Consider the following 130,679-nt stretch of genomic DNA (forward strand, 5'->3'; position numbering starts at 1 on the left):
ACATCCACTGTTCCTCTACAGAAAAAATGACCTCACATATTTGAGGTTTGAGCAGCAGGTCCTCAGGATGGCTGATGTGAGTGATCCCTTACCAGAAGTACCATCTTGTTTGCCCCCTGAGCATGGAATGGCCCCTTGTGATCATGTTTCTTAGTGCCCATCAAGTCAAACTCTGCTTAAAGCCCCTCTCCAACACTGAAGTACTTGTCTCTGCAAGATCTCACAAACTGTGCATACAAAAGCCACTTTTTCACTGGTCTCAAAGTTTTTGAAGCCCATGGGACAGTGTCCGTGGAAAAGAACAACAAGGCAAACTGGACAACAATAACCTGGACTTCTCCCTACAAAGTAACTGTCCCCTCCCAGTGCAGTTAAAGGAAGCAACAAGCCAGATGAGGAAGGTAAACTTGGGATCTGAGAGGAAAGATTTTCTGGTATTTATAAAAGCCAGAGGTTCACACGGAAACTTGGTTACAACACTGCTCCTCTCCCATCTATTTCAGGACATACATACAGTTCTTTTTTGACTGCAGTATTTGACTCATAAGTTCTGGAGTATTTCTCCTCTTTTAACTCCTTTGAGCCCATACTGATAGCTAGAATATACAAAGTAAAAGCTGGACATTGAAGTTCATTGCTTAAATCAGAACAGAGAGAAAATTCAACTACAGCTTCAGCATGTGGTCTTCAATGGAATAATCTGACCCACTCTTTTCCATGATTAACAAGCCTATAGCATGGAAAAAGAGGAAGGAATGCAGCTTGCAGCATACACTGTAATGCAGTATAAAAAAATGCTGATATGTATTGCATTTCAAATGCTGATAGCCTCTGTAGTAGCATCAAAGGCTTCATTTAATGCATTTTCACAGGATTATAGGGCAGCTAATGTTGGAAGGCACTGCAGAAGACCTCTAGCTCTGTCTCCCACTGAAGCAGGTCCAGCTCTGAGATCAGATGAGTGTGTACTCCACTATCTCCTTTGGGTCACAGATAAACACAAGAGGTCCCAAGATAGATCCCTGTGCTATTCCACTTGTTACCATCGCATTCACCCTCTGCGAATAACCCATTAACCTTCGAATCCTGATTGTCCAATAAATTTTTTAGTCACATAGTAATTATTCACACAGCCAGACCTTAATGTCCTAAATAGAAATAAAATAATATTGTGAGAGTCTTGAAGGCCTCATTAAAATCAAGATAAATGGTCTCTTCTCTCATCTGCGAACACAGTTATTTTACCAGAGAAGACAATCAGACTGGTCAAACACGACTCACCCATGGTAACACTGACTCCTCCCAAAAACCTTCATTCCCTTATTTGCCCAATAGTATTTCCAAGAGAAATTGCCTCATGATTTCTCCAGAAATCAAAGCGAGACACTGCAGGCTTGGAGGATCAAGTTATAAGTGATATTTGGTTCTTAGGTTTTGTTTTTCTTTCCAGATAGTGGATTAAAATTGTTGTCTCCTTTGGGTCAACACTAAAACCTGGAGGAGAGCTGCATGGCTCAATGGAAGAGAAAATATGCCTTGATCTATAGTAGGGATATTTGCAGAGCAAGTGAGATACACCAATAAAGGAATATGGCTATTTATAATCCAAATGTTCAGTGAGTCCAGTTGCTGAATAATTCAGATAGTAGCTTGGTGCAAATAAATTCTTTTCACCCATAGATGACTGTAACATATGGTTCTAAATTATGACCATGATTCTTGGATTCACTGCACTGCAAGGTTGAACTCTGCACTGTTCCTGCTTTGGCTGTTGCAAGATTTCTGCTGCCGTTACTGCAGAAAGTAGCAGCCAGCCCAGCCAGAAGCCACTATTACACCCTATGTATACTAAAACATTATACACCTAATGCTTTTCAGCTGCTGGGAGACCAGTTAATGGAATTTCATATTTAGATCCTTGGAAAGCTCAGAATAAGTGCCTGGATCCTCAGAAATACTTAAGCTCCCACGTCCAACTGAGATCAAGAGAAGAGATATGTCTTTGGTTGGTTGGTCCCAGTTGATTTCTGAGAACCATTTTCCTTTTATGTGAGCTGTCATCATGGGAAGGACCAAGGTGAAATTCCAGGTGAAATTCCAAGTGGAGGATGCCCTGCCACTCAGATACTGACATTAAAAATAGGGAGGTTTGGATTTAATCTATTTGAAAGTTGGTAAGTCTTTCATCATTCAAGAGAATGTTTCCTGCCTTTTTGTCATTGACCACATGTAATTTCATTCAAGTAAGCACTCTTCTTTTTTGCATAAATTAACAGAAATTGTATGTATGACTTATCTCCATTAGCAAGCAACACAGCTCAGCAGGAGTATCTCTGTAGAGTCATCTGAAGTTTCAAGTGTCATCCACGTTATACATGGGGTAAGAAAATTGCCTGACCTATTTCTAGTCTGCTTTGGGAGCCTGAATGCCCATTACTGGCTGGGACACATCAGCTGTGTTTCTAGAGCTCACCTTTCAGTCTGGTGCTGTCTGAGGGAATCTGATTTGGCACACTGAGATAATGTTCACCACTGAGGCAAAGGAACAGATTTCCTTCAAAAAAATATTTCCTCAAAAAGGAACAAATATGCTAATGTAGGTGCAGCCAGAGTTGCCTGACATAAATACTTCTCTTTTCTGTAGGAGTCTCTATATCATTGTTAGTCCCCACCCTCTGCCTAGATCCTCCCTGAGACTTGTTAATGTAAGCCTTTAGGTTTTCTCAACAAATTGGTTAGAACGTTTTAACCTCAAAGGTTAAGCCTGCTACTCAGTGAGTGTCTTATATTATCTGTCTTTATAAACTGGAAAAGGGCCTGTGTCACCCCAGCTATAGATACTTGCTCAATTCCTTATGGGGTTTTAACATTACAGGTTACACCTGTTTATCATCCAGAATGAGAAAAGCAATGTGACTCACTCTGTAACAGTCCTCTGTTTATCTGAATACTCAAGCTCAGGACTGCAAGATCCTCATGAGACCACATTTCAACTTGATATCCTGATTTGTGGCCTCTAATTGTTTGTTTTCAAAACAGGACTGTCACCAGCATCCCTTGAAATCAGAGCTCTGGGCTATAACTGTGTTGTAGAGGTCACTTGATATTGCTGCTAAAATGAGAATGTGTGTTAGTGTTAATTGAGGTCAGCATCAGATGTGTTTTATTGGCTTCTGATTGCTACCATTACAATCCTTATTACTACTGCTTACCTTTCTGTAACTTCCTCACTCTTCCACTGTGTAGTATATCAGGTAAGTGGGAGTATTCTCATCATAATAAATGGCAAGATAATCTTTTTGAACTACTCCAAATTGAGATGGGACATATTATTTCAGTTGGTACATTATCTATATAACTATAAACATTTTATAAATTCATAATGAGGTATATTTTCTATTAAAACACTGAACTATTATGCAAATGAACAAAGTCTACATTTTCAAATAGTTTTAATAAGGTCTTGCTGATGTTTCCAAACCTACAAATTTTGGAATGGTTTCTGCAAATTCGTACATATATATGTATATATATCTTTTTTCCTGAGAAGACAGGATATCCATCTATGAATTATATACTACCTCAAAGAAATGCTAAAACGTGTCCCACCAAATACGTTGCCTCACACAGAAGCCACCTGCGGTTTTGTTCCAGACAGAAAATCTTTACTGTTACCACAGATTGCTTCCATTCCAATCTTAGTATTATCTGAATGATGAATGAGGTTTTACCACCAGCCCGCAGCAGAAAGTTTTTCTGCTTCATGATTCAAAAAAAAAAAAAAAATTTCATCGGAATATTTTTCCTTCTGATTGGGAAGCTCTGACAAGCGCCCTTTTCAAAGCCTTTGGTGACATTATTCAAAGTAATAGGATCAACTGCCGGCACTCCAGGAAACCATCCTTCAAGACAAAGGTGAACTCCGTTATTTGTAGGCTGGGAAATTGGACCATCCCTGGGTTTTGTGCGAAGCACTGGGTCTCTAATAGTTAATATTGTTTTCAACACTTGGCATTCCTCATTCAGTAAAACAGATGATTGCTTCTTTTTCTGCTCTTGCTTACTTGTATCCATCCAATTAGCTGGTTTTTCTTCCATTTGTTTTTTTTTTTAAGCCAAGCTTCTGTTGTGTTTTTACTCTCAGTGTTAATCTTGATTTATTTTGATTGTTTTTTCAAGACTTTATAAATGAACATAAAGGAGACAGGTTTTGCAATAACCCAATTCACATTTGTGGGGGTGTAAAGGAGTTTGAAATCATGCCTGAGCTTTCACTTCTCTTCCCCTGTTAAATGAGGCTGAAAAACCACCAACCATAAGCTCAGAGATGGAGAGAAAGCTGACCATGAGAATGATGTCCTTCAGCTACTGGGTATAGTGAGGACAGGTAATGATAAGAAGGATGTGTAGCAGATACGTTTCTGCCCAGCTGGCCCTCCTATCCAGAGAGGAGAAGTGCAGTGAAAAGAAGGCCAAAATAACAGCAGTGAGAGGGCTATCTTGTTACATTGGCCAAGACAAATGCTATGGTTGGGACAATCTTCTCAAGAGGCTTGAGATAAAAATATGTAAGAGTCTTCCTCTCCTCCAGCATAAATAGATGGCTGAAAACCACACTTTTTACTTTTTTTTTGTTAGTTAGTTTGTTTGGCTTTGTCTTTATATTCTTTTCTTACATAGAATTAGCACAGAAAGACAACTGCAATGGAAATATCAACAGCTAGTCAGGGCTTTCCTCCTAATGGGCAGGGATGGGTTGCAGAGGCTGAAGAGCACAAAGTGCGCTTGGAGAGACAAAGTTTGAACTGCATGTAGACAAACCATTTTTACCATCACCATTTGGATGCCATTTGCAATCACCTCATCTGTTCCAGAATTAAGCTGTATGCATTTAAAAAAACACATGGTGTTTATCTAGTTAATAGAAGTGACTGGAATTGCATTCATCTTGAGGTGTAATATTTTCACAGAAAAATACATTTGACCAATAAAAGCTTGTTATTGGCAGCAATAAACAAGTGATTCACTCATCTAACACTTGAGCATGACTTAAGAATGGCACTTTAAACCAATCTGTTGAAAGACCCTTGGAAAAAGAAAATCACCATTCATCTTTGCACTTTTCTTGACTGAAGTTAGTTTAGGGATCATCTTTCTGAAGAAAAACAACTTCAGCATATAAACCACTTTGCTTAGTGTTTATCCAAGCCAAAGCATGAAGACACAGTTTAGATGTGTATAAACACTTAATGTCATGGAGACTCAATCCATATTTCAGGGAACAACGGGCAATAAGGCAAAAAGGGCTTCAAACTGGCACTGAAACTCAGAAACACTGGCAAAAGTTTAAGTATAATATGTAATGTTATTCACAATATTTATTTCTACAGCTATTTCTTCCACTGTGATAGAAGTGTTTTTATTTTCAATAACACCAGAAAACAGATGAGGTAATAACAAAACAAAAACAAAAGGACCAGAGGGAATGGTTTCAAGCTACAGCAGGGGAGATTCAAGCTGGACATTAGGAAGTATTACTTCTCAGAAAGGCTGATCAGGCACTGGAATGGACTGCCCAGGGAGGTGGTGGAGTCACCGACCCTGAGGGTGTTCACGGAAAGACTGGATGTTGTGTTGAGGGACATGGTTTAGTGGGAGCTATTGGTAATAGGTAGATGGTTAGACTGGATGATCTTGTAGGTCTTTTTCAACCTTGGTGATTCTATGATTCTAAAATGAAAGCCGAACCTAACAATAAAAAAGGAATAATCTGTACTTGTGCAGGCTCATATGAATCTGCTCATATGAGGGTCTGAGAATGTCCTCATTTTACAGGTGGGAAAACTGAAATGACAGAACAAGCACATGGCTGCTCTGGCAGCTGAGCCTCTCACTGCTGGTCCTGATACATCCAGATCTAGTTGTATCTCAGCGATGGAGCAAGAAGATTCCCTCATGCCAAAATTCACAGCGTCTTTAGTGACATTTGCAGACCATCAGATTTCTTAAGCTGGAACACACTGGGAGCAACCATTGCCTTCTTCGGCAGTGAAAAGCCCTGCTTTCAGAGGAAGCTTCATAAGAAATGTCTTTCTGTTTCCTTATGGCATTCATTTTGTACTGGGATATTGCTGGGAGAAATAGAACCCATAGCCCTCCAGTGACCAGAATGAAACAAGCTTTTGCCTCTATTTACTCTGTGTTAGCTTATACATTTTGAAAACTGGACACACAAAAATAAGGACAATGAGGTATCAACGCAACCAGGAGCATTTGGGTGTCTGCTGCTCTTTGGGTATTCATTCACTTGCTGGTATGCAAGACCTCATGCAGTGTTGTTTGTCTTATTTTACAGGAGGTTCACGCAGAATTCATCTGCTGTATAGACGTTATGCTAATGAACGGCTGTGGAGGGTGATGGTTCTGTGGTCTCAACAGCTTTTGGAAGCAGGGGTGCCACACTGTAAGATTATCATGACTGAAAAAAAATATAAGCATAGTAAAATTATCGTAAGGGAGGTAGCTGTGTGTATATGGGTGTATATTCCCCATGCATGTTTTAGACAGGACTGTAACCTGTAGGCACATCTTAAGTTGTTTGGGGTGGTTTTTTTGTTTTAAATCTCTGCCCTTTCCAGTAATATTTCTTATGGGAAATTCCCTGTAAGCGCCCAGCTCTTCAGAACAATGCTTACTTGCCTGGACATTAATTATCTACAGGAATATTTGCCTTGTTCCTTGCCTGGACACTAATTATCTACAGGAATATCTGCCTTGTTCCTGCTTACAGCATACAGAATTCGTCTGTGGGCTCTGAATACACATCACGGGCTCTTGTTGTATTTTTTTTTCTTCTGAACCTTTTTCATTGAAACATATTAAATAAGAGTAAACATTTCAAAAAATCAAAGCGCATTATAAATTATATCATTTCAGTTTTGTTTTTCAGGTAAATTTGAGATCACACTGGGAGCTGACTGGCTGTTTCTCTGCATGATACGGCATTTAGCGTGAAAAAAACAAGTCAACAAGACCATCAGGATTCTTACTTCCAGGAAGCAATCTATTTTTAATATTACAAATGCTTTCCTGTTTTCTTTTGGCCAAGATTTCTCCAGTGCCTGTGAAATCCAAGGGTTTAAGCATTTATTTTTTCCTTGGACATGGTATGCAATCAGGGAGAGAGATCAACATTTGCTATTTATTTTAAGAAAGTCTCTGCACTACATCAACAGAGCAGGACAACACTGATATGCTTTGTGGTTCACCAGTGTCACCGTTGTTCTAGGTGAAAAGCTACTGCTGCTAGAAAGCCTGAGCACTGCTGTGCACCCAGTGTACGTGGGATGCATGTTCCAAGACTGCAGTCAGGATATCTACTGATCTTCAATTAGATTATCCATGTATTATTTTTAGTTCTTATTGAATTGGATGCAAAGCGAGCTCAGAAAGAAACCATCAAATGGCTCCAACCGAGATCAGCGATAAACAATTTTATTTATTTTTTTTTTTTCACACAGCAAAAAGCAATGTAAACACAGCCTAGGCATGACCTGGTAAATATGCTTGTAATATAGCAAGAACATCCTTTTCAGATTCTTGTCCAGGCTGCTGCCCCATGCAGGGTGCCTCCAGAGAGACTTCCCCAGGTTTTACGCAGTCTCTGCAGCAGCTGCAGCACAGTGTGCGGGGCCCTGGGAGCAGGGAGCAGTGGGGACGTGCATGGCTGCATGTAGAGTAGATTCTTTTCTGGAACAGGTGGCTGGTTGATGCACAGGTCCAGCGTACTAGGAGGGAAACCCAATGACTAGGCTCATTGCTTTTGTGGGACACTAAATATCTACAATAAAATCGCATTCCTTCTTTCAGTTCCATAGGAACTTAAAAAGGTGAAAGTAGGCGCTTTGCTGGTGCCAGTGTGCTGCTTGGTCAGCCCCTGGTTTTGCTCTGCACAGTACCCTTCACAGGGAGCAGACCTCATAGTTATTTCTGAAAAGAGGTGAAATAGTTTAGCTGAAAATTGCTCAAACACTACACAAACTGTGTTGTAAAAGTAGTCACTGCCTTTGCCAGTGCATTATAACTACTCCTGGCTGTTACTAAGAATTCAGAAGCTTCAGTGCTGTCTGAATGGATTTTCTGTGTGTGTGTCTTCTCTGTACAGTGAGAGGTCTGCTTTTAAGCAACCTCCTCCCCCTCCCTCCCATTCTTGTCTGGTTTGTATCCATTTTTGTGACGATTTATTTTTGAAGCTGAATGAATGCCCTTGTCTACGCAACTGCAATTAATTTCACTAGTTTCACAAACCCAATTTAGTTGTTATTAGGTTCTTCATATTTTGTAGTAAGTCAGACCAGAACAGTTGATTCTCAGCAAGATGCAGAACTGAAGTTATTAGACTCAGTGATCTGCACCCATCTTCCTTGCTAACACCTGCTTCCTTTTCTAGCGCACCACTACAACTGAAAAAATAATGTACGATGGCAAATTCCAAAGCCATTCTGAGTTGTTTGGCTTCCGTCCACTGACCTTGGTTCACAGGTTGAAGACCAGCTGAATGCCTGTAAATCGGTTCATTGCCAGTTTATCCTGGAAATCCTTGGTAGATTTCTTATCCGCTTGGGGGTCCTCCAACAGTTCAGGTAGAGTCATCTGTTTCCCTCCCAACCTAAAGCCCGCATGCCTTCATTCCCAGCTGTTGCCCTGCACTGCACATATTGCCTACCTGAGCTAAAAGAAAATGCTTTTTCTCTGCTATTCTTGTGAAGACTTCAGATACAGTTTGAAACACTTTCACTAAACATCCAGTGATTACTTGCGTTATTCTTTACATTCATACATCACAGACCAGTCTTAAGGTATCTAAGGACCTCTTTGTTTGTTCTTAATTCAAGAGGATGGCCAGGTCATGTTAACTTTTCACAAGAAAGCAGTTACACTCTTTGACACTGGCTAACAGCTGCTGAAGTTCAGGGCTCCCCAGAAAGACAAAATCAGGAGTTAGGAATTAGCTACAGTTTTGTCTCATCTTCATAAATGCTTTCTTTCTTTTGCCTGCTTTTTCTTTTCCTTAATTAATATCAGAAAGAAGATAGTTCTTGTACTCAGAAGTCCTTCCTTGAATGTATCATAGAAACATTAAGATTGGAAAAGACCACTAAGATCATCTAGTCCAACCATGCTTCCTCTCAACTTGAATTCTGAGGGCACTAACATGAAAGTTCAGTGTTTATTGTTCGTGTACTCTCATTTATAGAACCTCTTACCTTTCTGCTGCTGTTCCCCCAATACCAGCTCAAACAAGCAGTGATTTCATAGGACCCAGGAAAAAACATACAAGGTGAGCCATAGGGGGAGAAAGAAAGAATGTTTGGTTAAAAGCTTCTGTCACCTCTTGTTTTGGGCAGTGCCTTCTTCAACTGAACTGCTTAGAAGAGCTTAATGCATTCTTCAGGTTTTTCTTCAGGGAAGAAAATTCAGGGAAGTTGTCCTACATGCAAGAAGATGTACTTTACTATCATGGACCTGGGCTTGACAAACATTGGACTTACAAAGACTCAGATGTCACAGGCAACGTTCTGTTCTCCAGAACTCACCTGTGTATGTAGCACCTAACAACCTCCAGAGATACTGCACTTCCAATCAAGGAATCGCCAACCACTGGGTACACAAAGCATTACTGGATAGCGCAGGCTCATCCCAAACTAAAATATACTGAAATATCAGTTATTACACAATAAGCTGGGTTTCTTCCTTTCACTGCTCAGGGACTTATATTGTAGATGCAACCCAGTTCTCTATCCAGTACCAAATGCTGACTCCCAAACTTGCAAAGATGCAGGCACTCATCAACATCATCATTTACCTGGACCTGAGCAAGGCCTTTGACATGGTCCCCCATCACATCCTCATCTCAAAATTGGAGGGAAGTGGAATTGATGGGTGGACAACTCGATGGATAAGCAATTGGTTGAAAGGCCACAGACAGAGGGTGGTGGTCAATGGCTCTATGTCCAGGTGGAGGCCGGTAACGAGCGGTGTCCCTCAAGGGTCTGTCTTGGGACCGGTGCTCTTTAACATCTTTATTAATGACATCGATGAGGGAATGGAGTGCACCCTCAGCAAGTTTGCTGACGAAACCAAGCTGAGTGGTGCAGTCGATACGGTGGAGGGAACAGATGCCATTCAGAGGGACCTTGACAGGCTGGAAAGCTGGGCTCGGGTGAACCTAATGAGGTTCAACACGGCAAAGTGCAAGGTTTTGCACTTGGGCCGGAAGAACCCCAGGCACCTGTACAGGCTGGGAGGAGTTGTCCTTGAGAGCAGCTCGGCAGAGAAAGACCTGGGAGTCCTGATGGATGAAAGACTCAACATGAGCCAGCAGTGCGCTCTGGCAGCCCGGAAAGCAAATGGGATCCTGGGCTCCATCAGGAGAGGGGTGGTCAGCAGGGATAGGGAGGTGATTGTCCCTCTCTACTCTGCTCTTGTGAGGCCCCATCTGGAGTACTGTGTCCAGGTGTGGAGCCCTCAGTACAAAAAAGACATGGAGATTTTGGAAAGGGTCCAGAGGAGGGCCACAAAGATGATCAGGGGGCTGGAGCACCTCCCCTATGAGGACAAGCTGAGGGAGATGGGTTTGTTCAGCCTGGAGAAGAGAAGGTTGCGGGGTGACCTCATTGCAGCCTTTCAATACCTGAAGGGAACCTACACCCAGGAGGGGAGTAAACTCTTCGAAAGGGCTGACAATGGCAGGACACGGGGAAATGGTTTTAAGTTAAAAGAGGGAAGATTTAGGTTGGATGTTAGGGGGAAGTTCTTCACTAGGAGAGTGGTTAGGCCCTGGAACAGGCTGCCCAGGGAGGTTGTGGATGCCCCGTCCTTGGAGGTGTTCAAGACCAGGTTGGACGGGGCCCTGGGCAACCTGATCTAGTAAATGTGTATATTTGGTGGCCCTGCTGGGCAGGGGGGCTGGAACTACATGATCCTTGAGGTCCCTTCCAACCCGGGTCATTCTGTGATTCTGTGATTCTGTGATCATGACTTGTCAAATACAACGTACTGCTCTGCACTGGCATTTACCAGTGTCTGTGGCTGGCATTCTCTGCTGTATTAACTTTTAGTTCCTTCACTTTCATTACCAGCAAATAGTAATTTTTCCATTGTAATTTGTAAAGGTGCAGCCAAGAAAAAAAATATACAAAACAACAAATGACCACTGGGCAGGAAATGAATCACTCTGTCTTTGAGCGTGCTAACTACAGATACTGCAAACATACAGAAACACTTTGAAAACTTTCCAAGGACAATGCTCTGTTAAAACTTTAACATACATTCTGGGGATCTGGATGCATTATTACAAAGCTCTTTGAAAACAAACATACAAAGCACGCAGTAAAAAATCTGTGGACGTGTTTGGATGGAAACTTTTGATTCAAATGGACTGACAGACAGCACTCTCAAATAGCACTCTGTAGCCAGATATCTGCTCTCTGTTCTAGCAAGGACTCAGCAGGCTACTGAACAAGGGTGATATTAACTCTTGTCATTAACTTTTTTTCTGTACATTGGTATCTTGCCCAAAGGATGCTACAGTAACCTGTTGTCTTTGAAGAGAGAGAGAGATCTGACCATTTTTTTTCCAAAAGGAAATGTAGGGGGTTTCTCCATGTCCTGCTGGGGCATGTGGTATTTTTCAGATCATGTGTCTGTTCATTTGCCATTTGTCATCTTGACAGTTTACATAATGTTTCTGACTTCATTTGCTTGGTGGGATCCCACTTGCTCAAAAGGGCTGAAGACACATTATTAGGATCAAAGGTTGTCTCTAAAACTTTTCAGTCTCCTCCACCCTTAAACTGAAGCAAGAACAGAAGATGAAACTTAAAGACAAGATGCAAGCCATGGACAAAATTCAGCCCTCAAGCATCCGCAGAGACTCAGTTTCAGTCATGGGGAAGAACACAAATGGTTCAGATAAGATCCACCACTTCCCAGATTTTATATCAGGTCATTAGTAGATACTGTGTTTGTTTCCTTATCTTTTTAGGTATGTACAGAAGATGACCTACAAATCAAAAATACTATTGACCTTTTGGAAAATTCTTCATTGTGATTCCTGTTTGAGCTGCCCAGATCTGGCCTGAATAATAGGTGACTCGAACAGGGGGAAAAGACCCAAAGTAAAACATCTGTGGTTAATTTTGAAAACATCATAACAAACAATATAGTGTGAAAGTTCATGCAGCTTTATTTGAACAGCCTAAACCAGACCAATCTCGCTGTGTTTCTTCTTCCTCAAGCTGCAGCACAGAATTAAGTTGTTCATAGCCACTTGACCTTCACTTGGGTCTGCAGCTGGGTCAGTTCTCAAACGTGGAGGTGCTGGAAAGTTTGTTATTCAAAAAAAAGTTGAAGGGAAGAAAAAACAGTAAGTAACAGCTGTTACTTAATCAAAAGAAAATTCAAACAGTTTGGTCAAATTTCAAGCACAAGCATAGCAGCAAGAGTAAGGAAAATGCAGGTCTGGTGGTTAGCCCCAGATACAGAACAGTCTCCCTCTCCTACTCAACTGAACGCACCTCCATCCCATGGAACAAAGAGCACATAAATGCAAAATGGTAAAGTTGAATAATAAATGGGGCCAACAGCTCTCTATCATCTGCTTCACAGTTTTCTTCCACAGCATCAAGGGGAATTGGCTGGGCGTTGATCCTGTGTGACAAAACTGCAGTTTCACAAGATAGCACAAGGAACTAACTTAAGTACTTCCAGGAAATGTATAGTTATATACTATTTCTAGATATATATATTATTTCCTAGTGCAGGAAGAAGTTCTTAGTGCTGTATATAGGACTACAGCTGAGATCCAAGGAAGAGGCACTGGATATTTATTAACTAGTGGAATCTTTGAACAACAGCATTGTGGAGAGTACTAATCATAGAATCATTCTATGAGTACTAACTCCTATCATGTCCCCCACAAGAGCATCCTATATAGACGGGGATCTGGTACTCTCAGCAGGGATTTCCCAGTTGGTAATGCAAAAACAGGAGACGGTAGGTGGATAGGAGGTGACATATGTAAGCAAGTACCTACTTAAAGAGAATCATCTGATAAGAAGAGAGGGGGATAAATGAAGTAGTGTCTCTCCTGAAATCCATGTTTATGATGCTGAAGAACACTAAGAAGCAGTTACAACAGTTTGACACCATTGCACACTGCTCTCCTGCCTAGCTTTGTGCAGCCTCCTTCTTCACTCACATTTCTCTTGGCCTTTTGTTAGGCCTTTCTGATATACAATACCACACCACTGAAAATGGGAAAACAGATTTGATATGATAGACCAAAAAAGAGAAAGCCAATGATAGCTCTCAGAAAGAAGTAACAAAGAAAAAAGAGCATAAGAGAAAGTGACCTTTCCTAGCAGCATTTTTCTTCATAGATTGATAAAGACGTAGTTCCTGCTGGGAGACCAACAGAAATATAGAAAGGCAACTGGAAAGTGACAAAAAGAAGAGAATTTTGTAATGGTTTGCTGAAACTTGTTGAGATAAGAGGAGCAGTCTCTGTGCCAAGTGAAACCAAAGCCTGAATCTGAGCTCCTTGTTAGCTCTTTTCCTCTGATAACCTGCTACCTTCATGTTAACACATTTCTGAGCACTGATGCTGTATCTAATTCAGCCTCTCTGATATGAATACATTTCTGTTCCCCAAACTCAGACTATATTCAGCTTACCTAATTTTCTTGTACCACATCAGCTCACTGCTAGTTCACCAAATTGAAATCACATTAGTGCCTCTTACTTAACATTTCCTTCTTCCAGTGCTAATAAGCACTGTATAAGTGCTGTATAAGCAGTGCCATGATTCCCAACTAATCCGTGCACTTCAACTCGAGTAAAACAGGAAAAGGAAGCAGCTCCAGCACAGCAGGCTTTCCTCGGAGTTGCAGAGCCATCTAGTGCCTGAAGGACAATTTTCCCATATATACCTTTTTCCATTTTTCTCTACATTACCTGCTTTTCTCTTCCTTCCTTTAAAAGACTCCTTTAAGAGTCTTTGGGTGTGAAAGAACTGCCTGACCACATTGACTGCCCCATTCTTGGTAAAAAATTATGGTACATTCAACTTCATATTTTTTTCTATTGTTTTCTTTTTTAGGCTTCTTAAGAAATAATGCATGTGTGATCCCACTGTCTGTCTTCCACTAAAAACTTCTGAAGCCGGTCAGTTCTGATGGAAGGCCATAAATTGCAAAGATAGGAAATCTCCCTGTGTTCCATGAGAGTCAATCAGTGGGTAAAGGAAAGAGAACTAAGTGAATATTCTTGTGGAGAGACAAGTCATCTGATGAAGGAGGCTGTTCTTGTTATGTCTGGCTTACAAGAAGTACCTAGGTGCTGGACAGACAACAAATAAAAAAGCATGTACCCACCATAGACCCAGACACAGCACAGTGCTGGTATATCTGGTCGTCTTTGTCCAGCTGCTGGCCAGGGTGATAGCACAGAGATTATGGCAATGGAAGAGAGAAGATTTACACATAGGAGTATGAATGACTGCCACTGTTGCTGGTGAATGGAAGATGCTGGACATACACTTGGCATGAAGCTCTTTCGTCAGCTCAGTGTTTGTGGTAGCATGCTATCGGAGGGTTACCTAAACCGTTTTTTCACCTTCTCTCACTTTCTCCCTCTTTCCTTCTTTTCTACATCCCTTCTGAAGACATACCATTAATACTAGTAGCTTCACAGATACTTTTCCAAAGATTAATACACGCTGTACACCAACAGCCCATTCTTTGGCATTACTTATTATTCAGGAAGCATTTGAATCTCCAAATGTTATGTTACATTCCATGCAGTGACATAAATAAGAAATCTGCTTTCTCCACTATTCTCCTATTCTCCTAGTATTTTATTTAAATAAATAATATTTCAATATGGGTAATGGCCTCAGCAGAGCATAGAAATGGGCAAAACCATGGTGTTATCACATTTGTCCACTGGAGGACTCCCTTGATGCATGGTGAGACTACTGCTGCAGCAGTCATAGCTCAGCCGGAGAGCTGGATTTGGGGGCACTCACATCACCAGTTCTCTGGCATAAGAAGCAGCAAGCCAAAGGCAAATGGAGTACTCACGGTAGCAGAAGAGGGCAAGGAGTCATGTTTATACAGATTTTTGGAGTTTATTTGCATTTCCATGACCCTGAGCTTGATATGATGGACAAAACATGGAATGAACAAAAATAATTCCTGTTCAAATCTACCCAAACTTTACTCAAGCACTGCATACTTGCAAACAAGCTTTACCACTTGAACAGTCCTTGTTTCCCTGTTTTTCTTGAGGAAAGAGGATGATTGTTCAGGTGAGTAGGACAGCTGTGCTTGGGAACCTACTACAGCAGAAGTCCCTTATATGTGCAAAGTGCTTTTTTCTCTATTTTTTCTCTACCATTTCCCAGATACTGCTTCTCCCTTGGTCACTTCTCTTTAATTTTCCTATTTTCTCCTGTTTTCCTCGCTGGGAAAAACCTTCCTGTAGCACTTTGATTTAAAGAAGAGATGGTAAGCAGCAGCATAACACATTGCATGCATGTGACAACAAAACATGCACAACAGATAGGCCAGTTTTTCCACAGGCTGATCTGTGACACAGGCAAAGCTGAGCTGAAAAGGACACAGAAAACTGGACTTGGTGCAGTCCTACTTTTTATTTTACTTGATGGAAAGAAATGTCATTAAAGTTGTCACTACAGTAACAGTCTTCAGTGGTTGGACTTGATGATCTTCGAGGTCTTTTCCAACCTGGGTAATTCTATGATTCTATGATTCAGTGCAAGTAAGCACAAGAAGACTTACTCTACCTATCAAACTGTGTCTTTCAATACTTTATCTACCTACCTTGCAGGTTTGGTGTTTTTGCTTGTTTTTGTAGATTCTCATCTGGCCAGGATGAGGTAGATAAGGGATTCTTATATCCTCCTGGGCTTTTTCCTGAGCCTAACTTCAACCTCAAAAAACCTTCAAAAACCAACTTCAAAAAATCTATCCTAATCTATAATTACGCAGCTCTATGAGTCCAGTCCACAGAAATCAAGTTCAGTTTTCAAGCAAAATCTGCTTGATCCATGTGGGATCCTTATAGTCACATCAGCTGCAAGCTGTGAATGGTTGTTTTATTTCACAGTGCCCGATGAGCCAGCTCCATTTCCCTTTTTCCATCAAGGCTCAGTTATCATGCTCAACACTGCATTTTTGCAGAGGGGTGAGGTGGTGTAGCCAAGGCTGCAATTCACCCTCCTGCATACAACCCCGATATGGGATTGTGCTCTTTTGTCAGCCCCTAAGGGCTGCCGCAGCCATGTGACACACGGAAGCCTGGTTAGGTCATATGAGATGACCAAATGCCATTTGGCTGATTGACAAGTCTTGTTTCCCATGAAAAAGAAACAATGACTGGGCTATGCAGGTTACAGGCTCTCAACCCGCCCTCCTCAGGGTATGGCGTAGATAGCAACAGAAAGGATGTGACAGCAGATCACTGCTCATTTTTAGTAAAAAGCTCAGCACATTGAAAGCTGTCTTTTGTCTTTCAAACAATGTCAACAGCAAATGCATGAGAATTAATAATGCCGCCATCAGTAGTGAGTGCTCATTTCTCCCAATACACTGAACTGAAGTGATTGTTTCTGAATAAGCATGTGCAATGGAGTCTTTTTGAATTAATAAAGAGTCATTGTCAGCAAGTTACACTTCCATTCTGAAGATTTTGAGCTGCCATTCTGCAGCAGGGTGGTAAACACAAGACTCAGGAGTCTCTGACATCTTTCCCACATACACTAATGCATTTTGTAGGTTCTAGAATAACAGAACTAAGTGGGACTGAGCAGCACTTGCGCTACTCAGAAGCCATCTGGGGGCAGTTTTTTATTGGATCAGGCTGCTTAGAGAGATTGTGGAGTCACTCACTGTCCTAGATGTGCTCAAGGATTGTGTAGAGGTGGCACTGAGGAGCCTGTGTTAGTGGGCATAGTGAGGATGTGTTGATGACTGCATTTGAAATCTTAAAGGTCTTTTCCAGCCTGAATGATTCTTTGAGTCCCTGCTGGCCCTTCTCGGGAATCTCTTTCCTTTCTGCTCTGCTGATGGTGGGACTGACATGAGAGCTGAAAGAGATGCTCTGTGGTCATGAGAAGAGGACAAAACTTCTTCAAGGTTAAAAAAACAAACAAACAAACAAAAAACCCACTACAATTCTTTTCTTATGTGCTTGTCATTTCTGCCCTTCTTTAAATAAAAAGGCTGTAATATGTACAGATGAACTAAATTAACCAAGACCCACAACTTTTGTGCATATAATATCACAGATTATCTGTGTGCATTTGTGTGCATGTTCTAAATCTGGAAATACACTTCCTCTGTTTTCCCTCCTGAATTTTTTGCATTCCAGCAGTGAATAATTTAAACATCAGTGATGACTTTCCATGGACGTGGACCGACAGTATAATCACTACTGGCCTGCACAGAATGCAGACATATACATCTATCTATCATTTATGTATAGGATATGCACTTAAAAACGTACTTAAAGCAGTATTCCGTTCTGTCAGAATTTTGTTTTAAGGAGTAAGTGAAACCAGACAAATTAGCATATATGTTAAACAATATCAAGAGATTTAATTAAGGAAAATTACCCCATATTGTGAGCAACACTGCGTGATTATAGGACTGACAGACTTTAGCAGTTCTTTGATGAGTCTTGCCTGATAGGTTACTAATGTCAGATGAATAAATAATGCTGTCCCGTGTTCTTGAAGCCTCATTTCTCAGTAAGGAGGCTCCTGGAGTGAAATGCTACAGAGAACAGTTAAAAGATTTACATAGGTCAGGATGTAAATCTCAGGGGAAGCAATAGATTTCTCCAAGCAAAGAAACAGGAAAGGGAAAAAAAGAAGCTTTCCTTCTTCCGAGTGGGGAAAACAGATAAAGAGCCCTGGTGATTCCTGCCAAGTCCTCATCCCAGTGTGCTGCAGACAGCCCTGCCTTTCACAGCCTCCATTCATGATCAGACAAGAATTAACAAACACTTTTCCCACTTTTCCTTTTGAAATTATAAAAACAGTCTTGTTTTTTAGGGAGAACCTAACAGTTACATTGGTTGCATCATGTCAATTACAATCAATGAAGAGCATTGAGAATCAGACCAGTAATATATTTTGTTTGACTGGCTTTCCCATCCATTTTTGTTTTACTTGACTTTCCCATCCCCTGGTAGTACCCTGATAGATAACCACTGTAATTGATAATTAAAGATATTTGATAACTAAAGATAGAGAGAGAGGGCCTGTCTGCTCTGCTGCTGTGGGCTTTGGGAGCTCATTGAGGTCAGCAGCAAGATGCAGTACAGCTCTGACAAAGTGAGATGGCAGAATGGACACATTTCCTAAGAAGATCTTCCATCTTGATACTGTGCCACTTTCCCACGCAAGACATTTCAGTGGAAATTTGATAAACTTTTTTGTACAGCCATGTTCATCCCCGTAAGGCAGATGAAGGTTAAACACCAAAAAGCTTCATTTGGCAGAGATCGTTTTTATTGCAAGGGCAAAACCCTTTGATGGTCTGGCTGCTCTGAACTCTTCAGCTGGTAAAATACACTGCAATGGATGTAGATAGGAGACCCCTTCCCCCACAGCACACCTTCCCCCACAGCATCAGTGTGTGCAGTGTTCTGTTGATGCCAAAAAAATAAGCTAATATATTGATCACTATTGCAAAACCAACCAAATATCAATCCTGTGCATTAGCAGTCTGTGCATCAGAGCAATATTTGCCTTCACCAAGGCTCCATTCCTGCGGTGGGCTTACAGTGGCTACACAGTGTTCTTGCATCTCTCCCCAGTCTGCAAACAAACCAGATCCATCCTCCTGCTCTCACCTAAACATTTTCTCAGAGTTGCTGGAAAGACTAAAATCTGACACGCTGTTCCCCCTGTTCTGTGTACTTCTCTTTATCTTTGTGGCAAGCACAATGCAGATTGGTTCTGAGTGGTTAATGAGCCTGTGATGTGCAAGCCCTCGGTTCCTCAAAGCACAATGTCTGGGAGGGGTGTTTCTAAGGTGGTTTCCAAGGTTCAGTTGCAAGTTCATAATAAACGTCCCCAGAGTGCACTAATTCCTTCACACGTCTCAGGCTCTGGGCAGGATTTCAGAACCTTCTTTCATACAAGCTCTTACCACAGAGAGGCAGCCTCTGCCAGTAAGAAAGGAGAAAGATGCAGTGAATGAGAAAAAGGAGCCGAAACAGCAGGAAATGGGAGAATAGGGTGAATACTGTTGGGCTGTGAGTCTTTGCCTCATCTGGTCCCAAAGCACCCCTGCACCTGTACTGTGGATAGAGACAGCACTTCATCCAGGTGTTCCGCATGCAGTAACAAGGTGCACTTTCTCAAATCTGGGGAGACTGGTGTGAAATGACAGTGTGTCTGAGGCAGCTGGTTCTCAGGACAGGGAGTTTGCTGTGCCCTCATTGAATGGCTCAGGGGATTGCTGAGCACACTTGCTGCAATTAAAGGATCATCCCAGTGGAGAACACTCTGTTTTATCACCGAGTGCATAAGCAACAATTTACAGCAGGTAGGGGTTTACTATAAACAAAATAGCCATATATGAATTTCGTACCTTCCATTAAGAGACCAAGTTGAAGACTTACTGACTTCTTTCAGCTGAATGTATGGGCCTTTGCTCTTTTTAATTATTATTTATTTTTTACCTGGGAACTCTATGATATCAACATTCCTGAGGACAAAGGTTCTTAGCTTTCCACCTGCAAGTCAAGGATGTTTTTCTATTACCGTCATAATTGTATCAATGAGGCTTATTCATTGTTTCAAAGCCACTAGTAACAATTAGCATGCTGATGTTCACCGATTAAGAGAGAAAAAAAAAAAAAAAAAAAGAAAGAAAGAAAAGAAAATGCCCAAGGTAAATAAATCAACTTAAAAATTATCCCTTTCTGCAAACAACAGCTGCACAGGAAAAGGAAGACTGTTAGCCATCTCTCACTGATGTGCTGGGCTGAGCCAGTAGATGCGTTTCAAGTGCTGTGTGGCTGCAAGTTAATATATCCTACACTCCACAGGAAAGAACCGCGCAGGAAAACACAAAAAAAAAGCAGAACAATGGTGTGAACTGAACACCCCATCTTATTCTGAAAACATCTGGCCTCTGAACATTTCATTCATTCACTTGGTTTATTTGGTGAAAAACCTGCCCAAGCGTTAGCAGCCTTTCTCAGTTAGTAATAAAGAAAACAAATGTTGGTGTAGAGGTCTTTTGCCTTTCACTCAGTAGGATGTGCTGGCAGAAGACACAAACCACACAGGGTCTGAGAGCATATGAAGACTGACAAGATTCAGCAAAGGGAAGGACCGCTACGATGCTCAGTGCTGTGATTATTGAGAGATAAGCAATAGCAGGTCTTGGAAATGCTGGCTTACTGAGCTCAGCACAGCACAGGAATACAGGAGAAAAAGGCTGCAGGAGTGGAGGAACTTAATGGTGGGTGAAACACAGGCTCGAGGAATCTGAAAAGGTTTGGGGACAAAAAAAAATCAGGATTTTAACAGTCAGATTATTTTAATTTCTGACAGCTTCTGACAAGCTCAGCCATGGAAGTTTGTTTCAGTGCTAGAGAGTGCGCTGCAAAGGGTTAAGCAGCAAAAGAGCAACTGCTTCGTTTTAGGTAGATAACATAACAAAGCCTGGAAATGCAAATACGTTCAGAAAAAGCCTTTGAACAATATTATTTATTTTTTTCCTCTCTCATAGTTGTTACGTATGAGAGGTTTAAGAAAAGCCCTCACTGTTTATTGCAGAGTGTTTATTTCTGTGGACGTCAAGAATGGCTGGCGAGTTTATATAAAAAATTCCGGATCTTACATTTTCCCAGTTGATACTTTTCCTTTTCTATTGCTTCATCTTCACAGAAGAAAGGGATTAAAGTGATGTATTTTGTTGCACTTTTTTCCTGCAGTGAATTAACCCTTGGCCAACATCGACAAGGAAGACAGCACAGCTATATGGAAATGAATTTGACAGCCCATAAACACGAGAGCCTGTTTTTCACTGGATTTCTTTTTAATAGGCATTAACAAGGCATTTGGGTTAAGTAAGCAACCAGAACTAGCCCTGAAACTATCATTTAATTTCATAGCCCTTTTTCACAGATATTAGCTATCAGTTTGAAAGGCCTATGAGGCTTCATCTTGCTTTTTAATTCAAATTGTACTGAATCCATAGCAATTCTCTTTTACTCCTATAATACCACAGACAATGAAATGCTATTCATTGCAGATGCTTATGTTTCCTGATATGTGTCAGATTTTCTAATGAGAAATCTGAGACTGGAATGGTATATATCAGTACCACTCTACCAAGGGTACAGCCACACATATTCCCTGATCTTGAGCTAGCGGAATGCTTTTTTTGTGCAATGATAAGGAACTACTATAAGTCTGTTTTCACTCCTTTCAAATTTTAGGCACATTTTGTGCCTGGACTGAATTTTAGTTAATATTGAGTCACCATCCCTGGATGTGTTTAAGAGCCCTTTGGATGTGGTGCTAAGAGATATGATTTAGCAGAGGGTTTTTAGAGTTAGGGTACTATGGTTAGGCTGCGGTTGGACTTGATGATCTTCAGTGTCTTTTCCAACCTGGGTAATTCTACGATTATATGATCAAAACTGAAGTGACATTTCACAGCAAAATTGTATGCCATCATTCTACTCATTCTCCTCAACTGTCTTCCTCTCCTAGAATAAACAATAAACCAATTAACAATTGGATAAGATTAGGAGCATGCTATGCACATTTTGCTTAGGGGGGTAAGAGAGCATACAGTAACCACAACAATGAAGAATCAAGATCAGTAATTATAATATTTGTTTCTGACAGAGACCGGTGTAAAGGAAATTAAAGTGATGCTTTTGTACATTCTTGGGCTGAGCAACTCTTCCAGTTATGGTTAACCACAGAGCTGTTCCAACTGGAGACAGTCAGGAGCTCCCATAGGATCCACTGCTGGTGATGGTAGTACCATATGTACCCCTCTTTGCACAGAGATACCAGAATGCTTTGGTGATCCTAAGCAGCTTTATAGAGGTTTACACTGATTGCATCTCCCTGTGAGCAGGAAATAACCAAGATCAAAGTGTTCTGCAGAGAAGTCAGTTGAAGCTGCCACCTACTGTTGGACTATACTGATGGTTACTCCCTGCTCTTCGTGTGATACAGGAATACCACTAAACTGGGGTCAAAGAACAGTAGTTAGAGGGAGATGATGTGTGAGCACATGATAGGAGGACATGTTGTGTAGCAGTACCCAGTGCATTGAGACAAACTGCTCAAAGAATTGAGTGAATAGTGTTAGGTGGTTGATGGAAAACTCATTATCCAAGGATTCATGATTCAGTCTGCCATGCTTCCTTCCTTTTCACTGGCTTTCATGAAAATATTTCTTTGTACAGATATTTGGGAAGAGCTTTTTACTTATATGAGTATGTATTGTTCACACACAAGTGCATTGACATATGAGTAAGTGTACTCCCAAATACACAAGCATGTTCTCTCTGGATCTGATCACCATGCCACCTTATATGTGCACGTTTATATGCTGTGAACGTGACTGGAGAAAAATGTAGAACACGCAGGACAGCCAATATATGTGGTTAATATGTCCCAGTCAGGAAGGAAACCAGCTATTTTTAAAGCAGGGATTTATAAATACAGTCAAATGTAAGACATGCTCTAGAGAGAACAAAAAGGAATTGAAGATGCTCTGTAGCTTTCCTGGAGCACACAGCTTATTCACCATCACTGTTATTGGCCTAGACTCAAGTAAAGCAGAGCCTTTCTAACATCCTGTTAACGTGAGTATCTTCTGCTCTTTTAGTTAATAGCTTCAGCCCATCAAAAAGAATCTGTAAAAATATATGCAGTTCGGGGCTTAGCACTTCTGCATGGCTCTGTTTCAGATTTCTGATTCATGAGCAACAAAAGGGTTGAAAGTTCCCCTAGCTGTATTTGCTGCTCCCATGCATACTTTCAAAAGGGGTTTTGTGGTGTTTAGTGATTCTCCTGAGAAGGAGAACCACATTTCTTTTCTGTGTCTGCCTCATGCTTCTGTGCACAGACATGCATCGCATCTTGTAGAACGCACAAACATGAACAGAATTTTTCACGGGGAGGGCTCCCCATTTTATTTGCTCTTTTCAAGAATTCAGAAAGACTCCAACAAGTTGACTTCTCCTAACAAAATCCTAATACAGGCATCTGTACTCTGCAATGCATTTAGCCCCCTTGAGACTCAGGCAGCACTTCTTCTGGGGGTTCCTGCTGCGCAGCTCTCATAAGGATGGACTCACTTAGTGAGATACATGAGCAGGAACCTTGGATGGGGTATTTATTGTCTGAAACTCAGGAAGCCAAAAAGTTTGGTGTCTGGAAAAGTCTCTATTTCTATGTTTAAGAATAAGAATGTAAATATTGTGTTAAGGTATTGTATTTAGTATCTGTGATCTTAGCAAAGGAGAGAAGGAGACTGACATGAAGAAGCAGCGGTGCTTACTACTTCAAGGTTTCTATTTCAAAGACATTCAAAAATTTTTCATGTGCTATTTGCAAAGTTGTATACTAATTAAAGCATGCATTGAAATATTTATTAAGATAGAGCATTTCTCTCTTGGCTCCGTCTCTCAAGCTGACGAGGAACTATTATATCAGCTACTTTGGAGGTTTGTGTACAACACATAGCCCAGAGGCTTAATTTTGTGCAGCACTTTGGAAAAGCTATGACTGCAAACTGTTCTTCAGAAGAGTGTAAGGTTGAAATGTAACAGGATATTGCTGTTTTAATGCTCCTATCACACAGATATGTAAGGCATGGGAGGTAATCAGTAGCTAGTTATTAAAAATCAATTTACTCTGGTGTTCTACAGTACAGACATCCACCATCAGAAGTATTATTATAAATATATCTATTGTGAATCTCCCAATACACAGATATTACCTTTTCAGTCCTGGGAAAAAAAAAAAAAAAAAAAAAAAAGAAAAGAAAAGAAAAGAAAAGAAAAGAAAAGAAAAGAAAAGAAAAGAAAAGAAAAGAAAAGAAAAGAAAAGAAAAGAAAAGAAAAGAAAAGAAAAGAAAAGAAAAGAAAAGAAAAGAAAAGAAAAAAGAAAGAAAAAGAAAAAAAAACAACAAAAGAGGTCTTTTTTTTTCCCTTTTCATGTAGTATGATTTAGCTCCAGTTCTCAAGCCTGTTGGCAAAAAAAGCTTGGAACAAGGACTTGGAAAGGTATTACAGAAGCATCAGGAAATTTCTGGACATATGAATAGGGCACAGATAATGAAGACTTGATTTTATTCTCAGAAGATAGTTGTAGCCATGACTTCTCATGGAGCCATTCAAGAATAGCATTTTTAATATATGCTTTCAGTAATAAAGACTATTACATTTTAGTCAGTCTGAGGATGTTATTTTCCATGCAGGAATATGCCTTCTTCAAATGAATTCTGAGAGGCTGGAGGAAGAAAGGAAAAGCTTGCCCTTCTCAATGAAAAGAGCTGTCCCTCAAGAAAACTTATTGCCTTTGTGCTTTGAAACTACCCACCACTCCCCATGCTTAAAAGTCATTATTCAGATTTCAGACTTATACTTCCAAAAGGCAAGAAATGCTAGAACTACCACAATATATCTTGGCAGAAGTCCTCAGCATACTGTGATGTAAGCCTGTCTACAGACAGGTCTGTGTGCTCTTTCTCTGCAGGTGCCACATCTTGCTTAGCAAGCTTTTTTTCTCATGACTTAAATACTTTTTCATCCAGTAACAAACTGTGGAAAAGAGGAGGTGAGTCTTCTCCATTTTGTTCTGTAGTGTTCTGAATGTCCCTTTATGTTATCATTACAAATATATCATAGTATTAGGCCTTTGTGTTCCTTGTACAAGCCCACACAATGCTATGGAGGAACCATTTGTTTTGAGATTATAGGTATCTACATCAAGAAGGTCATTCACTATTTTAGGAGCTTGGTTTCTACCAATGTCAGTGCAATTTCAAAGCTATCCTGGATTCACATTGGTGATAGCCTAGGGAGAGATGAGCCTCAGCTGCCAGAACCTTTGAGGCACTTCTGCATCCTCAAGGCTCCTTGTATTCAACTGCTATCAACTATCTTCTTTAGCAATCAGCAGCAGGCACTGTAACCTCTGGCAAGACCTTCTTCCCCTTCCCCAGCCCTCCTGACATATTACCAATCTGGCAGCAGGCTGAAGATTACCATACATATTGGCCTCTACTCATAATTCATCTTTTGGTTATCTACCACTTGCCTGAGTGATTGATTTCCTTGAAAGAAGTCCACTTAACAGCTATACAAATAACATCACCAAAAAGGAAAAGAGAGAGAGCAACCTGTCAGGACCAGGACCCAAGGCAAGCACCGTGCTCCTGTCTAGCACAGAAGGGGCTTAGTGGTTACGTGTTGCTTTTTTGTTTTGGTTTGGTTTTTATCAGAGGCTATTTCAGACTGATCACCGGTCTGAAGAGCAAACTCAAACCAGACAAGTTAATGCAGGAACAGCAGGAAACTCATTCAGAGTCTTTCCCAACTGAAATGCAGTAAGCCCACCTCCTGCAGATTGTGCTGGCTACATTATCATATAGGCACACTGGTTATAGCTGCACTTCTTCATGGAAGACTTCTTACTTAGCTTAGTTAAGTAGCAAACAAATGCCAAAAAGATAATTGGAAAATGTACCATAATAAAACTACTCTCCAAATGCCTTATGATTAGGACAAGAAATGTCAGCGAAACAAACTGAAGTTAAACTATATTCCATACTTGCTACCATACGGTGAAACACTGCAGCACAAATGTGTGAGGCTTTCCATATTCCAGAGCTAACTGTGCTAACAATTGGCACTATTGAAAATAAATAGCTAAAATGCTGTTGGTTTTGTGGGTGGTTTGTTTTTGTGTTTTTTTTCCCAACTTTTATTAGATCTCATTTTAAGTTTTTTGGTCTCAACAGAAAAATCAGTATGAGCATGTCTCATGCCACCCTGATGGGATGAATGAGCTTAGGCAACTCGACAGCAAACAAGCAGAAGATGGGGAGATACTGAGCAGGGCAGCTCCATGCCAAGAGTGAACAGAGGGCTGCTGTGCCACCAGCTTCACTTGAATATTCAGGAAAGTTATTTAAATGATGACACCTTGTCCTGGCACATGTCCCCATCATCTCCCCTAGAACAAACCCTGGCACACAGCACATGTCGTGTCACTTGCCTTATTTTCTTCAACGGAAGAGCAAAAAGATTCTGCACATTGGTGAGACAGCTGCGTTTAAAGCCACAGTAACAGGGAACAGAGGGGACTGTGCACTTAAAAAATTAAAACTGAAAATGTATTTTTACTGTTTTGTGCCCGGCTCTTTCTAGACCAGGGATCAAAGAGCAGGATTTCTGAAGAAATTCTTTGGCGTGTCATGGTTTGCCTTGCAGATCACATCTCTGGGTCAGTGTACTGGGCAGCGTGTCAGGGACTGTGTGCCACCTGACTGGTCAAGTAGAGAACCTCATGAGATTCAACAAAGTCAAGCTCAAGATCCTGCATCTGGGTTGTGGCAACCCACACTACCAATACAAGCTGGAGTCTGAGAGGACAGAGCTTGGTCCTGCTGAAAGGAAAGATCTTGGGCTTACAGGTGAATGGGAAGCTGGACATGAGCTAGCAAAGTGCCCTCACAGCCCAGAAAGTCAACTGCATCCTAGGCTGCATTCAAAGAAGTGTGCGGCCAACACGTTGAAGGAGGTGATCCTGCCCCTCTGCTCTGCACTGATGAGACCTCACCTGGAGTACTGCATCCAGATGTGGAGTCCTCAGTACAGGAGAGACACAGACCTGTTGGAGCACATCTAGGGGAGGGCCACCAAGAGATTCAAGAGACAGAACACCTCTCCTATGAGGACAGGCTGGGGGAGCTGAGACTGTTCATCCTGAAGAAGAGAAGGCTCCAAGGTGACCTGATAGCAGCCCTTCACTATCTAAAGGAGGTTTGTAAGAAAGAAGGGGATAGACTCATTAGCAGGGTCTGTGGTGACATGACAAGGGGAAACAGTTTCAGACTAGAAGGGGGAAGATTTAGATTGGCTGTAAGAAGAATATGTTTTATGATAATTATGGTGAGGCAGTGGAGAAGGGTGCCTAGAGAGGTGATGGAAGTCTTTGTCCTGGCTGATATTCAAGGTCAGGCTGGATGGGGCTCTGAGCATTCTGATCTAGCTGTAGATAGCCCTGTTCATTGCAGGGGACCTGGACTAGATTACCTGGAGGTCTCCTCCAACTCAAAAGATTCTGACTCCACAAACAAGGTTTGCTTTGCAAATCACAGGTGAAATCAGAAAAGGTGATCAAAAAAGAAGACTTTTCCAAACAAAAAGTTTGTGCCCCTAGCTTGACTGAGAAGCAGAACTGTCCCTAGTAGATCAAAGTTATTCTTCTGTGAAGTACAGATTTTGTGAAACATCAAAAAGCACAACCATATATCAGAGAAGACTAGCCCTTAAAACCTTGCATTGGAGACATGGACTCAGGCTTCTCCTAGAAGCTCATCCTTCCGGCTTTTTACCCAGGCCAAATCCAGGCTGAGGAAGTGCCTACACTAATCTGTTTAGGAGGGAGGATCACAGCAAACATCTCATGACAGCTGCTAACCTGACAAGAATGCTTCCCTGGAGATGGCAGAAACTTGATGTAGGTGCCTGAACTTGCAAAGTATTTGTCATTTTGACCTGCCATGTAAGGACAAGAGTTCATAATAACCTTGGGATCCCTAAGCCCTGTTCTCTAATTGTGTTTCAACCTGAGTACAGTCACATTGTACCTCATGTTTTATTGTGCCTAGTGGAGGCTTGATAAATGTGAGAATTAGGCCCAGAAAGTTCACATTAATTCAGGCATTTGTTGTTTCTTCAAAGTGTAAAATGGCAGTTATGCAGCGGAAAATCCCTATGGTAGCACTGTGGTTTCATAAGATGATACAAATAAAGAACCCAGTGTTCAGAAAATACCATAGGGGCCCATCTTGGTGGCTCTGCTGATCTTCCAGCATCTGTCCAAAAGAGCCTTCTCAGAGAAAAAAGATCCGCGCCTGAGACCTTTCATGAACCTATTGGCTGAGGAGTGACTCCCCCACGGGGGCACTTGTGTGGTGTCAAACTGGCATACTTTGGCAATGCCAGCTCCAACAGCAGCAAGATGAGAAGCAAGACAGTTCCCTTGTTATGGCCCTGCCACACAAGCCCCCTCCCACGCTGGGGACATTTTTGTGTGAGATTGTGTCTGTGTTCCTTTGCCTCCTGCCAGGAATTGTGAGCTTTCAGGCATTTCATTTTTCTCACTCAAGGAGATGCTGAATGGATTCCCCACCTGAGTGTCATGGGCTGCACAAGCATCTCAGACTGCACAACCAATAGCTCACAAAGGAAGTCCACCACAAGGGATGTCCACCACGAGTAAAGGTGGGTAAGAATGGCCTGCACCCTACACCTACCAAATGCTGCCCTCAGGGCCACCATGCTTGGCATCACCTCCTCAGAGTTAGTTAGGGCCCAGTGTGTGTTACCTGGAGCAAAGAGGAAGATGTCCACAAGAAGGAATGACCTAACTACCAGCCATGCCAGGGTGTATTATGGGTTTTGATACCGTTCCACTTGCAGCATCTATTTAACCCTCCTTAGTACTCTGCATCCATCATGTTGATCCCAATTAAAAGCAGTTCTTCAAAGTGTGCAGGCACACTGCACTGTTTAACAATATATAGCAGTAATGCAAGACAACTACTATTTATTTTCTTAATCTTACATTAATCCATGAATGCATGTTTACATTCAGGATTTCTAAGTATCATGCTTCTCATATGTGCCTGATTTTTTATGATCTCCTGAATAATTCATTTTAAAAGCCTCTTTATTTTCCTCTCTCTAGTTTAATTAACCTCTTGGTGCTGTTGGGATTTTGCCATAAAAGCATAATGCACTTTGCATTAGTGTATAGCTCATGCTAGAAAAATCTGTGTTCAGCCACTATAGAGTTAATAACAGGCTCTGGCTTAATGCCATTTTATTACAGATGATGCATAACAGAGGTTTTCTTTAAATGCCTGAATGCTACCTTAGGATAACCAGGATAGATTACTCATCCTGCCCAGGGAGAATGACCACTTGCCCCTCATGCTGAGATTAGGGCAGTATCCTGAATCATTTTTTTTATGGAATTCACTCCACTGTTCCCCAAAGACTGAAGAAGGGTCCCAAATGTCCCACCTGGTCCTCTGCCAGGTGACAAATGCTGTGGGCTGACACTGGAAACCCTGCGGGAAGGACAGGGGTAACTCCCCAAAGTAGTGAGCAGCTGAGGCTGGCTTTGCTCTCCTGCCATGGGATGCACTTGCTTCATGCAGAACACAAACCCGGCAATGCAGTGTCAGAAAGCTCTTATGACTGAATTTGAGCCTTTCTGGGTTCCTATCAGTGTTGATATTGAGTGTTCCTCTCCAAAGTCTCTCATTTTGTCAGCAGAAATGAACATTTTTCCTCTACGTACCAGTCATCTAGGATAATCAATAGCCATGCAGCTCCCAATAACCATGCAGCTCCTTGATGCCAGGAGCTATGTTGCTTTCTTCAGTGAGAAATATTTTGTGCTTTGAAAATGGAAATTACTAAAACATAGTACTGGAAGAGTCTTTATGGACGCCCAAATTCAAGGTATGTTCTGATCTCCAGCATCTCTCTGTCCTGGGGTTTGTAACTGCCATGTGACTGCCTGCAGACTCGCCTGCCTAATTTTACACAGCTTGGGCTGAGGAATGATAACCTGTCATTAGATAAATGCCCATCATCTCTGAAGATCAGAGAATGACTCCTGTAGCAGCCAAATGATTAAGTGCCAGCTGTTTTGGACTGCCCCAGTGCAGGTATGGACTTTGGCTGGGAGAAATGACATGGGACCCAAATCACCCATGCACCATCTCAGGAAACAGATCCTCTCATGCTGTTTCCCCCCCATAACTATTGTCTGGGTTCAGATTGTCAGAACACGCCATGGCAGTTACTCGCTTCTCTTCATCCCACCCTTTCTTAAGACCCTCTTATGTAACTGTGGGGTTGTGCAATGACACAGCGGCAGGTTGCCACACGCCTGGCGAGCATGAGGAAGCTGGCCCTACCTTAGATAAGCAGTGGGGGTTAGCGTGGTGACACGGGATGGAGATGGGGAGGAGGCCAGGGACTAAGAGGGCCCCACGGGAGGCAGCTGGCTGGCACCGCTTCCTATGCACAAGCTGCATGGGCACTCGGCTTCCTGAGCATCTGTAGCTCACGGGATCAGCAGGCCCCGCAGCCTGCCCGGCACAGGCCTTCTGGCTTCCTTTCTGAAAAGCTAAAAATATAACCAACCACCTACATTTTGCAATGGGCTGGGTTGTGGGGGGCTAAACTGAAACTGCCTGGGTTGGGGAGTTCTCCCTCTCGTACATGCGTGCGTAGGAATACCAACACAGCAGTGTTTTGCTTTGCAGCAGTATCTAATCTTGAGAAAACATAATCTAGTTCCTACATCATCGTTCACAGGATCCCTAGTTTGAAATCTAGTGCAATGTAGAATTTTTAAGTGTTTATTCTTTCTCCAGTGAAAAACTTTTCCCCAGAAGCCCTGAGAGGGGGCAATGCCTGTCCAGTACTTTGCTTTCCTTAGATGCTGCAGCCATTCAGGTGGCTCACTTCTTTGTCTGCTCTGAGTATGGATGAAACCCCAGCATTTTCAGCGCCTTTGATATTCAGGCTGCGAAGAGACCTACACACAACCATGGCCTCAAAAGAGACAAGACAGACAAGATGGTACTATTGAACTGAAAGAGTTAAAAGTTGAACTACGAGTAGGAAAAAAAAAAGAAAGACTATTTTTTCCTCTGTAATTGAGAAAAGATTATGCTGCCATAATTCAGGCTTTGTGGTTGTTGGTTTTTTTTCTTGTAATAACATGCTATTTTTTCCACAACATATCCTAACATTGGAAACATATACCAAAAGTACTGCTTACATTCCTGTCAAATTAGTGCTTGATCTTGTTTGCTTCCAAGCTTCATTCTCAGTCAGAGAAGATTTCTATGTCCTAGAAGCCTATTATTATCATTTAGAATTGTTTTCACTAGATGAAAACTTATAGAAAATGCAGATGAATAGCTTGGGGGCTCACTGTATTGGAAATCCCTTCACCATACAATCTGCCTTTCCAGCTGGAAGTTGCTGCATGTTGAAACTTTCATATGCTAAATATTCAGAGTGTGGTTTAAGTCTCTTCATTCTATGGGTAATGCATCTTTGGAGCTATGGATTTAAAATGTTCCCTCCTTTGGGAGATCCACAAAGAGGCACGAGCCTAGCAGCACTCTATTGGGAGCACTGTGTGCTGACAGTCACTGAGTTCCCAAAGAGCAAGTTTTCCTTACAGCAGCATTAGTGTCAGAACACACACAACAGTGTTGTGGTTTTGAAGGTTTTTCAGATAACTCTGCATACATCATGAACACGGTATCTGAGTTTTCTTTCTGAGGATAAGCTTTCCAAAATCACTAACTACCTCACGCCATCTCTTTATGGGATAATGTGGTGATGTTACCAGAAATCCTATCTGAAGAGCATAACATCATCCTCCACCATAAATTATGTTTGTCAGTCTTCCGTACAGCTGAATTGCCTAGGGCAAAACATCACCTCTCTTTGCCTGTCAAATCAGGGCAATAATGCTTACCTATATCACAAGGGTATATTTAGACTTAATTACCCCTCCTCATGCCAAGGATGAATTTATCCCATGGCATTTGGTACTGTCACCCATTAGTGGCAATTTGTATAACTAATTTTTGTGACGCCTGCCTGCCAATGTTTCCACACATGCACACACAACATTTACATTTTTCTAGTAGACTTCCTGGCACTGGTAGAAGTTTGGGTCAACTCTTTCACAGCTTGTTTTTGCTCGTTTTATTTTAAAGAAGTTTATCTTTAAAACTATCTTGACTAATGAGTCCCCAAGCAGTCTGGGCCATGTGTCTGTAAGGCACAAGTATTTCCTGCTGACATTTTAGGATATGTTTCCAAGCACATTTTAGAAAAGGAAGTAAAGTGGGACCCAGAAAGATCCTGCCCCAAACTCAGGCTGCAAATGGTCCTTTCCATTGTTGGCATTAGCTTATGCAGCTCAGTGAGCAACGTGTGTGGCTAGCTCAGGTCAGGTTTGAGGTAACATCCACTTTCCCAAATGGAGAATAAGTTTCCATTTCCAGAAGTCATTTTCAAACTCATTGAAACTGTTAATGACAAAAGAATCCCTGTCCCATAGCTTCTGCAGCATAACTGCCAGATTTCTAGGCTTGAATGATTCATCCTGTCACAGGGTAAGCATCCAAGACAGGTGAAGCAGCTTCTCTCTGTTAGCTGCAGAAATAATCGGGGGGAGACTTGGACGGGATGCCTAACTTTCAGACAGCTGAAATGAACTGCAATTAATCCCACTTTAAGATGCTTTTGAAGATGGGAATTATCTTGTAAAGTCGCTGCAGCCCAGAACTTCAAAGGTCAACAAGTACCTAATTTAAGCTCTTTTCCCAGTTTTGAAAATGTTCCCCTGATCTGCTTCTTGCATCACATGAAACCCTGGTGGCTGGCAAAAAATGCATGCCCAGTTCTATATCTGAACTTGTGAATACAATGCACTGCATATAGCACTGTATATAGCACAGCACTCTATACTGTTTGCATTCATTAAATCTTCTTCCACTGGAAAATTGGCTCTTCAGCCTGGGATATGCATGACACATAGGAAGGATGTCTGTAATCATTTGCACAAATGCCCATATCCTTCTGCTCTTCCTGCTCCTTCTTTACTGTCATGCCTAACCAAACTGAATCTTAAACTGGGAAATGACAAGCTGTGAAGTCTTTTCAGTCAGTTAGAATTATGTTTGGGCCTTAAGTATCGTAAAAGCCAGAAAAACTGCATTTACTAAAACCTTTTTCTCTGAAAATGTATTAATAATGTATGATCATACTTTGTAGATAATGCAATAATTGCTTGCTTGATTATGTAGCCAAAATAATCATTTTCAGAGATGTTTGATTTTTGCATGGTGTCTACATATTGTATAATTTTCAGGGCAGCAGATGCTCATCTGTTTGTTCTGGTTCAAAAGCCAGATCTAAATTGAAAGTGAATTACTGCAAACCTTCTGCAGGTATCTAATTTTGCTTTAGAAACACACGCAGTCTAAATGGTCTTATACTCAGGAGGGGAAAATCCCCACACAAAGTCCATGCTCAGAGAACTCAGCACACTGCAATTAGCATCACACCATGCCAAAAAGGACAAATTATGCTCCCAGAGAGCACACATTTGTACACACACACAAGCACATGTACTGCATTTCAAATCTTTTCAAATGTCAATTCTGATTCTGCATGATGGTATTGTATGCATATTTTTAAAGCATGTGCCTATTTTGCTTAAGTAAATAAACACAAGTTATGATCCTGACTACATTAACATCTGAAAGCCTGTTTGGGCAATGATTTGAAAACTAATGGACTATACAAAGGCTGACCTCCAAAGTGGAAACAATCTATATCTGTATCTGGGGATAAACAAGTGTTTAATAAAGAAGAAAAAAGAGAGAGAGATTTGTCTTCCGGGATTTTTCTCCTAAAGATCAGGGAAAAAATCAGCAGCAGAAAGCAGAACAAAGCTGCAGCTGGTTGGTTTATCTGCTCCACTTTTAGGGTTGTTATAGGGATTCTCTGCCTGAGATTTCCAAAATCACCATCTTTGACCTTGCTATTTCCATGTGCTTCAGTAACAAAAAAAACAACACTCTGTGAAGACAGCCTCATCTTTCAAGCTTCCATTTTCATTGCTCCCTTGTATTCCTACTGCCTGAATTCGAGTGAAGCTTTTCTCTCCTGACCTGGTGCCATGCAGCTGCTCCAGTGCTGGGACATCACTGGGCAAGGCTGAGCCTCCTTCAGGAGGTTGGAAGGTAACTGAGAAACCAGACTGCAATACAGTCCATTGCTTTCTTTATTAAATTGTGACAGTTCCTGTCTGATTTTGATTTTTCTCACACAAACAGTAAACTGCTTTATCTCTTGCATTAAGCTGGTTTTCCCTTGACTGCTTACCTATCCCAGTTTATCTTCACCATGGACAAATCTGAAGTTGGAGGCACTTTGGAAACTGTGTGGTGAGCAGATGTAGCAGGCAACTTAATTGTGTTCCCTTCCCCTCCACTCCACTTATGCTGAGGATTATGCCCAGATCCTCATTCAGGGCGTTGCAATTAGATGAAGTAATGTCTGAGACTAAGAGAGGGAGAATGATCTTTTTCTGGAATTTTTGTTACTGTTTTTTAGTTGTTATTTTTTGTAGATATCTCACAGAAATGGAAACAATGCAATGTTGTGTTGGAAGGGGGGGCGGACGGGGGACTGCAAGAAAGAAGTGGTTGTGAGAAGATTAGCGAGAGGCTACTCTTGCTACTTAAGATCTCTTTCTAAACAGGAACTTGAGCTGGAAAAGGAGAAGCAAATACCCCAAAAGGTGTGGTTGGTCAGGGTGTGCAGAGTGAAGATAAGAGCATCAAAAAGAGAATTGATTCATGGCTGGTGGAAAATGCTGGTGCTCAAAAATGGCATTTTGGGTAGAGGAGAAGAGGTGTTGCTCCCAAACCAGGCTGCTCCTGCTTTTGGGCATAACCTCCTGCCTCCTTCTCATCCTGCCTCTGCACGGGGTAGTTGTTAGGCTGTGGTGCATACAAGCATTGCCTCTTGAACTGAAACTTTCTCTAAACAAAATGTAGTAGCAACTATCTGTTTCATTAAGGCCTTTAATGGAATGGTATAGGCATCAGTGTGGGACCTGGCTTTATTTAATATATTTCATTATTCATGATCTAGAATTTTACAAAGGAGTCAATTAATTACAGTAAAAAAAAAAAAAAATAATAATAACAAAACAAAACTGGAAGGTACATTAATATGCTGCTGCCAGTAGTTAAAGTACGCCAACTACTTCTTTGCCAGGAAGACATTTTTCCTTCCAGCCAAAACTGCCATTGCAATTATCTGGAATTGCTCTGTGAATTGGAGCAGTCTCATTGCACACCTCCAAACGCCATCAGTCACACAGAGTCTTCCTTTGCAGCCCACCACTGTTTGCACCCTCTCCACCTGCCCACTGGTGAGCAGCAAGGCATGGGGAAGGGAGCAGATGTACAAGGATGGGAAGTGGGTGCTAGGAAGCGTGGTGGGGATGTAATGAAGAGAATGTGTCAGCAGGAACTATTCTGGTACCTGAGAGCATCCTTGGTGGCAAATGGATTGTCTAGCAAGGTTCTCTGCCACATCTGTGGGCATTTGGGTACATGATTCTCTCAACTGCTCAAAAATAATCACGTCTTTTTTTCATGACAAAAGCCTCCAGACACCAGGGTGAAAAATGCTGCACAAACACAAGTAGGAAAATAATGGGAATTCTGAAGCATTCCTTTTTCTTTGTAGTCTCCACAGTAAGGCTGTCATGCATAGTCATGTCATAATATGCATGATATGCATAAGTTATAATTCAGTCTCATAGTTGGCTGTCATAGCAGCCCTATACAGCCCACTTTCTACACTCTGGGTAAAATGTAAAAATATATTGCAAAAGAATTATATCGGATGCGTCTGCTTGGAAGTGATAGACTTTCTGGAGCTGCACTGACGTTCAGGAATGGTCTTTTCAAGTTCAAATATACTTTGCCGTGAGAGAGGATTTTGACGTTATTAGGCAAAATGAACCATATCCGTATGGTGTTTATAAAATACATTTGGTTATTTCTCACTGCAGCAGATGGTACCCAAAATAAGAAATGACCTGGAACCTCATTACCGACTGCATACAATCTGCACAAAACTGCTCAGGGAAGTGGGAGAATATTGGACTAGTTTTGTTTTGAAAGAGACCTAGCTTGCTTTTGGTCTCTTCAAAGAGAAAGTTCACAGAAGATATCCATCACAAAGAACCACAGCACCACGGGGCAGGATTGAAAGCTCAAGTGATCCAGCCTCATGCTGCAGGGTGCTAACCATCACTTGCTGCCTTGGTCAAGGAGCCCTCCACGAGGCAGCTCTTCTTAGGGTGCGTGTGATGGGTGACTTGTTTCCAGCCTCCCCCGGAGCAGCTGATGGGGCTGCTGCCCAAGTCTGCAGCACTGAAAGTCATCATTCATCCCTCCAAGAGAATGTCTGGAGTTTCAGATGCTGCTATATAAGTGTCATGGTGTTAAACGATGCAACCATCCTGCTTTGCCAGTCAGGAGGGCTCTCAAGGGATGCACATGGGTAATTATCCCAAGATCCAGCATTCAAGACGGTGCCCATGTCTTACACTTTGGCTTTGTGCACTGTAGAGTGCTGGAGTCAGCAGCCAAATGAGCAATCCCTGTGAGTTTCTGTCACTGTCAAGAGTTACCAGGGACAAGGACAAGCAAAAAGCACCAGATTGGGGTGCCAAGCCCAGTGCTATGAGCAGTAGGATGCAGCCTAGAAAGGAGCCCTTGCCCTCAGAGTGCCTTTGAGTCTTTAATTCCTGATAACCTTCTGCAGCTGTGTCTGGTTGTATAAATGTCAAATACAGCCTCGTGACCACCCTGGAGGACAGATACAGCATAGTCCAGAGCATAAGAGCTCTGATTTTCTTTTGGATGTGGAAAGTCTTTTGCTTCCATGTGAGCTTGCTTCCCAACCCCCACCTCACCCCCATGAAGATGTAACCTGTCAATGCAGATGATGTGTTGAAGCTCATTTTCCCAGGTATTTGTTTTTTGTTGGGTGTTCAGCTCAGCAGAACCCACTCTCCAACACACTACCACCCTCACAACTCTGCCATAATACAAGGACCTTCATGTGGGGCTCCTTCCCTCCTGCAAGGCGCTGCTGTGTGGCTTCCTCTTCCACATGTCTTCATAAGAAGTTGTACTCCTTTACCTATAAGGCTGGAAATGATCTTCGGCAATGCTGGTTTTATAGGACACCCAACTGCACTGGTATGGGTCGCTTCTCTGACCTGCCAGCTGCCAGACCCCAAGACGGAGCTCTGCTGCTCACTCTTGGTCAACCCAGCCCAGTAATTCATCCCATGGGTTGAAAGTTTGTCTTTCCTCCTCTTCTTCCCTCTTCTTCACATCTTTTATGATTTCATATGAATTTGAGTCTGGACAAATGTGTCAGTGTATAATTCAAGTTTCATCTGCTACTAGAAAAAAAAAAAAATTACTCTTTTTAATACAAAATAACTGTCTATCTGATGGTTGAGCTATTTAGTAGTTACAGCTGGAGGAGTGTCCATCCTAGAGAATAATAATGCTTCAGTACAGAAAAGCTGTTTTTAGACTGTTTTCAAAAACTTCCACTGAACCCCAGAGGCTGTATTCTGTCACAGAGGGAGAAACAAAACTGTGTTTGTTCAAGTTCCTTGTGCAAAGGAGCAGAGACGTTTCCTTCTCCAGCTGATATGTTGTAGATCAGCTTGAACCATATTTGCAGGTATCACTGTGGTTAGGCTGTAGGAACCGCAGATCACCATTTGGGTGTCAAACAACCTATAGAGCTTGTCATATGACTGTAACGATCACTCTGCACAGCACAAGTGGAGTCCACAGTTTGCTGTGACACCTTCTTGGCTTTTACACTGGTCAGGCACAAGCGTAAAACCACAGCCTTTGTGTGCTTCTTGTGCACTGCAAGTAGAATTTAGTGCACAATACTGGTGGTAGGTGGATAGTTGGACAAAGGTCTTAAAGGTCTTTTCCAACCTTAGTGATTCGAAGTGTGCTGATCCCTGTCCACAAACCTAACTGTGCATATCTGTGGACCTTACGAAAAGACCCCATCTGTGTACTGCCCTGCAGCAGGTCAGAAAATGGCCTCACCCATACTGTCATGCTGTTTGTTAAGGGGATCATTACGTAAGGGGCTCTTATGGCTGTCCAGACACCAGACAGTAAGGGTGGTTTCTGAAAATCTTTCTTCTTAGCTGGTTAGCATTTATTTCCCTCATTGTTTATGATCTCATTGATAATGGCCCTGCACTGTGCAATGCAAAACACTTTGAACTTCTCTCAGACCCACATTTTTCTCTCCTGTCTCTGAACTAAGAGCAGTACAAGAGAAAACAGGTGAATTGTATTTAGCCCTGAATTATTTTCTGCAGTGAAAAAGTGGGACAAAACTCTGTTCTCCTGCTGCCTTCCACCTCCCTTCTTTTCTTCAGGATCTGATGATGTTTTAAGCGGTCTTTGCTTTGAGTGAAAGATTAGAGCAGGTCCAAACCACTGTCATATGGCCATCCACAAATGCCTTGCTCAGGGCAAAGCCGCTTTGATCCCAAGGAGTAGATCCATCTATCACTTGTGATTAGAAAAGTGCCTGGGTGGTGAGCAGCAAACGTGATGATCACACGGCCCAGGAACCCCACGCAATCACAACAGTTGAGAAAGACGATTAAAGGGGGATTTGTTCCTTGAGCAGTTGCCTGTGGGATGGTGCTTTCTGCAGCTGCGGTACATTAAGGAACAAAATAACACAGCACGAGGAGAGAGCTGGAGCCTCCCAGCTGCTAGAGAGACACTGAAGAGTCTTCCTGAAAACAGTATCTTCCCTGGGGTTGCATAGCTGGGCCTTAATAGAAAAATAAAATATATTTAACACAGCAAGAGGTAACTTGATAAAACTTGAAAGAAAGAAAAAGGAAAGGAATGAAGCATTACAGATGTATTTTTTTCTATTCCCAGTTATTTGGTACAGAACCTGCAAAGAAGCAGGTAATATGCTTCCCGTCAGAATTAACTGGCAGAGGAGCAGAGGCCACCTGTAAGGCAAATCTGCCGGGTTAACTCCTACCAGTCCTGGAGAAACATGTGTTTCCCATCATGTGCTGGTGGCTTCCCTGATAGAGGCTGGTGAAATGCCATGTGGGCACCTGGACCTTTGGGGTAGGCAGCCCCAGAGACAAACTGACAAGAAAGCTTGGGGTCAGTGCTCCAGAGATGGCCTTCCCCATGCCCGGCCCCCAGCCCTCCTGCTGTCCTTCAGAGTGCAGGCAGTGTAGCAGGACCACCAATCACCAGAATGACCTTGCAGTGATATTTTTATGACAACAAATATCAGAGGTTTGTTTTGTTTTGCTTTTGCTTTTGTTTATGCAGCCAAAATCAGCTTGGATCTTTCAGTTGCAGCTTTAGAAGTCAAGCCCAAACAGCAACTGCTAATTGATCAAAGGAGCCTGAGAAGCCTGAAGAGCCTCTGGAGAGCTGATGGTGGATGGCATGTGTTGCAGGAAGGCACTGCTCTGCAGCACTCAGCCATGTCCCCTGGCTGCTATGGGAGTATCCCCCCTGCAGCCCAGCTGTGCTGCATGGCAGCTCGGCATCCCCAGGCAGTGCCTCCAGCCTGCTGAGATCCCAAGGCACTTCTGGATCCTACTAATTTCCCAAGGGGATTTGTATCAACACTGCTCATATTTATATAAATCTCCATTTCCATAAAGGTTACAAGCTCTAAAAGAAGAGAATGAAACTTCCAAAATGAGTGAGATAACTAATTGAGACAAAGAAATTTCATTTTACCCTACTTGGATTCATCAAGATAGTTTAAAGGATACTAACAGATATGCTGTGCAAACATTTATTTCTATTCTATTCTTTCTAGTAATTTCTATTTTTTTAACAGAAAGTATTCTAAAACTTACTTAATTCCCCCCTTTACTATCTTATTCCTCTCAGCCTGAATAGCTCACCACAGCAAGTGACCTAAAAATCTAAGGTCAGCAAACTTGGTGGCACTTGATGGCTTCACACTGGCCAGTTGAGTTGAACACAGGAAAATAGCTGGCTCAGTGCAAGAACTGGTACCTGGCTAGGAAACACAAACACAATCAAATTAGTAATTAAACCTGTCATCTCTGAGATGGCAAGAACAAAAGGGGGACAAGAGAGAGGAGAGCGAGGGCAGCCATGGGGATCACAAGGCTAACCTTCCCCGTCCCTACTGCCTTCCTGCAAAGTATATAGCAAACAGCTTTTGAATAAATAATGACTGAAGGTAGGAAATACGAAAACATTTTCATCTAATGAATGAGTTTGAATTGTTTAGCTATTCTAACTCTGAAGATAAATGAAAAACTCGGCATTCAAGGGGTTGTTATTGCCCCAGAGGCATGAGGGAAGTTTTTCACTCCCTTCACCCCCAGCCCACTAGGCAGGGTGAGCACGTTGGCTTCCCTGCTCAGCATTCCTTACACTGAGTTCACAAGCCAGATGTCACATGTTTCCTCTGCCACCCAGACAGCCGAGCTGTCCCACCAAGCCAACTTCTTTTTTGACAGCAACCCTAAAACAAACCACATCCACATCCACATGAAGCCCCTCAGCTTGGTAAGGACATTTAGATCAGCCCAGAGCAGTGTGACTCACAAAGGTGCTTGTGTTTCTCAGAATATATATTTAGGAGAAGTCAAAGATTGTTTTGCACTTTTGACAGCTGGAGAAAATACTGGAATAATTTGCAGCTCACACTGATTTTCACTCATCTACTGCAGAAGCTACTCCCATGTGGTCAGATAGCACTAAACCCACCACACACAGGTCAGCTGGTTCCTGCTCCCCATTACAAGTCAACTGAAATTATTTGCAGGACACAGAAAAATCATGGCACTGAAGAAATTGCTGCTAGTAAATCATCTCTGTTGCGTGGCTGGCAGCTGACAGATAATAGTACCATCGGAAAGAGTGACTGATAATCAATTGAAGAAACACAGACAATATTTCAGAAAAGAAAAGCCTCACAGCAATTTTTAGACAAAAGCTTCTTAGTTATGGAGTAATCTCTTAAGAAATTAGTACTCAGGAAGCACGGCAATTAAAGATGGAAATCACAATAGAAATGCAGAATAGTTTTCGTATTTCTACTATACTACATTCTCAGTCCTAAACCAGGGATTAAAAAAATCTATGCAACTGATCCTTGTCTTCTGCTGGGACACAGACCTCTCCACAGGACAAGTAGGAAGTTTCCTAATCCATGCACAGGAAGAGAGAAATATTCCACCTTCTCCATTTCAGCCGATGACACAGTAGAACTAAGGATTCTGCTGTCTAGCCTTTCCAGTGATTGCTGTGAATGTGACAGGTCACATTCTCCGGTGACTTGGCCAGCAGCATCATATCTCCATTTACAGACAATCCTCCTAAAGATCTATATGGGTTAATGATATGAAGGAGTTCACAGTGATCATAGTGTGAGGCCTGACCCTTAGCTCCCTTCACTTAGCTAGCCCTTCATCTGTCCTTGTTCTTCTTTTTTGGTATGGCTTTACCAGTTTGTTAATAAATCCAGCACCACTTGTTGGCTTCCTTCCCCAGCATAACTTCTGCATTTGGCTGTCAGAGCCCACAAGCAGACAGCCTTCTACTTGCCTTATATACTCAGTTATAGGCAAGAAAAAGTTCATAGTTATTTCTGACTTGTAGGAGCAGGATGCACGGGTGAACTGAATTATTTCATTTTCAGAACTCTGAAGTGTGAGATTGATTCCAACCGTAACTGGTCATGGATTCTTCATTATCTCAACTGCATTTGCTAAACAAGGACTATATGCATTATATATAGTCAGCACTCAGTTACTATCACTCAGCTGCATCTGTCTCTAGTTTGGCAATTGAAAGACTGGTGGTGGAGATGCATATGGCACTGGTGAGAACCTCCATATATACTGTAGTGTCTCCACAATGATTATTCATCTCTCTCACAGATCATCCTAGAACTTCCTTATCGAGCTAGTAATGCAAATGAAGAGTCATTCTCCAGTGTTCAGTGTGAGTGGGATTTTGTTTTCATCTTCTAGCCCAGTGAATGTTACAGCTGAGATTCCCCAGAGTGCCCTTACTGACTGCAGAACCACAGAATGGCTGAGATTGACAGAGACATCCAGGTTCACCCAGTCCCAGCCCTGATCAAACAGGGACACCCAGAGCAGGTGCCCAGGACCTCTTTTTCCTCTTTTTCCAGGGAAGAGAATACACAGCCTCTGGGCAGCCTGTGCCAGAGCACCTTTGAAATCAAAATGTGTTTCCTGATGTTCAAGGGGAACCTCCTGCATTTTACTTTGTGCCGTTTGTCCTGACACCAGGCACTAGTGGGAAGAGCCTGGCTACATTCCCTTTACAGGTTCCCTTCCAGCATTTGATGATCCATGCTGGCGGTCATTATATGTGGGTACAATAATGCTTTGAAGGACAAATATAATATCCATTAAATACCTTCCTAATGTGCCTTTCTGTGTAAGCAATTACTTAAAATTGGCACAGGAAAACAATATAGCAGGAAATAGTCCGTGTGACCATGAACCAGAACTGAGGTGGTATAATTATTGCAAATGAACACATGAAATAGGTCCTCAGAAGACGCTGAAAGAGAATGCATGAACTCTTTCTACCTATTCATGAATGGGGATGTCTCGGTACGAATTCTACTTTCCTTGAACATGGAAGCAGGTAAGACAGGAAAAACAATGGTTCAAATTAAATCATGTACCAACCTTGCTGATGCAGTACGTACACCAGCATAGGTCTGGGTCTGGAGTCAAAGATTTCAGTACTGCAGTAACTAAAGCAGAGGGTATCCCCTTAGGAATGTGGTTCTTGGCCCAGCAAGGGAATTACTACTTTCTCTTTTTATGGCTTCCAAATCCAGACAGTTCTAGGTATATAATGCAGTTGCCATTCATTTTTTTCAGTCTAATGGACATTTGTCCAGTTGTGATTTCACTAAGATAGACATCACAAAATGCAGGTCATTAATTGCATTCCACACCACTGGGAAAACAACATGATACAGTAGAACTGACTCATTAAAGAAGATGAATTAACTAAACGGTGTGTTCTCCTTGAGGCATTGCTTATGGCCCAAGTCCAGCCCAAGTGTGCAAGAAGCGAGTGCAAAGGGGCTCCAACTTACAACCATACTTTGGATAAGTAAGATTTTTCAAGATGTTTTTGTTCCATTTCAAATAATATTATTCATGACATACAAACTGTATCAACAGTCTACAGGATCAATCTTCTAGTTGCAAATTTTCTCCAGCATAAAGCTGCATCCAGGCCATTATCCCATATACCATATACCCATATTATACAAGTAAAGAACTTTTCTAATGAAAAACCATCAAGGTTTTCTGTCACATATGTGAAATATATTTTAGAATACCCAACCTGACCTTTGTGTGGCCAGACATCAATATTTTGCTTCAACCCAAGAATTTATTAAGACTTACATGAAAATACTCCATCTTAACATAGTACACATCGATAGCATCTGAATACATATTTACAGATTTATTTGAACTCTTCTGAACTGCAATTCTACAACCGAGCAACATATCCATAAGTGTTTCATAAACTTTTGAACACTTACATATTTATACATATAGTTTTTGCATATATATATATATATAAAAATATTTTTGAGACTCAAGGACTGAGAATAGTCAAAAGGACATTATTGCTACATTTCCATATTTACAAAAAAACAATGCATAAAACCATTCAAACACTAAGCCATTGCAAAATAAGTTTCAATCCCCCCCCCCAAAAAAAAATTATAAAAATATAAATTTTAAGAAAGAAAAAACCCAAACATTTTTTTTTTTCAGCTAAATGTCCATAAAGTACCAAGACATCTATGATTATAAAACTAGTTTGTCTACAGTTGCTCTGAAAGCCAACACACTACGAAAGAGCTTTTATAGTATTAAACTGAAAACGCTCAACAACAAGTATGCATAAGAGTGCCTCCAAACAACTGGCTAACTTTGGAAAGGTGCAACAGCCTAAGTTCAGTGCAAATGGTTACTTCTTGACTAACTCTGAAAGATGAATTCCTGTAACAATAAACCAAATGCACAGGCATACAAAGAGTGCGGTATTCAACACTACCTAAAATGTACTACCAGTGTGTGTATTTACAATTGTCTTGCATTTTGGGCAGTTAGTTACACATTTAAAATGCATGTAAACTCAACCAAAATCCTGGTAAAACATAAGTTACAGAGTGCTTAAGTGCAATGTAAATAAATAGGTACTTAAGTGGTACTCTCTGTCTCAACAAAATGCTTCTCTTGAGGCATTCACGAATTTAATGGTGACAGAACAAAGGTTAAAAAAAAATAAAAATAAAAAAACAACAGTGTTTCCAACAGGAAGAAAAGGAGTTATAAGATACTTAAGCACAATCCCAGGCCAACAGAAACTGACCCCACAGCCTCTTATGTGCCACCAAACAAGACTGAAGGTATTCACTGTTCTATTCCATTTAAAAATTCAATGCTTCCCAGTTAAGTTCTGCTTCAGGATCTCAGCACTACTACAGAGATAGATAGAAAGATGTAATGACTTGTGGGAGGAATAGCCTTTTCCTGAGTGCATTATCCAAGCCAGCCTATGGGAAATGTTCACCTGCATATCACAAGATAAGCAAAGGGCCCTCAGGACAGAATTTTTTGCTTCTGCTCCTGCCAAGATAAGATGTCTCGTTAAACGGCCTCTGCTCCTCTGACATTCCATTTACTATAAGCAACCCTCCTACTGTCATTTGACCAGCTCAGCAGGGCCCACCTATCTTCGGTGAACGCATTTGGACACAGCTTTTAGCAAACCAAGCATCTCATCCCTGCAGTCCTGACTGTGGGGTACGGTCTGTGGTGGAATGCCATTGGGATGTGGTGCAGGTACCCAAAGAAACCTGCTGACTGCTCTGCACTGCTGAAAGCCCAGGCAGGAAATCAAGACTGAGGTCTTTCACTTCCAGAACAGCTTCACGCCCCAGAACCTCTGTAAGTTCTCTGTTGTGGTGCCCATGTCCACCCCTTGGCTGCCCACTTCTTGCCCAGGGACTCGTTGTCCCTCCTGGCCTCCAACCTGTGGTGTCTGCCACAGAAAGCCTCTCAGGTGTGGCTGGATATGGAAAGGGGTTTGCAAAGCACTTTGCTTTATATCTGTTTATTTCTTAAACTCAACAAAACAAAATTAACTAGAAAATGACTACACGCTTTCCAAGCATGGATCCAGAGGATGACCGCTGCAGATTTGGTTTGATCTGTAGTCATCTCATTCAACACCCTGGCCCAGGGTCTCTTTTGTGGTTTTTTGTTGTTTTTCTTCTCCACATCTGGCTCTCTACTGCAAATACACACAATATAGCAAAATATATACAGCTTCAGTTAACATTGCAATGATGCCTGTAACCGTGCTCAGCACATTAAGTTTATGTGTAACAGTGTGTGGTAAAGGACAGTATTACAACATTTCAGCTACACAGTGGTAGTAGTGAGTAAAAGTAAAAGAAATAGAAGTCCTCCCTCTCTCACTCCCTACACAAAACAAACAGCAAGTACAGCTGGGCTCCTCTTCTTCCAGATGCCACTCAAACATCTTCGCGTACCAGAAGGGGCTGAGTAGATGAAGCGCTGCTACCCACTGAGTTAATCCTCACCGAATGATCTGCAGCGTTGCCTTGACTGGAAGGTGGAGTGGAAAAGTTTGCATACACCTGTAGAAGCCAAACACTGCTGTCAAAATACCCGGCAGATGGCCCAATCCTTTCACACCTCAGTGAGCCATCTCCCTCTCTGTGCTACCTGACATGAAGGGCACCCAACTCAGGGGATTCTTGACAAACCTAAACACGTTGCTTCAACATGTTGTGGGCTCAACAGCTCTTTTAAGAGTCAAGAATCTCATTCTCATTTACTAAAAACACTTCATCTTACAACTGCACTCTAAATTTAAACTGAGCTTGAAAAAAATACTCCTCCGATTATTCCTAAAATGCCCCCAGAAAACTCTCTAATGTTTACTTCACACTCTTCATTTTTGTTTTAATGATGCCTGCACCTGCTAAAAATACGCTACAGGATGCAATCGAACACCAGCAGCTTTCAGTTTCCTCTTTCTCAGATTGTCAGGAAGCCTTGCACTCTACCCAAACACAACATCTAGAAGGTGAAAGGAAGCCTTATTTTTAAACCGGATCTTAAACTTGCTTTTATAAAACTCAGTTGCACACAGTGTTATTGTGAGAAAAAATCCAAGTCTGCTGGATCCGCTTTCTCTTTGAACTCTTTTGTCCAGTTACCCTCTGGACAGACTTTTACTAGAGAATGGTGGAAAGAACAGTGAATGTACACTTGATCACAATGTTCCTCCGAGGTTAAATAAATACAGCTAGATGAAGTACGTAGCAAGAGGTAGGAGGGCACCAAAAGCTCAACCTCTTCCTCCAGGAAAGCTTTTCTAAGTAAGTATACTAAATGTCTGAGATTCTTCTCAGACTAATAGATTTCTTTTTCATAGTTCAGATGAATCAAGGCAGTACCACAGCTCTGTGTAACATCAAAACTCTTGTCAAGTGTATTTTAAGTGAGAAACACCAACCATGCAAAGAGCCTCGTCTAGCTGGTCCCTCCTATCACCTACATTTACCATCCAAGGATGCATAAATGATAATAGATATTGGAAAATTAATGGAGGATCCTTGCTCCTCCCAACTGTGGTCTAACGTTTCAGGTGAAACAGCTTTAATTCCAAAGAACTGCTGACCTATATGGAGCCCAAACTTACCCGGGGGGCATTATCCGAAAGCTGCTGTTCTATCATCTGCACGATCTGTTTGAATGTGGGTCTCTGCAAGGGATCGGCATCCCAGCAACTCTTCATTATATCATACCTGCAAAGATATTGCAGTTAAGTACTGCCGAGAAGGACAGCCTGAGAGCTTTTATCCCACCTGCATTATCATTTGACAGAAAAACGTGACCCACTTGCACAGTTTAGCTTCCTTAAATGAGTTTTAAGAAAAGAATAGTACTGCTAACAGCCGTGAAGTGACAACAAAGGCCTCGGTGCTAATGAGAGCACCTGGACAGTTTTCTTTGACAGCCTGCTAAGTGCCGAGCCATTTCCAACATAGAGAAGTGGAGACAGATCATGAGGAAGATAAGGAGCCATTCCCCTTGCCATCGGGAAGCACAGCACAAACATACAGCCTCATGATACATCTCACTGACTGCTTTATCAGAATTAAATATGTGTAATACGTGCTCCGATCTGCCAATAATTTATTTATACATACCACGACAAAGTGATCAGATTCTATGAGGCACAAGTGTGTTACACTGCTTTTAACTACAGCTGCATTTGCTACATTAGTTAGATTTGTTATTTAAGACTCAAAGAATTTTCAAAAGACAGCGGGTGAATACAGAAAGTCTTCAGGAGAATGCAGAAGCTTTCCTTCCTTTGCATCTTTGCTTATGTCTGGTGAGCAGGGGTTGCTCACTTACATTTCAGGGGGTGAGCACTCGGGGCTGAACATCCGATATCCCTCCTTGATCATTTTATAGAACTTGGAGTCCACGGGCATCCCTGGGTAAGGGCTGCTTCCTGTTGAGAGAACAGGTGAGATGTGTGTTTTGCTGCAGATCTAGTAAATCCAAGGTGAAACAAAAACCCCCCAGAGTTCAGATTTTGATGGAACTTACCTAAAGAGAAGAGTTCCCAAAGCAATATTCCATAAGACCAGACATCACTCTCAAAGGTGTAAACGCAGTTGAAAATACTTTCAGGTGCCATCCACTTCACAGGGAGACGAGCCTGTGCAGGGAAGAGGGATTAAATTAAGACAATGGGCAACACAGAATCAACCTTTTAAACCTATTATGTGCTTTCAATACATGTTGAATCAAAAGAAGGATCCAACTAAAGACGGAAATCCCTGCATTTCAGTCTCCATGTGCTGCTCTGTTACAGATTCACCTCTCTACAGGCTCACCACACTTGCACAGTTCCTTGTATTCTGATTTTTTGTATACTGTGTGAATCCCTCTGGTTTACAAGGGATGGCAGGAAGCGAGACCAAAATAATCTACATGGATATGGCATGGTTCCTTAGGCAAACACACAAGTCTTCTGTGGACTGGCTACCATCCCCAGGATGCTTCAAAGCTTCAGTTAACAGTTAAGACATCTGCTTTATCTTCTCACCAAAAATTCGCATGAAATATATTCCGACATTTTTCACGTGTTTGTGTGAACAGACACAAATTGTCTTTCCACTCTGTTTTGCCTGCGGGAGCCAGCCAGGCTCCTACCCTTAAGATTTGCCCTGCCCCAACTGCCATCCTCTGTGTTAAGATGGAGCCAGCTGCACCCAGCCGCCTCCCACAGCCACTGCTTCCTCTGCAGGGCAGATGCAGCCTATCCTCCTCTGACCCTTCCAAGCCAAGTAAAATCCTGTTGTCAGATGACTCACAAAACTTAAAGTGTAGCCCAGACGCATAAAACTTAATTACTTACTGCTCACTTCCCTCCTAAGCTGCTGGTCTGTACCTCCCACTCTGAGCAGCCTTGGCTGATCAAGCAGCCCTTGGTCTGACCCTGAGCCCAAAAGCAGCTTTCTTTCACTAAATACCACTCCATATTTTGCCAGGACAGCCACTCCTGAATTCTTTGGACTCCTGTTGTTCTCTAACCTCAACCTTCAGGCACCCAGCGGCTGGTATGAACATTGTTTTTGAATGCAACAAACACAGCCCTCTCTCCTGCAGCCTACAAGGATGATGCAGGTACCCAGGACATCAGAGGACTGCAGGCTGAGAACAGAACAGCAGAGATACTTCAGACACCTGAGGTGCCAGTAACTGGGAGGCTAACTGAGCAAAAAATACTCAGGGGAGGAACTTACTCTCTTCATTATTGTGCTAAAAAGCCTGGCTGGGTATGTGTCATGTCCCTGGCAGCTGATAGAGCCAGCTGGGGCAGGAAAAAATGGTGCAAGTGAAAAATGTGGGTACCTTGAAGGCAGTTGATAGCTGCATGTATCTGACACAGATTTAGAACTTTCATCCAGGCAGCAAAAATCAGTTTGAGATGCAAATGTCCTGTACTTCATAGCACACTTCTCCAGTTTCAGTCTCAGACAGACTAGATTTTCTTTTGTAGCACTTGTAGGACTTAAAAGCGGACTTCAAATTCTGCCAGTGCAATCTGCATCACTTCAGTGTATCTTTGTATTTCTGCAGAAGGCTGGCAGGCATTAATGTAATGGGTACTCATCTGTATAGGAGGTATTATACATCTTTCATATGTTATCTTGTTCCAGCTCTGTTAAAGGGCTTGACCTATAGCTGCAAATTAAAGCTGTATTTTTCACCTACATGAGGTTAAGATCTATGTATGAAATTTTGCCTCCCACTGTGCTCTAATCAGTAAATTCAGACTTTCTAATCCAGTTTCTGAGTTGGGTTTTTTAGCAAAAATCAGGATGCAAACCCTGATTATTTCGATATTTCTGTAATGTACAAATACAGCAAAAGTCATAAAATCATTATTTTTAGGACTGGCCTATCAGAATATCACAATGGTAAGGCCTGCAGTTTCTAACAGAGCTTTAACTTACATGTTTATATGTAACAGGAAGATGGTGCATTTCTACTGATACAACAAAAATGTCTCCTCCCTCATGACATGGATTTGGTTGTTTTATCCAGGGTAACGACATGTACGTATTAATACACAAATCTCCATCAGCTATTGCCCCTTTTCACACTCCTGACCAGAACAAATCTACATCAGAACTGGGAAATCTAGATCTCTGTGTAAGGAAGAGATTTTTTGCAAGTCAAGTCAACAGGAATGACCCTAACATAAACCCAGAGGATAAAGTACCACGTACTTACATTGCCTTTAACCACGTAATTCGAGTCATTCCTTATATCTCTTGCCAGGCCAAAGTCACAGATTTTTGTTATTCGACCATGAGTGAGAAGAATATTTCTTGCTGCCAGATCTCTATGAATGCACTAAATAACAAACAGACAAACAAACAAAGTTATTTCTTAATATTCATGACAGCCTGTTGCTCGGTTACATGCTTTCTTAACATAAACTTACTACATAATGCATTTTGTGGCAAGCTGAAAGTCATAATGAAGCAATGTGCAATTCACATTTGCAGCTAAATTTTAACACACATGTACCATGCCAGGGACAGACTTATTTTTCTCTAGCTTTTTATCAAGAAGCCATTGGCCTCTTTCCTAATACAGGAAGAGTAAGGAGAGAATGTGGTTTGTCTCTGAAATAATCCTTTATAAAGAAGACATTCTGACAGAGGGGAAAGGCACTGAAAAGTTGAAAATTGAGAAAATTACAGTAACAATTTCAAGGTAGATAAGTTAGAAAACTGAATCCCACTTCAAATGTACTCCTTTGGAAAGGCATTAAGTACAGAGAAGGGTTTTAGAAGTAGGCCTAAATATTTGAAAATGGTGGCAATCTTCATGTCAGAATCTTTCTAGGAACTGCCACACATTCAATGACCTTGCTAGGTTATGTTCCAGCACTCATTTGTGCGTGTGTTTGTAGCTGCAGCTCCAGGGGAGTGGCTGAGTTTTCCACCAGTCATGTTTTCTTTGTATGTTGCCAGAGCCCATCTGTATTTGCTAGAGAACTGAGGTGTTTCTCTAATGAAATAATCTCTTTTTCCATCTAGAAAGGACAGTGCTAAGCTCCTGCTGTGCTGACGGTACACAATCTGCAGGCACAGCTGTCTAAGAAATAGCTGTAGATGGTTCCATTTTTATCTGCTTTTCTTTTTCTTTAAAATATAAAACTTGTAGAATTCCCAACCAAATATATATACATGTATATGTATATGCAATATGTATTCATATATGTATATAAATATCTGGAGAGTTAAGAGAATCATACACAAAAAACAGTAGCTGCAGATCACATGATCTTTGTCCCGTGGCTTACACAAGAAACTGATTTTAAGGACGATTACTGACCTAAGGGATTCTCATCCACATCCCCTCCAGTATCTCCATTTTGCATATATAAAGCCAAGAGAGCAACTTCACTGAAGCAGTAAAGTGCAGGAATAGCCAAATGTCCAGCATCTCTGCCTTACTCCTCCCAAAGCAGAGCGATTGGCATTGAATAAAGGCTTTGTCCATTGGAGGTGGTCTTGTGATCAAGGCATCGTGTGGTCAATTAAAGGCTTATAACCCCAGGACAGACTCCAATCCCTGCTCCCTCACAGAGGCACTTTTATGCATCTGAGCCTGGACACACAGTTGAGTTGTAGAAGAAAGCTAGGTGCACTTCGTGATGCTGGGCTTTGAGGGCCACCATCCCTGAGGGCACAAGGCAATGTGAAGCATTTTATCCATCACCTCAAGCCACTCTAGCTCCCCGGCTAGTTTGCACATGAACAGAATGATTTGGGTTCGAAGGGACCTTGAAGTCCATCCAGTTCCAATCCCCTCCTATGAGCAGAGTTGCCACCCACCAGATAAGGCATCCCCGTGGCCCCATCCAATCTAGCCAACAATACCCAAAGAAGACCAAGTGTAGTAAGCTGTTAGCACACTGTAACTTAATGCTGCAACGAAGCCAGTAACTCTGCACTGCCAAACAGATACTGCGTGTTACTTCCCAAGATCTTGGGGCTGTGGCGTTATATTCATTACTGCCTCTGTCACTGGTACTACAGTCCCTCTTTATATTGGTGGAAAAAAATATAACAAAAACCATCACTGGGAATGAGGCACAGTGACTCCTGGGGTTATTCTGTAGGAAAATGAGATAAAGAATATGTGCGCTAAGCACTGGATGCCCTGAAAAGTGCAGGATGCAGCAGTCTGGTGAAGACCATTAAAATCTGTCTACTGGGACTGCTCTGGAGCTGGCAATAGACTGGAAACAACAATAACAACAACAACTGTAAAGGGTTTGAAGAAAGAAACAGTGGGGGGAAAAATGAAGCGCAGTTCTCAACATGGGCTTGCTGTAAATCAGAATGAGAGCCACATTTCCCAATATCAATGCAGGATCAAAGGATTACCTTAAATTGCTCAAGTACTGTTTTTTTTTGCATGTTATTGAAGGCGCACCTGTACAATCTTGTCACAATGTTTACACGGTTAGTAATATTTTGTAAGTAAAATGTAGGAAATACTATAGGATGATCATACTCATTAATCATTTAAGACTTGTGTTCTTTACCAGACCCTTTCTGTTAGGCAGTACCTCTCCTAAGAACCCAGAAAGCGTCTGCTACGCTCCCTGTAGCCAAAGATCGCATGTGGGTCTGTAGGCTGATCCTCTTTTCAGAAAATTAAAAATAAGATGTACCATGTACAATAAGCCATAATGCTAAAAACAACCAGCACATGGTGTGATAACCCTCCTGTTTAAGGCAGCGTGAGAAGTAACAAGTGCAGCTTTGTTTAAAACTGTACAGATACTCAAGGCGCTTTTAAGCAAACAGATAGCTTTTCAGCTGTCTTTTCACTGTTTTTTAGTTTGTAAACTCTCCAGAAGAGAATAAATCTGAAAAGCCTTAAGATTTCATTGTTTTTGAAGATGTCCACATGTTAGGCTTTCCTGGTTCTGCCACACATTCCATCCAATTGCTATACAGCAGAGAAGCCTGAAAAAAAATAGCTCCTCAAGCTTCCCATGGGTTCAGAGTGTGCAAAGCCATTATGAGTTCTTATGAAACTATCTGTGTGCTCCAGAAAGTGAAGGGCTGAAGATCAAGTCCCCCAGGAAGGAACCACCCAGGATCAGAAGGGTTCGTCTGCTACCTCCTAACATAAAAAATGAACTTACGTTTTTAGAGGCAAGGAAGCTCATGCCCTTTGCCACCTGATAAGAGAAGCTCAATAGATCTTCAACATCTAGAGCAAGTTCATCATCTTCCAACATGGAAAGGGTGACATCCTGATCGGTATAGGATCCTATGCAATATAAACACCAACAGCTTTTGAGTGGACCAGGTACCACCATTTAGGAACAGTTTTATCTTACATTAAACACATCAGCCATTTGAGAAAGTACTAGACTAGAGCCACATAAATAACCCTTTGCCAAAAAGCAAAATATAATCCTTACACACCATTTGAGTGTGGAAAAATAGATTACACTGTAATTTACCATACTGTCCTTTTTTACGCCTTCTCATACCACTTAATGAGTTTTAATTCTCCCCATCTACTACAGGAAAGTTTCATGTGAAAATATCCATAAAGCCTTCCTCTCTACACTCCTAGAAGAAAACAATTTCTCATCACTGTACTCACCAGATTTCACTGGCCTTTTTTTATCAGCTTTTGGGGGAACTGCATAAGACACTCCTGGTTTCATATCCATGTACTCATTGACAGCATCCCTGCAGAGGCAACAGATGAAATGAAACACAATTCAGGGGAAAAAGATCTCAAAAGGCATCCGAACAAAAAGCTGATGTTGCACCAACCTTCTGAATATAATGCTTTATAAATGATTGGAGAATCATGGCATGTAATGAAGATGAGAAAAGGCTAGTACAGAGACAGAGGTTTATCAGTACAGTTAACAGAGCACCTCAAAGTTAGGAGTTTGGCTCAGAAAAGCAAACAAAATCTTTTGTATCTATGCTGTTCATATAGCCTTCAGTCTATAAATGTATGACCAGATGTTTCACAGGACCTGTTAATGCTTCCTTCTTCTGCTTAGGCTGGCTTCTATCAGCATGTTTCAGCAAATGAGGTGGTAATTGAAATGCAGAAGATGAATGGTAAAAAATACTTAGTTTGGATCTTCCTGAGTCCCAGAAGGGATTAATGCATTTCAAAGAATCAGATCAGTCCTGAGACAGTTATCTGCTATATTTTTTAGGTCTTCTTATTGTTATATATAATTCAAATATACATACTTTCATGCCATATGGTTTATATATACATAGATACGCCCCTTTGGGAATGGCGGATGCATATCAGCATAGTTCACTTCATTGCCATTAGAACTCATACACATAGTCCTTCTTGATCCTCAAGTTTATGAACAATACATGCAGCCACATAGCTAACATGGAAAGTAGCAATGAGATCACAAACATCTTTAGCCACCACTAAACCACAGACAAATCTGAAAGAATTCAGCAGCTGCAATGTTGCAGTAAATACTAACAAAAGAATTTGGACAATACCTTCTAGTTAATACCTCAGTTTACAAAACATGTTCAAGCAGCGAGATTCCTGCACTGAGAAGAGAACACACATCCTGCAGCAACTCAAATGTGTGTGTTCATGGTAACTTTGTCACCAGCATCCCTGGCATCACCAGTTATCCACACATTGCCACAAAAAGCTTCACCAGCATCAGGCCCAGTTGTAAGAAAGGATTTTAACATCTCCTGAGAGGCTTCCTGGCTCTTTTGTGCCTGCCTATCAAGAGCGATGGGCCTACTGGGAGAGTGAACGGACTGGAAATAAAAATGGGTAGGTACTATCACAGCCCCCAAGTTGGTAAATTACATATCCCTCCCTTTGCAAAAAAGGAGTTAGCAGGAACTCTGCTTGGAAATGTATTCAGAAAGAACTTAGGCTTGTATCTAGAACAGAAGAGCTACAAATATACAGATGAAGTAACTGAAAAATAGAAGCACAAGAGCATTCTTCGAATGGTGACATGGGCTAAGGCACTGCACAATCTAATGGGCTACCAGTGGCAGCTCGCCTTTAACACTGGAAGACACTGTTTTTGTTGCTGAAAGTCATTTCTGAAGGCAGGAACTTGCAAGAACCCAAAATACTAACACCACAACACTGGGGGGATTGTTATTCAAGCTGCTAAATGAGCACTGCCAATGTTTAACAGTAATGATAAACACAAACAGATATGAAGATCAGAGCCAAGGAGCTGCATGAAATAACTACAGGAAATTTGACAAAGAAGTAAAACACAGAGTGTATACAATGAATTGAGCTCTGTTAGAATAAGCCACCCACTGTAAAAATCGTCTCTTTAACTAAATTATTTCCTTACACAGCAAAGAACCTTCAAAGCCTGACGCATGAAAGGGTCCTCCCAATTCCTCCTTCCTAATGAACCTCAGCATCCCCTCCTTCTCAGTCTCCTGAACACACGCACACTTCAGCAGGTCACACTTACGCTGTGGGTTCTGTCTGGTGCAAAAGGTTCTCATAAACAGCTGCTTCGGTGTGCTCTTCATGCTTTGGACAAATGAATGAATCTCGCTTCCGCCTCAGAAAATTTAAGAGATCACCATAGCAGCAATATTCTGTAATGACCAGCGTGGGCCCTGTAGATGTACATGAGGTTGAGAAAGCAGGTGGGCATTATTTCCAAAGCAGCAAACCTTACATAAAGATACCATTCAGCAAAGCACACAGACTGGTCTGTTAACAATCACAGTGCCCTACACTGACTAGACATGAAAAGTTACGACAAGCAACCCAGCCTCTTCTCTTTCACAGGCAAGTAGCTATTGTCCAGCAAAAGCTGCGTCACTCCCAATTAACTTCCACCCTCCCCAATAGTATTGCATTATACGAAAAATTAAACAAATAAGTCTTTTTCTCCTTCTTCTTGTGATAATGTTTCTGGCCAGACACATCTGTTTGATTTTGCTCACTTCCTGAAGGAAGTTATTTGTTCCAAACGTTCGAGTAATTCAGGCTTCAAACATTAATCCTTTTGATTCACTTCTGTTTACAGTAGAGCTTCACACTCCTTCGGTAATGTTTTGGAAATGATGTAGAGTGTTATATTCCTTAGTATAATAGGAAAAATCATTCAAATAGAACAGCCTGCTGAGACACAAAACTACACTGCACAAGGTCTTAGAATATTAAAATGAAATCGGAAGGGAGAATCAAGTCATCTCCAGCACGGATGTTTATAGATCAAATATATGTTTTCTGAGTGAATGACTGCAGCTATGGCCCTTGAATGTGTAATCATGCTGCGTGTTATTTCATCTGTAAGGTTATTCTGCACCACCATTTCTTAACGTCAACAGTTTATTTCCATTTTTCTGCAGTTCATAATTACAGCTTTCGTAATAGAGAACACAGCTTTTGTGGCAGGATTTGCTCCCAGACCCGCATTCCTTCAGCTGTCAGAGATGTACACTCGGGCCAGCGGCTCTGCTTTGTCGACTACTTGAAACTGCTTCAGCCTATTTTTAAATCATTATAAGTGAAAGTAAGAAACATTTCACCTCTGTCTAAAGCTACAAATTCTTAAAGCTCATTTTCTTTGAAAAATGATGGAAAAAAAACTTTAAGAGCAAATACCTGTGTAAGAAAAAACACCAACTTTCATACTTGAAAGCACCTAAGCCAAAAATATGGGACAGCATCGCTCTGTATCAGACACTGCAGCTGTTTGGTATCTTTTATTGTATATGAGAATAAACTTTTTAAAGTTTCTTATTTTTATATTTATTTTTTGATGGTAATATTAAATACAAAACTCTCAGGCTTATTTGGGAAATTCTTTTTCTCAGCTTTCTGCTTTTCAGACTTTGTGACTCTGGTGGTACCTTAACAGATATACTTGCCATCCACATAGACTGGAACACTGCTTACAGCAGGGCTGCTGACTGCACACCCTGGATACCAGCAAGTTCACAGCTCTTCTCATTTGTGAGAAACAGTGGGGGAGAAAAAATACCTTAAGTTTTGTAGTCTCTCAATAAAAAACAACAACCACACAATGGCTCGCAAGGAGAATAATAACACCCGTCATTTTCAGCTGCTGCAACAGCAGTCTCATCATTGTTTTTAGGATGAGCCTTAAACCAAGATTCAGTAATTCACAGATGACAGTTGTGATGATCTGCAACCCGCCTGGGTAAGACACGTTTTTAAGGTTTTTATACTTAGCAGCAATGGATTCTCCTTCGCAAGGTTATTCCTTCCAACAATAAAAATAAAAGAGCAGAGATAATCAATAATCTTCTGATACAATACCTCCAATAGTGCAAGCTCCAAGTAGATTCACGATATTAATGTGGTTACCAAGGTAACTGAGAACTTTTAGCTCTGACATCAAGGCTTCTCTTTCAGTTAAATGGGCGCTTGCTGCAAGGCAAAACGCAATGCTCAGTAAATAGCACCTACCAGAAGGAAGACAGAAAAAACTGGGCAGCAGATGACAGCCACTTACGTTTCAACATTTTCACTGCTACTGTCATAGCGGCATCAGATTTAAATAGGCCATAAGCAGTGGCTTCAACAACCTTTCCAAAAGCTCCAGCACCGAGAGTTTTACCTAATAAAGTAAAACAATACACTCTGTAGCAAATTAGAGCACTTCTCGAGGAAGGGATTAGAGTTTTGTTTCCTGGTATTAGGGATGCTAGCGTAGATAAATCTGCTTGCTTTGTGTCCCAAGGTAAGTATGAGCAGTTATCACTATTTGCATTCCTGCACAACATCGTTTTGAGAAAACCCTGCTATGTTTGACCAAGGTCTCATATGAGACCTGCAGGTTTCATCCCACAGATGAAATTAAATCAATATAAACTAACCAAAACTCAACCGGTTTCTAGGAAACTCCCATTTGTGATCATAAGGAAGTTGCGTTGGGTCTATGTAAACATAGTTGTTTCCATTTATTTCTTCAACAACTTTCCACTGGACTTCGTATTTGGGTTTCTGGGAAGGAAAGAGAACAGCTGTCACTACTGATGCTCTCCCACGCAGCTCCCACTCTTTCCTAACTTGACTTGAAGAGCTGTTGATTTTACCTGCAAATATATGTACACCAGGATCATGACTATGATGCACATCAATCCAGCGGCGACCCCAAATGCGATTAGTAAAGGTGTGAAAAGGGTGTGGGTACGGATTTGCTCTAGAGAAAAAAAACAGAGAAAATCCTGCCTAAATACTGAAAATGAAAAAATACCCTAAAAACAATCAAGTGAAAAAGCTTTCCTTGAGTCTTCTTTGTGTAATATCTTTTCAGGTTTCCACATTTCCAGAAGTGCTCTGAGTCCATCAGAATCCATCTTTAGGACATGGTTGGAAAGACCTGGCACAGAATCCACATCCTTTGCTTCACTAGAGCCTCAGCTCTAGGTGTGACACTGAGATCAGCTAGTATGTACTAGCTGATGTACTAGTATGTCAAAGAAGGAAGCTTAGCTTTCCTAGATCCTAATTTCCTCCCCCAAGAACAATCTCTACAACCCAGTCTTTGAAAGCAGAGGTTGTACAGGGTTGAGAAGGACTATGGCTCTACCCTGACTGTAGTTTACTTGTATGTTATATCTGGGTAGTAGAGAAAAAAAGCAGCAGCAGAACGTGATTTTTCCAAAGCAAGCGGAGATTTACAAACACATTTTGATTCATCTGTGTTCTAGTGCTTTTTTTTTCCCCTACAAACCCACCAGTACTGCTACAAAATTCATATGCACTTTTTTAGTGTGTTACTCCTTTCACAAAAGCAGAGCCCTTACACTCCAGTCAGTGCTGAGACCACACTTTCCTGAGACATAGTAAAAGACAGACAAAAATACAGATTATCTTGAAAGAGACCCTGGCATACAGTTTAGGACCTAGACAGTCAAAACAAAGACAGGAGAAGAAAAAATGATAGAGAGAAGGCAGACCAGTGCCATGCTGCAGGTGGTGTATCCCTGGTCTAGACACTACACAGGCAGAAGAAAACCAGCTAACTACTGCTTTGTAGTTCTGAAGATGTTATCACAAATATTAACTGAGAAGAGAAAGCTTTGATAGGCAGAACTTGTACGGTAATATATTATCATACATTCTGCCACAGAAATTTTATTGCGAAATAAATTCATCTTAAAAGATGAATTTCTTTAAGACAGCAAGAGCCGGACAGCACCGGCATTCACTCCAGAGATTACCTTTAATAGCAAAGTTGAAGAAAGCTGAGCTCTTGTCACCATTGCTGGATGCCTCACAGCAGATGGTCCCAGTGCTCCTGAACATGCTGGCGTTAACAGTGCTCTCGACCAGGATCCGCTCAAAGGATGGCACAGATGAATTAGTGTAACTGACTTTCACATCCATGGGAGATATCGTTGGTGAGTCAAAACACCTGGGAAGAACAAAGCTGTCAGTTACCTGCTGAAGACTGCCTTCCCAGAATGGCAGGTGATGCTGGGAAGGCAGCTAGACCACCAGGAACTCAAACAACATGGTTTCACAATGAGACTCAGCTGAAGATCTTATCCTGGAAACTTATCCCACTCACAGTGCCTTCTTATCTTCCATGTAGTGGTTCAAATTGACAGAACAAGCTGTACGGATACCCTGAGGTTTGCACATGCCGTTGGCTAGGGATATATACTCTTAAGTCCACCATGGGTCTTGTAACCATTAAACCTGTAACCATTAAATCATGGAATTATAGAATGCTTTGGGTTGGAAGGGACCTTTAAGATCACCTCATTCTAAACCTCCTGCTATAGGCAGGGACACCTTGCACTAGATCAGGTTGCTCAAAGCCATGTGCAGCCTTGCCTTGAATGTTTTCAGCAAGTGGGCAACCACAACCTCATTGGGCAACCTGTTCTAGTGAAATGATGCAGGTGGGAGACCCATGACTTGCTAGTATAAGATTTGCAACCACAGTGCAAGCCAACATAAATCTGAAAATGTGCCTCACAGACGCTCACTTCACAGTGGAACTCTGCAGGCCTTTTGGAAACGTGGTAACTAGGCATCAGGTTTTACACATCATAATAACTTCAGACTTGTTTACTTGTCAGACGCTTCACGTGAATAGAAATCTAATTACTTTATGTCTTGAAAAATTATATCATTACACAATAAGACAAAAGATAACAGCTGTATTCACAAGTGATTCTGTGACTGTCATTCTGTGAAATTGGATAGAGAATGTGTGTCATTTGGGGCCAAACTGATCTAAACATTAGCTATCCTGCAGCCCAGAGAAAGCTTGGATTAAACTTTTCCACAGCAGAAAATGTTGATTATTCTCCCTTAAAGGGGAGGGAGTATTGAAGTGTACTGCTCCCTTCCCTTCAAACCACTGCAAACAATGCAATACCTAAACTGATGAAAACAGTGATGCAATGTAACTGCTACCATGTCATTTTTCAGCCTTAATTTTTAATTGTATATTAGTGTTGTATCTAGAATAGGTTTTGGACACTCTGGTTATTTAACTCACCTCTGCTCAGTTCCTGGGCAAAAATACCAGTAAATGGTAGGGGCTGGGAATCCAGCTGCCACACACTGAAGAATGCCATTGCTGAGTATATCCAAGGTAAGGATCTCTGGTTTTGCTGCAACACACACAAATGAGAGTATCATGTTAAAGGAGCACACAATTCGCATTGCCGCATGCTCATCACTCCAGTAACTGGAGTGTGTTATTACCCATAGAGTCAGGGGAACTGAACTTCCCACGGTCCCGCAACACTGACAAGCTGTGAAAATCTCTGTTCTTACACTGAATGCTTCCATTGGATTTCCTTACCTCCTCCATACTTTTGATCTGATGAAAGATCCTAAACCAGCAGAGCCACAAGCTGTACAGAACAAAGTATGTGTTTTAAATAAGAAGGCAGTTCCAGTTCTCGCAGAGGAATTTCACCAGCTTCTAACAAGGTCAGTTTCTCCACAGCTGTGTGTCAAACTGCACCTCTCCTGCATCTGCCCTCCATTAAACATTACCACCACAGTCAGGAAACAAACTGCAGCACAATACAACCAATGCGTATCCCTGTCCCACAGAGGGCACGCGTCCCAGTAAAACACTGGCCTAACAGGCTCACCATCTGAAATGCCACATGTGGAGGAAGCTAATATTTGGCTGTCTGTATTAGCTGCCCAAGCTGTAATTTCTGATTGCTCTGGTAGTTTACAAAGCAAGGCAGCCAGCTGGTGCCCCATGCTATGACGCTGCATTCCTTGTCTCTGTACTGAGGCTGGTGCTGCATGCAGTTCGGAGCTGCTGTGGTAAGTATGATGGGAAAGCAATTAGGTGGACTTTGCAGGCGTAGCCCAATGTCACAGGCCTTCAGGCAAGGACAACACCTACATGGCTCTGGAAGATATTAGAAAGATTTATTTATTGGAGAACTAGAATTAGAAGCCACAGCTATATTAGCTTCCTTGCAAATTAAAAATAAAAAATTAAAAAAGGCATTAATGGCAAAGCCAGACTATATGCCACAGATGTCGCTCACTTGGCACAAATTAATAGTCCATTAACCATTAATATAACTTTACAAAGATCTAAGATGAGCTTCTAACACTGTAGGAAGTTGTGAGACTGCATTGACAACTGTGGAAGAATGCAACTTATTTCAGATAAAATCCACGTGCCAAGACTGCACACCGTTTTTAATGAATATTCTACTTGCTGATTAAATTGGAGGCAATAAAACACACGTACACTCTCAATAACGTAGCATCTCCTCATGAGTCATGTTACAAGAACTGAATGTTCTTTCATTTCCAAATCCACATGCTGTGTCTTATGCAAACCACCCAGAACCAAACACTGTTGCAAAATGTTGAGACGGGTTTTCAGCATTACTCATTTGGAGTAGAACTTTTTTGATAGCAGGCAGTATCTCGCACAGTCTTAGCATTCATGGATTGTAAGAAATTCAGCTTTCCTAAGCTCCTATCAACAAGATTGAATTGTGAAATTGTAACTGTGTGTTTAGGTATACGATGTGTGTCAGGTAGTGTCACAACACCACACAACTCTGTGCTACGTCCCAGCACCTCCAGTCTTCTCTTAATGATGCCCTGAACTTCTCATTTCACCATATCTGAACTGATTTTCAGCTCTTATCAACGCTGATTCTGAACACAGCAAAGATTTGAGAGAGGTCAATTCTCTTTCAGCTCAGTGCTCTGTATAACAACATTGTGGGTTCAGCTGCTTTTTATTACCGATTTCTTCATGATTAGCACAGGAAGGCAGATGTTTAAAAACTAACATTTAATAGGTATTATTTTCTACCAGCACAGAAATACATTTCCTTCCACAGCCCCATTTTCTGGACTGGACTGAATCTTTCCATAGCACCACAGTGACTGCTCATTTGTCCAGTGCATACAGCAATGACAGGAAGAACACAGAGCTTCATGTAACCTCTAACACCACAACCAGGTTTCTCTTTGCAGCATAAGCCCCACCTGCACAGACAGAATTTTGTTGACTATACATTTAGCCAGATATTATTTTGCATTAAACTCAGATAATAGCTGGAAGATTCCTCCACTAATTGTTAGATGCATGGTAACTTGCCACTCTGGAGATTTGTACAATTTCTTAATTGTAACTCAGTTCAGCTCACTGCTTGTCAAGTTGTAATTTTCCCTTTGGCTCCTAATTTCAGAGCTCTTTCCTTCCCCACTTTGTGTAACACTCTCTATGACTGACTACATTTTACTTTAGCAATTTAGTATTGTTTTAGATTAGCATATGCAATTGCTAAATGTGTTCGAATCTGAAGTCTTTCTGCACAGAGTCTCTCACATCCTTCAGCAAATGCTTCAGCATCGATTTGTGTTTACATGAAGATATCCCCCTGATTATGAATCCTGTTTTACCTGTTTGATTGCTTTCTGCTGATTACATGCCTGAGCCAGACTTGTAAACAGCAGAAGCTAGATCCCAGCTATTTATGCAAAGTTCCCAGTGACAACAAGGCCAAGTCAGGACACATGATTAGATCAGCGTCTGTCCCACCCACACCTGACTGACCTTTTGCAGTTACTCTGCTATTTGAAATAGTATGTTATGTTGTTGTGCAGTTTGTGTTTCATACCTAAATGATGAGCATATTACACACCACTGAAAAGAGGACATTATTTTTATCTCTTTGAGGGATCAACCTGCTCCGACTTCCCTTTTTGAAAGGAAAAAAAAATATTTGCAGTAGTTGAATCAAAATACCAAAAGAAACTCTTTCTGAGCCAAGTAGATCAAATCCATCCATTTCAGCAATGTTGGTAGCCCACCCAGGGTCACACTACGTGGTAACCAAGGTTCTGCTGAGGTGGCTTCAATCTCTTCATTTCATCACAGGACTGACCTTACTGCTTCCAAGACTTCCAAGTTGATAACTCCATGTTGAAACAAGAATGAATGATACCTGAATGCTGCTGGTTGCACAGGCAAGCCTTTCAAAACTACATCATACACACTCTCTCTTACCATGGCCATAATGCTTCACCATGCTGGTCCTAGAGTGGTTTCCTAACCATGACTGCATGAATTTCAGCCTTTGTCAAGTAGTAGTCAAAAGGAGCAACATGGAGTTCTACACTGAGAAAATTCCCCCTTCTGATTGTGATCCGCACTCATTCAAGATGGCAAAGGATAGCTAAGGTTGCCATTGCTCTCACCTCAAAAATCCCAGCTAGGGAAGTGAATTCACAACACAAATGACTGCATGCATGGAGAACAGAAGAAATGCCATGTTCTAAAAGGAGTCCAAATGATATTTCTAGACCCAAACTACAGCACTGCAAATACGTTACTGATACTTCAGATGATGACATTCATTGTCAAGTGGGAAGAATTCAGAAATGAGTATCTAGGGTTTTGTGCACATGCAGAAATCTCGGTGCTCCTCTATATGAGCCCATGCCCAGAGAAAGGACTATTACTGCTAAAGCATTGCAATAGCGTGTTTGCAGCATATACTGTTACTATACTTTTTGTTGTCCAGGGTTGAAGGCATTGCTGTCTACCTTGTATTAGTTTTCCCAGTGTGCCTGCGGTCCTTAATCTTTGCCTTTAGCAGCTGCCAATATCTGAGAGTAAGACATTCTCTAACAGGATTGCTCTGCCACAAAGGACGGTTTCCTGAAGGTTTCACTTAATTCATTTTCAAGTTTAGCCTTTGTCTTTAAGAATACTATTTGGAACTGAGGTTAATGCCCTTTTTTTTTTTTTTTAATAAGCACATAAAAATGACAGCATGTGCATTTGTAAAGCTCTGCAGATTTCTCCTAAACAATGGAGATCTACATTGTGATGCAGAAGTATTTCCATGCCAGAAGGCACAAATGAATAGTTCTACTTACAATTTTCAAGTTGTACATCCGACTGAAACAACTTGAAGAAAATTAGTAGCTCAACTTTGCAGCCAAAAATGCAAATGATATGTATGCAATCCTTGTACCTCCTGCTCCACCTTAAATTATCAAAGGTTTATAGTACATTCTCAGTTTTGAGACCATATTTCCAGGTGCTACTTTTTTTTTCCTGTGTAAATTATCTGTCTGCTCTCCAGTAACCTCTGGAGGATGTTTGCCAGAACGTAAGGTCATGCTGGATAGTAGGTGGATTTGTGTAACTACTCTGCACTTTTATATCTTGACATTTAAATAGTTTTGCAGCATGTGCTTCACTTCAGAAAGCCTCTCATATGCTGAACCACGCTGTGACATCTTGTGCATACATTATGTTGTATAAAATACAATTACTGTGATAATGAAATATTTCAGACTGTTCACTTACTTTTCACATAGACATTAAATGTTACAGAGGAGCTGGCATCTGAGTTGGACACAAAAAATGTGTAAATGCCTCCCTCTGTTCCTTTTAATCGGGTAAGGTGAAGTTCGCTTGTATAACTGTAGAGCAAAAAAAAAAAGCATTAGTGATGCTCAGAACTTGCCATCAATCGCTGCACAAAAAGCTAAGATAGAAATTAGTAAGGCACCATCTTCTGCATACACCGTGTGGTGGTGGAGGGCCTCCATGCTCAAACTGAATTCTTACTTTAGCTTACAGGCAGCAATGGAATCATGTAGGTGAGCTGGAAGGCACGCCGGTCCCTCAGATGGTGTGTTCAGCTCAGCGCTACTCCACACCCCAGCAGGAAGACTTCACACCGGGTACTGCGATAAGCCTCATTTCGGCAAGACCTTTCAGAAACAATTTTCTTGCCATCTCCAATTTCAACTTTTTGGAGCGGACTCTAATTTGCTGTTTCAAAGTGAAATCAATAGCACTTAAAGCTGTTCTTATTACCTGTTATTGCCCACAGCCTTGAACTTGACATAATGGTCCGATGAATTCTGCAACGTTTCGTTCATGTACATCCAGACTTCTTCCTTTGGTTTTGGATACGCCTCATATTCAACTGTTAAATTTCCATTTTGTCCTGCATTTATGTCAATTGTGGTATTCATTGTTGCAAACAAACGGACAAATCCTTTAGCTGATAGCCATAATAGGAAAAGAAAAACAATTTCAGGGCCATTTAGGAGATTGCTGGTACTCTAACCACACTTATGCTGCTTCAAGATCAGTGATCACACATTCAACTGTGAAACAGGAAACCTAATCTATTAAGAAGAACTTAGGCCCTCACCTGCTGAAACCACTAGCTATATATTTAACAGTGAGACACAGAAGAAAGCAACCTAGTATGCTTTAACAGAAAGGATTCCATCTCCTGGTGCTAAATAGCCTTCATATGCTTCTGGAAGAATGCAAACATGTGCTTGATCCTACTCCAGTGTTTACATTCTTCAAAAAATCAGAGTCACTAACAGTATGGCACAAAAGAAACACTAAAAAAGAGCAAGATAAATCGATTGCTTATGACAACAGTAGAATACTCAACGATTCTTTGTCAAGTGTAATTAAGAATGACATTACAAATGAAGCTATTATAGACTGCAATTAGAGAAAAATGCACTAAGTCCACAGGCCTGGATAGCAATTGTCTCAAGCTAAGGCATTTCTGTTCATCTACTGCTGGGTCTTAATTTTTTCTTTGGCAGATACCATTTATCACTGTGTAGTTCCATTCCAAAATACTACATGGAGCTGCATCCTTACTGCGGTGGTTATCATTTCATTAATGAACTCATCAGCTTCAGGATGACTCACTTTGAAAGACAATTTTTTTCAGTCCTATTACACAAATTCATACGGGAATTATCAGTCTGACAGACAGACTGCAATAACAAGGAAAAAAGCTTGAAAAAGCTGGGAAAGCTTGAATTTAGCCTCCAATCAATCTCAAACCTCTGCCTCTTCTCACTTTCTGGTGATCAAACTGCTGTAGCCAGCTGGGCACCTGAGCTCATGAAAATCGAAGGCAACGGGCCTTGGTGAAACCATATGGAGCTGACAGAGCACTTGACAGATGTTTTTAAGAAAGGAAGATGTAAACTCACAGCAATCAGGTATGATATAAAATAGTCTCTGTTATTAAAAGAGAGAGAGAGAGGGAGAGAGAGGTGGTTTTAAACCTGAAAACTTAAGATTTTTATTCCCTTTGAGGCCTTTTTTCTATTTCCTGTACAATCACATATTCAAAACAGTACCCAAGAGCCTGCAAAAAAGAATTTATTTTCATTCTGTCAATGTCCAAAACACTGTTCTAGACACTGTTTATGGTTACATAAACCAACAGTTTTTATAAGTAACCAGGAAATGTACCAGCATAACCTTATTTATCTGAAACCTTTTGGCTAATGTTAAAGCCACAGTGAGTTAGATTCTGATACAATCCGAGGGTCCCTCCAGTTTGCTCTGCAGATCACTTCCCATGATGCACGGCTTAGAAAGATACAACTAAATTGACAATGAATGACGAAAAGAAACCAGGAGAAAGAGTTTATTTATTTTAAAACAAATTTGAGAAGGTTTGGGTAGAAAAACATCCCAAAAATGAAATATTCCTGCTTTTCTCTGTTATTTTTTTACTAAGCACAAAATTTATATTTTATTAAATACAAGCTCGTTGGTTTATTTTCTGCTCTCTACAATGCTGCACTTTATTTTAGTCATCAGACTTCCTAAAGTCAGTCCTTTTTAAAACCATATTTGCATGCATAGTAGTCCTAAGAATTCTTCTAGGTAAGGACTTCCCTCCTCTTATAACAAAAGCCTTCACATTATTCTCCTTGGGGAAAAGATTTTCTTTCATACTTAATACAGTTTCGCTCTTTTACATATGAATCTAGTCTATTCTGTTCTTTAAAAAAAAGAGTAAAATGTGTCATGAGCCCTACCCCCTCAAACAGTATAGCAAGGTTAAGTGCACTCAGACTGCTGCAGCTAGGCTGGAGATCCATCCACAGAAATCAAGTGCTTCTGTTTTCTTTAGGTTATTTGGGAAAGCAAATCAAGCAGCGTTGCAGGTGTATCTCAGTTGCCCTTGGTTGTCTTGACGTTAAGGAACTGAAACTATTTTAACCAACTACACAGACTTGGTCAGAATTGTCAAGCATATGTCCTTAATTAATCCATCAAGTTAGCATTTTTTGGCAGCTTGAAAATTTGAATGGCAATGTATATCATATAAGCTAATATGAACAGAGGTTTAAGTGACACTGTTAAACAATGGGAGGAGGGGAGTTTGCTCACCATTAAGGGATATGATCCCCCAAACTAGGGAAGTGATGGATGCTGGATTTATCACGGTGCTGAGCTCCAGAGCCATTTCATGCTGCCTATACACACTTCAGTGTTCCCCACAGCATTATTTTAAATACAAATACATATATAACACCTCCTGAATAAAAAAACATTGACATGCCAATGTCAGTGAAATTTCCCATGCTTGGAAGGCAGGTACTGAAGATATGCTTTGTGCTTCTGCTGCCAAACTACTAAAGCGTAGGAAAAGTACTAGGCAAAGGTAAATTACTTGCTTCATTAAGACTGGATTAAATTTTAAATTAAACCAGGAAAGGTGAGAAAAAAACGGAGAGATGGATACACTGTTGGGTGGTTCTAATATTGCAATCCAATAACATGCACAGGGCTGCAGAAATTAAAGTAGTTGCACACTACATAGCCCTTCCTGAACCACCCCCATATGGCACCAAGTCTGCATTAACCTTGTAATGAAGTAACTCACACATTCAGGTTTAGAGAAAAGGAGTGAGAAGGAAGGGAAAAATACTCAGAATCTTCACTTTCCACCTTCCACAGTGAGAAATGTTAAGATTTCTATATGAACTATTTACCTAGTGCTTTCAAGGTTACAGTGGCATTGGTTTTTCCAAAAGGGTTCTCTGCTTGGCATGTGAATTCTCCAGAATCATTAACTCCCACTGAACGGATGTTCAATGTTAATTTCCTTTCGTATCCATAATCACCCAAATTTCTGCTTTTGCTTGTAACAATCTGTCGGTAGAAAAAAACAATTAACATCTAAAACACTGTGTATGCAGCATCTTTCCTCGATAAATTAAAAATAGAAGTAATTATGACTTCACTGTATTAATATTCATAACTTTAAACCGGAATAATAAGCCATCACGACAAACCTGTCACTAGAATCTCTCCATGCAAAACAAGCGTTTGATCAGCTGTCTTTGAGAGACAATGTCCTTTCCCAAGTTCTACCCCTTCCCCTTGTTCTCCCAGTCTCCAAACCCCACTCTGGGGCACACTTCTGCTGCACTTCACTGCTTTCCCATCTGATGTTTCAAGACAGAGTGCTTCCAGCCCCACAAAGACCTGGAGAACCCACCTGAGTGAGACCAGCCCAAAACACAGAGCTGAAAACCTGATTTCTTTAAATATTTCAGTCCTGTGGAGAAAAGAGTATTGTGTCCAAGCCAGATCTAGCTCACTATGGCTGGACTTTTAATGACAATGAAGGTGGAGATTTGACAGAAGGTTTTACTTGTACAAATGAATCACAGAATCATGCAGTACAGTTTGGGTTTTCTTTTCTCTATGGAGTTTTGATTCCTTCTGAGCTATATGAACCACCAATAGAAATCTGTTCTGCGTGGAAGTGTTTGCTTACAGCAATTTCCCAGTTTTCAAAATGGTGATAGCTCCATTCAACTTCTTTCCTTTAACCTATTCAGGAAAAATTCTGCATATGTGAATTTTATGTCTCTTCTGTTTCTGTACCAAATGTAATGTGATGATGGTCAATATTTAAACAATAGCATCCCCTGTTATTTACCAGAAGGAACAGAAAGGTCAAACTTATTTAGCCAAAAACATTTTCCTTGTGACTTTTACTCATAAAATGAAAAAGCGTGAAAACTTAAGGTAGGATTCCAGTTTCATCACATCCTAACAGAGAAAAACGGAGGGAGAAGCAAGAAAAGAAGCACAGTCCTTAAATGAAATACTTGCTGTTGACCTTGGCACAGAACCAGACGCTCCATCTGCAGGTCCCATGCTATCTTTGCTAGTGCCCCCCTAGACCTTGGAGCTGGGTGATGGGAGCCACAAGCACTTAGCGAGAGAAGCTGTGAGAGAATCTGCGCCAGATACGTGGCCCCAGGGAATAAGACTCATAGTCTGCTATTTGCCTGAGGTTGTGCTATTTATCCAAACATCACACAATCACAGAAGCTTTTTTTTTTTTTTTTTTTTTTTCATGCACATGTAGAATGAAAATTATGTATTCTAGTTACTGGTATTAATAGTAAAGTTCCAGCCAATTAGCATGGGAACATATGTGGCAGGAAGTTTCCAACAGGTCTTCACAAGGGCTTTTAATTCATTTAAATTTTGGGGTATACTCAGAAGAGTAGAAGGTATCCTTAAGCACAAACCAGTGCCTGCTGATTCCTGGGCACTCTCTTATGGATAGATACCCAGCCCTGTGTTTCAGGCACCAAGGTGACCAGGGGAGGGGACCTTTCTGTTGATGGTCTTCAGCGTAGCTGTGCTGCCAGCAGCCAACACCCCTGGCATATTCAAGTTGTCAATAATTTAATTCCATCATGTCAGCGGCAACTTCAGTGATCACTACAGGCAGTTCACTAGTTCATTTTTCTCACTAACTTTCCTAGTTAGTGAGGCGCACCATATAATTTAAATGAATTAATCATTCCTGTGACTGCTTACTACTATTCCTGTCACATACAATCCCATGCTAATTAGCAGGTATTTTACTGTTAATGATAACGACTAGAATATGTAATTTGCAGTCCATGTGTTGATATTTGCAGCTCCCATTGATTGCAATGTGATGTGTAGGCACTCCGTGCTTCCGTATTTAGGCAGCCCAACAGAGGTCACCTAAACTTCACATTGAAGAGCCAAACTTTAGCTTCTGTTTATAAAAAGAAGACAGTGCTGATAGTATCCCTCTAGCTATGCTCAGTGACTGTGAAGGCCCACACGGGCACGGGACAGCCATTGAACTATCACCAGTCTGTAGGATGTGCCCCTTTGGGAAGGCAGCAAATCCAAATCAACCCCATGCCAGTGATCCAAGGCAAGAATATGAACATTCACAGTTTGTGTACTGCACTGAAGCACAGAAGACATGGCTAAAGGCACTCACCCCACTTTTGTAAGAAATCCAACTAGCTTGTACGCTGCTATCCACATCCGTGATTATGCATGTAACTTCAAATTCTTCTCCTTCTTTGAGAAGCTCATAGCTTTTGGATAAGGTAATGACTGGGAGAGCTTTGTGAACTGGAAAACAATTTAGAAGTGCATTACTTTTCATTAGCTTCAGAGTTTCCAAGGGGGGATAAAAATCAACAGTCATTAACTTTCCAATAAAATTTCAGGCCTCCGAGAGGCATTCAAATTTCTTTAACATATTACACACTTGTTTCTTCACAACAAGCACATTTCTGCTTCAATCTCCCTTCAAATTAAATTTCAAGTTAGGTAATACTTGTTAGAGCTTAGTAGCTTGCATGATAAAGTTGAAAACATTGAACCATCAGTGAGACAACTCATTCTTCGACAGCAATTAAAACGTTGTACTCTAAAAGCGCAGTGAAGGTCAGACACCAAAGAACTGCAGCCTTATATTAACTGCAGCTTCAAAATACAAAATGGAGCAGCTGACACAAAGCACTGCCTGGCAGGTCCATAGCAAGCACCTGGTACACCTGCTTGGAAGTTTCCATCCCCAGGCAGGGCACATGCAGCTCAAGGCTTTCAGCACACCTTCCTCTGACAGCACCACAACCTCTGCTCACAACGAGCATGCACTGAAACAGGGGTGGCAGGAGCCATGGTCACTAACACCTCAGTCACCTGAAAGGTAGGTGCTTACGTAACTTGGGATGGTCTGTTCAGGAAAATGTCACACATCTACAGCCCTGTGGGTTAGCTACACCCTAGTCATAACTCAAGTATACTTGAGGACTACGTGTCTCCTACCCAATAAAGCTCTTTGACTCTTTGGATCTTCTACAATTTACTTTTCTTAATACCTTCTTTAAGTTTTTCTCATTTGTAGGACTCCAGGCTTGTGCTAGGAGAAGTAAACTTCTCACTGGTGCTTTTATGCAGCAAGACTCACTTTCAAATTGTGACTGCAATGTATCAGATAAGGCATTCCAGACTCTCTTCCTGCCTCCGACACAGACTTTGTAGTTGTATTAAGTAAATTATATAAAACTTAGAAAAATGCCATGTTTTGCATCCATTCATTTTTTAACAATAATGTTTTCCTCGTATTGCTGTAAGCAGTTATGGGAAGGAACAAAGAACCATGTTTGCTCTCTTCAGATATAAATGCCCATATAAAAAAATCACCCCACAGCAGTACCCAGGGGACATGAGGAAGCCAGTGCAGAATGCATGCTGTGTTCTCACCCGACAGCAACATCTAAGGACCAAAAAAAAAAGCCATAAAGCCCCTCATTGTTTACAAAAGGGCTGGACGTAAGCACTCCCTGTGTCAGAGTATCAGGGTAGCATATGTCTGAGTACGCAGCACAGTTCCCTGCTTCATGGGCCCCTCTCATTCAGCTCAGGCTGGGGGCTTTAAGTGCCATGATTATGACTACAAAAGTGTTGCCTACTAGAAGTGCAAACTTTAGATAAGAATAAAGTGGGACTTTTCACTGTTATGGATTTGGCATTACAGCACAATAATGACAACAGGGAGGATGACAACACCATGGCACTATTTTGCTGCTGGTGGCCTCCAGCAGATGTTTCCACTCACTAAACACCTCTCCTCAGAAGTGGAACACAGTGCCTGGGTCCTGCAGGCCACCTACTGCTCTGCACCATCACAGGGCTGCCAGAAACAGATGCCAAGCCCTGTTGTCTGAAGTCACTGCTAGATCCAGCAAGTACAGGCTTCTAGCCCATAAAAGTGAAATATACCAATAGGACAACTTGCATTCTCCCATGTCAGAGACCTGTCAGTTGTGTCAATCAACTGTTAAGCAGTTTCCTTCTTTGGCCATCCCTGAAAAAAGAGTTAGAAAAAAACCTGTTACAGAGCAAACACTAGAGAGAGCAAGAATGGACTTGAGTTCTTAAAGACAAAGGAGAATGCCAGAGATGCCTGCACAGATTAAACTTTTGTTCTCATTAATTACAATCTTTTATTTATCATTAAAATACATTAAAATTCTCAGTATTAATTTCCAAATAACCAGGAAAAAGGCTTCTTCAATTTGCCATATAAGCAGGAAAAAGACTTCTTCAATTTGCCATATCAATTTGCAGGCTTCAGACAGTCTCTGCTGACCACTCCACAGCTGAGGAGCACAGGTCCAAGCAGGTCAAACCACCACAGCCACAAAGCAAACAACTCCATATCCCCTTCTCTCACTGTTGGAAGGGCAGCCCTCCTTCACAAGCAGCAGGGTCTATACTCATGGAGGCTGCCCATCAACTGCTCCTAGCATCAGTCATCATTTGAACTGGAGGGAGAGCCCACTGGAAGCCTCTCAGAAAACACAGGGATGGTCATCGGGATCTCCACCCAACACTCCCCATTCAACAACAACCATCTCAAGGTGACACCATGGCCATGTGAACAGAGATGCACTTGCAGCAGCAGAAGCAGCACAGCAAATATCTTTGCATGCAAGCAATTCTCCCTGGCAAGGCCTCACTGCAGCCTCTGCAACTCCCACACATGTCAACAAAGACACATGTGCAGCTGGAGCATGTAATGACTTTAAGGAGCTCAAGAACTATATGGAGAATAAACTGATGTAGTTGAGCCAGCCTGACTTAATGAACCACTCCCTCTGCTTCCCTTGGGAGTATTTACACAGTGGATTAAAAACACACAGTGTCATCACAGGCTCCAAACTCCACACAAAGCCTATCTGCAACACACTGTGCAGCGAGGCAAAGGGATTTCCTCCTTCCTAAACCCACTGCCCGAGGGCGTGCAAAGGTGAAATGTAAGGATTAATCTACAGGTCTGCAGAGGTCTGTGGTGCATCAAGCTGGCAACACAACCCACTCGTGACCTAGGAGCACAGTTGCTGTCATGACCATGAAGATGGAGACAAACAATGTCCCTGTGTTCCCTCAAGCTCTGCCTCTGCTCAGTCTCCCTCCTTCTCCCAGGTTCTTCATGCTGTCATTTATGGACAAGACATGTGAGTCAGGCATACAAATCTCCACTTTGCCTGCACAAGCCTGTTCAAACCTCAGGGCAATGGTTTGTCCTCCAAGTTAAACAGCACAACCTACATTTCTTAAATAGTGAAAAAAACATCTGGAAATCACCTTAAACAGAAGACAGGAGTGACTGTGGCCAAACCTGCAGAATAGCTACAACCCAAGTGTCACAAGACAACCTGTGCCCTCACACAACTGCTGTCTGCAGCATCAGACGTGCCACAAAGCCACTGCTTGGTGCAGAAGCACATCAGGCTTTGAGTAGAAGACTCCATAAGTCCCCAGAAGAACTGCCACCCATGGGAAAGTCAGAACACAAGGGGAAGTTTCTCATCAGAGCACCTCCATCAGCTCCTAGGAAAGGAAGGTGAAAATCAAGTGCTCTACAAGAAGAAAAAACTCCAATGTTACCTGGTCTCACATTCAGGAAAATGTTCTCTGATATTTTCTCAACTCCATTATGCTTTGCCAAACACTGGTAGCAGCCCTTGAATGACCTCTGTACATTCTTTATAATGATGCCCTTCTGCGGATTGGGAATGAATGTCATGTTTTTGGGGAGAGGTTTGCCATCGCATTTTCTCAGGGTGAAATTTACAACATTTGGATCTGTTAGTGGGCACACCAGCAGGATGTCACTGTCTTCTTTCCCATAGATCAGAGAATCAACAAGGAAGAGCACATTCGGATCTGTAGGAAACACATGGACCTGTTAGAAAAGCTGACACTGTAGAGGGTATTTCTGATCATCCTAACACTGCAACTAGGCACTTTCTTCAAATAAAAGTTTTACACTTAGCCAATAAAAATCAGCATTACCCAATTCAAGTTTTCCGAGAGACATTAACTTTTGTCTTAAAAGAGCAGCACAACAGGAGATGTGCAGTAGCATTCAGTACCAGGCACAGTAAGGAATAACGTGCACTAAAAATAATCCTACTGCTTCTTTGTTTGGAGATGGATTTTTACTTTTTTTTTAAGCTCCAAACCCCCACCATCCACCCTCACCAACAGTAAACAGATTTTCACAGACCATTAAAAGTAATTTGCTTTTAGCTTGTGGCAGGGCTGTAAGGTTTCATGCCCACAAGAGGATTCTGAAGAAATTTATGAGCAAATGGAAGTTGAAAAGCACCAAAATTACGGTTTTCACTTCTGTAAAACACATAATCTGAATCAACACACATTGCTACCAGAGGAAGCACCAAATAATTTCTCTCTCTCTCCTCTCTAAACCAGGGGTATTTTTAGCCTCTGTAGAAGAACCTAGATATACAAACAGCATATCTGACTGAAAAATCATCAGGTAATTCTTCCCAAGATAACTTTTCTAAAGCATTTCATCTCAGCCAACCACACGGCTGATGACCTTGAGATGCTAAGAACCTGACCATTCATAGCAAACACAATAAAAAAGAATGATGAGATGACAAACACCCCGTAAAAGCGTATTTCAACTCTCACCTGCCCTCCCTACAATGTATCATGAATTAGGACTTCAGAAACAGAGGAAGAAGTTTTTGTTTTTACAAGACTAGCCTGGTATATCTTCAGTGGCTACAAATCAAACAAGCTATGACATAACTGAGAAGACTTAAGAGAAGCCAGTTCAGATGACAAACAATATTAATTTGGTTTAAGACAAGAAGTATCAGGTTGAACAGAAAGTACAATGTTTAGCTAAAGGTTGTTAACTACCAAAAGTGTTTTCCAAGAGAATGAGGATATAGATTTAGCCTCTTTTGATACTGGAAGAATGCAGAATCTAAAACCTTTGAAGCATCAGTCCAGAGCTAGGACGGAGACCACAAACAGAAATGGACACATAACTGATTGCTTTCCTCAGAGTCCACTTCCTCCTCAGTACAAAGAGAGCCAAGATATCTTCACTCTATGGAAAGCATGGCTCCCTAGGGGAAAAAAAGCAGGTGTTTCTGAATGCAGAACACAGCAACTTCAGAAAAGGCTTTGTTGGTGTAAGGAGATTCACTAAGAAGCTTTCTTCTCATCTTCCATCTCCTCCCAGAAGGGAAATCTCACATTCAGAAGACGTGAAAGGATTCTCCATAGGGAATCCTGATATAAATAAGGCTGCTTGTAATCATGTTCCTTTCTTCAAAGCTTACCACCCAAGGCATACTTTGTGATGCATGTGCCTTCTTTGCTTACCTCAGATTTCCAGCACAAGATGTGGAAGTGCTTACACATGTGTCATGTCAGACACTGCCCATGTCTGAAAAGACTCGAAATCAAGAATAGACAACCTGATCTCTCATGAAAGTGTTTAACTAACTGAATCTTCACTGAACTTACTCAGACAGGCACACAGGCTGCTACTGTAGATGCAATATAGCCACTTTCTGCCAAAGCAGAGAGGTGAAAGACGTACATGCCTACAGTCTGTCAACACTGTATCATCCTTGTGATCAAGTAGATCTAGATCAGCATATGAGATAAAGACCTGTCACCATTTTTTGTGTCACCTGGGGCTGTGCAGGACTATGGCTCTCCTTCTAGAGCTTTACTCTTGGTCCTGTTTTCACTTCATTTTCAGCTTTACAAGCACAATGCATATAGGGTGCCTATAGCAACTTCGTAAGTATCTGAGCTCATGGCACCATCTTCAAAGTGCCCTGAGATGTTACTGAACCACCACTACAATGGCCATCCTATTGCAAAATTATGGCCAGTATCACAAACATTTATTTTACTGTCAAGAACCTCACAAAGTGAAGCTTGAACATTTTTCACACCATTAAGACAAAGAAGTTAACAACGTATTGTTTGAGGACTACACAGCTTCTCTGATGCTTTGGTAATCATGCTCAGTGGGAGGGCTGCCTGCTACACTAAGGTGAAGGAGTCACTGGCATAATGGAAGACACAAATGTATGTGTCCATCTATCTATGATCACAGCTGTCTGGTATAATTACCATGCCCTTCATAAAACAGTCATGAAAGATAAAGTCAACAACAAATGTCACGTATGGGTAAAATATACGCCAGATTTCCTTTGGTCATAGTCTAAGAGAAACACAAAAGGTCAAGAAAAATCATCCATGGTAGCTGCATGGTTATTTGGACAACTCAGGGGCTATGCAGTTGTGTAAACTGTATGTCAGTATGTCAGAAATCTCTCCTTGAGAAGACACTCTTCACTGTGCTGTGATGGTAGATACCTTGCAGGAATTCCTAAAGGACTGGCAGATTTCAAGGGAAGCTCTCTGAAGTAGCCCCTATTGGATGAGGAATGTAGGTGGAAGCTGCAGAACTTTTTTCCATCAACATTTCCAGAGCTAGGTCAAGCAGATACAAAACAACTGTCTTCCTTAGAAAGAAAAAGGGAATGCCAGGAAAAGAGAATGCCAGGAATGCCAAGCTGTCAGTAAATTGGCATCCTGAGGACAGTTGATGAAGCCACAGATCAAGAGCCAACAAAAGTACAGAAGAAATCTGAATAAAATGCTGGACAAAAAGGAGGCGTAATAAAGGATTGGGAAAGAACATCAGAGCAGAGGCATTTTTCCTCAAGACATTTCTGAGCAGGCAGAAGGTAGATCAGGAGCTAGAGGCATTTGTTACCTGCTGGCTTAACCCTGAGAGTGCAGCCTCAAAAAGCCAAATCCCTTAGCTAACTGTCTCAATAAATCAAAAGCCTGGGGACAAACCTTACGTGACTCCATACTGATGGATGGCATGGAATTAAAAAAATACATTTCCATACATAAGGCTTGTTCCCTCACAGTACGACTGACACACACAACTGATTTAGGTCACCTGATTGGCTTCTAGATAGAGAGCTCTAGTATTATATCTCACCACATAACAACAGTGACGTATAACAAAACTCATCCAGAACTTAAAACCAATGAAAAAGCTACTGCAAGCAATGACTTTGTCTGTTGGACAGGGTAGAAATTTTCTATTAGACTATGTTCTTTCCCTGTGTCTCAAATTCATTTTTTCTTCCAGCATTTATTGCCCTGTTACTTTGAGAACAAGAAAGGATGAGGAAAGCAAAAATAATTCGTTAATATTTACCTTTAACAAAAACATAAAAAGAGTTGACGATACTCCCTTTGCTTTTGCACTCATATCTGCCTATGTCTTTGATGGTTGCATTTTTGGTGTGCCACTCTTTCTCATTGGAAATCCTTGTTTTTGCCGATGGATCTGAGTTCTGGAAATTCCAAGTCACCGGTCCTTCCTCATTGCACTTCAGCCTTAATTCCTCCCCTTTGTTGACAACCAGTGAGGATTCTTCATGAGGCACTGAACCACCTAAAAAAACAAGAGCACAGAATACAAAGCCTGTCAACACAATGCTTTCTCTAGGTTGTGGTTTTTTTGTTGTTTGTTTGTTTGTTTTTCTGCAATGAAATTGCTATTTATATACACGCCGTTAATATTTTTGGGGTTGATTTTTAAAAATAATAAGCTGTAGAATTCTACAGGCCCCTTTTGCATTGTACGACCTTCTGTACACACATTAAATAACCACCGCAGATGGAAAGTGGTCTTTAAAAAACCATGTATCGGTTTCTGCAATGGTTTGGCTTCTGAATGGGAACAGACCCAAGCTATTTAAAAATTAAATTCAAGAACATATGAGCCTGATTCTACATGGCAGCACTTTTAATCATTCTTTGTCATTTACTCAGTATGTTGCCAAGAACTAAACTTTCCTTGCTCAACAGTTATCATTTCTAGTTGCTCTCTCAGAAGCTCCACTCAATTAGAAATGTCCACTTTAATGAAGGCACTGTCACATACTTTCCACACTTGCTTATTTCTTTTGTGGAGGTAGTAATTTGTCATTTATTAAACAGACAAACAAACAAACAGACAAACCATGTAAAATTTCCTTCAAGCTTCCATACCAACATTGCTGAATGACTGTCACTGAGGCACCAATCTCCCGGCCATCACAGCTGCTCAATGTGAGCTCTTACCGTGTCTTTCACTGAATATACAGTAACACTTCATAAAAGTTCTAAGGAAGTAAACTGGTGTAAAATCAGCAGCCTCAACTCACAGCTCCCAATCACCTCCCAGATTACAATGTGTACCTGGATAAAGAAGCACTTTCAGGCTTCTGTGGCTCCATTATTTAGGTCCATCAAGAAGGGGTTTGCTGTGTTAGCATACCCTGATAGGAAAGCGTCTGTGAACGTACAAGACAGAGTTCACAGCTGAAAAATCAGATAAATTCTTACTGGCATGGACCTGTGCAAACATCACAATGATGTAAACAAATATTGAGGTAGTGTTAATGAACAAGCCTTTCCCCTTCCAGAGCAGCTCTTTAGTCCTACAAATGACCCTTAGTTTACAGTAAGTACAGCTAATGTCCCTCTTATGTAAAGCACAACTGTGCAAAACTGTACAGCCTCTGTATCTAGTAGCAGAGTTAAGTCTCTGAAAACACTAGATGCACTCAAAAGCACTACCCAGGGCTCATTTCAGAGACTGAATTTCCCTGCCTACACATTTGACAACAGACACTCAAGCAAAACAATCACATAATAAGTTGGGATGAGATTATGTAGTCCAGACTTAATTCAATTATCTCACAGCTTTAGTTGCTCTTAAAGTGCATACTGGATTGAGACCAGCTCAGGTAACTGCTCCCCTTCCTGGCAATCCCAGAAGCCAGAACAGAGTGGGAAGCAAAGGATAATCAGACCAACATGATCTAATTCCTTCCTGGTCTGGGAAGACCCTGACCCAACATTCCCCATTCAACAACTACTATCTTAACATGACACCATGTCCATGTGAAAGGAGATGTACTCGCAGCCAGCAGAAACACTGAAGCCAGGTGTCTGTGCATGAAACAGAGAAACACTCCCTCACTGGTCCTCACTGCTGCCTCTGCATCTCCCACACATCAGTGGACAAGCACTCAGTGGAGCAAGTGATAACTTTATTTAAGGAACTCAAGAACTATACGGAGAGTAAACTCATTTACTTGCCCCTGAGGAAACACTGAGCCAGCTTGGCTTGCTGAACTGCTCCTTCTGCTTCTGTTTCTCCCAGGAGTATTTATACAGCAGATTAACAACATGCAGTGATCGCAGGCTCCAAACTGTCCGCACACAACCTGCTTGCAGTGCAACGTGCTGTGTAGCCAGACATGGGGCTTTCCTCCTTCCCAAACCCACTGCCCTAGGGCACAAGGGTGCATGGAGGTGAAATGTAAGGCTTAATCCACAGGTTCACAGAGGTAAGGGACAGACTGCAGGCAGGTGTTGCACAGAATGAAGTCTTAACCAACCTACAAAAGCAGTGTGGATATGTCTAAACCACATGCATGACTTGTGATAGGCACAAATGCTGAGGTGTGATGCAGCAACAAACCTGCCCTTTCCAAAGACCAGCTCTTTAATCCTACCAGTAGCCATGACCTCATGCCCTTCTAATGTGTAGCAAAATACTGCACAATTGGACCTGATGTACAGTATTCATATCTGAAAGAGATAAACATGTCTCAAAAAACATCACCACTTGAGTCTTTAAACACTCCCTAGGGCTCATTTCAGAGGCTGAATTTCCCTGCCCACACAGATGACAACAGACGCTCAAGCAAAACAATCGGATAATTACTTGGGACAAGATTATGTAGTTCAGACTTCATTCACTTATCTCACAGCTTGAGTTGTTCTTAAGGTACATACTGGATTGAGATCAGCTCAGGTAACTGCCCCTCTTCCTGACAAATCCGAGGGAACAAAGGAAGGTCAGACCACTACAGTGTAATTCCTTTGTGGTGTGGGCTTTGGGGGGAGTCCTTGTTCCCTCCCCATCTCTCTCTGATTTACGTATTTACTTACAATCCTACAGGCAGGCAGTCCATCAATGCCTGTTTTTCCAGCATCACCAGAAATTTTCCACATGAGGTTCACTAATCCTTTACACAAACTCACAACTGAATATATAAACAAGCATCCTAGAAATAATATTTGCCAGAAAGATTAAAAAAACAAAACAAAACAAAACACAAATGCACATTATTTCATACTTTCATGTAATATTTGTTACTTTTATCCACTCTTTTCCTCAGCATTGGTCACCATACAGGTTAAGAGTTTTTCTAACTTGTATTAGCAGGACCATCTAAGCAAGTTGGTGGGTAGTTATTACAGGCTGCAAACAGCAGTATGTCTGGGGGCACAAGAAATATACTACACACTGGAACAGAGGAAAGAAAGGAAAAAACAGAATAAGCACACTGTGGCATCCTAAAACAAAAGCCATGGTATTTCAGTTGAAGCCGCCGTGCACATTTCAAGGCAATCATTTACGGGTCCTTTTATGCAACCTGCATTTGCTCTGCAAAACAATTTACACATTTAACCAACATCTTCTGCAAAAAAAAACTTTGCACAGTCCAAGGTTTTCTGTCACCTTCCAAAAACAAGGTATCTCCTACAAAAGCAAATACAGCAGCATTAAGAGCAAAAGGTGGCAAAAGGAAGGATCATGAGATGCATTTAGTGTTATGCTCCTAAATATTGACCATGTTTAAAAGAGAATTAGAGAGGTGCTTGGAAAGATGGGAATGACTTTGTATCTTCCGTTCGGAGGAATAATTAAGTAGCAGAAATCTGAGAGTTTAACCAACAACTTGTAATCCAATGTGCTAATCCCCAGAACAGATGTTCATCTGCCATTTCTTGATCTCCCTCAGATTGCTAGTGCCTCAGTCTAACACTGCTTCACTTACACCACACCTGAAGCATGAGAGTGTTTTTCAGCCTCACTGTTACTCTTCTGCACTCCAGTAATACCAACTATAAACATATAACCATGATGGTAACACTAATAACTTGGGAACTGCGTCTGTTGCAGGCTGTACGCTGGGGATGAGACAGGGAGTCTGCTGTCCTCCTGGGGCTGCATGATCACCCAAGGAAGAAACATGACTTTGCCAGTCACCAGTGGAACTGCCAACTCTCTAAGCAACAGGATAAAGGAACGCACAGCTATGTTACAACTGAGGATTTCCAGGTGTGGGGCAGATACAGAGTGAGGATGTATCCTGGCATGTCTCCACTCTCTCCTTACCTTCTTATATCTTGGAACAGGACATGAACCACAATCCCACTATTCACCTGAGCACCTCAGCCTCACAGAAAACCCACCTTACCACAGGAACCCTGCAGAATAAGAAGCAGCTCATTTTGGATGTTCTAAATCTCTGTCCTACAACTACAAGAAGTCACTTCTACTATCCTAGCTTCTCTTCATAAACTAACAAATTTGAGTTGAAAACTACAATGCTGGGATCACTTGTGAAACAGGCTCTGTAACTGAAAAAAAAAGAAGCAGAATATATGAATATATTACAAGGAGCTTCCTAAGTCCTAAAAACGGAGGGAGAATGAGGAATGAGGGGGAGTATAGCACTAGTAAATTTGGCATACAGAAAGAACATCTGGAAAACTGGGCTGGAGGAGTTAGAAAATGAAACAGCTCTAGATAATACTGATAGGAAATTCAGGTCAAATTGCAGGGATATGATTAAGGACAGCAGAATGCTCCTGTAACAATTAAGGGATGTGCATACAAAAAAGCTTTGGCTAAGGAGTGTACCATTCTGGAAAAAAAGTGGCTTATGTGGGAGCTGTCTTGGCCTCAGCCACAACACTGCTATTGCAGGGAAAGGCACATCAGGTGCACAACTCCATCACACTCAGAAGTGACTGGAGATTGTCTCCAGCTGCTGAACAAACAAAGGACATTGGACTGCTATGGGATAAGATGAAAAGTCAGGCAGTGTGGATTTTATTCCCAGCTGGACCTCAACCGTAGGCCAGTAGCTTAGTCCCTGCTTCCTTTTTCAACTCTAAATATTAAAAAGGACAAGAAGCTTGTGGTATCTCTATAACACAACAGACTGCCTTCAGAGCAAAACACCCAAAACAAGTAAGCAAAAAAAAGCCCAACGCACCAAACATGCCTTGTCCCATTCCATTCCACGTTACATTTATCTTCAACACCTTCCAAGACTTGAGCACAGTACAGCCACCACATATCAACACCTAACTGTAGGGATGTCTCATTATGTTTCTATTGCCATGATGGTTATTGGCTAAGGAGCCCCCCCATTAATCTCGGGACTCAGCCAGTCTCTCTGGGTTTGTGGTGGCCCTGCATGAACCAAGCTGTCCCAATCATCACCACAATGTGTGCCAAGGCATGGACCAGCTTGGGGTCTTCTGCTCCCCACCCTTCATATCTACCCCTCAGAACTTCCTGGACACAAAGGAAACCAGAGATGGCAGGTCCCCAAAGTCACCCATGCCCCATTTCATCCCATCTGCCAAGCCCAGGACACAGGCAGTGACCTGCCAGTGTGTTCACTGCTACCCCAAATGAGCACTTTCTTTCTCCTGGCCTTTCCCAGGACTGAAGGTACTGCAAGTGCAAAGGGTTGCATAGCTTTCTGCCTCTTCCTCACGTGGCCCTTCACAACCTCTACAGCCTCTGGTCCACCCCCAAAGGTAGTGGAAATATCACCCAGTGAACATAATGCCCTCACTTATGTGCCGGTTAACGTTTCTGCATGACAAACACGCTGAGGATCTAAACTTCAAGGACAAAGTGACTTTTGTGTAAGATTGCAGAGCCTGGATGCAATTACACCATTCTCTTTTCATGCCTGATCATTCTGGGCACTGACTTTGTTTCAAGGGATATCGCACAAACCTCACTTACCGCATTTTTCAGTTTCTCATCTGCAACAACACAAGAGAGCAGAAACAAGAGATAGGCTTTGTCAGTTAGAGTAGTAGCACTGTTGAAGATGCAGTGGTCTGGGGATATCAGCAAGGCATGGCTTGCAGAGAGGTAATATCCTCTTTCAGCATGCCCAGTGCTGCTGGAACAATGAGCATGTTTTCAGACACACAAGTCTCCTGCTTGTCTGAAAGACAAGCTGAAGCAAAAGCAACTCAAACTCACATGCACAAGTCACAGACAAGGCTGTCCATTTATTTCTGCGCAGTACCAGTTGGTCTAACTGAAAAGTACTGCTGTCCCAACTCTTTCTTATTTGTGAAAGCTGCTCCACTCTTGACACGTACTATGGTTAAGCTGAATTTAAGACCTTTTCAATTAGATTCTCTTTTTTGTCCTTCTATTTTATGCCCCAAAGAAACCAAAGTGTAAAACTTACATGTTAATCACGCTGAAGCAAATTTAATTTACTCTGGTGTATATAAATCTCCCAGATTTTTCAAAGGAGAGATGCTATCATATGCTTACTTGTTTTGTTCCGCTTCACTAAACAGACAATCTCCCTTATGCTAGATGTAAAGTTTAGCAACGGCAAATGTCAATTTTCAATGATTTGATCTGAAAGCTACACCACACACCACTGCAGCTATGCTGCGGGGGAAAACAAGGCCAGCAGTATGGCCTCTTTGCAGGAGAAACCATCCATGCCAACACCCAGGCTAGTGTCCACAAAGACACAGATCAAAAAAGACCAAGGACACAACTGTTCCCTGCATGTATCTATGAACCTCAGCATATATGAACACAAATCTTAGCTGACAGAAATGCTGACCTGCCCCATCTTCATGTTGGAGGCTGAAAGCTAACTAAACAGTCACCAAGCATGTATTTTAGGGTCTAAACTGATTAAACTGCCCTTCAGACCCAAGTGTTTCACTTATAATCCATCTGAGAGAGTCAGCGCCATCCGCAGACACTGAACTCCCACGAATACTCACATTTCCAGTGTGTGAGTCAGTGTGGATCAACTGAGGCTCCAAGAAGCAGAAAAGCAGGGAGTATGAGTGGGGACTTTGATGTTTACCCAGCTGCATGAGGGCAATCACTGCCTCCTCACATAGCATTCCCAGTGCCCCAAGCCCTTCACCCCAAGGGGAAGGGAGCAGCAGTGGAGCACTGGAAAGAGCAGGAGTTGGGAGCTCGCCTCTCTAGTGCTCAATGCAGCCGACAAAAAAAGCCTTCTACAGGCAGCATGACAGAAAAAGGGATATCTTCCAACACAAAGAGCAAGTGTGGAGCCAGCCAATTTCACCCAAGGCAAACTCCAGAGAGGAAATGGTTGGAGCCTGGAACAGAGGTTGTCTTTATCATCCATAGAGGCAGAAGTGTGAGGAACCACAGGAACAGTGGAGCCTGGGCTGGGGAACACCCTGCCATGCCACCTCTCTTTGCAGAGGCTTTCCACAGGAAGGGGTCTGCTTTGTGTCTTGGTATTGCTCTTACACAGATCTGCATCCCCAAATATCCCATGCCCTGTGAAGCTGTTCCACAGGTCACATAGAAGCACTGAGAACAGCTCAGACAGCTGAGAAGACACCCAGCCACAGGCAAACGGAGGTTACCTGCCTTCTGAATAACACATGGTTAAGCAGAAACAGCAAGCGCAGGGCCAGGTGGCAGTACACAGAAGGAACAAAGACAAAGCCAGTTCACCCCCTAACCTCTGCAGATACCAATCTCTGAGAGAAACATTCACTGGAGCTTCAGTCAGGTCAAGAGCAAGTGGGTAGAAGCCAGCAGGTCCTGCTGTAGGTCAGCAATTAGCAAATGCACCAACTGCACTTGGCTTTCTCATTTCAGAAGCAGGCTGTGCAGACAAAGTGCTGCACATGACCCAAAACACAAATGTGCACGAGCTGGTTTAGAAGCTAATGCATAGCTTGCTTGAGGCAGAAGGCTGGAGGAAGTACCTGCATCTGCCAGAGATAGGAGATGAACCTTCTCCTCCACAGCTCTGTTTTTCCTTGCTGAAGTGAGGCAACTCAAGCCATGTCAAAAGGACACCAAGCAGCAAGCCCTTTCTGACTGACATAACTTACTCTGCTAATGCAGTCAAAAAAGGCATTTCGCAAAGGCAGACACAAAGCTAAACATAACTCTAGTTCAGCACACATACTGAAAAGCCACAGCAGCACCAAACACCAAGCTCCTTCCCATAGCCCTGAATAACAATGTCTGAATAGTTTTCTTCTGAGAAGTCATGCGTTTGGGTCTTTTCTGTCTGTAAGAGCATAGTATGCGCTATAGCAGTCTGGTCACTCATCTTGCCATACTATGGGCAACAGGCTATCCTGACACTCTACAGCCTGCTGCAGCCAAACTTCCTACCGCAGGAGGAAGCAACAGGCAACGTGTTCATGAACAAAACCAGAGTTCAGTTTTCTAAACATAAGGAATGGGCTGAGCTTAGAACAACTACCTGCTAATTCTTGTTCAAAGTAAAATTACAAAGGAAAGATAAATAAATGTGTATGTACACACATTTAAGTAGAATTTACAGAAAAAAGAAAAGAGTAATTGCTTGCCACAACACTTGTCAGCTCAGAGATTTAAACATATAGACTGACTCCTACTTCTACAGAAGTATTTCCTTTTACCCCTCTAATTTCCAAAATTACTTATTAAACAGATGTTCCTACAGTTTTGCAGCTGTTAGATGCATAAATAAACAAATTATAAAGTATGTATAGAAAACAATTAAAAGGAATCAAGAAGTGCACTAATGCAAAGGGTATTCAAATGCAGCTGTCACTCACCCAGCCTATTTCTTTAATAGCTTTTCCTTCTCACTTCTTTTTGCTGACATTTACATTAAAAGGTGCAGTATCTTTCAACTTCCATTTTGAATGAATGCTCCTTGTAATGAACAACATAGGTTTGAAAGTGTGTTTTCTGAAATCCATCAGAAAGGTGGGTTTAAAGGAGATAAATGAGATACTGGAGGAAAATGAATCGTTTTGCAATCTGAACTAATGCCTATTTGGAAAAGGCTCAATTGAGGAAGGAGATGTAAGACTTTTGGCAATGAGAATTATAATTATTTCAAGTCTTGGCAGTAATTTTATCAAATAGTAGCAATTTCATTAAAAGGTGCACTGGTAATCATCTACATAAGGCCTCTAGGGAGGAAAACTTACCAATAATTGCATAATTCTGTTATCATTGTTCTTATGATGGAACACATTAAATACCACAAAGAGCAGCTCTGCTTTTTATTTTCTCTAGATATTTAGTTTGGTACTTTTTCCTAGAAATTACAGCAATAAATAAGAATTTCAGACTAATAAACATGTCCACCAAATGTTGCAGAAAAGGCACAGCTATTTTTCATGTACACATACTGCACGTCGGAAGGCTTCTGGAAGATCAGCATTGGACTAGATGACCTTTAGGGCCCCCTTCCAACTCAAATGATTCTGATTCCTTGGCAGGTTCTTCAGAACCTCCAGGGTGAACTAATCCAGTCCTGGGTAATCACACTGACACCCAGTGAGATCTGTCAATGACAACATCTTGGAAGTGCCTAGAATACAGGGATCAGGACATATTTCTGGCAATCCAGTTTCATTTCTCAAGTCTTCTGGCAAGGAGATACATAACTCAGCCATGTAACTTTATCTCCAACATCAGCAGAAGTCCTATATATCTTACCTGCAATCTGGACTTTTTTTCCTAGTTATCAACATAGCCCTACCACAAACTGCACACGTGGTATATATGTGGGTAGGTACTTACTGAAGAAGTTGTCCTCCTTCCACCTCTGGAAGAGATTGGTGGATGAAACAACACCCTGCAGTGAGTATGGTCTGAGCACCTGCTTAAGCAGGAAATCCCATTTCAACATCTTTTTTGATGGTATTTAGTTTAAGGGAGGAGAACAGAGAAACAGAGTTTAGTTCTGCTCCTTCAATCTGACCTCTTTTATTGTGCTGCACACCCCAACTCCTAGGTATGATGGCATTAGCATTACTGCTCAATCAGTAGTTTCATATATAATACCTGGAAGTCAGACGTGCTACGGAGTAGGAAACTTCAACAGCTTGTGCTACTATGAACACTGCTGGAAGGAAGCTTTTATTTTATTGAAGATAATGTGATTTCTTTTCGAAGTTAAAAAGTTATGCTCATCCATACCCAGTACTTCTGTGCCATATGAAACAGCAAACAGAGTTGTGCAGCAATAGTAATAGAAAGAACTGGGCAGTCACTGAGAAGCTGGAACAGAAGGCACCAGCACCAGCTGCTAGTGCAGAGGAACATCTACAGTTCTAAGGCAAACTCACTTCCATCAGAATCAGCACATTATGATGCACATGTATTTTAATACTCCATTGAAAATAACAGTGCAGCATTTTGTAGTGCATATTTTCCTTTTAAAATCAAAATATTTTAAAAAAATTGAATCTAGAAAGTACAACTTACACCTTCTATTAAAAAAATAAAATAAAATAAAATAAAATAAAATAAAATAAAATAAAATAAAATAAAATAAAATAAAATAAAATAAAATAAAATAAAATAAAATAAAGGCAAAATATTACTCAAGCTTTACATTTGCCACCAATATTTTAAAGATAATCAAACAACTGAACTGATGGGAGCCAGCAGCTGAGCACCTCCAGGCAGGTTGTGCTGCAGTGACGAACCAAGCAGTCTCTGGCATCTGGAGTTTCCTAGCAGGTGCAGAGAAACTATTTTCCTTACTTCAGCTCATGCAGTACAACTCAATGAAGCAACTCATCCATTCATGGCTGAGCTGCTGAAAATGAAATGCTTCTTCCCATTTCCATTCTAAGTCTAAAAAGGATGAGATGGACTAGTCTTGAAATTGTTGCAGTGTAGTATATGAGGGACCGCCAGTTTTGACTACAGACAGGGCTTTCAGACATTAATTCTTTATTTCAAAACATTTCTCAATGAGTTTTTTCTTTGGAATTGGCCGGCTTCTAAGTGCTGCTATTTATTTCAACAGAAGAACATTTCAGAATTCTGTTCTCCTCCATTGTAATCAATGCAAATCGTAAGTAAAAAATCAATTATCTAATACATAAGAAATGTCAACACTTTCTGTCTCCATACTAAAACACACACGTGAAGAATCAGAATAAGTGTGTATACAACAAGCTACATAATTGCTTAAATATATGCACAGTGATTAATCAAACTGAGTATAACACTAAGTGCAAAGGCAATATTTAATTAAAACTCTCTCAATGGTAATAAAGGAGGTTAAACCTTTCTTTACAAAATGATTAAGTACAAATGCAAAACAGTTAAAACGAGGCTTACTGTTGGCTGATTTAAATCATGATTAAAATCCGCTTTACAATGCTTTGAATCAAACTGCAGCACGCTACAGGGGAGGTAACCACCTCATTAAACCTGGAAGCACTACATGGCTCATCTGGCATCAGATGTTGACTTTACACATCTTCTATGGGGGACATGGAAGCAAGTTAGAGAAGGCTGAGGACAACAGGAGGAGGATGGGCTACAGAAGATGTACCAAAAGAAAAGATTTAAAAAAAAAAACGAGAGGCTAAAGAAACTGTACTTAATTACTGCAGAAAAATCCAAGTGATATTAGTTGTCAATATGTAAAATGCTGTTATCCAGAGGAAGGTGATGAGCAGTTCACTGTATCCACCAGAACAGGGCAAAGAAAGACAGAAAGACAGAAAGACAGAAAGACAGAAAGACAGAAAGACAGAAAGACAGAAAGACAGAAAGACAGAAAGACAGAAAGAAAAAGGAATTAAGCAACAGCAAGGAGGGAGAGGTTAGACAGCAGAGAAGATCTGATCTTCAACAATTAGTTAAGCAGCAGCAAAAACAGGTAGGAAAATCTGTACCACAATTCTCTTAGAGGAGGTGAGGCTGGAGCCTGACTGGCAAGATGTACCATATCTGAGCCCAGAAAGAGCAGGGATGATCAGATGATTGCTACAACCCACTCACCCCCCCACCCCCCCTCACTCTTACAGCTCTGCGGGGACTTCTAGTACCTGCTCCATTTCTTAGAAACCCAACAGCTGGAGTCATGTTAATGTGATGTAAGGTGCAGAGCTTATCTAGCAAAGAATGAAGTTTCCAGTCCTGAGGGCTGAAGACAAAGGTTTCCATCTGTGAAGTAGGTGCACCCATTAAATCCTGAACAAAGAAACAGATTAAGAGAGCCAAGTGCTGGTTTTCAATCTATCTCATAACGCTGTTCAGCAGGAGCCTTAGTTCTGAATGGCCTACGAATGTGAATGCAGAAAACAGTGCTGACTATCCCACAGCTGACCCAGACTGCTTCTCCCTCTCCCAAACATGCAGGCTCTGCGTGACCGGGACATCTGCAGTGTCTTTCCTACTCAGCTAGTTTAACTACTTCTTCCAGAGTGGCTTTGTACAAAGCTTTTCCTACAAGTCCACTCCATGACATTAGGCAGTCACCCAGCGTGAGTGGAGGAGCAGTCCTGCCATAAGTCAATGACAGATGGGAAAGGAAAGGAAATAAAGGGCTAACCTGGCATTTGTCAGGGTTCCAAGGAACCTACAAGAGGTGTGTTATATCTGTCTACCTGATTTCCCTTGAGTTTTCACATTTTCTTACTTTAAATCAACCCATGCATCCTCTTTATCACTCTGATTTACAGCTGTCAGTGTCTAGCTGACTTGCGAGTTCCTCTCCGATCAGATATTTAATGATTGTATTACATGATTAGGGACTCAGCTGTCAGATGACATATCAAATCATAGACTTTTAATGTTGTCATCCTCCCAGTGACAAAACTCGCTGTCGCTGATAACACTACTAGATGATGCTTTATTTTAGTTATGGTCTCCAGGAAGGATCTGTACAGAGCAGCCCAAGAGTTGCATGGCATGTTAGCAATGTTAGAAACTCATCTGTTATTTGTGTGCTTCTTTTCTGCTTAAGTGCTCTACAAAACAATTCTGTTGTGATGTTAAAATGAACATTAAAAGTCCATTTAAAGGTAGATCTGAAAACCTATGTTTACAGAATAAATCAATGCAATCCTCATGAGTAAATCCGGGGAGAGATTAACAGTTACAGCGCTTTCTAATTGGAACAGCCTAGAAAACAGGAGTCGTTTTCTCCCTTCAAACACAGATGTTTACACTCCTCTTGTGCCTTTATCACTAACTGCAGCAATCTTGGCCGGTGGACAAACAATGCTCTTCAGTTGCCATTGTGCCTGGCAACAAGCCAGCAGGACTGCTCACATGTCTAAAACGGGGCTCGTTTGTGCCTTGTTTGCAGGTTGCACCGTTAGAGGGTCAGGCACCTTTTTGGCGAATCCCTTCTTGTTTCCTAAAACTCACTGAAAAAACAAAGCACAACATCCTCTGCAGTAAAGCAACACAGAAAAAGAATGTTTGGTGTTCGAGTTCTTCTTGTGAGTGTATTCTCTTCACACTTGCTTTAATAAATATCCCAAATACATAACTTACTGAATATGGATCACCACCTTCTAATAAGCTTGGCCTTTAGCATCAGATCTCCTCTTTCATGTAACATACAGCAAACACTTTAGGCTCTAAGACCAGAGACTCAACAGCAGGCACTGAGTTTCTGAAGGTCAGAAACAAGCGCAGTGTTTTTCCTGTGCAGAGGAATATTCAGAAGGACATTAAGAAATTACAAAAAGACGACGTTTTATACTTAAACGGAGAGGGTTCTTACAGTAAATGCAATGCATTAGGGCATTAGACCTCATTTCCTCCAGCCATTCTTTGAACAGCTGAAAGAGACTTAAGGAAATGAGTCAAAATCCTGGAAGATGTTTGTACTACACCAAAAAGAAAACAACATCTGTAAAGTAATGCGTGTCACATACGTCGAGCAAGACAATGTGCAGCGCTTGATCTCTGCTGAAGCATTCATCCTCATGAGCACGGAGAGAAAACAGCTGAAAAGTGCCTTAACCTTGAGCAATTACTGCCTCCCTTCTACTAGATTGCTATCAGATTAGATCAGTTGTCATGTATTGTAGATAAATATATATGTTGTTGAAACAATTTGGTACAGTGCAGTACTTGTTTCATCCAGAATCTGTTAATCCTTGCCTTCAGATTACACCGGTGATCACTGAAAGTTCAGGCTGGAAGGAAGCTTTCCTTCAAACTACAAGCTCATAACATTTGGTATGTAGCTCAACAACCACAGCTATGCCTTAGAAATCTTTGTAACAGCTTGCACTAACAAAGCATTTAAGAGTACAGCAGGCCAAAATGCAGAGAACACAGAGGTATCATCAGAGCCTCTCACAACACACAGAGAAAGGGCAAGTTGTAACTGTGAGAAACTCCTGCCTGTGACTCAGATGTTCTTCTGAGAGCAGTCCCATCCTCTGCCACTAGCTGCTGTTTACATGTGCTTAAGACATGTCCTTTATGATTCCACCTGTGTCCTGGTGCAGTGTGTTCCTGCTGGAGGTGAGTCAGGATCCTTCACTCGATCCACACCTGCAAAGCAGCGCTGTTATTCCAGAAGGCAACAATCAATCAGTTTCTGGTGGAAAGCCCATGGTGAGCCAGCGTTACCCAAGCACTACACAGCTGCACACATCTGGCAGCAAGCTCTACCTTCAAACAAAGCACAGGGAATGCCTTCAGTCCCTGCAAATGGTACTTCGACTGGACATGTGCCTCAATCCTTGCCAAATTTAACACACCCTTTGTCATGAAGCCTTAAGAGAAAATCAATTAGGCACTTGCTTGGAGGTTCCGGGTTGTAACGGAAGGAAAAGAGTCAAGTATTGAGCAATCCTTGAAATCGCCATTCTGCTCTTGGCAGTGGCCTTAGGCCACATTTATATGCAGGAGAGGGAGGAAGAAAGAAATGGGGGAGCAGGGAGGGCAGGATATTTGGATGATCTGAGGGGTCAGGGTAGTGACTAAGCGACAGCATATGAACCCACACCAGGTTCCATCTTCCTCCATCAGTCCTCCCTCCCAGCTGCCAGGTATGGGAAGCATTATGGAAACAGACATTCTTCCCTCTGGGCAAAGAGAGCCTCCTGTTACTCTGCAGCTGACTGCCAAAAGGGGAGATTGATGGATGCTGAAAGGAACCTTGCCCAGCCTTCCATGGCCATAGGATGGAAACACCGCACAGCCTCTGGTGGAGCACTGGGGACAGGGAGAGCCCTAAGGGGACAGGAGAGGAACATAGAAGAGATCATTACAGAAAACTGCAGCCCCAGATGGAAGGAAAGGTGGAAGCAAATGCAAGGAAAACAAAAAATAGGAAGGAGCTGTGGATAGAAGAGATGAATGGTTTACTCTCTGAGAAGTTACTTAAAGCTTTGTTTTCTACATCCTCCTTTCCTATCTGCAACCAAAAGAAGAAGCTCTTGACTAAAAGCCAAGAAAAGATACTTAATATAAGTTTGCATACGAGTAAACAACACGACAGAGAGCTCACCCAGTCCAAGTGTCTGCAAGGACATACAGGAGCAGTCCCACAGCTCTGCCCTCCCTGTCACCTCTGGTGTCCCCTCAACAGGACACAAGCATCCGCTGTGATGCTTCCTGCAGCTCAAAGCTAGTTCTAATATCCTACACCTGTGTGATAAACAGGTGTTACACACATCTACCCAGAAGCACCTGTCTTCTGCAAGTCCCTCCACCTGCATCACCGTGTATTTTTGTCTACACCACTTAGTCTTATGTGGCTGCGAGGTGGCACATCTCCCACAGGTACAAGTCTGACCCTGTCACGGGGTTATCTCTAGATGTAAGTCCATGACAAGGGGGCACAGGACCGGGAAATAGGGGGGGAAAAGGATAAAAAAGAGGAGACAAAGGAACGAAGAAAAAAAGGAAAGAGTTTGCCTTGTGACCCGGTCGCCCCGAGCCACCCGATCCGGGAGAGGGGGAAGGGCAGAGAGCCAGCAGATAGTTTTAACAAAGAGAAAACACAATGGCAACGATCTGAGGAGGAACGGTGATTGACTAAATGAAACCAAATCAGACAAAACGAGAGAGACTTAAGTCCCCAAAGTACGAGTCAAACCACGACAGTGCGAGGGAAGCACGTGCTTTTCTCCGCCGCGACCTGAGACGGCCAGAGGCAGAGAGCGGCTGGGGTCCGGTCCGGAGTCCCACCGCACTTCCACCTTCTCGCCAAGTCCTCCGGGGATGCTGCCCTTCCCCTCCCCTCCGAGAACCCAAAATGCCCCAAAATGTAACACGGAACCAGAACATGAACTCTTTTAACTGCCACTGTTCTGTATGATGTTCTGATGTGGAATCCCGACAACAAGAATTACAAAACCACAAAAGACCCAGAACCAGAGGAAGGATGGAGAGGAAAGTCTCTCCTTGCCCAACGTACTCCCATGACTTCTAGGACACTGACAGTTGCCCAAGTTTTCATGCCAGCTGGCAACCGAGAGAGGAAGGGAAACCTTCATGCTCAAGTACTCGAAGTAAGGAAAGTTTGTGGGTATTAATGAATGAATGCAACCCATTCCAGAGACAAATGTCAAGGAATAGCCCCCTGATGGGTGTTTCCTTTGCTGTGCTGTGTGTGCGGATGCGTGTGGATACTCTGAACAGGAAAGCTCTAACCGTCAGCAATCACGCTCTACCTGCGAGCATCAACAAAGGGAAGCAAAACAGGAACATCACCCAAACAAAATATTCACAGAAACGCTGATAGCTCCACGACTGCCTCGCGTCACAGGCAAAGCGCTCACACCAAAGCCAGACGCTGTGGGCTCCCGGCGCCCGGCATCCCTCCGCACCTCCCCAGCACTCGCTGAGCTGACAGCTCAGAAATACACCTTGCGCGCCCTCCGCGCTGCGTGTGCTCCTCGGGCGCCACTGTGCTGTAAGCAGCACGGCCGCTCCAAAAGCCATGTGCGAACCCATCCAGCGCCGCAGCTCTGTGTTGCACTTAAGAAACTCAGGAACGGGAATCTCCGGCTTGCAGGGAAGGGAACCCCGAGTCCATCAAGAGACACACCAAACTTTTTGTCCGCAGTGCCCTTGAAGGGACAGGGGACCCTTCTCCTGGAGGCGGCTGTAATGAAACGACGCGGCTCCGCTCCGACCCGGGCGCGCTCCGGCCCCGCCGGGCAGCGCGGACACCTGACGGCGGCGGCCGCCCCCCGCCTATTGTTCCAGCAGCACTTCACCACGGGGACATTTTGTACCGATGAAGAGAGAGTTTATTGTCAAAACAGCCCAGCTCGGAGAGCAGGGGGTGTGCACCTTCCCGGCCCCCCTCCCAGCCCCGCGCCGCACAAACAAAGGACTTTCTTTTTTGCTTTTCTTTTTCTCGCGTCCAGCCAAACCGGCTGCCTCCCCCCGGCCCCGCTACCGCTCCCTGCAGCCTCCCCCGGCCCCGCTGCCCCGCGCCCGCCCGCGGCTCCCACCTGCGGGGATGAGGCTCAGCAGCAGCACGGCGTGCGCCAGCTCCCAGGCGAGGTGCGCGCCCTCCATGCCGCCCCCCCGAGCCCGCCGCTCCGCGGCTGCCGCTCGCACCACCCGGCGCGCAGAGATGCCCGAACCCCGCGGGAGGCTGCGGAGTACGGAATACGGAGTACGGAATACTGCCGGCCCCGCCGCCAACAGCGGCCCCGCCTCCGCTGCCCGCCCCGCGCCGCGCCGAGCGGCCCCCGCCCCGCAGCGCCGGGATGGGCGCAGGTGAGGAGCTGCCCCTCGAGGGGGTGGCGAAGGGGGCGGTGAAAAGAGCGAGCCTAATCCTACCTCCCCCCCAACCAGCAGCGCGCACACCCGCTCACCCAAATAAAATAATATTTAAGGAAGGGAGGAGGCTTCGTGGTGCGTGGGGGTGGGCGCACGGCTCGGGGGAGAAGGATGCATCCCCCGAAAGGTGGGTGCAGAGCGCTTTGTGTCGCACTCAGAGCCTCAGTGGACGGTGCTTCTGCCCGGCGGGGATCGCGAATTGGACCCGCATGGAGCTGACCCGGCGCTATGCATCGGGCAGAGTATAAAAGTGAGATGCAGGGCATGTCCTGCGACACAAAAGGAAAGATGGAAAGAACTGGTATTGAAAAGAGAAAGCTGACAGGGAGCTTAAACGTGGAAAAGGTTCTTACAGAGAGGATTGCGAGCAATTGTTTTTCACGTCCCTCAAGGGCAAGATAAAAGTAATCCATTTAGTTCTCGGCAAAAAGAAAAAGGAATAGCTTAAATGTTAGGAAAGCACTTGCAAAGAGTAGGGCGAATTTAGTCTACAAATTGAGCAGAGGAGGTGGTGGAAACCCGCAGAGGGAGTTTTTTAAGTACGGGTGAGACAACTGACAGGGAGGATCCAGTAGCACTTGCATATGCAGCTAGAGAGGCAGAGCTCTGCAGGCAGAAACCGTACAAATTGCAGCAACTAATGCCTTGGCTCTGCTGTGTCTGTCAGTGCCACACATGTGGTGTGTGCTGCCCAGGTGTGTGCAAACACAAGTGGGGATGGATCATGCAGGCTGTCACACCTGGCAGCAGCTCCCACCGTACAGAAAGATGGAGTGGACACATGACACAGCCTTTACCCATGGAAAAACATAGATGTAGATGTTGTGAAACATGGCAGTACAGATCAGAAAAGTTACTGAAGGTAAATTATTCCCTTTTTGTGTGTGTGTGTGTGTTGTTTCTCAACTTCTTTCCTTTTTCACTATTGTCAGATTTTTTTCAAGGTTAATAGCATAGTCCCATATGGTCCCCCATTAGATGAAAGTCTTGTCTTATATGTTTAAAATGGCTCTCTCCATTTCTTTGCTCTCTTTCATCTCTGACAGCAGTCTCTTTTGATGGGTGAATCCTTCCCTGGCTGCAAAACGGAGTGCATTTTTGTTAGCGCTCTGACAGTTTCAAAATCAAACATCTTTTTAAACTCATCTCTCTCACTGGGTGCTTGCCTCATCAAATTAATTATAAGCAGAGAAAACAGAATGGCCAAAATACTTAACATTTTAGTGCTCTCCAGATTTTCCAGGTTTCTTCTTGTAGAAGGAAAAGGATACACACACACACACACATATATATATATTTTCATAAGTTCTCAGGGCATTTATAGTTTAATTTCTTGCGGGTGCCAAAGCAGTGCAGAATATACTACAAGAGGTTTCCACTGAAGCATTATCAAGGAACACGTGATGTTGTTTTCGTGACAGGTTTCTCCCTGCTCTGCTTGATTAGCGCTGTTTCAGTTAGTGGCCTGCCTTGCAGTCCTGCACGTCGCCGATCATGCCGATCACATGAAGCCCCACTTACGTGGCCCAGCATCATGTGCCTCATTTTCACCAGCATCAGCTGAAAGTTAGATGTCTAAAGATCAGAATGGAATCAGTATTCTCCATCTATTTTGCCTGGCTATAAATAGCTATAGTAAGAGGGAGACATAGGTGGATTGGCTTTAACCTTGCCACTTCATTTCTTTTTAATAATCGTAATGATAATGTAGTTAACCTTTCCATCACCCCAGTGTATTGCATTGAAAGATATAAGTTCTCTTGTCCGTGTTCTGCTTGCATCGTAGAAGAAAAAGGAAGTTTTTCAAGCAGTGGAGGGCTTTCTTATGTCTTTTTTCTACTCCTGTCCAAGATATGTGGGTTGAAGGCAACATGGGTCTTGCCTGCATTTGCAGCTGGCCTCACATCTTCCCCTCTTCAGTTGTTCAGACACACTGGGGCTGTGTGTCAGGAGAGGGAGCACCATCTCATCTCATTACCTGCTTAGAACCACTTTGCAGTAGGTGGACATGCTAGAGAAAGAACAGAGATTTGCAAACTGTGCAGAGAATGGACACAGATTTGGATACAAATTTTAAGCTTGGAGAAATACATGAAATCCAATTTTGGAAATCCTTGAAGTGATAGAATGTTTGGGGACCAGATCCTTCAACTAGTCAATTCCCAGGATTGCTTTTACACAACCATGTTGCTGCAAACTGAGATAAACATTGCATAGATCAATTTGATCGGTGAGATTAAGCCAGTGTCATTGAACAACTGGTGACCTAACGAAGGACTTGCATTATCTTTGTATCTGAATGAAAATCCATTTGGAAATTAACTGGTGCAATGGCTTCAAGCAGTTTATTTGCAGGGCTATGAATTTATTTTTTTTATTCTAAAGCCTTATAGCATAAATATTCTGTGGGAATTGTTTTATCTACAACACAACGTATCCAATAAGAAGAGAGGAAAAAGCCCTTCTGATACAACCAGCTTGAATCCTGCCTGATAAACTCAGTGATAATGAGTTATTCTATAAAGGCTATACTTTCTGTCTCTAAATTGCAGATTAATAGATCTTAGTCTGGAGCACTGCTATTCTGTATAAAGTGGAAGGTCCAGCAAAGCAGGCAGTTCCAGAATTAACTCATCTGTGATTCCTGCAGGCTTTAAGAAATTACCATAAATGTCTATTGATTTACCAATGCTGTTGTAAAAGCTGTCTAATCATTGGCATGAAAGTTTGTTAAACTTGTTTAAAGTGAAAAGCCATTCAACTTCTGCTCCTTGTGCTCATCTGGAACAGCAGTTCTGAAGCTTGGCTGTCAGGGATGTCATAGGACCGTGGTGCAGCCATCTGCACTCATTACTCTGCTGTATCTTAATTTTAACCTACAAAACTGTAACTATGAACTTCCCAAGACTCTGTTTTTTATTAATTAAAGATATAGTGTGAAGGCTGCTGTCTAACTTGTTGGCACAGCAAGGTGTATTCCAGCTGGAATGATTTTGTAGAAGGCTGGAGGTTTCTGGATGTCCTATCATCTTCAGTTTTATTAAACTCCAGCCTTCTGCATCCTCACACTAGAACGCAAGGTTGGGTGAGTGCAGAGATGAGTTGACAGCCATATGTCCTTAGACTTCATCTCTGTGTAGTAGGATTTTAATGTCTTCCATGCAGTTTAACAGAATAAATCTCTTTTATTTTTAGCAGGAATTACTCTAAAATTAATGCAGATGAAGTGGACAACTTATCTCATTCCCCTCAGGAATATGAGCCTTCAGACTGAATGCATCGGGTCTTACTTGAAGTGGGAAATATCTCTTATTCCTTTTTAATCCAATTTTGTAAAATACTCACTAAATCCCATTGTGCCCGTGATCTTAAATCAGCACTGCTATCCCAATTAATTAAAGAGTTTTCCAGCATCAAATGTCAAGAGCCTAGATATAATCACCACTGAAGCTTGAAATATTCTGTTTTAAAAGACAACTTGTATTATCACATGCATAACACACTATTGTAAAAGCTGTCTTATCAGTATAAGCTTAAGTGGAAAATAAAAGCTCTAATCTTCCTGATAACATTTTTTGTTACTTTATAGCCCACAGTCTTACTAAGAAAAGAGATTTGTGTTTATGAACTGAAAAGCATGGTTACTGCCTTTATCACTTACTGCTTTACTTGCTTAGACCAATGCTGAAAGCTGCAGCTACATCATTTGTCTGTAAAAGTACCGTCACCCCATGCATTAACTTAGTCTGAAAGGTCTGAGAGGGGATCCCATCAATGCTTATAAATATCTAAAATGGTGGGTGTAAAGTGGATGGGGTATTAGTGGTATTCAGCAATGGGACAAGGGCAGTGGAAACAAATGGAATGTAGGAAGTTCCATACGTACATGAGGAGAAAATTCTTTACTTTTAGAGTGACAGAGCACTGAAACAGACTGCCCAAAGAGGTTAAGGAGTCTCCCTCTCTGAAGATGTTCAAAACCCACCTAGATGCTTTCCTGTGCAACCTGCCACAGGGAACCTGCTTTAGCAGAAGGTTGAGCTGGATGATCTCCACAGATCCCTTCCAATCTCTTTGATTCTGTGACTCTGTCTTCTCAAGTATTTTCTTGTCTTATATCATTTTGTTTCTGGGATGTTTTTCGAGTAAGCTTAACATATCAAAAGAACTGGAGAAAAATGTCTCATAGGAAACAGGGATGGTTTTAAATGAGAAGAGGGGAGGTTTTGATTAGAACTTCAGTGGAAATTTTTTACTCGGGGTACAGTGAGGCACAGCTGCCCAGAGAAGCTGTGGTGCCCCATCCCAGGAGGCACCCAGGGTCAGGTTGGATGGAGCACTGGGCAGCCTGAGCTGGGGGATGGCAACTCTGCCCATGATGGAGGGTTGGAATTGGATAAGCTTTAAGATCCCTTCCAACTCAAGCCATTCTGCAACTCCATGATTCCATGATTCTGTGGTTTGTTTTCCCCGAAAGTCTTATTTCCCATCTAGCTGCTCTTTGTCTTTGTTCATTCTCCCACTAGTGGCAGCTGGACCTGCAAACCCAAGGAGCCTTTCTCTTGCTCCCTCTGCATGATCTGAACAGGATATTAATTTCTCGGTTGCTGGAAACATATCCAGGCTCTGCATCTTGTGACAAGAACTAACTTTGCTTTGCAGTTCATAAAGAATCCCTCTATGTTCTCTCACAGTTCTCAGCTGTATCTGAAATCTAATGGCTGGAGAAAAGCTCTGTCAGGCATTTCTCTGAGGTGATTAAAGCCACGTGAGATCCAGTTGACTCCCTTGACGTCTTCATTAAACTGCAGTGTTTTGTATGAACTGAGAGGTCAAGTGAGAATCCACATCCACCTGCATTCAGACTTAGAAGAATAAGACCCAATTGGTTGCAATTAAATGTGTCAAAATGTGTGCTTTGAGGAACAGGGAGGTTGTCATTTCTGCATTCCCTGCGTAGATGGACTGAGAAGCTTGTTTGTTTTATCTCTTGCTTGTTGCATCACTTCTCAAAGTATCTTTATTTACCATATTTTAATTTATCACTGTTGAGCTGTGTCAGACCTTGTTTGGATCCTTTGGAGCCTTGTCAGACATCTCCCAAGTTCAAAAGGTCTCACTTTGTTTACATCCCCCTGCAGTTTAGGGAAATGTGTCGGCTGCCCTTTGCTCACCTTGAAGGGTTCATAACCTGGGCTGTACCTCAGGGCCCAGTTCCCTCACTCAGTGCTTCTCTCATCCTTCAGGCCTCAGCTCCAGCAAGGGGAGGCTCATGGAAGGCTCCATCCCACCCCAGTGCTGGTCCTGCTAGGCTCAGTGGGCACACCAGGACAGATTTGTCACCACTCTACCACTTTGTCTGGAACAAGGATACCAGTGTCTGTCCCTAAAAACAAGGGGTATTTATTAGCATCAAAGCCTTCTGGAGAAGGCATTTCTCAAAATAGTGGAGTGCTGGTTCATGTGACTGGCTCAATAATTCTCACAGACAGATCAAGAAGCCTTTTTCCTATCTGCTCTCTCTACAAGACTGAACAGTTTCTGATGGTTTTATTTTTAAGTTCCCAAGACAGTCATGGGCAACTGAGCTTATTGAAAACCAATATATTTTTCGATTACCATATTCGTCTTTGAGGTGGTGGCATGGAAGATCTGCAGAGCAAGTGGTTTCTCCGTTACCTTTCTCTGTTCCACCTCCACAATTTTTCTGAGTAACTCCTATGAAAATAAAATACTTTAGGTATATTCCATAGACACTGTCACACCATAGCAAGGCAGTGCCTTGGTGTCCTGGAGCACTGTGCAACATGTTTCCACATATTTATGTTTTCGTTGCAATCTAGCTTCACAGTTCTTCGTAACCAAAAGTCTCTAAGAGATTATTCTCCTATCAGTCTTATTTCATTTTCATACAGCTATCTCGTACTGCCAGAGGCCTTTGGAGCTTTTTGTCAGCTATGTATTTTTGCTAATGCAGTATATATTATGATCCCTAAGCTCCCAACGCTGATAAATGTCAGAAAAACATACATGCCACAGGTAGACTAAGGGGCAGCTGAGGGGACATCCCCATTTGGAAGATCATGCCATCCAATCCTCAGTTTTTTTCACCTGGAGAAGTGTTTGTCTGCCTTTTTGGTATATATAAGAGCTTTCAATTTGAGATGATTCCATCACCTTCATAAATTTCCACATTCAATGCAAGTGAGTTTTTGCAGGCACTTTTGACCACCTCCTCATTGGCTGTTGGCTGTTCCAGTACCCTGGGAAGGATGCCTGGAATTGTCACTTGATGAATTTGCATTGTGACGGCTTAGTTTGTTCAGGCTGGATAACCAGAAATAAAAACTCTGTTCATGAAGATGGTCAGAAATCAAAATGTTATTTGTCACTGTGAGACAGGTGTTGTGAAGCCCGCTGATATTAATAAAATCCTCTCGTTTTAGAAAGCTTGTCAATTTGGACCTTAGGAAGCAATGTTCTGTCAAATGGGGTGGCCACTTCTCCATTTTTCTCCTCCTGTTCTGAGTTTAAGAAGATTTAGTGGGGCCATAACAGTTTACTATACTCAAATTCAGTCAAAAGAGTTTTAGGATACATTTCCTTTTCCTATTTTATCTCAGTTCTTTTTGGAAGTCAGTATTGAAATGATGCATTACCCAGGTGTGCAGTGTTTATCCAGATGTTTCTGCACATTTTTTTTCTGTATGTATCTGACATAAGCAACCACATTAGTATAAAAAATATCTTCTAAACACCACATCTATTTTTTCCTGATATGTTCATCTTGTTCTCTATTGGATGTTGTTTCCACTCCCAGATTCAAGAACACGACTGGCAAACCCCTCGTTCCAGTTGGTGGTCCTGTATGAGGCCAGATCCCTGTCTGTGTGCAGTTTCATGTGCTCGAAGGATACTGTACCAGGACATGACTTTCAGAGCCTGGACCCAGGTGCATCCTCAGACACCAGGTATTGGTGCTTGCAGCATAAAAGCCTTGCCTTCCCTTCTACCTCTTTTAAACCTTGCAGGAATTTTTACCAGCAAGCCTCCCTCCCCTACTCCAGGTGCCAAAACTCCTTATAAAGTGGATGTAGAATGCTCTGCCACTGGGAAGGAAGCACATGTCACCTGGCAGCACACAGGACTGGTACAAGACAGGAAAGTATCTTGCTAAAGCGGAGGTTTGGAATTCCTTGGAGTTCACACAGAAATACACAGCATCCTTTGCCATCTGCTCCTGGTTGTAAATCACACAAATGTAAAAGTCAGATTTTGTTTCACCTCGGGAGCCTTTTACCCTTTCTTTAGCACAGGATCTGCCTTTGCCTCCTTTCTGAACCACACCTGTGTCACTCAGATCTGTGTTTGTCACATAGGTTTGCAAGAAACTGGCTGCAAAATAGGCTTAAGTAGGTTCTGACCCTTCTGTCCCTCTTTCTGTCCCTGCTGCGGCACTTCAGTTTGCTTTGTCTTTGTTTTGCTGCTGCAGCTATTCTGTGGAACCACAGAAAAGGCTGCTTTTTGCCCTTAATCTAGCCCACAATCTGTTTTGCTGCATGTCTTTCACAAACACTTCTGCTGCCAGTGTGAGGGAGTACAAATGACGAGAACAAGCAGTGAGGAGTAACCTGGGCTGGCTTGCTGCCAGAGCTGGCCCCACGCAGAGGTAAACCCTTTTTATTCCACAGGAGTGAGTCTGTTAATACCAAAGGAAATGCCACAGTGTCTCTGCCTGAGGACAAGCATGAAGGTATTTACAGGAGACTTCCCATTTCAGATGGACACCCGAGCAGCCAGAGCACTTAGGAGGGGCTATCCCTCCTCCTCAGGCTATGCCTGTTGTTTTTCATGGAGCTTTCTCCCCTGCCATGTGTCAGGTAGTCAATTGCACCATGCCCAGTCCAGGCCGCTGCCACCTGCATTTATTCTTTTATTCATTGTTACATGAGATGTAGGTGCAATCTGTGAAGTGTGTGGTCTCTGCTGTCATCGACCTCTCTGGGCAGGCCACATATGGTCCTTTGTTAACACAGATGTCAGCTCAGGAGCAGCCTGCATTTCCAGCTACACCTCAGAGAGCTGAGAACTTCCCCCCCAGCTTCTGCCTGAGTTCATGTGTCAGAAAGGGGATCATTCATCTGGGGTCTCGGGGATGAAATTAGTATAGCAATTAGGATGGTAAATGTCCACTCACTAGCCTATAACGACATGCACAGGATTTATGATGGTGATAAGAAGTCAAATAACATGGTAGGGTAGCTCCTTTCAAAGACAAATTTACCAGGTGCTGTTCACTAAATATGAGTCAGGGTATCAACCTGGGGTTAAATCTTGGCCCATTTCATATGTAGAACTTTGATGTCGTGTTAATAATTCTCACTGTGCAACCACTGTACAGCCAATAAGCAGAAATGCACAGAAAATGTGGTAAACAATATTTAGAATTCCTCTTTCATCTTCTTTCACGGATGGTCTCTCAGTTTCTCTTACATGATCATATGATGAAGCACGTGTCATTTTGACCCCTGAAAGCCTGGAAGAACACTGCTATCTCAAGTTCCTTTCCAAACACTTCAGAAATCCTTCCACAAATACTGAAGATATCTAGAGCTAGCAACACCCTTCAGCCCTTGCTTTAATAGTTGGCTGATACTATCTGCCTTGGTAAAATAGAAAGCCGCAGCCTATGTCCAGAGTGATAACAAGGACCAGGATCAGTGTGTCAAATGCCCATTTATTTTGTATTCGTGTCATACTGCTGTGTGGTCAGCTACATTGGATTCCCTTTGCAAAAAGCCAGCTGAGGCTGAGGTTTGTTTGAGTCCCAGCTAGGGGCTCTCTATATCCAATACAGAAATGCAGATGCTTCTGGGGTGATGGTTACCCAACCTGCAGCAGGGAACAAACCAGCCTCCAGAGATCTCTTTCTTCACAGAGGGAATTAAACAACCCATTTGATAATACTTCGCTAGTAGGGAGCTGAAATGAGATGGAAGTTGCATATGTTGTTCAGTCTCAAGAGTTAACAGTCATTTCCTTTAGGTGGAACAGTAAGGTGGGCTACATTATTAACAAGGAACTTCCTCTGTGTATAAATATGAAGTGGTGCTAACAGAATATATAGACGAGGATGCATCGCAAACATAGGTTTATCCAAATCTTGCACCAATACTATCTGTGTGGCCTTCATAACACTTCACAGCTTTCAGCTGTGGATGGCACAGCCCTATGAAGCTTTGTGGGTCCCCTTGCTCAGTGGGACATGAAAAGGGCATTGCAGTTGCATTATGGCACGGGGATTTAGGAGCACCCAGCACTTCCCAACTGGAGAACATAGCACAAAGTCTGTGGGTAGCAGATGCCCTCTCATGCCATTTCCACAAATGCCCTATATGACAACATTTGGCCACTGCCTCTGTTAAAATTTTCACTTCCTTCAGTGAAACAGTGGACCCACACAGACTTTTTAATTTCCTTCTACTGAAGATGACTGAGATAAATTTCAGCTTCTCTTTCACAGGAATTCTATCAGAGAAAGCAGGCACAGGGAATGTTCTTCCCATCTCATCCACACTGAATAATCAATGGTGCATAGAATTCCCCAGCTGTTCGTCCTCTGGGGCAGGAGGATATGGAGATGGCTCCCCTAGCAGTTAGAAACACCAGTGGATTACCCTTCCTACAGCTGCAGCTAGGGTCTGACCTCAGAAAGCTCTGCACAACAGGCAGGCAGTATTAAATGTTTCAAAAACAGTTCCTCCCTGGTGCTGGCTGTTGACTGTGCTCCAACATACGCCAAAGAACCCGTAACAGCTACTTGTGCCTTGTCTGCGTGGTCACCCTTGTACAAGATGTTACCAGAAAGCTGTCCCCTCAGCTCTATGATCTGGTTATGTGGTGCTACATTAAGTAGTGTCATAAGTAAAACTGTCTTGGAAACGCATCATTTGAGCTGGTAGGCATAAGAATATTCTCAGGTGTAGTGTTTTTGAAAATCCTCAACCTATATGTTATGTTTTCTTCAGATAACTTTAATTCATATCCACAGACAACTTTATATTCATTTATGGCCTTCTTGAACTATTTGATTGAATGCAGCTGGATAAAAAGAAAACTGTTTGCTAACTCCTTTTTAGACAAAAAATGCAACAGATACAAGAGGTATTTCAATTTTAACAAGCGAGTGTATCTTTAGAGGGCATCTTTTTGTTAAGCAAATTATTATAGATTTCTCCCAATCTATAAAAGAGCAGTTTCACTGTTCTTCTGATTCTCTTTTACTTTTATGATAATCTAAACATTTATAAGAAAAGATACCACTTAGATGTTAAAATAGAATTATATTTTTGGACCATGACATCAGTTTTTATGCCATTTCACTCTATTTTGAGCTACAATTAAAAGCTCTTTTTTAAACAAACTGTATCTAATTTCTGTGCTAAATCAAACCAGGCAGTGGGGAATGTTTTTTCTTTTAACTAGAATGTCATTAGAGTCAAGACATGCAAATACAATGCAGAATTGTAAGGCGTCTCTGCGAGAAACGAATTCACTGCAAAGTCTTCATCTACACCAGTAGTGCCTTGTTGGTTTTTTTTGGCAGAGATGTGCCCAAAAAAAAAACCCAACCCAACTCTTTCACCAAAATGAATGATTTCCCAATAGAGCTTATTCCACTTAGCTGAACAAAGCTGCAACACCAAGAACAATTTTGCTGACCAAGCAGCCTTTGCTAGCACAACTGTGCTGCGTGTTATTCACCCCTCCTTGACATTATTACTACAGTGAAAATTTGGGACCCAGATAAACACTGCGATTAGGAGCTTAAACCAACAGAATTATCATACAAGGTCACATTTCGTTTTTACACATGGAAAAAGTATGCAGAAAATGAGCAACAATATTATTTTTTCCTTTTAGAATATTAAATTTGTAGGTAGATATTCCAGTTACTTTTGCAAAACTATGTGCAGGGCCTGAACTCCTTTACAGTATGCCTTTACTGGTCTACACATTGCATGTATGTAACTTTCCTTCAAATACATCGTTGTTCTCAGACAACACAGCCTGTGGCAAAATTGAAGTTTTGAAAAGCAACTTCTTGGGTTTCCTAGACAAAGAAACAACATATGACCAGTGTCTCTTGCTGTAAACAGTGCTGCAGTCTTCCCACTCAGTTAGCATAGAATGCTGAAAACCATTTAGCTATGTAGCATTTAGCTAAAAACTCTCCCAAAACTAATCGTGGAAGACTTCTCAGCCATTGATAACCGAGGTCAAAAATTCATCCCCTGTGAAAGTACTGTCTTCAGAATGATGCTAAGATGTGAGGGGCTCATATCTTAGCTCAGTCTGAAATTCTTCCCCCACGTGGTGTTAAGGAACTGGAGCATTACCTATGACCCAGGGGAAGGCTACCGTATCTGGGACTTTGATGTCTCTGGCAGTAGTCAGCACTGATTAAAGACTGCATGTGGGCTAAATGAGAGGCACATGGTTGTGCTTGGTTAGCTATAGAAGGAGTTAGATATTTAGAGTTTAAAATTAAGCCTTAGATCTTTACCTTTTATATGAGCCATGACTCACGGGAAGGCTCACAGGATCATTCAACTCCCTCTTCCATAACTGCAGGTCTTGCAGAACTTGGGGTCTCTGCAGCTTCTGCTGCCAAAATACATCTCTTCCCAGATCTGTCTTGGGTTGTTGATCACACTAAGGGCTGACCCATGCCCAAGACCAAGGCCTGGTTTCAATTGGACAAACATAAGTATAAACAGTCCTGTTGCAAAGATACCTCGGTTTTGCCCCTAAAAGTCATTGTGCTGTAGTTGCCAGCCACTGGTGTCAAAATCAGTGTCTTCATTAATAACTGTCAAAAGTTAAAAGCAATGATGGCTTTACCCAGGTTACTACATCTGCTGAGAGAAAATAACAGGTCTGTAGGTATTCAGGGTGGGATGCTCCTGAGAACTGAATGGGAGGAACTGCTCCCGAGGGTGACTTGTGGTGTACATCCAACTTGAAGACAGTAACTTGTCCTGTTTGCAATATTCCTAGCAAATCTGCATCTCTGCAAACCCAAGGAAAACTTTCCCAGGCACACATGAATTGACTGCTTTGTTTGACCTGTTTCTTATCCTTTAAGCAGAGGAAACTTCACCCATTTGCTTTTGGTCTCTTTCATCTCTTGGTTTGTTGGGGTTGAGGTTTTTTCAGGGTCATTATTATTTTTTTGCTTCTCTACTCCATTATTAACAAGACTTTCCTAATTATTTCTCATCTAACCCTTTAAAAGTTTCATGTGATGATGACTCTGCAAGGAAATGGGAAAAAAAAGGAAGATATATTTGTGAATTGATCTGGTCACCCCCAGGCTTTGAAGTGGGAAAAATTTAGGTTCAGATAATCCATTTCTGAAGCAAATGTTTCAGCCATACATCTAGAGCCCCCATTAGCAAGGGGACAATCTGTCATAGACTCAGCCTAGATGAGATGCTTTGTTCTGCGAGGAAAGAGTTGTAAACACAGGAGGTGACTATTAAATTGAGGGATGGAAAACACCACTAAAAATGATCATTAGCAGAAAGAGAATTGCTTTTTATTTTTTAATGTAAGAGGGAAACAGAGAGGTTTGGTTTTATGGATATCTGCAAGATAAAAATACAAAACAAAACCAAAAAACCAAACCGAAACAGCTAATAAGTCTCCAGATAAAGATATTTTCTCGTAACACGTGACATGTAATTCCATGGAAACAAACACATAGACATAAACTGTAGAGTGCTTGGGGGCACTGTTAACTTATCAGCATAGGAAAAAGGGAAAGTAAGTATAAATGTCGCAGAAGCTATAACCAAAATTAAAAGAGCATGCATGGTGTTTAAATCTCGTGGATAATGTGCTAAAGATTAAGTTGCATGCTAATAACTTGGCACGCATTTTAAAGTGGCAACACGCAAATCAGATGAAAAGAACAAGGGGTAATTTAGCGTTATGATATACATTACGATTACATCAATATAATATATATGTCAGTGGTGAGATTCCTGCTTGAGTTTTTCGGAGACTGTTAAGTACGAAGCTGTGGCATTAGTCACATTGTTCTAAATTGCAAACAAAAGCCAAGGCCGCAGTTGTATGTGAGAAGGATTTAACCCCTGCAAAATCCCGCTGGGCACATTAGACAGGCAAAGTTTACTAAAACTGATGTCAGATTATAGAAATAATGATTCTAGCAGATCCTCTTCTGGCTGATGTACTTTGGCAGCATTGTTTCATTGTTAATATCATGGGATGGAGCAGCAGGAGCTCCCCCATGAGAATCCCACCGCAACCTCAAATATTAGCAAAAACAGCTGAGTTTCTGCCAGGCATGGTGACCCTGTGAAGAGCTGCTGCTAGCCTGGAAAGCAGCACTGTGCTGTAAATGAGCCACTGTCGTCTGTCCTCACCTCTTTCTTGCACTGCTGTTTTAGGGCTGGAAGAAAGGAGGCAAGTAACTGCATGTATTCCTCTAGGTGAAATAGAGGAGCCTGTGGACAAGTGTATTGCTTGAGTCGAATTTATTCAAGCGGATTGGAGTTGTATGGGGTCATTTTAAAGAACAGGACTGCGGCCAGTGACAGGAGCATAGATCCATATGTGAAAGGGCAGCAGTAATGACCTCCTGCATATAAACTGCACAGGCTTTCCTCACTTTTCTCTTAACTCTTGCACCACAAAGGCCACATTTTGAGAGAATTTCCATAATTTCTAAATAGAAACTGGGGAGGTGAGACCCTTTCCGGCAGCCCCTCTCAGATCTCAGTGCAGGTCACTCTATGCAGTGCTGCACAAGGCTGGCCCTGGCCCTCCAAGCCCTGAAAGCAAGGCAGCCACCGCTCAGCCCAGCATTCATTCCAACAAAAATGAGAGCCTGAGGGGAGTCTGGTTAGCTTCCAGGTTCCTATGTTTTCCTGCTCATTAAGCTGTCATACATCTGGGGCTGGTGGATTCTGCAGAGTGTATTTCCTGAAGAAAAAAAAAAAATAATATATATATATATATATATATATATATATATACATAAAGAAACATGAACCTTTGGATTCAGATATGCAATATTTTATTAACTTTCCCTCTGTGTATGTTGTGTGTCTCTGGCAGACATAGTTTTGGAGGAAACCTTTCTAATGTGGTTTTGCAGACTGCTTTTAAAAGCAACTCTAAAATAATAAGACTTTCAATTAAAGGAAAGTGACTGTGAAGGAAAAGGTGAGAGAAGAGTGAAACTGCTGCCATGTTAAAAGTGTTTCCAACAATTACCAGCAGTTTTCTGATGCCTTTAAGTGTTGCAGTATGAATTATGTCTTCGAGGAGTTCCTGAAGCCTTCTCAATACAGATTTTCAGATATATTTGTTTATGACTGTGGCTTACTGCATAATGCAAATAATGCAGCAATATAACAAGCATGAAGCATGACAGAAAAAAATACGATTAATGTCAAGCTCACAGATCCAATGTCTGCATGATGTGTCCTCAAAGCGCCCTTCGTCTCTGAGTTACACATTTGAAATCAGGAAGACGTCGCCTGATTTTTCATTACCTTTTCATGTTCAGCAGCACTTAATAACAACAAAGTTTTGCAGGCATTTTCTCACACAAATCAAAACTCACTTGGGGAACTTGATGGCTTTTCTTCCATGGCTCTTAATTCTTTTGATAAACATGCAGCTGAGGAAAACATGGTAGTTTGTGATTTGAATTAAAATAACAACATTTGATAGAGCACCTTACAAAGTCTTACTCTCGAATCCAAATTGACTTAGACGTAAAAATTGCTATGCAGATTGAAAACTGAAAGTCTAAAGCATAACCAAACTGGACATTTATAATGTTTTCACAACCAAAACCTCTCCTCCTCCATGGGGAAAACTTTCCAAAATGTTCATTCCTTCTTTGTAGGGCTGGAGTCCTGACACAAGAACTCAAGGCTTCTCTAAAGCTTACAGAGTCCGTAAGTGTTCTATACAAGCAGTTGCAGTGTGGTTTGCTATTCAGCCATGTTGATACTGCCTGACCTTGTACGAGACCTAGACTTACTGGCATTCTATTATTTGGATCATCTTCCGGCCTCTGATTGACACTTGCCTTATTTTCATTCATTTTTCTTGCTGTCTCAAGACTCCCTACATCAGATTAGTCTACTTGATTCTGTGTGAACTGTTGTTGATATCATAATTTATGGCAAGTACAAGTAAATAAATAAATAATATGCACAAAGTGCCAAGGTTTCTTGTATACGCTTCTCTGTTTTTGTCTGCTTGTCTGAAAAGGAAATCTAATTTTCAAAGGAAGGACCTTTCTTGATACCCCCTTTGAAGTGTGTTAAATATACTTCAGAAATGCAGGTATTATTTATCACTATTATGTCACTGCACTGCCGAGCATTTTCTAGATCTCCAGAGCCTGTGGCGATAAGGCTTGAATATTCCTCCAGTAACAATTATACCTTCAGACATATATGGCTTTGTAGTTAAGTGCAATTCATTGTGAACATATGTCAGATTAGACATGCATTTTCAGGTGTAGTTGTTTCGGACGGAAACATATTGCAGTGCAGCAACCATGGTTTAAGTAAATAAAAGAGAGATTCCTCACCATTGAAGTGTTTGAAGAATTAATCCATTCCTTCTGTAGTGTAAATAAACAAAGCAGGAAGTCATAAGAATGGTCAGCATTCTGGGATGGTACTGTTGGGGTACAACAGTGCGAGTCTTCCCAGTGCCAGGTAAAGGGCAAGTTGCTACTAATAGAGGTGCAATGATTGATGCTAGCTACTTGCAATTAAGCAGCTTTACCTAGAGGAAAAGGCTCATCATTTTGTCTGTAGGGATGAGAAAACAAACACTGTGCTCCTATACAAGTGTCCTCTCAGAAAAAAAGAGGAGAAAGAAAGCTAATGGAATGATACCTTTGCCCTTGTATTGTAAAGCACAGGGGCCAAAGGGGTCAACCGTTTCTGAAACTTGGGACTGGCCCTTTGACCTCCAGATGCAGTTCAGAATCTTTAGCACATCTAAGGGCTCATCATTCAGATACATGACAAGTTTGATGTGGAAGGAGGTAGAGCATCGTGTGTCCCTCAGCCTACCAGGTAACTTCACCTCAAGCCAACATACATTGCTTCAATTAGGGATAATGCTCAGGAATGTCTCAAGGATTAGGGAGAGTTTTCTGTGGCTGGGTGATTTTTGAATGTGGATAAACATTTACCAGTACCCCTGTCTGAAATTTGCTAAGTTATAAAATTAGAACCATCTATGAGAGAAGTTACCAAAGTTTTACCTCTGCTTTTGTCACAAACGAGAGTTGTCAGGATCAAGACTCAGATAAGTTGCAACCTTATGCCCTATTTCCAAATTCCTTTGATTGAAAAAAGGCAAATCTGTCTGAAGACAGAGTTTAAATGGATCTAGCATTTATCAGAAGGGACTTATTACACAGATGCCACTTAATGATGATCTGTGGGTTTGCCAGCTTTGTGAGGGCTCTGTCACTTTAGCTGTGCCAGCACCCAGAGCTGGCAGAACATAACCCCCATCTCTCAGATCATTCTGCTCCTCTGCCAGGCTATTCACTCACATACAGCCCAGGCTACACTGCCAGGGCTCAGCCACCTCCATGGCTGAACCAGTGTGCATGATTGGCTGGAAGAGAAACTCTCTCTCATGAGATGTGGCAATATCGTAGCATATTTGTTCTTGTCCCATTCCCACAGCCCCTTTGGTGAAGTAAAATTTTAGGTCTCTCCACAAACACCTTCAGTCACAACTCTAGTGCTTCTGGACTATGGCTTTTAAGCTCTGTGATGAACAGCCTCTTTATGCTATAATGGCATATGGTTGAGTAACTTGCAAATGCAGACAAGAAAAACATTACTCCTTTATTATAGATGACAAACATAATTCAACATGGTAAATTCCCTTAGCCGGGAAAAGATCAACAGCTTATCCACTGTGGAAGCTTGATAATAGTCACTGCAGTCAGAATTCATTTGTCAGACCCAGAAACATACCCGCTTCTGAAAAGTAACACCTACAGCCATTTCTGTACTGAAAAACTTTACCTGTGTCTAAGAATGTTGCTGCCATTTTCCGTCTCCAAATGAGCACTTGACTTTGCTTCATTGCCCAAGATACATCACCAATACCATCAGAAACACTCTCCTCTCCTACCCCAGCCAGCTCTTCACCCTCGTTTGAGGGTCTGCCTCTGTCCCAGAGTTTTTCTCCTGGTCATAAACTATTCGCTCACCCTATACATTTCCATGAAAAATTTCCATGCTTATACGTATGCATTTTCTCAAGAGAAACTGCTCCACCAAAGGATTCCCTATCAGTTGTAGTTATGTTCCACTTCAAAGGCAAATGCTATGGCATGATCTGTATACTGGGAAATTTTTAAGTCAGATGTCTTGTCTCGAATATTAAAAGGAGCTATTTTTCGGTTTTGTATGCAACACATAGTGCCCAGCACTAAGTATTTGAAGTAAACCACATTAAACTAAAATACCACTGACAGTACGCAACTTTTATCATTACCTGGACTGTGACCCAGAGTGGTCTTACTTTTTTTTCTCATCGTAAACTGTGGTGTTAACAAAGCGTTGGCTGTCTGTAATAAGGCTTAAACCCATATAGTTAGCTATTGAAATACCACCTTGCAGGTGTATTTGAGCACAACCAGGGCAGAAACTATTTGGCTCTGTCTAGAAATCTGAATGCATCCCTTGCTCTGGATATGTATTGCAAATAGAGACATGGCCATCGTGACTGGAGAGGCAAAGACAACATTGTGCTGGGTTACTCATGTCCTCACTAAGGAGTAAAACATATCTATAAAGGCAAATGGGAAGAGAGAGTGAAAACAACACCAGTAATTAGGTTAGAGGACAGTGAGGTATCCCCTCCAGATCAAATCAGTCTTTTTCCATTTTAATTTGCATATAAGTGGCATTTGAAATTGTTCAGCTCTATCTTCTCAGAGTCAGTGTCAGTGTGGAGACATCACGGAGGGGTCAGACTTTGGGCCATAGAGTCTGAGATCAGGATATGGCAGGACCATGACTCTCCTATGGCTTCTTTTCATGGAAGACATCAGAGGGATAGCTGTTGTAACATGGTGACAAAAGTAAAGTGGTCTCTCCTCTTCCAGGGCAAGGTCATTACCCATTGTGAGACAAGGATTAGCATCCCTTGCCATCAGAGCTCACATCTGACTGTGACAGGCTGAAGTACCCCCAGCTTCTCCAAACAGCTGCCTATGACTCCCTCCACGTTCAGGCACATATCCATTTCACATTCATAGGTTTTTCTTTCAGCTTTCACAGCAAAAAGTTTATTTTTTCATAAAAAATGAAAGACAAGCTCAATTTTAAGATGTATGTATATGCTGTAGGTCAGTGTATTAGCCCAGTCTAAGCTCTGAGATATAGTGCTAATCCTTCTACTGGGCTAAAGCTGATAAAGCTTTGGTCCAGTATGTGTACAACTTTGTACTGTTTTAAATGTGGTGAATCTGCATCTCTGTGTGTGGACTGTCATTCCAAGTATGGAGCCAGAAGTTAAACAGCCGCTACAAAGATAAAACATCTAAAATCAGCAGGTCTGGGTAACTGCACCTGTGATTTTTAAGACAGCTGACTGAAGAGAAATGGGGAGCAGAAACAGTGATTTTCAGTGTGCTGGAAAACTTCCAGCCATTTCCAGAAGACTGGAAAAAACTTGTAGCAGGAAGCTTAGATATTACACGTGTATCAGCACTATAATAGAGGCAAAACAAATTGTTGGATCAGGAGCATAGGACTTGATTTTTAAGGATAGAGATAAAACTGATTTCAATCCAAATAAGTTTATGAAAAACAAATCTGTCAAATTTAATGCCCACTCTGATTAAAATACATCTTTAAAACACACACGAATTCAAATAATCAATTGCAAAATCAATTAAAATAAAGGGAAAAGACATGGCACTATTATATTTCCATAAACTGTTAAGCATTAAATATTTTATGTTCAGACTGAAACTGAAAAAAGTAGGTATTTAAATTGCTTAGCCAAAGTATATAGAAGTAGTTATTAGGTTCAAAAATGACTAAATGCTTCTGACAAAACCTCCTCTCCTTTGCCAGCAGTTTTGAAACACAAGAAAGTTCTGTATTGCATACCCATGTAAGTGGTTTTTTGAATAAATGAGGCAAAACCAATGATAGCAGGATGCTGATGGCTTTGATTGCCACTGAGTAGCTCAAGTAATGCAAACGTACACATACTGTTTCAACAGATGAATAAAGGGCAGTGGCAGGTAAGTTCACCAATAAGCCTTTGTTTGGGATGTTCTTTGTGTTATATTCTCTCTTAAATAGCCAGGCTGTGGTATTATGTTCCAAAATAAATACAACTTAGTCGTCTACTGTACATCACTAATGTGCACCAGATGTTTGAAAGCTGTGAATAAATTTAAAGTGACATTTTACAGTATCTGATTATTAAATAGAATGAAAATTTTGGGCTCCATGCAGTAAGCTGCAGTGGCTGCTTTATCTATGAAGGATGCAATTAATTTGTGGCAGAATGGCTGCATTTCCCCGCTGTCAGAGAAAGTAGAGGAGGTTAGTGAAGTCACACTGGTATTGAAGTGGGTGGGAGTAAGCCTGCATCTGCATTCACAGAGATGTAGGGTCGTCAGACCTGCAAATTAAGAAAAGATGAAGGAATCCCTGTTAGAATCCTGTATAGGCATTTCCATGTGAAAGAAAATTGGTCTTACTGCTTGTTAATTTCATTCACTGGCAGGTGGAGTAGCCATCTCTCCACCTCAGCTGAAAACTTGTATTAGCTGAAGCCTGTTTTTCCCAGAGTGTGTGATCCCATGAGAAATAACCACAGTCCAAAGAACAGGAATAATCAGATAATCACATTGTAAAAAGTTATTGCTCCTTGGCTGAGATTTGCCATGATGAATGGTGGAAATGTGGAGTTACTTCCAATTTCCACAGGCCTGAAAAGCCCAAGGTCAGGGCAGTCATATCCCCAGTACTCTAACCACTGCCTGCTGCTACCTCTCCTCACTGGAGAGTTCCACATCTGAGATCCGTGGAGATGCTTTTACACCTGCTTTGCACTGATTTGCATGAATGTCACTGGAGACTGGAGATGAAGCCAAACCACTGTGGATAACCTCTTAAGCCAGGGAATGATCGCTTAGTTTAGCTGTACTGCAACAGCCAGGATAAATACACTAGTCAGTTCCAGTAACACTCAGCTTAGACTGGAAGAAGGAGGACTTTAGCCAGAATGACATGTATATTGCCACAGGACTCTTTGGAAGTGGCAGAGTCCCCAGGCCTGGAGCCTTTCAAGAAGAATCTAGATGTGGCACTGAGTGACGTGATTGAGCAGTTTGGCAGCGATGAGTTGATGGATGGGCCAGATGATCTTAATCATCTTTCCAACCTGAACAATTTTATGATTTTATTATATTGGAATGACTTCTTCATTGAGGTTACCAAGTCCAGTTCAGGCTGTTGCCAAGTGTTTCCATTCATATCAGGAGTGCCCTTTCATGCTGAACTTGTCAGTTCAGCATGCTTTCTGTAGCAGTGTTGGAGAACACAGACTTGTTTCTTTTGGAACAGAAACACATCCCTTGGAACCCAGCTATAGAAGGGGGAAGGGGCCAGATCAGAACTAGTCTGAAGGAAAACTTTTTAATAACTGTTTGTAATATGAATGTAAGCTCCTCTGCATCAAACCTGGTTTGCTTTGCCCTTCACCTATAGCACATTGTTGCTGCTGCAGGCGTTGCCCATGGTCCCACACTAGTTTGATGTGCTCATCTTCTTTAAAGGTCCCTGTGTAAAATGATATTAGAGTTTCTGTCTTCTGAGTGTTATTGAAGGACCTGCACATTCACAGAGATTAGTTGCTATGGATGAAAAGCATCCTGAAGTAAAGTAAGAGAAAACAGGAGAAAGCATCTGTGGCTAGAAGCAATGATTTCCTAATGTGCCTATGGAACCGGTTAGGCAGGTGAAAAATGTAAATTTCCAAATCCTTCTCATCAGGAAAATGGAGTCATATTTTTTCAAAGATTGGCTGCTTCAAAAGATGGCAACAATTTTTGGAAAGCTCTACGTTTGACAACATTCGTGAGAGTTTCTTTTTTGTAGAAGTTTTCAGCCTATGATCAGTTTAACGCTTAAAATCTGCAGGAATTTTTAACCACAAAAGCTAGCATGACTTCCATTTTCCTTATGCATAACTCTTGCTGGGAACGGTATCTATGTCAAAAGAGAACACAGAAGGTCTTCCCTATGTGCTACAGTTTACTACAACTGTCACAAAGTAAATGTATTGATTTTTTATTTTTTTAAGAGTAAAAGAGTGCGAATTTAGATCCAGAGGTGAAACAAATGAAGAACAACGTTGGTAGTTTTGTGCGCTAAAGAGGGAGTTTTAATTTTCACATTTTAACTTTCTTATTTAAAAAGGAAAAAAAAAAAAAGAAAACCCATTGAAAAACAGAGAGAAAACGTGATGTGCTTGCAGTGTGATAGAGCTTTCTGAAACCTAAATGCGTGAATGCAGATGTAGAAATTTGCCAGTTAGAAAAAGCTAATTGGTGGAAACCTGTAAGGATATTCGTGTGACGTTTGCATTCACCTACATTTTGTTAGTTAATAGATACATCATGAAAATTCAGATTAGAAGAGAGTACTGAAAATCCCAAGCTGTCATTTCTGACTCTGCTGCCTACCTTTTCAGCAGCCAGGATTTTGCACATGGACTGTTCCCTTGGCAGGCGCAGAAATCCTTTTTGTTATATTTTCTCTTTCGCCTGCTTGCTGCTTCCTGTCTGCATGTGATGACGAGATGTCATTTCAGCACGCAGTGCTGAGACGTCTGACAACAGCCACCAAACCGCCTTGAGTCTCAGCTGCTTTTACTGCCAGCACTGGGACACCTTGAATATGAAGACGTTCAACCTGTGGTGTAACACAGAAAAATATCAGTCTGGATGCTGGAGGTGTGGGAAAGCTCTGTGCTTGGCTTGGAGAAGAAGCAGGCTAAGGCTGCCTGTGAAGCTGCATGGATGCCACAAAGCATGTAGTTTACAAGATCCTCCCACTGCAATATGAAGAAGTCAGAATGGTCTCTGGGGTCATACAGGATTGGGATGGTCTGACACATGTAGTGGGGTTGCTTTTATCTGGCAGACCATGGAAGGAGACTTTCATTAGATTCCTTGTCCTGTGCCCATGTAAATTGATAGGAAAATGATACATTTAAAAATGCTCTGTTTCATGCTGTGGGCAAAAGTCTCCTTTGGGAAAAGTTGCACTGACTGGTACTGCTTAATTAACATGATTATTTTTTATTGTTTCATTAACTAACTCATGATATTTATTTGCAGTACACTGAATTATCTAGTGGCTGTTTTTTTCACCTGTAGCACTGACCAGTACAAGAAGGTAACTCAACCACCCTGCCTGTGCCCAGAGATGTCAGCAGCCTCTAAGCTGCTTTGCCAGAGACATTTGTGCAGATGCGTTTTGAAGAACACCAAACTGAAGGACCCCTTATTTCCATTAGCAATGTCTTCCAGCATTTCATCACCAAGAACAGTTTTCTTGTCGCCCAACACGAACTGCTATTGTTGCAGTTTAGCCTCCTAAACCTTTTTGCCTCATCCACCAGGGATGAGAAGAAAAGTTCGCTGTCATTCTTCTTACGTACCTGAAGACAGTTATTATATCTCCCTTCCGTTTTCTCTTATTGAGGCAACTATGACAATAGCAATGTTCTTTGAAGTTTGTAATCAATAGAGGCAGAAAGAAAAATCAATCGGATTGACTTCTTGAGGGAAGTGGATTCTTTGGCCTACTTTGTAACAATGAGATTTCCTGACTGACCAGTGTTGCTAGGGGAAGAGGGAGATGGAAATAGTTCTGAGCTGAGAAAATTAGGAGGGCAGTGATCACTGGTGTGAAACATCTATCTACCTGTGAACATTTTTATGATACTTATCTATGGCAACTGAACAAACAAGTTGCAAAAGTACTTAGCCATTAAGTTTGGGGAAAAAAGAGGGAAAAAAAGACAAATCCAACCTCAAAAAGAACTTGAAAGTTCTCTACTACATTTGGAAGTCTTTCTCCATGTGCTTTTATCAGGGAATGTAGTGCAGAGCCACGAGTCTTGCTCATGAGTAAGGGACAGATACGGCAACAGCATGTTTCAGAAGATCTGCTTCCCTTGAATAAAGCCAGCAAAGCAAACTAAGTGTCACCAAGAAGATCATGTTTTTGGTGGACTCCGTGCTCTCCACATCTCATAGGCTGTGTCCTACCAGCACTGGTTCTTCCATGATCACCCTGAGATTTTGAAGACAGTTTTGCAGGAGGGCGAAGAAAAAGCAGAACAGTGCAATTATCAAGTAGTTTTCATGCTCAGTTATCAACTAGTTCACACACTCATCAGTTTGTACTTACAATAAAAACTTAAATGGAATAGGGTCAGAGAGTGACAAAAGCCACAGCAGTAAGTGCCAGGAAGTGCTATAGTATTATTCGAGTTGTGTTTAATCCAGTAGCTTTATTTAAATACCATTAATAAATAAAATATTGAGAAATTTCATAAGAATTAAAGCTTAAAGTCTCACTTCAGTACTGGTTTTCTTTTTCAAGTCAGTCATTGACAAAGATGGCATATGCTGCCATGCTAACCAATTCATTATTCCATGCAACTACAACCAAATAAATTATGATTAATTGAATTATGTTAATACTAACACAGAAATAGTCATTTCTATTAACTGGAAGTAGGGTATAATCAAGTAATTAAAATTTAGCCTCTGGATATTACAAGACTGTTTAAGAATACAAAGACAGTAAAATTCTGGGGACTGGGTGATGACTGTACAGCTCACAAGTGCAACAGATCTATTAACAAAACAACCAGCTTTTCAACTTACTGTTGGCTGTAACCAGTGTGCTTCTCAACTGCAATGCAAGATAAGAACACGACAGTTATTAATTTCAATGACTCATTAAATAATACAGAACAAGTACATATAGCTTTATCTCATCTCTATAGCCACCATAATCAATGTTCCCGCAACTTGAAGGAACACTCTGTTGTCGCTGACTGTCAAAATAAGCTACAGCAGAGAACTGGTTAGGTTTCTGATTAAAATGATCTGGCAAACTGAAGGGAATTAACCCCATAGGGAAAATGATGCTGTAACTCGCAGTGGGTAAAAGTGGCTTATTCCATGCATTGCTCTGGTCAGTGTAGAGCAGTGCAAAAAGAAGGTTCACAGTTTATCACCTTCCTGATGCTCTTAAGCATTGCAGGGCATGTGATTTTGTTTGCTTTTCTGTACACCCACACAAATAATCTGAGAGAAATACACACTGGATCTATTTCAAAATTACTTTTCGCTGGGTGCTATAATGTTGCTTTCATTGGTTTCACTGAAAAATATGAATACTCCATACTGCAAGAAATTGTATTTATGAAGCTTATGGCCCACTGAAGCAATATGTTAGTATGATTTGTCACAACAGTAACATAATTTGCCTGTTTTAGCAAGGAAAACAGTCCTCTGGCAACATTCAAAATATTTTATTTTCTCTATGACAACTAAAACTATAACAAATAAGAAATGTATCCCTATAGCAAGGGCTCTAGCCACAGATTTGTGCTCAGTTTCACCTTTGACAAGTTCTTCTTTAATCTTGCTGTGTCTGTAAAATTGTGGTAATGCTACTTTCTACCACTCTGTCTCATGTGTTTGGACTGTAGCTCTTCAAGGCAAGAGCGCTTTCTTTTTATGTGCAGTGCTGCCAACTTAAGATGTTTTTCACATGTCTCATGATATTTGATGTTTTCCCCAGTTCTTGTCATTATGTGAGAATCTCAGCATTCATTTTAGAAAGTTCCAGTCCTAATGGCTGTAGATAAAAGCTTAAATATGTGCCACGCATATACTACAAACCTCAAAGAGCAGAAAAAAAGCAGATAGTAAATAACAGGAACACTATGTTTTCATAGCTGCTAGTAGAGCAGTGTTGGCTTGTCTGTTTCTAGCACATTATTTGTGAGCCCCCAGTTCTGCAGTTCCCTCCTCAATAGGTAGAGCATGAAAACCAAGAGTGGTCACACCCTCAGGGACTGATGCAGCTGTAAAAGAAAGTACCCATACTGAAAATACCAGGACCTTGATCCTACCTCTGGTCTTGTGAGCATGGATCCCTTGTAGGGTTGGGGAGGTTGGAGTTAGTTTGTCTCCTTGAACTCCAATTTGTTCACAGTAGTGGCTTCCTTTTCTATACATGTGTCAAAAGCACATGCGTGTATACACTGTTTGGACGCTAAGAATGTCCTATAAAACATGATCCTATATCAGATCTTCTGTAGCTACATAGGGTTCAGTATAGTATTTTGAGAATGCATTTCTTCCCAAGCTTGCAGTTCTGCCCTTATGAAAGTAAGCAAAGCCTCTTTGGCCTCCATGATTTCCCATAACAGACATTTTTCACCTGGAATAACAGAACTCCTCTTTGAGTTGCATAAAGACCAAAAGCCACAAAGACAGTCCAGGAGCAAGACTGCTCACATGGACAGAAAGTTTTCACTGGAGGACAATATATGCAAGTGCAGGAGGTGGAGAACACTGTGGGAGCTCCATGTTAAGCGCTAAAATAATCTAGTAGCCAAAAAATAAAAATAAAATAAACCAAACAAATTAAGTAAGTTTAAATGAACTCTACAGACAGCACTTGCTGTGCAGCCCATAGAAAAGCACTAGGAGAAGACTCGGTAAAATAGGACTGGAACAGAAAGCAGAAATTGCCTTCTCATGTGTGATCCCTCTTGGTATGGCTCTGGGAAATGGGAACTGTCTGTGACCTTTGTGAGAGGTGCAGCCACAACAAGGGAATGCCTCATTCCGTGGGCAATTTCTTCTCTGGCTGGACTGAACTTTCCAGAGCCTGGCAGATGACTGGGATGAAAGCAGCTAACTCAATGACTGCACACAGTATGCTTATACCTCATGTCATCCTTGCTGGAATGTCTGAACATACAAATGCAAAACTACCAGGATAAAGAGAGGACCAAAAGGACATTCAGAGTATTTAGGCAGCCACAGATGAATGGGATCAATCAGAGGTAGCCAGAAAACACAGAAGCAACTTTGGAATAAGGAAGCAAGATATCTAGGTTTTTTAAAGATGGGCTTGTTATGACTAAATAAGAGTACAACTTCCTAGTATTATTATAATATATACCCTGCATTTGCCTTTTAAAAGAATGCAGGCAAAAGAGAAATAGCAACATTTGGTTAACAAAAAAGTGTTTGTCAATGATGGTGAACATCACCTGCTGCTGAAGGAGCAGCTGCCTTGAGATAGGGACACTCCTTTTCACCTCAACCTCAAATACTTTGAAACTAGCTAATTCCTTCTCCCTGCTTCTTGCAGATATTTTGCCATATGTAAATTCTAGAGAAAACAGCCTTGTTGATGTGTGAGCAACAAAGATATGTGAAAGGTTGTGCTCTGTTCAGTAGTTTTATTTCCTGGATGATTCTGACTTCAGTGAAGTCAAAGCAGGGTGAGTGCAGTCCTTGATTTCAAGTTTCTTTATTCTGACAGCTTCTAATGCCTATGTAGTTTTGCTTGCTGCTACTGACCACAGCTTAGAGAGAGAGACAGAGCATAGTAGGGTGATAGAAGGGCATAAATGCTCTATTTCTCCTTCAAATATGCTGTTTGCTTCTTGTTTCTTCATCTTCCCCCCGTCCTCCATTTCTTTCACCAAGCTGTAGTGAGATGTGCCTGGAAAGAGGAAATATAAACAAAAGCATCTTGCAATTCAGAATAATTTAATGCCCTTTCTCAATTCTTTATGGTGTAGCCTCTTTCTTAAAAGATGCTTCTTATTCACTTACCTGAGATTATGCAGATCACAGCTGGAATCAGAGCAGCAATGGTCATTTTCATGATAAAATTAGCAGCTACTTAATACTAAAACACATTTACATCCATGCTGCTCATTTCATCTCACTAGATCCTGAAGCACTACTAAAGTGTAGAAGGACTTGGAAACAGAGAATCACTCTCAAAGCCCTCATTCTTCCATTCTAGCTAATCTAGCCCGCTGACATTAGTGGAGTTATTCACATGTCATACAATTGGAGATCAGAGTAGAATGGCCCATAACTTCTTCCAGTCATTTACCAAAGAAGGCTCATTCACCCTGCACCTTTTATTAATTGATCGTGAGAGATGTCTTCATGTCTTCTGCAATTGACTTCCTCTATACATTCACAAAAATATATGATGAAAAAAGTATCCAAAATACAGCTTTTGACACCCCAGCCATTTCTCACTTAGCTGACAGGATATAGTTGTGTATCCTGGAGTTGATTTACAATCTACCTAAAGTGTGTCCTTCAGAAGTCTGTAGTTCCTACGGTCTTAAGATTCTGAATGTGTTCAGCCTGCTTTGTCCGTCTCCATTTGTTGCTTTCATGAGACTTATCTGAACTTGTCTTCATCCTTTTCTGCCAGTTCATATCCCTGTTTTTGTTTTTTAATTTTGTGCTTCAAATAGACCTACAGAGAGGCTTCTGATATACTCATGCACATTATATCTGCTACTTAGATATCTGACCCTATGTAATGACTTTTACTAACATGATCAATTTTTATCTAATTCAAATCTACACTTACAAGCAAGACAGGAGAAACAGCAAAAGCTATTGTGACCTCCCAGTGAAGGTAAAATACTTCCAGCAGACTCTGATAAGAAAATACTGCACCATAAGTAACTGTCAGTATTTCCTGGTGAGACATTGCTTTTGCTTACTAACACCTCATTTCATTACCAGACCAGCCTGGAGTCTGAGTGACAGAACACATACTTTTTGAGTAACTGTCATTTCCTACATGCAACCAAATTATCTTGGAGAGCCTGGAAATAAACACCAAAGCTGTTATAATGTCTACAAAATCTGCTGTAATTTGAACCTGTTTTCTAGAGAAAAGGAAAGAATCTATCATGGTACAGCCTATTGTGCCAAATTTTTGTCTAAAAAGACCTAAATTGGATTATTGAAATACCTGCCCGGTTTCATTAAAGTCTTGTAGCTGTTCCTGTGTTTTCCTGTGTATGTGAATTAGACTCCAAAACTGGGCAGACAGCAGTGCTTTCTGATAAAGATGTAGGTCTTGAGTCAAAGCCAAATGTCAGCAGGGGCCTTTTATGGACTGTAGTAGGGACTGGATCATGCTTCCCTGGCATGAAAATGTCATGTATCTCCCAGTGAATCTGGAGCTCTGAAATTAGAAACCCTGAACAGGAAAATAACCAAATGGACTTTGTTTTGTGCAAGGCTATTTGGCCTCTGTTGTTTGTATGTTCATGAGAGATGCCTAATTAGATAAGGAAGCCTTTCAAGAAGACATCACTAATTGGCTCCAGGAGCCTCATGTGGACCTGACAGTGAAGAAGAGCAACTTCCCCTTTAGTTACCAAGACTATGGAGTACCTTTCAGGATGGAACAGAAACAATAAAACCAAAGCATAGAATTTAATGCTGAGGTGGGAATTAGTGCCTCATGGATGTGTTGAGGGAGAAAATAACATCTCTTTATGGTGGCAATTGTTCCCTGCTATATAATCGCAGGCAACTGCTCCATGCCTCAGTTTACCCACCTGGAAAAAGAAGGCTGGTCCCTCTGCTTTGCAGTATTCACTCTGGTGTAGTGACCAACATGAGAGCACATTGCAAACAATACTATATAAAGGAGATGCGGGGAAGGGCTGTTTGGCTGCATACATAAGGCTGTCCCAGTGGCCTTGGGGTTGTGTGAGTGGAGGTAAATGAGGAGAAGCTTGCAGGCTAGTGGATGGGGCAGAAGCAGAAAGGAGTGTGTGAAAGAATGGTTTAAAGTGATATTTGTCACAAGCTCCCTTCATGTTCAGTCATAACAGATATGATACAAGGAACTAGAAATGCTAATGCCATTTGTAAAGCATGAGAAAAATAAATACTCTGCAGCCAAACACGTCTAATTAATTAACATGGCAGTTAATTAACAGGATGGTTTTGATCTGCTATAGCAAAGCTTTGAAATGCAATGGCTCACTAAGTCATCTATTTCAGTCAGAATGAAAAGCAAATATTATTTTACTGCCCCATTTATAGTGTACCATATTACCCTAACAGCATCAGTGTGTCATCCCAGTTATCTGCATCCAGACAGAATTAATCCAAGATTATGAAAGGTAAATAGAGGTTGGTCTGGGTCAAGGAGCACAGAAGTGGCCGTGCGATGCCCCTGAGTCTCTGGTGAGGTTCAACCAGCCTCTGGAAGACTCTTGTGAGGTTGGCTTGTTTTCCTCTCAGAAGCCAAGCCAAGACTCAACAAATAGGCTAATAAGACCTTGCTCAAGAATACGTCATCTAATTTGGAATCTTGTATTTTAAAAGAAACATCACCAATGCAGCCAAACCCTCTGGCTAGTCCAGCTTCCCTTAACCTGGCGTGATTGTGGTAGTATGGCTGGAAGAGAATAAGAAAGGCTCATGATGCTTGTTGCAGCACCAGGTTACATGCTTGAAACAGCTATCAACCCCTCTGCAGTTAAGATCTTTTTCTACTCTAGGCACAGTTTCAACAGAAGAAATCCTTTGTCTCCTACAGGCAGAAGAGTTGGGGCCCAGAGGATAGCGGGAGATGCACCTCTATAAGGCATTGTGGTTTAGAGGCAGTTACAGAGTAGACTAGACTGTCACATTTAAAAATAAATAAGGTGGATTAAAAATGCCTTTACCCTTTCAAGGGTTTTGTGTTGCACTCACCAGAGGCGCAAAACGGAAGCTCACCTTACATTTTAATCAGTCTTTCCCTCACTTAATTTTAATCTGACCCTGAGTAATGCCCCCCTAAGAAGATTCATTTAGAAGCAGATTATAGCATCTAATTTGCTAACGATGAGACATCATCCTCGGAATCACAATCTTCCGTAGGGACTTACTAGATGCATCAGGAAATAAGTTAAAAACACCGTGCCCTTCTGCATTGTCTAGCAGCTAGAGCACTCATTCCCGTCTTGGGCTTCAACCATGCTTGGATGGGAAAGGGTGTGCCTGAGTGTATATAAACCAATTGAGTGGACTGCAGGAAATAAGCAGAAAAACCTGAATAAGGAGATCTTAGGGGATTTACAGGGATGTTTATTGGGAGAAAAAAGGTGTTTCCAGTAGCTTCACGTTACAAGCCTAGCACACTCAGGTCAGTATGTGAGTATGGGTCACAGCAACTAGGTGCGGCTGACCCATGTGTCTGAGAAATGTGCTACCTGATTCCCTCCTACATGTAGATTAGAGACTAAGCACTACCAGACTATGGCTAGAGGGAGGAACAGCAGATTCTGCACCAGATTTTCTGGTCAGGCATGTGGGCAGGGTTTACTGGGAGAAGCAAAGAGGAATCACAGGACACCTTTGAGGAGTGCAACGTGGGGAGTCTTGGCCACTCATAATGGGGCAAGGAAGGGAGAAATGAGGCTCTATTGTTATCATAGGGTTTTCCTCAGTAATGGTGCTTAGATAAAAGAGAAGTCATCCAAAAATGTAGAGTATGCTTTATATTTACTAGTTATAAAGTGTTTCACGATTGCAACCTGATTCAGCTTAAATTCAGTGGAAGACTTAAAAGTTTTTCGATTATGAAAGGGCACTTGTGTAATGAAACAAATTCAACCATCTGAAGAAATAGATGACATGAATGGAAATAAATGTATTTAAGCCAAAGTTTCTGTACTATCTGGAACTTTTATCCTAAGTAAAAGAAAATCTTTTGGGAAGGACTCCAGACTAAGCAAACTGAGTCAGCATCTCAGAAGTCATATTAAGACCAGCAGAGAGCTCAGAAGTATTGCAGAAAGATTTGATCAGCAACAAAATCTGTGTTCAATAACAGGAGTGCTGCCGAAAGTCAAGCTAAGTCAGACCTGCAGAGGATATTAAAAGAAACAGGAAAATATTTTCCAGCTGCCTGGAAGAAAGTAGAACAGGTAAGAAAGAAAGTTGTGACCGTAAAGCAAAGATCAAGATTGGCTTCTCAACATTTCCTGGACCAACCCCTGTGCACTTATCCACTATGCAGACAGAAGACATTTGGAGAAGGACAGTGATCATCACATCTCAAGGCAGCTTCAGCCTACAGGTCGCAGGCGTGGAAGGTATCAAAAGGCATTTCAGGCATCAAAACCCCTGTAGGAAACCAAATAACACAAAGTAAATGGGAACAATCAGGGGCTTCATATCAAACTGTGCGATTTCTCTAGACCTAGGGTGGACATGCCCAGTGAAAATGCTAAAAGAGATGAAGAGGCAGCTGAGCTGCTGGGAAAGAGGAAACTGATTTTAAGATGGAGCTCTGTTCTTTTCTGAATGTGATTGCATGATTGTCCAAAAGCTAATTAAATGGTTCAGGCATCCCTTCCTGCTCTGTGTCCTGAACTGCAATTTATACTAACACCAAGTAGTGAGAACTATTAAGATGAATTGGTTACCTCACTATCTGTTGCAGATTTCCATTGTTTTCCTATACACAATGGTGACTATTTACAAAGCCAGGAGTTTTGACTAAATGGACCTGTGGATTTGGTCTAGTTCCTAAACTCTGCTTTAAAATGTGGCAATTAACAGTCTGGATCAAGTAAATAGCTTTCTGATGTGGATATGGCTTTGAATAGGTATCTGCTGAAACTATCGCATGACCTGGAACCATACCACAGCATGCAGAGAGCAAAACTTGAATGACTGATGTGAAAATGGACAGGATGGATTATGATGTGCAGAAATTTGTTGTGTGGGGAACTGAAGAGGAAAAAAATAACGTTTCATGCAACAAACTTCAGGATTATATGCCCCCCCAAAAAATAATTTAAAAAAAGAGCATCTAAAAATATCACAGTCAGATTTCACTAACATGATAAACGTGGGCTGATATGATATCTTTCATATTCAGGAAATTCTTTGCAGAGTCCTGTGATGACGCATTGACTCCTGATCAGTCAGTCTGTAGCAAATTCAGCTACGACGCTGTTACCTGTACCCACATAAACATTTCATATGCAGCTGTGGGAAGAAATACAAAACTGGGCAGCATAATACATTTAAAAATCTGCCTGCAGTTTTTATTCAATTAAAAACTGCCATGAGCTCTTCAATAATGTATTTTGTGACTTCATATCGAAGGAAGAAAGATGTTATGTAACAGGATTTGACTAAACTGGAATTGAGTTTGAAGAAACAGAGTAAGCAAGGCATGTTGAGGCAAGAGAGAAAATCATCCTGTATTGTAATTAAATGCAACCAACTTTGGTCATTAAGAACCGAATCAAATGTGCATGTTGTAATTGGTGGCACATGTAAGCCATCTACCTTCAGGGAAGAACATTCAAAAGGAAATGCTGAAGGATTTTTCAGGAAGACAGGAGAATGACATCACATATTTACATGTCTCAGGTTCACATAACAGCATGCAGAGTGCAAAGGAGAACCTGTCTAGCCCACAGTAAATATAAATAGCCAGATAATAGCTACGTATTCTCTCCATTAATAGTAGAATGGCATGGGTCTGCTGTGATCAACTAGCCTGACGTCTTGTATAACCCATCAGACCAACTGCCAAATCTTTTCAAGTCACATTTTGCTTGGATTAGAGCAACAGTTTTAGAAAACTGGTATTTTTGTTCAAAAATAATAATAATTCTTAAGACTGGATCCACCAGATCTGGCAGGGTTTTATGTTAGTTAACCACTTTCACCTTTAAAAATCTGCGTGTTTCAAAACTCACCAACCTGATCACGTTATTTCCTGCATCTGGATCTTAGAGTGTGTATCTATTAGTTTGAAGCCTGCTGGCGGAAGAGGCCTATTTCCCAGTGACCATATACAGTTTTCCATAAGATGCTCAGAATCAGCCCTAGTTTAAGGCAAAGTTCCTACAAGAGTTCCTGCACAGTCTCTCCTATCTTGCCTTAAAAGTGGGGGTGTGAGTAACCCTTAAATAGAAGGCAGCAAGGAGCGTAACTTTACTTGCAAGGTATTAGTAGACAAACTACTGTGGCAATGAGGCAAGAGCTACAAATCCCCACCTTATTTGGGATGAAAAAGAGACATGAACCCACCTCTCCCACACAAACCAGAAGTAAAAGGTTGCTGAAGCAGGCTTGGCTTATCCAGCAAAACAACTATAATTCTGCAACAGGCGTGTGCAGCGTGTGATAAGAGTGCAATCCACAGCAAGGAAGCTGGCTCAGGTCCTAGACTCAAGGATGCAATAAAGCATGTTTCCTGCAACTTCTCAGGGCTGTGCATGCCAAGCTTTGCAGCTGCAACTAGCACTTAACATACACTGCAGCACTGAGATGAGCTTTGGGAGGAGGTTTAGCAGCTCCTGGCCCACTTGGCTGTAGCACCCACTGAAACACACAACCAAACTGTTCAGTCCAAGAGGCTGCAATAACAGTTTGGACTCTTGTTCTGGGTCTCAGAAAGGGCCTAGGATTTGACTAGTCATTGAAAATTGTGGAGCTTTGTTCTCTGTGGATTTAGCTCCCAGTTCATTCAATATTAAATTTGCCACAGGAAATGTGCTTCTGGAGCAAACACAGTGCTCCTCTTGCCAAGCCAACAGCACAACATTGTAAAGAAAACAGAAATCTAACAGTTTTTTAGTTTTTTCTCAACACGTGGAATAAAATCTTACCTCACAGATGCAACAAAATTTATTATAGCAATTTAAGCAGGAACTACATTAACCCAAACATCCTATCTCTTATTTATCTGTTTCCATTCCATTACCCACACATGCTACCACAATGCTCGTTGCTTCATCTTTGCAAAGCAAAGATCTCCTTTCTATGCTGAAAATTTTGCATTTACGGAGACTGAACTCCACCTGCATATTCGATGGGAAGCTGCTCTTGCATCAGGTGGGACTTTGCAGCTTCATGGAATGGAAGGCAAAAAAGAAAGTGATGTGAATGGGATAGGCTAAAAAACAGAACCAGAAAGTCATTGGAAAGGGCTACAGGAAGAGCTAACAAGGACTGGGGGAAAGAAGAATGCAGGAATGGAAGAGGAGATGATGAGAATGATGAGATACAGAGATCTTATGTCCATTAGACCACATGTCCTTCCTGGCTTGGAGTGTACAGAGGGCAGAAGCAGCATGACTTTCTTCACCTTAACATAAAAACAAAAATGCAGATGGTAGACCAAAAAGTCCCAACCCTACTACTATGAGTCAAGACAGGCACAACACAGAATTAATATTTTCTGTGGTTTGTCTGGATAATTTTTTGTTTTTCCTCTTTTTGAAGGAAAATAGGAAATGGCCTTTTTTTTTCTAAATACCACATTACAAGAAAGTAAAATGAAGAAATTAGGAAATGGCAAAATTAAGAGATCCTGGACAGTCTTCATTTGACTCCCTCTATACACATGCTTCATAGCTTGGTCTCTACCATGCTTTATTTTTACCCCACAGGATCCATTTCATTTGTTGGAGATCCTGGAAGGAGGTACGATGGAGGAGACAGCAGTTTGCAGGAAAAAGGGGCAGATGTGTATCAGAGGCAGAAGAATGTTGCCCTAGAGGACTGGGACATGTTTGACAAAGGATGTGAGCCAGTTCTGTGCAGCACTGCAATGTCTAGTTAGGCTGCAGCCTCCTGCCAGGCTCTCAGCTTAGCTGGTGAAGGTGGCAGGATCTGCACTGTCGCAATTGCAAATGTTAGCAAAAGAGTAAAGGCTCAGAAAAAACATGGAGGATGTGTCTTACAGTGGACATCTCTACTGACTAACATCACCATCCACTCTAGACCTGATGCTTATAACAACTCAGGTTTACTCAGGGCCTTGCAGAATATCTCCATGGCACTGGGGACAGCGCAGAAGCACCCTTTCCTGGCTGAATCTCCTGTTCCACCAGCACAGAGCTCTACCAGCATCACTGCATGTCATCACCACTCAGACCTCTCTCCCAGTCCCTTCTGCTGGGCTTCAGAGAGGGCACTTCAGCTCCCTCCTTCCTGCTGATTCACTGCTGATGAGACACTGCACCCCATCATCTCCAGTTTCCCAGAGGCTCACCCTGCCTTTTAAGTATAAGGCACACTTGGCTTTTAGGACTAATCACATTAGTATCAAAAACAGAGATTCTAGGATAAAATAAAACGTTAAATATGGTGTGTTCTACACTTCAGAAGGCTCTGTGACATTTCAGCATGTCTCACTGACATGTCCTGGCTGTGAAGATGAGCAGTGAGTGTTCCCACAGCCATCCATCTTCTGTTGTCCCCTCTCCTTGCCCACCTCCTCTCAGCTGAATCATTTATCTACATCATAGCTCACATATCACATTATTTTGTCTTCCTGCTCCTAATTTGCTTACAGTGCAAATGTAAATGTAATGACTTGAACTTTATAACCCCTTCTGTTAGTATTCCTTTCTAGGATAAGGTGACATAACACACCCTTTGAAACCTTCATTAATTTACCATAGCATACATCATGTGGCTGTGAAGCAAATTAATAGGTCAAACTTGTTAATCAGTGTTGATCTTGAAGGTCTTTTGCAGCCTTGGTGACTCTGTGAACTTCTCAGCATGCTGGAGGTCCTGTGAG

General features: G+C 41.8%; 1 protein-coding gene across 1 annotated transcript; it reads right to left on the bottom strand.

The window, feature by feature from the left end:
* Positions 1-43,538: 43,538 nt before the first annotated feature.
* KIT (KIT proto-oncogene, receptor tyrosine kinase) lies at positions 43,539-94,801 on the bottom strand. Its single transcript, XM_015862359.3, has 21 exons — positions 94,581-94,801; positions 77,428-77,667; positions 73,797-74,075; positions 70,330-70,466; positions 68,036-68,195; positions 65,079-65,268; positions 64,563-64,678; positions 60,243-60,357; positions 58,951-59,144; positions 57,820-57,926; positions 57,601-57,727; positions 57,237-57,341; positions 57,041-57,151; positions 55,215-55,365; positions 53,363-53,451; positions 52,893-53,020; positions 49,952-50,074; positions 47,756-47,867; positions 47,558-47,657; positions 46,836-46,941; positions 43,539-45,765 (listed from the first exon to the last, which is right to left on the bottom strand). The coding sequence occupies exons 1-21, from the start codon at positions 94,645-94,647 to the stop codon at positions 45,640-45,642; spliced, it is 2,883 nt and encodes a 960-aa protein (XP_015717845.1). The 5' UTR covers positions 94,648-94,801; the 3' UTR covers positions 43,539-45,639.
* Positions 94,802-130,679: the final 35,878 nt, after the last annotated feature.

Source organism: Coturnix japonica, chromosome 4, assembly GCF_054131305.1.
Source record: "Coturnix japonica strain WE chromosome 4, WE-NBRP24, whole genome shotgun sequence".
NCBI classification, from domain to species: Eukaryota; Metazoa; Chordata; class Aves; order Galliformes; family Phasianidae; genus Coturnix; species Coturnix japonica.

What these genes read in the sequence shown, in the direction of transcription:
- KIT (XM_015862359.3), bottom strand. Translation starts at nt 94,647, where the DNA reads ATGGAGGGCGCGCACCTCGCCTGGGAGCTGGCGCACGCCGTGCTGCTG. An exon ending in GGATTTCTTACAAAAGTGGG is followed by an intron (nt 68,196 to 70,329) that starts GTGAGTGCCTTT and finishes TTCTACCGACAG; the next exon opens with ATTGTTACAAGCAAAAGCAG. An exon ending in TGCCCAGGAACTGAGCAGAG is followed by an intron (nt 59,145 to 60,242) that starts GTGAGTTAAATA and finishes TGTTCTTCCCAG; the next exon opens with GTGTTTTGACTCACCAACGA.